This window comes from Oncorhynchus nerka, linkage group LG21, assembly GCF_034236695.1.
Source record: "Oncorhynchus nerka isolate Pitt River linkage group LG21, Oner_Uvic_2.0, whole genome shotgun sequence".
Lineage (NCBI taxonomy): Eukaryota > Metazoa > Chordata > Actinopteri > Salmoniformes > Salmonidae > Oncorhynchus > Oncorhynchus nerka.
This window is the reverse complement of record NC_088416.1, coordinates 18,268,743-18,412,921: the sequence shown is the minus strand read 5'-3', so window position 1 is coordinate 18,412,921 and position 144,179 is coordinate 18,268,743. Positions and strand designations below refer to the sequence as shown.

The 144,179-nt window shown below is 42.4% G+C and overlaps 4 protein-coding genes across 11 annotated transcripts; 2 read left to right on the top strand and 2 right to left on the bottom strand.

Moving 5' to 3' along the window:
• Positions 1–11,656: 11,656 nt before the first annotated feature.
• LOC115104011 (colony stimulating factor 2 receptor subunit beta) lies at positions 11,657–31,791 on the bottom strand. 4 transcript variants are annotated; one of them, XM_029625137.2, is made up of 14 exons: positions 31,692–31,791; positions 28,009–28,142; positions 27,622–27,754; positions 27,309–27,469; positions 26,968–27,122; positions 23,972–24,116; positions 22,171–22,306; positions 21,842–21,996; positions 19,513–19,640; positions 19,104–19,287; positions 18,268–18,364; positions 17,546–17,615; positions 16,809–16,918; positions 11,657–16,717 (listed from the first exon to the last, which is right to left on the bottom strand). In XM_029625137.2, the coding sequence occupies exons 1-14, from the start codon at positions 31,742–31,744 to the stop codon at positions 15,961–15,963; spliced, it is 2,418 nt and encodes an 805-aa protein (XP_029480997.1). In that variant the 5' UTR covers positions 31,745–31,791; the 3' UTR covers positions 11,657–15,960. The 4 variants fall into 4 exon arrangements, with proteins under 4 accessions (XP_029480997.1, XP_029480998.1, XP_029480999.1 ...); XM_029625138.2 differs by having other exon boundaries at positions 16,809–16,915; XM_029625139.2 differs by lacking the exon at positions 31,692–31,791 and adding an exon at positions 28,852–29,034 and having other exon boundaries at positions 28,009–28,246.
• A 12,661-nt stretch (positions 31,792–44,452) lies between these two features.
• On the top strand, positions 44,453–83,156 carry LOC115104010 (parvalbumin-7). Of its 2 annotated transcripts, none has more exons than XM_029625136.2 (5): positions 44,453–44,672; positions 80,897–80,965; positions 81,893–82,025; positions 82,304–82,413; positions 82,505–83,156. In XM_029625136.2, exons 2-5 carry the CDS (start codon positions 80,905–80,907, stop codon positions 82,528–82,530), a joined length of 330 nt encoding a protein of 109 aa, XP_029480996.1. In that variant the 5' UTR covers positions 44,453–44,672; positions 80,897–80,904; the 3' UTR covers positions 82,531–83,156. The 2 variants fall into 2 exon arrangements, with proteins under 2 accessions (XP_029480996.1, XP_029480994.1); XM_029625134.2 differs by lacking the exon at positions 44,453–44,672 and adding an exon at positions 75,201–75,307.
• LOC115104008 (brain-specific angiogenesis inhibitor 1-associated protein 2-like protein 2) lies at positions 82,951–107,570 on the bottom strand. 4 transcript variants are annotated; one of them, XM_029625130.2, is made up of 13 exons: positions 107,344–107,570; positions 106,973–107,048; positions 106,215–106,301; positions 93,280–93,341; positions 92,931–93,002; positions 91,301–91,381; positions 90,833–90,952; positions 90,151–90,340; positions 89,601–89,820; positions 88,576–88,641; positions 88,237–88,402; positions 87,480–87,523; positions 82,951–85,559 (listed from the first exon to the last, which is right to left on the bottom strand). In XM_029625130.2, the coding sequence occupies exons 1-13, from the start codon at positions 107,395–107,397 to the stop codon at positions 85,481–85,483; spliced, it is 1,317 nt and encodes a 438-aa protein (XP_029480990.2). In that variant the 5' UTR covers positions 107,398–107,570; the 3' UTR covers positions 82,951–85,480. The 4 variants fall into 4 exon arrangements, with proteins under 4 accessions (XP_029480990.2, XP_029480991.2, XP_029480992.2 ...); XM_029625131.2 differs by having other exon boundaries at positions 88,237–88,399; XM_029625132.2 differs by having other exon boundaries at positions 88,237–88,387.
• An 11,931-nt stretch (positions 107,571–119,501) lies between these two features.
• On the top strand, positions 119,502–132,075 carry LOC115103487 (neuronal pentraxin-2-like). The gene is made up of 5 exons (XM_029624322.2): positions 119,502–120,437; positions 126,861–127,167; positions 127,596–127,837; positions 130,734–130,913; positions 131,219–132,075. Exons 1-5 carry the CDS (start codon positions 119,781–119,783, stop codon positions 131,459–131,461), a joined length of 1,629 nt encoding a protein of 542 aa, XP_029480182.2. The 5' UTR covers positions 119,502–119,780; the 3' UTR covers positions 131,462–132,075.
• The last annotated feature ends 12,104 nt before the right edge of the window (positions 132,076–144,179 follow it).

Below are 144,179 nucleotides of genomic sequence, written 5' to 3'. Positions count from 1 at the left end.
TCTTATCCTCTTTCTCAGTTTGTGGGGACGGTTCAATCTTCTAACGCTGTTTCTCTTCTGCCCTTTCTCCATTGCTATTCAATGGTGACTTGAGTGGAGCAGGTGATTGTGGCATAGACAGGATAGGTGATAGATCCCATGGTTCTGCTGGTGATAGCACTCTTAGACATCTCCTGGTGTCTTCACAGTTTTCTATGTTTGGGCATGATGTATACAGTACTCTGCAAGCAGACACACACACACACACACACACACACACAGGGGCGCAACATTGGTTTTAGAGGTGTGAGGGACATAACCTTGCGGCCTGGGGGTCCTCCCTAAAGCTAAACCATTTTGGGGTCACTTTTATTGTAAATAAGAATATAATATGTTTCTAAACACTTCTACGTGAATGTGGATGCTACCATGATTCTGGATAATCCTGAATGAATCGTGAATAATGATGAGTGAGAAAGTTTTAGACACACAAATATCATACCCCCCCCCCCCCCCCAAATGCTAGCTTCCCCTGTTATTGTAATTGTAATGGTGAGAGGTTAGCATGTCTTGGGGGTATGGTATTTGTGCGTCTAACTTTCTCACTCATCATTATTCACGATTCATTCAGGATTATCCGTAATCATGGTAGCATCCACATTAATGTAGAAGTGTTTAGAAACATTCTATTCTTATTTACAATAAAAGTGACTCCAAAATGGCAATATGTCATTTCTATTTGGCACAAAATAATCTAAAACACAATCTAAAACGCATCCAACAAATTTGTAGAGTCACAAGCTTGATGTAGTCATTGTGTGCTATGAATGTGGGACCAAATACTTGTTACTACACACACAAGTGAATTTGTCCAAATACTTCTGCTCCCCTAAAATAAGGGGACAATGTACAAAAAGTGGTCTAATTTCTAAAATGTCCACCCGATATGGATGAAAATACGCTCAAATTAAAGCTGGCAGTCTGCACTTTAACCTCATAGTCATTTGTTGGTTTTAAATCCACACTTTTGGTGTATAGAGCCAAAAGAAGAAGAAAAAATGCTTCACTGTCCCAATAACTACGGAGGGCACTGTAATTCATATCATAGGCCTAGAGCTCTATCATACTGTAGAGCTCTTTTTACTTGCACACAATATAGCTGGATCAACCCGTCCTGCCCCTAGGGTTCCACCACCCTGCAGCCCCCCAACACACCTCACTCAGCTTTAGGATTTCAGTGAAACATTCATTATTGGTTTCAGGTGTGTTAGGCCTCTGTCTAGAGTGATAACTAGTACGGCAGAACCCCAGGGCCGGGACTGGGCAGCCCAGAAGCTAGGGATTGCCTAAATAGGTATCTCCCCTGACGTGGGCATGTTTGCAATACAGAATCCTTTTGTCGTACAGTATCCCATGTAACGCATCCAGACCTTATGAAAGTTACACTGTATACCTTTAATCTGTAATTAAATCAAATCTAGTGATACATAACTTGACATTTCTGACATCCATTGTGACATAGTGGAAGGCTTACCAACATTACATTTAATGGCAATGCATTTCTTAGCCACTATAAATGCTAGGTTACACAGTTTCTTCAGATAAGTCTCCAGGATCAACATTTCCAAGCAAACAAAAACAGTCAGAAGGAAGAATCTGTAAAAATGCTGAGATAAAAGAACATACTCTTTGCCAGAATACAGCCAACCTTCACAAGAGCATAATATATGCAAATATGCCCTCTTGTGTTTTACACCTCCAGCAGAGACATTACATTTCAGAGTCATGATATTCCGTTTCACTGGCATCTAGTACGTTCTATGGATGGTCTTAAACTGCAGTAATTTATGACTGAGATTATATGAACATGACTGGGCATTCAAACACATCTGTATCCATTCATCTTCATCAAGAGTGTCTCCCAGGTCTTCCACACATTTTTGTTTTACATGTTCTGTGTCATCGGGAAAAGCCTCTATCAACCCTTCATACAGTTTGGAAATCAACTTTAGAGGTTTGTCAGACTGCCTTAATATAGTTTCAATCTCTGAAGCTTCTGGCTTTGCCAGTGTTTGCTGCACAAAGTGAATAAATTGTTGCATCTGCAAAAGTTAATCTCAGCTCCATCACAGACTGGACTTCCCTGGTTGCCTGACCCTGCAGAGACCCCAGTCACCATCTGATCCTTCTCAGATGAGGCAAGAATAGAATAAATGCTTCAATAATCGAAATTACCATTATTCCCAGATCCCAGACCCGAGACAGTAGCCCACCCATCAACTCAAGATCAAACTTTGTATCCCATTCACTGGTTGTTATAATATACTGCAACATTCACCTGAGCTTCGAAGACTGGTCTTACCTGGCTGTCTGACCCTGCTGGGACACCTATCATCATCTGATCCTGCTAAGACATGATGAGCATAGTGTTGTGTACCGACTGTACACCATGACAATGAAGCCTGTAGAGCTGTTTATACCATGTTACTATGAAAAGTAGGGAATTAGCTAGGGGAACGGACATATCAATAACATTACATTGTTATACTGACAACAACAACAAAAATCATATTGCGCTGTCAAAAAACATCAGAATATCAGTCTTCAATCATTTGGCCGCTGGTTTCATCATTTGATTCAGGTCTAGACTAGTGTGATTCAGGCAAAAATAATAGCTACAGTTAGTGAGCTAGCTACCTAGCTAACGTTAGCCAACTTTTTGCTAGCTCTAATGGTATATCAACTGGCAAAAAGTAGCCAAGTTAATTTACTTCTGTTGAAACAGAACAAAACAAGGGCTACAAGACATTTCCATACCCATAACAGCTGTTAGATATTGGTTCCTGACAGATAGCTAGAGGCTAGAGCTGAACTGGCTGTGGTAGCTGCAGTACTAGCTAGCTAGCTAGTTCATTCACTTCAGAGAGAACTTCAGTCGAGGGGGGATGAAACATGTAGATAATGCATTAGCACTGTGAAAATATATATATATTCTGTTAAGTCAAGTAGCAGTTACCTTACCAGCTACAGCAATCAAATAAAGAGTAGCCAGTTTCTGCTCTGCTTGCTTTTACAACTCAGAGAAAAAGCACACACAAACAGCTGCCTCTATTCACACGCTCTGTGGTGTCTGCACGGTCCTAAATCCAGCCGGCTGGTACTACCAAACAGCCCACCGATCGCTCTGAGGCGTCCGCATGTCCTAAATCACACCAATGCCTCTTTTTGTATCACAGTGCAATTATAAAACTGGGGGGGACAAAAATGCAATTTCAGAATGTGTGTGTGTGGGGGAGGGGTCATGTTTCCCCCGTCCCCAGTGAAAGTTGTTTCCCTGCACACACACACACACGAGGAAGAAATCATGCCTGAATAAGATAACAGGAAGAGCCCTTGTGCTGCAGGGAAAGATAAAGATCATATCCATTGTGTGGGTGTGTCTGCCCCTGTGCGACTGTGTGAGTCGTGTGTCCCAGTACTAAATGAAGACTACAGATGACCTGTAGCCTACTGTTGCTTACTTAATTGGGAGAGTCCCCAATGTCTCATTGACAAAGCTTGTGTCAAAACCTAGGAGGCTCATGGTTCTCACCACCTTCCATAGACATACACAGTAATTATGACAACTTCCGAAGGACGCCCTCCAACCTATCAGAGCTCTTGCATCAAAGGACCAGAGAATGAATATCATACTGAAAGCATAAGCTACAGCCAGCTAGCACTGCACTGCATAAAATGTGGTGAGTAGAGAAAGACAATAGTTAAACAGTTTTGAACAAATACATTTATTTAAAAAATGAAGGAGTAGCAAGAGTGAGAGAGGCTGGAGTCCCAATTCAAAGCCGACAGCCCTCGGGCCTAAACCCTCAGCCCTTGAATGAAATTTTACATCGTCACATCCGAGTGTACCTTAAATGTCCCTTGCCCAAGCAAGGGAGAGTGATGATCAGAGGCGCAACATCCTTGGTGGAAATCTTGAAATTGAGCTTAAAAACAATCAACCTAAAGTTATTAATGTACCCTGCAAGCTAACGTAGCTAGCTAGCACTCCTGTCAGGTACCTAGCCAGCTACAGCTGACTAGATAGTTTTATAGTTTGGTCATTTTTTCCAATATGTTTCAGAATTCCCCAATATATGTTTTTTACATTTATTTTTTATTTAACTTGTTTTGAAGCTAGCTACGTTTTATAGGGTCCTCACTACTAGATTAAGCCAATTTCCCAACACTAAAATCAATGTCTTCTATATATATTTTTGCAAGCTAGCTTCATAATCTGACATGCCGATAAGGCAGTCGTGTTGATTAAATTTGACACTTCGCAGCCACTGGAGTATGACACGTGAGTACAGTTTGCATTGAATTTTGGGTCATATCAACCCCACAAGTGATCAAAGTTCTTAACCCTTAGATTAAATTGAGGGCCGAGGGGACAGCGTTAGTAAATTGGACCTCCGATTAAGATGACAATTAAACTACATCCGGTTTCAGGAAAGTGTCTAGCGCGAGGGCTGAGGGGGAAAAATAACATGTTTGGACTGCAACTAGAGAGCTAGCTATATTTCATATTTTTTACACTTTCACTTAAAAATACACTATGCTGAAATCGCTCCGCCATTTCCTGGTTGCTAAAATTCTAATAGTTTGCTTAATTTCAGTTTATGTGACAAAACAAGCAGGTATAGTAAAGAGAATCATTGTACCTTCTAAACCTCTGTGAAATATTTTTTCCATAACCAAAAATATTGTATTTTCAACTGTTTGAAGCTGGTGTACAAATCAAAAGTAAAAGACGCAAAAACGAAACATAAGAACGGGAAGCATAGAAATAGAGAACCTAGAACAGATCTACCGCTCCTTAGACTTGTTTTTAATAATATTGACAGATCTATAACATGCATTTCTATGTGAAAATTACATATTGCAGCGAAATAGCGATTGCAGCTAGCTAGTTTAGCCTACTCAACACCCAGTTCAAACAGAGAGGGATGCTACGATAGCTAGCTAGATATGGCTCTTCCAAGTCAAGGTAAGGTTTTATTAATTTATTGCCAGCGGGGCCCGCCAATGTAACTGCTAAACTGCTTGCTTTACACGGTTTGCTGTACACACATTAGTTCTAGTAGCTACAATATATATACAAAAGTATGTGTACACTTTTTCAAATTACTGGATTCGGCTATTACAGGTAACAGGAGTATAAAATCGAGCACACAGCCATGAAATCTCCATAGACAAACATTGGCAGTAGAATGGCCTTAATGAAGTGCTCAGTGACTTTCAACGTGAAACAGTAGGATGTAAAATTTCTGCCCTGCTAGAGCTGCCCCGGTCAACTGTAAGTGCTGTTATTGTGAAGTGGAAACATCTATGAGGAACAACGGCTCAGCCGTGAAGTGATAGGCTATAGAAGCTTACAGAACAGGACCGCCGAGGGCAGAAGCGCGTAAAAATTGTCTGGTTTCGGTTGCAACACTCACTACCGAATACCAAACTGCCTCTGGAAGCAAAGTCAGCACAAGAACTGTTCATCGGGAACTTCATTACAATGGGTTTCCATGGCCGAGCAGCGGCACACAAGCCTAAGATCACAATGCGCAATGCCAAGCGTTAGCTGGAGTGGTGTAAAGCTCAGCGCCATTGGACTCTGGAGCAGAGGAAAAGCATTCTCTGGAGGGATGAATCACGCTTCAACATCTGGCAGTCCGACGGACGAATCTGGTTTAACAGATGCCAGGACAACGTTACATGCCGAATACTTGTGCCAGCTGTAAAGTTTGGTGGAGGAGGAATAAAGGTCCAGGGTTGTTTTTCATGGTTCGGGCTAGGCCCCTTAGTTCCATTGAAGGGAAATCTTAACACTACATCATACAATTACATTCTAGATGATTCTGTCCCTTCAACTTTGTGCCAACAGTTTGGGGAAGGCCCTTATCTGTTTCAGCATGACAATGCCCCCGTGCACAAAGCGAGGTCCATACAGAAATGGTTTGTCGAGATCGGTGTGGAAGAACTTGGCTGGCCTGCACAGAACCCTGACCTCAACCCCATCGAACACCTTTGCGATGAATTGGAATGCCAACTGCGAGCCAGGCCTAATCGCCCAACATCAGTGCCTGACTAATGCTCTTGTGGCTGAATTGGAAGCAAGTCTCAACATTCCAACATCTAGTGGAAAGCCTTCCCAGAAGAGTGGAGGCTGTTATAACAGCAAAAGGGGGACCAACTCCAAATGAATGCCTATGATTTTGGAATGAGATTCTCGATGAGCAGGTGCCCTGCTTTGTCTAGCGGTTAGCGGTTATGGTATAACATTTTGGCTTGGAAAACGTTTTTTCGCCAGGTCGCAAAATAGCTCACAGATGCGAGAAGTAATCAGAAAATGAGCAGAGTGATCATGCTGTTTGTATGTGGCTGCTATGAAAGTGAACTATATTTGGGGATGATCAGGGGTGTATTTATTCCTCTGATTCTGTTGAAAATGGTTTCTTAAACAGAAGCAAATGGAATGAAACGGGGATGAACATACCTGAATTTGTCCAATAGAAACTCTAATTTGCAACTGTTTGGACTAATGATTATACCCTAGATCAGCTAGATGCAGGCAAGAGCGTGCAAGGCAGTATTGAATGTGTCACTGTCTGTCACCTCGATTACTCAAATGTTTCTCTCGACCTATGTTGTAAATGTTCATTTGTAGGCTAGGTGGTAGCAACCTCATGGTGGGTATAGGGAACATTTGAGTATCATGTAGTAGCCTAAACCTATTGATGTTCCATTGAGCTGGGTGAATGGAAAATAAATTAAAATCATCCAATATGCTGTAATAGAAATAAGGTCATGCTCATTTAAAAAAAATATCACCCTCCATAATCTTGAACAGCACTGACCGCCACTGCAGTGTAGGTATGTGTAGGCCTACGCTTCAGAACTGATCTAAAGACAGAGGTAGCATACTGTGCTTGGGTTTTCCTGTAGTTGCTATGGTGGGTAAATTATGTGTTGAAAACATGTCCGGTCTTGGCTCTTCTCGTTTTATGTTTTCGGTTGGCTTTGGAACTTGAAAGTGTTTTTTGGAATATTCAAGCCTAACGCTCCTCAATTGTGATCCTTTTTAAATTTGTATAAAGTCTTCGAGGGGGTGGGGGGTGTCCTCTGTGGCACTACCTGGTGGCTCCCGCCTATCAGCGGTGAGGGTGACCTAGACGAATTGATCCTGTCGAAAATAGAACAAAAGATTTTGATCAAGCCCTTGCATAAGTATCTGTGTGGCGTCACGCACCCCCTACACCTTCTTTACTTTTTATTTTCCTGTTCTTATTTACAACAAAGGATGGAGACAGACTGTACACAGAAAAGCCCCCAAATCCCCACCCCAGACATCACCGACTCTACGTCAACCCAAGCTGCCTTCTCTCTCGCTCTCTCTCTGTCTTTCTCTATTTCCCTTTATCCCCCCCCTCTCTGCGAACAATAGAACTGTGGTGGTGACAGAGGAATGTGGGACAGAGGAATGTGAGTGTTTTGGGGCAGTTTCATTTCAGCATCTGAACCAGTCTGGAATGTTTGGAAAAAATGAATCACCTCTTTACCTCCAAGCCACGGTCAAGGCTGTTATCTCAATACTAAAAAAAATACACTACATGAGCACGTTTGGGGGCAGTTTAACCGACACGCATGCACACACACATACACAAACGTCTCTAAACTAAACCCCAGAAGACAGGATGCTGTACCTTGCAAACAGGAAGTAGTACCTTGTGATGGGTTGAAAACACAGGAAGTTCGTATCATCATGCCTGAAATTCTTGCATTGTGTTCTCTGAGCAGACCAAGACACGCACAAGTACACACACAACACAAATGACGAACGACACCCACACTAAGGGCCACTGAGATATTAACCATGAATACATGGTACAGTAATTCTCATATACTGACAACAGCTCCAAAAGTGGCTAGTTGGATGAGCAGATACACACGGTCATACATTTGATGATAAGTAATTCAGAACTGCAGACAGGAATATTTCCCACGAGCCAGGCTTTAGCTGCCAACAGACAGTCAGCCAAATTACAATATTCAAATAACTGGAGACATAGCACTTATAAGCAGAAACAGGCACGGGCTGGAGAGCAACCAAGATTTACATTTAAAAAAAATCTAAATATGAACATACCAATATGTTTTTCATAACTTCTCGCAAAACCGAGTAAGTGATACTGCCCAATTTCAATTCAACTACTTCAGTAAAATGAATTCTCTATAACCAGGTTTACATCCAAACCATTTAATGCGGATGAATTTCCTGACTGATATAGCAACCAATGTCCAGTGAAGTACACAAAGCATATTGCATGTACAGTAACATCATAAAAGTTACATGACCTACAACATGGTCAGCCAAGTTAATGATTTCGACATTTTCGGAGCACTTATTAACAACTATTGTTTTAGGACCACAGAGAGTCGCAAAACAGGAGCTGCCTCCACCATTCCATCACCATTTCAACATCATCAAATCTCTTCTGCTTAGTCTAATACAGTGACAATTAAAACATACAAACAACTATTTAGTCCAATCAAAGTAAACTGAATGTGATGTGGCTGTCCATGGTTCTGATTTATGTGTGCATGTGTGTGCGTGCACATTCGTGCAAGTAGGCAAACATGTTGACTCACCCAACTTGTAGAGAAACGCCAATGCCATCCTCCTCCCTTTCATGTTGACGAAACGGTCTGTCACTCTGTCATACAGTACACACTTTTATTTGTTGTTGTCCTTGGCTACCTGGCTAAAATGTTATCTCGCTAGCCTAACTTCCATTCATGGGCAACGTTAGCTAGTTAACATTAGCCTTCTACATCCTCTCGGGCCAGGGGGCACAACAATGTATGAATTAATGGTTTGATCAGAATCGCCATTATAATCATTGGCCAGCACTGATAATTAAGTTTTTTTTTAAATTAAAAGTTCAAAACCCTATCTCCATCTATGTTAAATTTCAGAAAGGGCCACTTTTAGCTAGCTAGCTAGCCACCGGCGGACAACAATTCAAGTTTTTCTGTCAACGCTGATTGACGACTTTTTCATTCCTTTTTTTGTTGTCAAGGGCTCGCATGCGTTCTCCTGTAAAATACACATATCCTTTTGCGAGTTGAAGGAAAATTTTGAAACACAGATTTCCCTTGACAGACATGAATAAACGCTGCCTGACGCATTAAAAATGTGACGACGGGCTGTTATAAATGCCGACAGACAATTTTTCCGTTGGACATTGAGATCTATTTGTGTCGGTATTGTATTATGTATTATGCGGGAAGTTGCGGTGGAAAAGCATTTATGCCCAAAATATTGATATAATACCTATATCGAAGTAGGCTAAACTTGGGAGTCATGGGATGATATGTGTGGCCCTCCCTCCACGACTCGGGAAACCATGCAGTTTATTAGGCTACAGATGAAATAAATTGGTGAAAGTGCACGTGATGAGCTTGATGCTCCTTTCCAAAAGATATCGAGGGTCTTATTCTGGTGACATGATGATCGATGTGGCTGCCATTTGACAAATAAAAAGAATATCGCTCAACAGTTTTTGTGACGAAACCATCAGTAGAATGAACATGTGATGGGAACCGTTTAACTTGTATTTTTCATTCGGCGGTACATGGGAATTAAAACGTAAACGTTATTTTGATGTGCACTCCTTTTATCTGCAATAAGTCCGTTTGATTTAAACATCTCTGGTGGGAAAATGAGCATATTATTTTATCCAGATTTTAGAATATTTGCATGAAAATCTGTCGCAAATTGGACGGAAAACCTATCTTCAATGTGCGGCCGAAATTGAACCCTATTCCCTATAGTGCTAAAAAATGTTGATGTTCTGTAAACTACGTGATGTAGCCCTCATCTCTACTCCACTTTTTCAGGTTTTCTGGAATGATGCCAAGAAAAGAAAAAAACGGGTCCAATCGAGTAGCATTGTTGAGGCCCTTTGCTTCAATAGGAGCTAAAAGGAAGTAAAGTAAGGTGCCAACTTTATTGGTTAGGCTCGAATCCAGCCATGATATAAGGTGTAATGGGTAGGATCAAGTTCCCAAAAGAGCAAGATTCTAAAGAGACTGCATGATTCAGAGAAAGCAAGGTGACAAGAGAGTGAGCGAAAGTTAGATACTCTTACTCTAGCGTGAAGGTGGGTCAAGCACATCATAAAACATAAGTAATGGTTGAAAAAGAAAGGGGAAAAAAAGGGAAGAGAGGAAAGAGAGTGCTGAGTGCCCTGACTAGAGGGATTATACATCTCTGATGGGGTGTATGAACAGCTGTTTCTCTCTCACTCCAGATGTATGTCAGAGAGAGGGGCCACAGAGACAAGGGTACACAAGAGGCTTGAATTATCCAAGCATGTACTGTATGTTATGTATATTTTCTATAATATGTGTCTGTAGCAGTGGAGGCTGCTCCACTGGAATGGAGTGAATGGATGATACCCATGTGTTTGGTACCATTCCATTCAATGCATTTCAGCCATTATTATGATCCATCCTCCCCTAGTTATTTTCCCCCTCAATCTATACAGAGTACCCCATAATGACAAGGCAAAAACAGGTTTTTAATACATTTTTTAAAATGTATAAACAATTAAAAATGGAAATATCACATTTACATAAGCATTCAGAACCTTTTCTCAGTACTTTGTTAAAGCATCTTTGGCAGCGATCCTGACTTGTCTCCCAGTCCCTGCCACTGAAAAACATTCCCACAGCATGATGCTGCCTCCACCATGCTTCACCTTCGGGATGGTGACAGGATTCCTCCTCCTCTTTGGCATTCAGGCCAAAGAGTTCAATCTTGGTTTCATCAGACCAGAGAATCTGGTTTCTAATGGCCTGTGAGTCCTTTAGGGGCCTTTTGGCAAACTCCAAGCGGACTGTTGTGCCTTTTACTGAGGAGTGGCTTCCGTCTGGCCATGCTACCATAAAGGCCTGATTGGTGGAATGCAGCAGAGATGGTGGTCCTTCTGGAAGGTTCTCCCATCTCCACATAGGAACTCTGAAGCTCAGTAGAGTGACCATCAGGTTCTTGGTCATCTCTCTCACCAATGCACTTCTCCCCCGATTGCTCAGTTTGAACTTCTTCCATTTAAGAATGATGGAGGCCACTGTGTTCTTGGGGACCTTCAATGCTGCAGACATTTTTTGGTACCCTTCCCCAGATCTGTGCCTCGACACAATCCGGTATCGGAGCTCTATGGACAATTCCTTGGTTTTTGTTCTAACATGCACTGTCAACTGTGAGAACTTTTATAGACAGGTTTGTGCTTTTCCAAATCATGCCCAATCAATTGAATTTACCGCAGGTGGACTCCAATCAAGTGGTAGAAACAGCTCAAGGATGATCAATGGAAACAGGATGCACCTGAGTTCAATTTCAAGTTTCATAGCAAAGGGTCTGAATACTTATGTAAATAAGATTTCTGTTTTAGATATTTTATAAATTAGCTAAATTAAAAAATGTAAAAAACTTTTCACTTTGTCATTATGGAGTATTGTGTGTAGATTGATGAAGATGTTTATTTATTTAATCCATTTTAGAATAAGGCTGTAACGTAACAAAATGTGGAAAAATGTGTAAACTTTCTGAAGGTACTGTATGTGACATATAGGTCATATCCAAAGCCATAGTCATTTTATTCTTAAATAATAATAAATGTATACATTAACCTCTGATATTAACCTGATAATATTAGGATAGGCACAATGAGAATCGCTATACAGAAAAAACACAGGGGGGGTCATCATAGCACATCCATCTGGGGACATTTTTCTTTACCTGAATGGAGCATTTGGGGAAGGAAAGTGTGACAGAAAGCTTGTTTCACAACATAATCTATTTTTATGATCGCCTAGAAATAGGCCTACAGCACAAAATACAGGAAATACAGGAAAACAATTGGCACAATTTTTCATATATCAAACTACTTATCATATCTCATATAAAGCATAATATAAAATGTATATTATATTGAATATTTCAGAAATAAATAGGACTGACAAATCGTTAACACAAAGTTAAGGGCACCAGATGAACAGGGCATATATAGTGTGCCAAAGACTAACATTTGCTCTGTGCTGGTGAAGAATTCATAACTTTGGGGAGACTGGGGATGGTTCTAACACTTTTAGCATTTTTGTCAATTTCTCAGAGATTGTTTGAGCTGCTACATTCAAAATGTGATAGGAACGGCTTCCATCTATCTGCTACCAATAGGTATAGGTGTTATCTCTCTAAATCAAACAGACAAGGAGTAAAATGCTACAATTTATGTCACCTCCCAGGTCAGTTGTAACAGGGCCTGGGGTGAAATGTAACAGTTTAAAAAAATGCAGAAATCATGATATGCAACGAAATATTAAAAACCTTACTGAGACCATGAGAACAACATTGCCACGTCCCCTTAAGGATCGGACCCTTTTTTTTCAATTTTCGCCTAAAATGACATACCCAAATCTAACTGCCTGTAGCTCAGGACCTGAAGCAAGATATGTATATTCTTGATACCATTTGAAATGAAACACTTTGAAGTTTGTGGAAATGTGAAATTAATGTAGGAGAATATAACACATTAGATCTGGTAAAAGATAATACAATGAAAGAACATTTCACTGTAACAGCTACTGTAAATTGGACAGTGCAGTTAGATTAACAATAATTTAAACTTTCTGCCCATATCAGATATGTCTATGTCCTGGGAAATGTTCTTGCTACTTAAAATGTCATGCTAATCACATTAGCTCAACCGTCCTGTGGGGGGGGGGGGACACCGATCCCATAGAGGGTAACATTTTGTGCAGCAGAAATAATAAAATAATAATAAAAATCATAAAATGTGTATTATTTTTTTACGTTCCATTAACTGGCCCTTCTCAACCACTACAACAACATCCGGACTAAACAACAACATCTGGACTAAACAACTGAATGTGGTGTCCCTTATGTAAAAAAAAAAAACTAATGAATTCCACAAGTGAACACGTGTTAACGTGAAGTTAATGTGATAAAATGTGACAACGTGAGCATGTGAGACATGGAAGGGACATTTGATTATCTGACACAGGTTGCCCCGGCAGGAGTTTGCCCTGGTTAAAAAGTCATTGCATTTGGTTTGGAACCGGGCTGCCTCCCGGGCGTGAACCAGGTGCCCCGCTAAACGCCCACGGCGAAGTTGGCTCAAAACAAAAGTGACATACTATAGATTAAGCAAGTGGATGTTCTCAAGACACTTGTTCTACCGGTCGTCAGGACGTCACGATGGTCCCAGATGATCCCAAACCATTATAATAAAGTAATGGTATGGTGATTTTAAAGTAAGTGGTAAGCTGTTCATCTAAAATATAACTCCACCTGGGATTTGACCTCATAACCACTGGATTTGAGGTGTGCTGAGCTTTCTGCAGCACCAAAATGTCTGGCAGCATTCCTCCTGTGGCAATTTGCATGCCCAGCACCCAGACCTCCTTAGGCTAACCCTGACCCTTGCAGCCATGAGCTATCTTAAATTTTTAGCCACATGATCAAACTTTAGCATTGATAGTGTACATATAATATATAATATAATAACACACTGGTTATAAACCTGATAAGTTTGATGAACGACAATGCTATCTGCAAAATACATTTGGTCAATTTGTTTCATTTCTTACCTCAAAATCATATTTTTTCCAATAAAATCGCCAGTCTATCACAGGGTCTTGCTTCTTCACAATAAATAGTGCACAGTGAGTCACATGATTCTGACTTGTTCCTGATTAGAGATATTGAGAGTGTTACAACTGTCCTGTGTTACAACCATCCCCGGTCTCTCCTAACTATCCCCGCTATGACAACCTTTCAGAGGAGGATACACTAAGTCTGAGTCCCAAATGGCACCCTATTCCCTCCATAGTGAATAAGGAGGCATTTGGGACTCAGCCTTCACTACTGTGTGCCCTCTTCTGATGTGTAACACAGGGATTTACATATATCTACCTATTCCTGTAGTCGATAGTACGGCACATTTCTATACGCGAGGGGAGGTCCTCGGGACTAATCTGAAACACACAGGTTCTCTAACATCAGGGAGTGGAGCATGGGAATAATAGGCAGAGGTATAGTGAACAACCCAAAAATATTTGACACCATAATTTAATCTTCAGCTCCAGGCATACATGTTCCTTGGAAGCTCTAGCTCGTACTGATTCCCTATCACAGGACATAAAAAAGGCTGCATTCACCAACTCAACAGTTCCACCCTGTCATATCTTTCCCCTCGATTTTTGAAATGTGTCCTCACATTTAACCAAGGAAGCAAAAAGTTTTCCACGCTGACCCTCAACACGTGAGCCCCTCAGGGGTGCATGCTTAGTCCCCTCCTGTACTCCCTGTTCACCCACGACTGCTTGGCTGCGCACAAGTCCAACGCCATCATTAAGGCTGCTTAGACCACCTATAGAGAGGAGGTCAGTGATCTGGCAGTGTGGTGCCAGGACAACAACCTCTCCCTTAACATCAACAAGACAAAGGAGCTGATCGTGGACTACAGGATACGGAGGGCCAAGCACACCCCTATCCACATCGATGGGGCTGTAGTGGAGCGCGATGAGAGCTTCACGTTCCTTAGTTCCACATCACTAAGGAATAAACATTGTCCACCCAGACATTTGTGAAGAAGGTATGACAATGCCTCTTCCCCCTCAGGAGGCTGAAAATATTTGGCATGGGCCCTCAGATCCTCAATGTTCTACAGATGCACCATTAAAGGCATCTTGACTGGTAGCATCACTGCTTGGCATCCGACTGCAAGGCGCTACAGAGGGTAGTGCGTATGGTCCTGCCATCCAGGACCTCTATACCAGGCAGCGTCAGAGGAAAACATTTGTCAAAGACTCCATCCACCCAAGTCACAGACTGTTCTCTCTGCTACCGCATGGCAAGCGGTAACAATGTACCAGGTCTGGAACCAACAGGATCCTGAACAGCTTCTACCCCCAAACCATAAGACTACTAAATAGTTAACCAAATAGCTAACCAGACTATCTGCATTGACCCTCTTTGCACTAACACTGTTGCTACTGTTTATTATCTATCCTGTTGCCTTGTCACTTTACCCCTACATATATGTACATATCTACCTCAATTACCTAATACCCTTGCACATCAACTCAGTGCTGGTACCCTGTGTATATAGCCAAGTTATCGTTACTCATTGTGTATTTATTCCTCGTGTTATTTTCTTTCTATATTTTTCTTTCTGCATTGTTGGGAAGGGCCTGTAAATTAAGCATTTCACTGTAAGTCTACACCTGTTGTTTACGGAACTTGTGACAAATTACATTTGATTTGATTCTGTACCACAACACTTTGCAGCCCGTGGGCCGACCCCTGCTGTAGAACGACAGGAACAGCCACCGGCACTGACAGAGGCTTAAGGCTGCGCTCACCAACTCAACAGTGCCACCCTGTTACACATGTACCATCCATGTGATGTGGTGGAAACCTGGGATTCTGGCCCTGAGTCACCTTACCACCCAGAGAGGAATGGCTTACTGCACTATGCTTCTGTGTTTGTAGTTAGTCCTTACAGTAGAATCCATAGGCCACCTCTGAGTTCAACAGATACATAGTAAGTACAGTGCTGCCATCTGCTGGGCATTGTGAGTAATCAAGGGAGGCTATTGTATGAGGCGCCACAGTTTTCCCTCCTAGAAATAGAAGTGTTTCTCAATCTCAACCCAGTCTTCGGTGACCACAAATCACTAGTTTTACACGTGGTCCATTCCAACACTAACACACCTGATTGAACTAGCCCAACTAATAATCAAGCTCTTGTGATTAGTTGAGTCAGGTGTGTTAGTGTTAGAATGGATCAAATATTGAGAACAGTGGCCTATAGAGGCCCTCATGTCCTGAGCATCTATTCCAGCATTAGATGGGGTTAGCTAAGTGGCTAGCTGGGACAGTCTGACATAGGGATCCTCCTTGCACTGCTCCTCCTGCCTCCTCTCTCTCCTCCCTGCCTGCTGCTCTTGACTACCCCCTTTAGGTGGCCCAGAAGACTGCACATGGCCCCAGCCCCCAAGTGCCTGTAGAGCCGGGAGGAAGCAGTACCCAGAGGTATGTAGGGTAGGGTCCACTGGGGGCAAGGTGAAGGGGGTGGTGGTGGTGGGCATGTACGCTGGAGGAGGGTCTTCATTCTCACTGGGTGGTGAGCAGGTGGACATAGAGCTAGGTTGGGGTGGGAGGAGCTCTGACTTGGGCCATGCCATGATGACGACATTGTTGCTGTTGTTGTTACCAATGTTCTTACTGTCGTCCGTTGTTGATCTGGACAAGCCAGCACTGACCTGAGGCATCGCCACATAGCCCTCACTCGACTCCAAGGGGGATGGGGCAGACCTCTCCGAGGAGGAGGGAGAAGAGGGGTCAGAGTTAGAGAGAGTGTTGTCGGACTCCTCACAGGGAGGCTCCAGACTCAGAAACTCACTCGGCGCCGGTGAACTGTCACCACACAAGATGTAAGGGCCACTGAAGCTGAATCCGGATGAGTCTAGAGCAGGAGGGCAAGATCTGTCCACAGACAACAGAAGTATTGAGGAAAAGTTTGGGTCATACTTCTTCCACTCCTCCTTGGTAATGGAATGGAACAGTTCATTAGCCTTTACATCTGGGGTCAACCACAATGGATTATCTAAAGAGCTGCAACACAAGAGCCAGGTCACCGTGTGTACGAGTATTATTTTATAAGTGTTGGATAGTGTAGAAGCATAAAGATATGAGCTCATTTTACCAGCTAAAGCAGAGCCTGATATCCTCCCTGCTCTCCAGTGTCTGTACGCTGCAGATGTAGGTATTTTCACTTCTCTCACTCTCGGGAAATAACAACCTATCAGGAGACTTCTGGGAAAGAGAGGACATACCATTATCTGTGAATGATGAACTATGAAAGATGGATGCATGGAGGCACGTGCACAGATAGAGGTCTACCTGAGCCCGAGCCCGAGCACCTGCCCCTTTGCCCTTCCACACCCGTTTTCCCTCACACTCGCCCTTTTGGGTGGCGGTATATTTTTTGTATACCGTTTGTCGTTGTTGTTCTGAACCCATTGTCCCCAAGTCGTCGTGACATCGTCAAGTTCACTAACTAGCAGATGTACATCAATCGACATTCAGAGGCACTATAACTAGCTTGCTTACAATTTTGTAAATGAGTGTAAATAGGCCAATGCTAAAACATGTTTACATTTTCACTACAGAGGCTGTTAGTAGGTTATGAATTTCGAGATATGAATTGCCCCTTTTTTCATTTTGAGCACCAGCCCCCTGAAAGGTCTGTGCACAGCCCTGGATACATACATTGTCATTTATAGTGGTTATGAAAAATTATTTTTGTACACAGTCTAAGACCATTTTTATTATTATTGAGTGCAGTTGTCATATAGCTGAATAGTCCACAGTGAGATGCTTTGTGAATAATGCTGGATGAATACTCAGATGTTTCAGCCATTCAGATGTATTCAGACTGACCTTAATGACCTCTCCCAGTGCCTTGCTCTTAAGGGGTGACGGGACAGACACCTCCCACAAGACTAGCCTCCTACAGACAGAAAACGAATCAATCAATCAATGGATGGAAAAATGAACGAATAGAATGACAGGTAACTGCCAAAATAAAGGATAGGGTGTTGGACCACCATGAGCCAGAACAGCTTCAATGCACCTTGGCATAGATTCTACAAGTTTCTGGAATTATATTGGAGGGATGCGACGCCATTCTTCCACAAGATATTACATAATTTGGCGTTTTGTTGATGTTGGTGGAAAATGCTGTCTCAGGCGCCGCCCCAGAATTTCCCATAAGTGTTCAATTGGGTTGAGATCTGGTGACTGAGAAGGCAATGGCATATGGTTTACATTGATTCCATGGTTTACATTGTTTTCATTCTCATTGTGACCACTCGTGGCCTGTGGATGGGTTATTGTCATCCTATAGGGGCATTGCCCATGTAGCCAAAATAATTGTCTGCCCAGCATTTTTATACATGACCATAAGCATGATGGGATGTTAATTGCTTAATTAACTCAGAAACCACACCTGTGTTGAAACACCGGCTTTCAATATACACTACTTTGTATTCCTCATTTACTCACGTGTTTCCATTATTTTGGCAGTTACTAGTAATAACACAAGGGGGCGAATTCAAATGATAGAAAAACAATAAAACAGTTGGAGAAGTCTGATTAGTCACCTGTGACAGGCTGGTATGGTAACATAGAGAGTGATGAAGACAATGGCCACCAGTACACTGATGAAGACGTAGAAGAAGGTGGTGATGGACCAGGAAGCTACCAGGAGATATGGGACAAAACATGCATATATGTAAGAGTGGAACATGTAGTTGAGGATGATTGATGAGTAATTGATTAGAAGTGTCTGGAAATTCCTGTCTGTTACATGAACTGATTGAGATGGCGTTTGCTTCAAGAGAACAAAGTCACATTTTATCAGCTCCTGTATGCTGCCTTCATCAAGTCTAGTCTTAATTTCTTCTCGTTTCACTCTCTGAACCCTCCAAACAGCGTGTTACACACATTTCAGTATTATGGTAGTTCAATGATAAAACATCCAATTCATCCAAGCTCATTGTTCACATGAAAGCAAATATCATGACTTCAGATTAGACTAACACATGGAAGCAAAGGAAACCCTCTTCAATACATAATGAAAGTCTCTGTTTGTTTTTGAAAACCTTCTTCAAGGGATTTGAACTTTGGTGAACTTTTGAGCTCCACTCTTTTGACATGGATCACATCCCCTCATTTGTACTTGTTTTTGTTCAGACTGGTTATCTCTGATGATAAAATATGTTTTCAGAGTTATAGGCAAAAAAAATATAGAAATAGCTTGGTCCAAGTTTGTGCTCTTGCCAACTCCATTGCTGTCATCATCAAGCCATATATAGCAAATGACATGACAATGAATGACAAGGAGTTGGCATGATGGCAAAAAAATCAGGCTAGAATAGAATAATAGAATATTATTAAAAACATGCTTCAACTAGGAGATACAATCTAGGTCCATTACCTGGTTGTGAGGTCCACTCCACTGGGTCGGTCCATTCGGAGGGGGGTCCTTCGAAAGTATCACCCCTTCCCGGGACCACCAGGGCTCTCACCTTAACCAGGTAGCACTCAGAGGGGCGCAGGGACCCCCCCAGGATGGAGAGTGAGAGGGACCCCTGGGAGACATTGAGGAACCTAGTATCCTCCTGAAAAAGAAAAGGTTGGACAGAACCAAGTGAGACATCAGTCATCATCAAATGATCTGTTCATGAGATGCTTAAAAAAGCAAGTCTATCTCGCTTGATGAGCGTTCTATAGATGATGACCTAGAGATTATCAAATGTAATACTGAACATGAAAAGACATTGCTTTTGGATCATCCCACTTCCTGTGAAATTATAGCACAAAAATAGATCAAATACTTATCCTACCTGAGTGTCATTACTCCAATAGTGCACCTGATAGGTGAGTTCAAAATTTGATTTTGGCGGATTCCATTTTAGAATCCAGTTCCCATCTCTCGCTTCTATCTGCACGTGGAGTGGACGGTTTGGACGAACTGTATAGAGAGATACATCAAAAATCAGACATCAAGAATCTTTAAAGAGATTGAACTTGATCTTAAACAGGCTGATGTGATTATATTCAATATCTCTCTATCCCAGTCTGCTGTTCCCACATGTTTCAAGATAGCCACCATTGTCCCTATACCCAAGAATGTAAAGGCAACGGAACTAAATTACTATCGCCCAGTAGTGCTCACTTCTGTCATCATTAAGTGCTTTGAGAGACTAGTCAAGGATCATATCACCTCCACCTTACTTGTCACCCTAGATCCACTTCAATTTGCTTACCACCCCAATAGGTCCACAGACGATGCAATCGCCATCACACTGCACACTGCCCTATCCCATCTGGACAAGAGGAATACCTATGTAAGAATGCTGCTCAGCATTCAACACCATAGTATCCTCCAAGCTCATCATTAAGCTTGAGGCCCTGGGTCTGAACCCCGCCCCCCTGTGCAATTGGATCCTGGACTTCCTGATGGGCTGCCCCTAGGTGGTGAAGGTAGAAAACAACACCTCAACACTGGGGCCCCACAAGGGTGCGTGCTCAGTCCCCTCCTGTACTCCCTGTTCACCCATGACTGCGTGGCCATGTGCGCCTCAAACTCAATCATCAAGTTTGCAGACGATACAACAGTAGTAGGCTTGATTACCAACAATGATGAGACATCCTACAGGGAGGAGGTGAGGGCTCTGGGAGTGTGGTGTCAGGAAAATTTCCTCTCACTCAACATCAACAAAACAAAGGAGATGATCGTGGACTTCAGGAAACAGCTGAGGGAGCATCTCCCTATCCACATCTACGGGACAGCAGTGGAGAAGGTGGAAAGTTTCAAGTTCCTTGGCGTACATATCACTGACAAACTGACATGGTCCACCCACACAGATTGGGGCGGCAGGGTAGCCTAGTGGTTAGAGTGTTGGACTAGTAACCGAAAGGTTGCAAGTTCGAATCCCCGAGCTGATAAGGTACAAATCTGTCGTTCTGCCCCTGAACAGGCAGTTAACCCACTGTTCCTAGGCCGTCATTGAAAATAAGAATTTGTTCTTAACTGACTTGCCTAGTAAAATAAAGGTAAAATTAAACATTAAATAGTGTGGTGAAGAAGGCAAACTGACATGATCCACCCACACAGATAGTGTGGTGAAGAAGGCAAACTGACATGGTCCACCCACACAGATAGTGTGGTGAAGAAGGCACAACAGCACCTCTTCAACCTCAGAAGGCTGAAAAAAATTGGCTTGTCACCTAAAGATGCACAATTGAGAGCATCCTGTCAGGCTGTATCACCGCCTGGTACGGTAACTGCAGCGCCCACAACCCCAGAGCTCTCCATAGGGTGGTTCTGTCTGCACAATACATCACCGGGGGCAAACTACCTGCCCTCCAGGACACCTACTGCACCCAATGTCACAGTATGGCCAAAAAGATCATCAAGGACAACAACCACCCGAGCCACTGCCTGTTCACCCTGCTATCATCCACAAGGCGAGGTCAGTACAGGTGCATCAAAGCTGGGGCCGAGAGACTGGAAAACAGCTTCTATCTCAAGATCATCAGACTGCTAAATAGCCATCACTAGCACAGAGAGGCTGCTGCCTACATACACAGACTTGAAATCATTGGCCACTTTAATAATGTTTACATATTTTGCATTACTCATCTCATATGTATATACTGTATTCTATACTATCTACTGTATCTTAGTCTATCCCGCTCTGACATTGCTCCTCCACATATTTATATATTCTTAATTCCATTCCATTACTTAGATTTGTGTGTATTAGGTATTTGTTGTGAAATTGCTAAACACGTGTATGTGACCAATACAATCTGATTTGATTTACGAACGTATGTATTTTTTGCAGGACGTAACATATCATACGAAATGGACAGTTGTGCACAATTCCCTGGGCCAGTTTTGGCTCATGAGCACAAATTTCTTAACTACTGGCTAAAATTATACAAAACCTTCTAGCCTCACTTTTGATAATACGCTTCCGGAATCAGCAGAAAATTGTGCCTGTGATACCACAATACAAACTCCAGGTGGCAGCACTGATACACAATCACTGAGGCAGTATATTTTCTGGATTGCATCAAAACAAATATCATCATTAATTGAGTCTCAGCTATGAGATTTTATTCTCCTTCAAATATCACCCCTGTGTCGGAGTGAAAATGACTCACTGTTTTTATGTGTTTTAAACGTTTTGCTGTTGCATGTGGGGATGAGCTCCACCTCTAGCTGTTCTGAGTCTGGGACAGGGAAGGAGCAGCTGTATTTGAGCATTGGACCCCTAGACGGAGCGCTGACCATGGTGTTAACACAGCATTTCTGGGCTCTGGAGAGATGGCGAAAGGGATAGATAGAGAAGAGGGAGGACAATGCTGTGAAGGAGAGTAGACATCCTTGAGACTGAAGTGAACTGTTTTGTCTCTCATCCATGGGCACACACACATGAACGCATGCCCAAACGCACACACACACAGTGCTTTGGCAGCAGATCCTAACTCACGGTGCAGTGTGGTTGCGTTTGCAGGACAGATGGAAGGTAAGGAACTGAGCCAGGTCTCTCTTCACCTCCCAGCTGCATGTCACCACTTTCTCGTCATCCACCACACACTGCGCACTGGAGGGGCCTGGCACAGGGTCTGCGTGAGGGAGGGAAGGGAGGTGAGGGAGGGAGAAGAGAGAGTCAATTAGGGAGGACGTGAGTGAACAAAAGGGGAGAAGACATTGATGCACGGCTGAGCAATGCTATTCCAAACACATGACATGATGAGATCACAATGCCCTGACACGTAAATCACACACAATGCTATAAAGTCACTCATAAGAATTGAATTACAAACTCATTACAATCCTATAAAACTAATAGATTAGGATGAAGTATGTTTAAGTACAATTAATTCGGAAAGTATTTAGACACCAGTACTTTTCCCACATTTTGTTACGTTACAGCCTTATTCTAAAATTCATTAAATAGTTTCTTTCTCCTCAATCAACACACAATACCTCATAATGACAAAGCAAAAACAGGTTTAGACATTTTTGCAGACAAAAAAAAACAATTTAAAAAATGAATTATCATATCTTCTTGTGTATGACGCTACAAGCTTGACACACCTGTATTTGAGGAGTTTCTCCCATTCTTCTCTGCAGATCCTCTCAAGCTCTGTCAGGTTGAATGGGCACAGCTATTTTCAGGTCTCTCCAGAGATGTTCGATTGGGTTCAAGTCCGGGCTCAAGGACGTTCAGAGACTTGTAGAGAAGCCACTCCTGCGTTGTATTGGCTGTGTGCTCAGGGTTGTTGCCTTGTTGGAAGGTGAATCTTCATCCCAGTCTGAGGTCCTGAGTGCTCTGGAGCAGGGTTTCATATTTCCCTCGATCCTGACTAGTCTCCCTTTCCCTGCCGCTGAAAAACATCCCACAGCATAATGCTGCCACCAGAGTTCAATCTTGGTTTCATCAGACCAGAGACGTTTGTTTCTCATCATCTGAGAGTCCTTTAGGTGCCTTTTGACAAACTCCAAGCGGGCTGTCTTGTGCCTTTTACTGAGGAGTGGCTTCCGTCTGGCCACTCTACCATAAAGGTCTGATTGGTGGAGTGCTGCAGAGATGGTTGTCCTTCTGGAAGTCTCACATAGGAAATCTGAAGTTCTGTCAGAGTGACCATCGGGTTTCTGGTCACCTCCCTGACCAAGGCCCTTCTCTCCCGATTGTTCAGTTTGGCCTGGGGGCCAGCTCTAGGAAGAGTCTTGGTGGTTCCAAACTTCTTCCAATTAAGAATGATGGAGGCCACTGTGTTCTTGGGGACCTTCAATGCGGAAGACATTTTTTGGTACCCTTCCCCAGATCTGTGCCTCGACACAATCCTGTCTCAGAGCTCTGCGGACAATTCCTTCAACCTCATGGCTTGGTTTTTGCTCTGATATGCACTGTCAACTGTTGGACCTTATATAGACAGGTGTGTGCCTTTCCAAATAATGTCCAATCAATTAAATTTACCACAGGTGGACTCCAATGAATTTAAAAATTTCAAGGATGATCAATGGAAACTGGATGCACCTGAGCTCAATTTCGAGTCTCATAGAAAAGGATCTGAATACTTATGTAATTCAGGTAAATATTATTATTTTTATTTTTTTTACTGTTTTCACTTTGTCGTTATGGGGTATTTTGTGTAGATTAATGAGGGGGAAAAAATATTGAATCAGTTTTAGAATAAGGCTATAAACGTAACAAAGTGTGGAAAAAGTCAAGGGGTCTGAATACTTTCCGAAATCACTTTATATACAGTAGGATTGCCACTCACCGTCCTCAGTCATCCAGGTCACTAGAGAGCTCCACTCACTCCACAGTCCCGTCTTCCCCTTTGCCCTAACCTTGGCCTCATACTGGCAGCCAGGCACCTGAGCTTCAGGCTCCAAACTCAGCTGGGTGTCTTGAACCTTCACTACCTGCACAGAGAGAAACAGACAAAAGACTATGGATGAGTCCCAAAGGGGCCTCACAAGGCTCTGGTCTAAAGTTGTGTACTATAAAGGCAATAGGGTTCCATTTGGCACACACATTATGTGTGCATCTCAATTCACTAAAGTAGCTCTCCATTGGGCACATACATCAACTCAACGTCTATTCCACGTTGGTTCAACATAATTCCATTGAAATAACGTGGAAACAGATTGATTAAACCAGTGTGTGCCCAGTGGGTTCCTTTCTTTGTCTCATTCCCTACATATGCACTAGTGTGAAGCACCTGGTCTGGACAGGTGAAAGTAGACTTCCTGACATAATCTTTAAATTGCTTTCACCTGTCCTGTAGTTTCAAATCAGTGCAGATGAAAGGGTGGAAACCACTTCAGACTATTGAGACAGAGCCCTGATCTTTATCTGACTTAGTGGTATTGTTTTCTGTACTTCCGCCGTGTGACATCCTCTCAGTCTCAGATAGTGGCACGGTAATCTTTGGTGAGGATTTTGATGTGCAAGATGAGCGAAGCAGGAACATGGACGTCACCAGGACCTAGCTTTCGGCACGTTAGCCCCGAAAGATTTTCGGTCAGCCCCGAATCTTTCGCACTACTGCAATGGTGAAAAACAATGGTAGTTACAGTTCATATAAGGAAATCAGTCAATTATAATAAATTCATTAGGCCCTAATCTATAGATTTCACATGACTGGGCAGGGGCGCAGCCATGGGTGAGCCTGGGAGGGCATAGGCCTACACACTGGGGAGCCAGGCCCAGCCAATCAGAAAGATTTTCCCCCCACAAAGGGCTTTATTACAGACAGAAATACTCCTCAGTTTCATCAGCTGTCCGGGTGACTGGTCTCAGACAATTCCTCAGGTGAAGAAGCCGGTTGTGCAGGTCCTAGGCTGGCATGGTTACACGTGGTCTGCGGTTGTGAGGCCGGTTGGACGTACTGTCAAATTTTCTAAAATTATGTTGGAGGCGGCTTATAGTAGAAAACTTAACATTACATTTTTCTGGCTGTGTTTAACTCGATCTTCTCTAAAATTGGATTAGCTCAGCCAGTTAGCCACACTTACTTATAACATTCAAGAAGATCAAAATCCATATTCCCATGAAACTGTTTGGGATCAAATGGTTGGCATGCATGCAGCATGGACGTTTAACCTGTAAAATGCGAAGAATTATACATTTACGATTGACAGTGATGATGGCCTAATTTATAAGGTAGGTCTAATTTGGTGTTTTAGGATTTTCTGAATGAAAGGTTTCATGTCGGTACCAACTTTCATTCAGAAATGGCTTAATAATAATTTATAAAATGGCGCTCCAGGAGGCTACCTAAAAAAAATAGCACTGGTTATAATAAATGTAAAGCAATTGCCATGTGTGGTCAACTGATCCCCCCCCAACACCATTTTGATTGGGACAGGTTCCTTGTGCTGCTTTGGGACAAGCATGGGAACTCATCTTGATAAATCAATCAATGTCAGATTTTTTGTTTAAACCAAATCTCCGTTTGGATGTTTAGGTTACAATTATGCTGGGTAATGTTAGCTAAGTTGCGGTTAGTGCTCATGGTCATTAGTCTAGCATTTAAAAGCATTGCAGATGTTCTCTACACACATACACTAGACCTATAGCCTACCTGTTGAGCTACGCTGATATTTTCCTCAACTTTCCAAGACTGCATTTCAGTCACTCAGCCTACTGATGTGAATACACATTGTACACTATTCAAGTCATTTGACATATTTTGTGTTATTGTTTAAAAAGGTCATGCAGTAAGGACTACATTGTTTTAATAACAATATAGCTGAAACCACTATTGGCTTCATTGACTTACTGAATTTATGCTATTGTAATTTTAGGCTAGGCTACTAGCTGATATATTACTTTAAATATTACTCTAACAGTAGGCCTTCCTATACAATAACAATTGCGGGGAAATTCTGTTTAAATACGTGAGTGCCACTGGAAAGTTGGTGTGCTATAGTTTCCTACTCATATTGTAGGCCTAAGATCTGTGTATCCACTCTTTTCATTGGCCTATGCTATGTGTTGCATTTAAGACATGGGTTGTTTGACATTTACATATTGAGATCACTAAAACAGAGTAGCTTGACATTTTGATCACTTGTGTGGTATAAAAAAATATATTATTGGAATGTCTCCAGTCATGTAAAATTCTAGAATTATCATTAGAATTACAGGAAATGATTTCAGAAAATGTCTTATTTTCTCACACAAACCCCTCAGCCCCTGGTGTTCAGGACTGAGCCCCCAAATGTTATGAAACTCTGGTGACACCCCCGGGCAGGAAGCAAAGAGGTTGTAATGAAGGATTCTAAAGAAGTGATTAATGAGCAAAACTACCCTATGCTTGTGCTTGTTTTTCGTGGGATATCTCATGCCACGATGAATAACCATGAGAGTTAGCATGTCTTTTTACAAGAGGGTCGGAAAACATAAGCAATATGTTAACTAACAGTCCTCCTACACTCTTAGAAAAAAAGGTGATATCCAGAACCTAAAAGGGTTCTTCAGCTGTCCCCATAGGAGAACCATTTTGGGCTCCAGGTAGAACCTGGAAGAACCTTCTATATGAAACCCCAAAGAGTCTCTTAACAACAAGGAACTTTGGTCCAAAATGAGGACCCAGCCGAGAAGAGATCAACATCCGACGAGCTTCTCCTTCACGTCTCTATGGATTAAAATGACAATTTGTTTGTGCTCTTGCCTGCTATCCGTGACAATGAGTGATAGGGAATTGGCAATATATAGCACAAACAAGATATGGCACTCAAGCTAATTGTTTGTTACTGAAGTACATACTGTCCAGTCATCCTGGTTAGACCTCCTGTAGTTGACCTGATAGTTGAGAGTGGGGGTCAGGAGGGACGTTGGGGGGTAGGGGCTTTCCCAGCTGAGCAAACGGCCCCCTCTCTCTACAGGCTGCTGTGATAAATGGACTGGTGGACGCACCCTCACTGTAATACACAGAGGCACACACTGTCAAAAACAAATCAACACATAAATGAATAGTCAAATATAGATACAGGATCCTATATATTTGGTCATCTGCTAGCTAACTTGTAACTAAAATTAAACATGTAGATGTAAAATGATTGAGAAGCAATGATTTATGACAGGGGTCCTGTAATGTTTAAACTCACAATTCTTAGACAGAAGCATGGCAGGGGGACAGGAGGTCTTGAAGAAGAAGACATGGTTGGTATTGATGCCAAAGTCACGAGTGTTGTACTGACACTGGGCAGCGAGCTTGCCGTTTTTGGCATTCAATGCTGGCTGACCATAGGGTTTACATGGGGACTCACTGGAGGGACAGAGAAAGAGAGGGGAGAGAAAGCGAGAGAAAGAGGTAGAGAGAGGCATGAGTTAATTGAGTACATTGTTTCTCGGTGTCCACATTTTCCTTCTCCCCTCCCTCCCTCCCTCTTTCTGTCCTCTCATCACCTCTATCCTTACCTGTTCTCAGTGTCGTCCCAGTAGTATAGGGCTAACAGGGCTTGTGAGGACGCGTGTGGACTCTCTTCCCAGCTACAGCGGACGTAGGAGCTGTAGTCATTGTAGCACCGCAGGGACTCAAGCACAGGGGACACTAAGGAGAGAGGGAGTGGGAAGAAGGATATAGACATTGAATTCGACCGCATTGTGCTGTATGATGTAGTGTACAGTTCTCTCTATAGGGCATAAAAATAAATTTCCAAGTGGGTGGCAGTGTTGTGATATTGTCTCAATATTAATAACACTTTCTATAATGTCCACAATTAAACAATTAACCATATGTCCACATTACACATTTTGTTGTCATCGATATCTGCTAAAAAAAAGACTTTTAGACTTAAACCCTACCATGATATTGTTTGTTCTCCTGGATTGTGCAGCGGCCTTTTCCATTATAGCAGAGGACCAGGAGAGGGAGAAGTGATCCACAAGATATCCAGAAGATAAGCATGTTTCCTGGGGAGCGCAGGAGGACAGGTCCCCTGGAGCAGAAGAACATGGGCAAGGGTCAGCAGGTGGGTCTCAGTAATTAACCTTCCAGATCTAGACCATCCTGGGCCCGCATTATGTGGACTGACTGCTATATCTGTCAGGGTTCAGAGAAAAATGGCTCAGATACAAAAAGTCTCTCTCTCTCTCATGCGCACAATAATATCATAATTCTCAAAATTACACCATTACCACTCACTTCCCTTACAGTATATTCTTCACTAAGTGACTCTGATGTTCCTCACACCATCCACTGTGACCACACATCCGTTCTTCTCACCCTTGTTAGCTTTCTCTGTCTGTATGTGTTCCAAATGCCCCTCTATTCCCTATATATAGTGCACACTACCCTATGGGACCTGGTCAAAAGTAATGCACTTTATAGGGATTATGGTGGCATTTTGGACGTCGCCTGTCTCTTATGACAGTGGTATTGTCTTCATTGTAATGTCATTTTATCAGGCACAGACACTTTGGAAGAGAAGAATTAAAACGAAGTGACAGACAGTTGTGACTGTAGTGGTGTTGAGAAATCCCCCTCAGATACAGTGTGTGTGTGTCTGTGTCTGTGCATGCATTTAATGATAAGCATTCTAAGAATACATTGTGGGATAGAGGTTAAAATACAAAGAGATGGTAAGAATCCCAAAAAATGATCACTTATATGTAAGCTTATTTAATACAACTTAAGTTTATTCTCACCTAGTCTCCTCTTAAGTGTTCAGTGAATTCTGTAGTCCTATTTCCAAGAAGTTATGGTGTGTGAGGAAATGTCAAGACTCAAGCCAGATCTGTTCTGTCTGTAGCCTCAACTTTATCTGCTTCCTCTTTCATGCGGCTGTTTACCATGTGGTCATAAATGACACTTAATCAGCATTCAGCTCCATCACAGTGTGATCAGTGTGCTTCTGGTGAGCACAACACATTGAAAAAAAAAAAACTTTTCAACCAGAAATACATATTTTCAACATCCTTTCAACCAAAAAGGTGTCTTTTCAAAAGTTTCAACATCTTTTCACATCTTGTGCTATAGTATGGAAATGAAATGCTGCCCTGAGGGTAGTATAAGTAGCATAGTAGGTATAGTATGCATGAATTATGAATATCACTTTCACACAATTTATTTCAAACTAACTTATTCCTTTTCTGTCATCTTATAATTGTCTTGTTGTTACTCAAGGGTGAGACTCTAGCCCAGGTATTTTATGAGTGATGGGGATTTCCAACGAGGTGCTATTAAACAGTGTGAAAATTGATCAATGAAGTATCTTAGTTGGTTGAGGCAGTGGCATGTCACTACAGCAATTGACTGCATCACAAATGGCACTCTATTCCCTATATAGTACACTACTTTTGACCAGAACCCTATGATTCCTGGTCAAAAGTAGTGCACTAAATAGGGAATATGGTGCCATTTGGGATGCAAACAATTGATGTCATGTAGGTCCCTTTGGCATGCCAGGACTGCACTTCAGTAGCAGAGCAAATCCACCGTATAATACACCGATCCTTAGCTAACGCAAAGACAGACAGGGAAATGCCTGAGTCTGGATGCTGTGTCAAAAATGGCACCCTATTCCCTACATATTGCACAACTTATGAACAGAGGCCTATGGGGTGCCATTTGGGACGGTGACTGGAAACGGTGCTGGGCTGCTAGAGTAGCTTATCCTGCTCCCTGTGGCGTGAAGGGAGAGGCACAAAATCTGTAGAACTCATGTCTAGTCCCTAGCAGGGTGATGATTTGACTCTGTTAAGTGTATGATACTCACATAGACCACTGATGAGGTTTATAAGCGGACTCAAAAGGCCAAAACCAACGATCGAACATCATTACTGTGACACAACACAGAAAAAACATGATTTTGCGGTAAGAAAGACATTTTTTGGACCAAATTTACATTGGCATCACCTGCCTTGTCGTTCGATTCACAAAATGTATATCAGGTTTATAACCAGTGTGTGTAGATATATTTGATGTAGGTTAGCAGTGCTAAAGTTTGAACATAGCTAAAATTGAAGATAGCTAATGGCTGCAAGCGTCAGGGTTAGTTGGAACAAACCTCAGGAGATCTGGGTGCTGGGGATGCAAAAGATGGGCCCACCAAGCCTGTATCCCAGGACTACCATACCACTGTCACAACTGTGACTCTGATTGAGTGAACATGTCCAACATTCACTTACACACACACAAACATGGAAAAAACACGTGGTTTTGGAAAACTTCATGTGACATTTCACATGTGAATTTACGTGTTTTTAGAACACTTCACATGTGAAATGTCACATGAAGTTTTCCAAAACCACGTGTTTTTTCCATGTTTGTGTGTTTGTTTTGGACAACAAAAAAACAGTGTCTATGATACACACACACACAGTGCTTTTAACAGTGTTCTCATCTTACATATTTGACACACTTGACTACATTGTGTATGTTATTTATACAATTATTATTATTCAATATGTCATCATCTGGGATTTGAACTCACAACTGCTTGGTTCACGGCATTATGATATTTCTGCTACGCCACCACATCTGTACTGCTACACTTTGGACTTATATACTCAAGAAAAACTATACTACTGTATTTATCATAGTGATTCAGGGGAAACATTAAAACATAATAATATGACCCACCAACATTAGACAACTATACAGAAAACCGACAGATTGCCGAGATAAGTCAATTAAATCATTGTTGAGAGAATAGTCCGATTAAACTGAGAACTATTTTGCTAAATGCGTACTGTAGATCAGTGGTCACCAAATTTTTCTGAGTCAAGATCACTTTCGCAGTCAAAAAGCAAGCTGAGATCTACTGCTCAGATTATTTATTTGTACATTAACCTCACACATAGTTTTGTAGGAATGAGGTTTGTGCTGTAGGCCTAATACATTATCACAGCATATTGGCTATATGATTGGCCTGCCAATATTATTAATCAGACCATATTATATTTCAAAACTCGAGCTTTGATAACAAAATAGATCAGTTGGTTTAGCACTTGTGAGGCACTGTGTCGCATGAATTTAAATCATTCGCTTTTTTATTTTTCTGGACTGATGGTACCTGCATCTGATAGTCAACGAGATCAAATTACGACGTCAGTGATCTTCAGGTCGAAAAGTCGGAGCTCTAGAAAGATGCCCGAGTTTCCGACTTGGAATTCCGAGTTGGATGACCGTTTAAAACGATTTTCCCAACCGCCTCTCACGGTCCCCGCTCTCTCCTTCCTTTCCTCTGGTGAGACTGACCAAAGCGAGGAGACACCGTCTTCCCCCTGATGGCGAAACTCGAGTCGCACCGCATCTGCCTCATGCACAAATTCTTATGGTTCCTATGACCAGAGAAAGTGAAATATTCCTTAATATGAAAATCAACACGACGAGCTGCTAATAATAATAATAATAAAACGCAGGGCTATCGGTACTTGGCTACTCATTCATTGCAGCTGCATCTCGAACGGAAGTAAAGAGACACGCGTTTTGTAATATTGTTGAATAAAAACAGTGCTAAATATAAACTTAAACATGAACTCACTCATAAAAACAACAGTTATTTGCTGTATTCGTTGACAGTCTCTCTGTGGTCATGAATTGAAAAGTTATTCAATCTTACGTAGGCTAGTAGCCTATTAACCTTGGCTCTGTTGGCACGGTGATTTGAGCTATCCGATTGGGCAGCACAGTAGTTGCACTCGATTTAGTCACAGATTTGCCGGGTTGGCGGAGTTTATCTCATGGGAACACTTTGCTTACCCGGTGCGCAGGACTTTTGAATCAAGTGCATCTACTGGCAACAGCTCAACACGGTTTTAAAAAAGGAGCGCAAGCCTTTATCGTTCGTTGGTTTTTCCACAATAAAATATTTGGTGATCGTCTAGGAATGCCTTGAAGATCGATCGTACTAGATGGTAATCTACTGTCACCAACCAAGGAGGGCCTACAGCAGCACCTAGATCTTATGCACAGATTCTGTCAGACCTGGGCCCTGACAGTAAATCTCAGTAAGACCAAAATAATGGTGTTCCAAAAAAGGTCCAGTCACCAGGACCACAAATACAAATTCCATCAGACTGTTGCCCTAGAGCACACAAAAAACTATACATACCTTGGCCTAAACATCAGTGCCACAGGTAACTTCCACAAAGCTGTGAACGATCTGAGAGACAAGGCAAGAAGGGCATTCTATGCCATCAAAAGAAACATAAATTTCAACATACCAATTAGGATTTGGCTAAAAATACTTGAATCAGTCATAGAGCCCATTGCCCTTTATGGTTGTGAGGTCTGGGGTCCGCTCACCAACCAAGACTTCACAAAATGGGACAAACACCAAATTGAGACTCTGCACGCAGAATTCTGCAAAAATATCCTCCGTGTACAACGTAAAACACCAAATAATGCATGCAGAGCAGAATTAGGCCGATACCCACTAATTATCAAAATCCAGAAAAGAGCCATTAAATTCTACAACCACCTAAAAGGAAGCGATTCACAAACCTTCCATAACAAAGCCATCACCTACAGAGAGATGAACCTGGAGAAGAGTCCCTAAGCAAGCTGGTCCTGGGGCTCTGTTCACAAACACAAACATACCCTACAGAGCCCCAGGACAACAGCACAATTAGACCCAACCAAATCATGAGAAAACAAAAAGATAATTACTTAACACATTGGAAAGAATTAACAAAAAAACAGAGCAAACTAGAATGCTATTTGGCCCTAAACAGAGAGTACACAGCGGCAGAATACCTGACCACTGTGACTGACCCAAAATTAAGGAAAGCTTTGACTATGTACAGACTCAGTGAGCATAGCCTTGCTATTGAGAAAGGCCGCCGTAGGCAGACATGGCTCTCAAGAGAAGACAGGCTATGTGCTCACTGCCCACAAAATGAGGTGGAAACTGAGCTGCACTTCCTAACCTCCTGCCCAATGTATGACCATATTAGAGATACATATTTCCCCAGATCACACAGATCCACAAAGAATTCGAAAACAAATCCAATTTTGAAAAACTCCCATATCTACTGGGTGAAATTCCACAGTGTGCCATCACAGCAGCAAGATTTGTGACCTGTTGCCACGAGAAAAGGGCAACCAGTGAAGAACAAACACCATTGTAAATACAACCCATATTTATGCTTATTTATTTTATCTTGTGTTCTTTAACTATTTGTACATTGTATATATATATATATATATATAATATGACATTTGTAATGTCTTTACTGTTTTGAAACTTCTGTATGTGTAATGTTTACTGTTCATTTTTGTTGTTTTTCACCTTATATATTCACTTTGTATGTTGTCTACCTCACTTGCTTTGGCAATGTTAACACATGTTTCCCATGCCAATAAAGCCCTTGAATTGAATTGAATTGAATTGAATAGGCGCTCGCGTTGCCACTAGTGACGGTAGGAAATTGACATTGAAATAAAACGAAACCCAGTGCCATAATTTCGCAATTTCAATTGTGGCACTGGATGTCATATGCCATATGCTAGTGTCTGGCCTGTGATCAAGTCAGGGTCTGCGTCACAAATGGGACCTTATTCCCTACATTATGCACTACTTTCACCCAGAAAATGAGTGCACTCTATGTAGTAGGTTTCCATTTGGGATGCAACAAGGCCTTATTATGTTGTTTTTACTTAACTTCCATAACTACCACAAATAAACCAGCCCTTTGCCATCTGTTCCTGGCTGTAAGCTCTCTGAACATCTACTGTTGTATTCAAATAAAGTTATTCTATTTGATTCTATTCATTTCTATTCAATTTGATTCCATTATATTTCCTTAAGGCCCCTCAAGCCTATCCCTCATGAGCAGCAGTCATACAGTGCCCTTCTAATGACAAACCTGGCATGTCTGTGTCAAAGTCACACATACAATTAACCCCTGAGTCCCTGAGCTCAAATCAGATTCTCTCAGCTCACAGCAACGCTGTTCACTTCACTCGCAGTCCACCTGGTCACGTACTCAGAAACACTCCTCTAGTCAGTCAGGTGTGTTTGTTGTTCTGCATTTGAGAAAACACCAGTTGAGAGAACACCTGACTTTTCACAAAAGCATCCCTTTCTGTGGCTTATCAAGTATACTATGTTGGACTATGACCTTGTTGTTTAGGTTAAAACAATCTGACATACTCTTAATCTCTACTCAGTCCAGTCAGAAGAGGATGGGCTACACATTTGACCCGGGTCTCCTTTCTATGTTTCTTCCCTCGACTGAGTTTTTTTCTGGACACTGTGCTCTCACTTCTGCTTTTCTTGGTCTTTGGGGACTAGGCCGGGTTACTGTAAAGCACTGTGACAACTGCTGATGTCAAAAGGGCTTTGTCAAATAAATGTTATTGATTGGTTGATTAAGGTCAAAGAGTGTGAATGGGAGGCAACAGTATACTGCAGTTTGTTTGTGTTCAACTCTCTTTTCCATTCACCATCTGTCTGCAAATGAAATGCTTTAACATTGTGTAACTTGTACACCGGGAGGACCAAACATGAGACACATATTGAAGATGAGAGAAAACAATAACACCTGATAACAACTGAGAGCTAAATAAAGGGGGAGTAATTTGGGTAGTGATGAAGTCCAGGTGTGCCTAATGATGGGGCGAAGGTGTGCGTAATGATGGTTGCCAGGTGTGCGTAATGATGGGTTTCCAGGACTGGTGGTTAGTAAACTGGCAACATCGAGTACAGTAGCAGGAGTTGACATGGACCCATTGTAACTATCTGTCATTTGGAGACTGGCAGGACTAAGGAGGATCAAGGAGTTAGCCAGATTATTTAGGCAAGTTTTCATAAAAAAATAAAAAAAAACATTCAAGATAATCTTGACATGGGCATGGTCTTATTGGCTCAACAACCAAAAACACATATCTAAGTGTATCTTTCTTAATTAACTAGAAAATCAATAGTTATTTCTGGTTATTTCTAAAAGATAGCTGGCTAGATTCTGCTTAGTAGTATACCCCTCTGAAATGTTTGAATGTGTTGTTGTGTCTCACTTTCTTTAACTTCCTGTAAGCACGTGTCAAACCAAGTAGTTCCTCTTTTCTTTCTCTGAAAAACGTGCTCTTAGAATTGTTTTGTGGGTATTTGATGGAGATTTTATTCTATCATCTAATATTAGTTGTTGGTTTGCACTTTCACATGTTATAGTGTTGAGAGAAATGTATACATACAGTAACTAATGAGCAAGTCCTGAACAAGTTCACAAATGCCCTTCCCATCCTTGATTATATTAGTGATATGTGTATGATTGTAATTCACACTCTGCATAAGTAAGCCTACTTCTATATCACCATTATGCAGAGTGCAAATTACACCATGACATTCGGGGTCTCTGTATTGAAACATTTTTATGAGCCTAATAATAAAACATGCATTACCTTTTAATATGGCATGAACCAACCAGTCATGATATTTTCATCTGATTGTTAAACAAATCACTTCAAAAAGTAGGCATGTTCGTCCACTCCAAAATAATTCCAGCATCCAAATTGCCTGTTTACCAGTGCCATTTGATGAATGGAAATAGACATCTGTTACAAAACACCAAAAAGTATGCCTAAGGACATCTGCAGATTGCAATTGATTAGGCCTACATTAATTAGTTCTATATTGGTTAGGCCTACATGAATTAGTTCTATATTGATTAGGCCTACATTAATTAGTTCTATATTGGTTAGGCCTACATGAATTAGTTCTATATTGATTAGGCCTACATTAATTAGTTCTATATTGATTAGGCCTACATGAATTAGTTCTATATTGGTTAGGCCTACATGAATTAGTTCTATATTGATTAGGCCTACATTAATTAGTTCTATATTGATTAGGCCTACATGAATTAGTTCTATATTGGTTAGGCCTACATGAATTAGCTCTATATTGATTAGGCCTACATGAATTAGTTCTATATTGGTTAGGCCTACATGAATTAGTTCTATATTGATTAGGCCTACATGAATTAGTTCTATATTGGTTAGGCCTACATTAATTAGTTCTATATTGATTAGGCCTACATTAATTAGTTCTACATTAATTGATGCTCTTACTGACAAATGTACCTTTTTTTGTAGCCTGAAAAGTCGGGACACCTGAAATGGGGCTGAAACTGTCCCGGGAAATACAGGATGGTCAATTTACTAGACTAGGCTACAATGTATATTACCATGAACTTCAAAAACGTTTACCAGTAGCCAGTAATATGTGTGTAAACTCTGACTGCCGGCTGCGGTGAAAAAAAGTAATACTGCTTATACCTTAAACGCATAAAAAAGGTGGTTAACAGTGTTTGCTTGTGTTTACCTTGCGCTAGGTCTACACTACTGCCACATGAACGCACCCAGAATAGGTATCCTACATTGAATATATAGTAAAACGAGTTGAATCAAAACATGTTTTATACACCCTAGTTCATGAGTTGCTCATAGTTCATTTGTTAATGCTTGGAGTCTTCACAAATCGTGAAACACACCTTTATTTCCTTACATTAATGACATTTATGACAGTGCTATTTGTCATTAAGCATTCAACAATTGAATTAGAACACTGAACTTAAACCCTGTACGAATCAAAGATCTTGGAGATCAGCAAAAATGCACTGTAGGTCTAAGTGTAACTATGCCTACGTGACGTTTCATTACGTTTCACTGTGAAAACAGTTTTCATGGGAACACAAATCTAAAATAGTGTAGAGCTATGCCGTTGCAAAATGTAATGCTTCTAACCGAAAGAGTCAACTATAGAACTACTGTTATTATCGTATGTTGGATGGATTGGATGCACATTGGTGTCTAGCTGTAGGCTGCTAGTTGTCTAGTGATATTGTCGACCATCATCAGCTGATCCAGGAAAGAAAACAAATATGTATTTTTTATTTAACCTTTATTTAACTAGGCAAGTCAGTTTTAAGAACAGATTGACAATGACGGCCTACACCGTGCAAACCCGGACGACGTTGGGCCAATTGTGCGCCGCCCAATGGGACTTCCCAATCATACAGCCTGGATATTGATGGAATAAAGAATAGCAGTCCCCGCGAGCACCTGGAAAACAAAGCAATGAGCGCTCTAAACAGTTGACTGAGAAAAGCAAACAACGATAAATCAATGGATACATGTAATGCATTGGAATAAAGGCTTCTTTTTATTATTATTAGGGAAGCATGGCGAAAATGAAGACCCACAAAGGAAAATCTATGAGCAAAGGAGCTCAGCTGAGGGCGAAATTCAACACTACTGGATGGACAACTCTTGTCACATAGAAATAAATGGTTTAAACCATTACAGAGAGGTGCGGGTGTTTGTTTAATTTAAATATTTTATGTTTAAATTTACCACTGTAAAATATATTTACCACTGCATTTTAAACAAATAGGAGAGTGGTTAAATTAGCATTATTTTGACATCCCCCAAAGTTAGACTTTTGTTGCATTTTGGGGAGCTAACATTTCATTCAGGGAAGCTGAGCCCCCAGCTCCCTCGTTATGCCCTTATGCTAATAAACCTCTAAATGCCCCTAGGAAAACGCAATTCATATTAACCTCACCACTCCCATCTAGTGACAACAAAATGTTATTCTCATTCACTTGATCAGAAAAGGAACCATCATTTTCAGTTGATTTTCAATGTAATGTTTCTTTTTAGAAAACCATTCCATAGTGAGTTCACAATCATATGGACTGTTTTCCTAATAGGCACTCTTCTCAGAAACAGATTTTCAGAAGAATCCTTTATTTTCAGGAGATAATTATACACATCTCATAAAATGGCTTTTCTCAAGGGCTTCTTCTTTTTGTTACTGATAGACCGTAGTATTACATTTCATTATAGTACAACGGTTTGATTTGTCTAATCTTAGCAATTTCTTCTTAGCTAGCTACATAGCCGTCTTTGTATCATAGATAATTGCGTAATTATCGTATTTCGTCGTCCTAACGCAGTCTACACTGCCCTGCAGCTAGCCAGCTAGCTAACGTCCACCGTTAGCTAGTCCACCGTCTACCGATTAGCAGCACAACTATTACACTCAACTGAACGACTTGATTAGTGTAGTGTTAGCTAGCTACATAGTTGTCTTTGCTGTCTTCGTATCCAAGATAATTGTGTAGTTTAGAGTGTGTAGTTTTATAGTGATTATCTTAATTTACCGAGGTTAGCTAGCCAGCTATTTGTCGTCCTTAACGTAGGAGACACTGCTAGCTAGCCAACAGCTAGCCAACGTCTACCGAACAGTACTTCCGCACTCAACAATCCGGTCGCATTTCGCTTCGCTCCACAGGTAGTATCACACTTTTCATTTCATTTCATTACAGTACAACGGCTTGATTTGTTTGATCGTAGCTAGCTACATAGCTAGCTACATAGCCGTCTTTGTATCAAAGATAATTGTGTAGTCTTGAGCGATTTCCTAGGTTAGCTAGCCAGCTATTGTCGTTCTTTTGACGCAACGTAACATAATCAACACTGCTAGCTAGCCAGCTAGCCCCGAATAGCAGCACAGTAGCACAGTAGAAACTATTACACTCAACGGAACGACTTGAATAGTGTAGTGTCAACAACGCAGACACTGCCAGCTAGCCTACATAGTCAACAACGCAGCCTCTGCCAGCTAGCCTACTTCAGCAGTACTGTATCATTTTAATCATTTTAGTCAATAAGATTCTTGCTACGTAAGCTTAACTTTCTGAACACTCGAGACGTGTAGTCCACTTGTCATTCCAATCTCCTTTGCATTAGCGTAGCCTCTTGTGTAGCCTGTCAACTATGTGTCTGTCTATCCCTGTTCTCTCCTCTCTGCACAGACCATACAAACGCTCCACACCGCGTGGCCGCGGCCACCTAATCTGGTGGTCCCAGCGCGCACGACCCACGTGGAGTTCCAGGTCTCCGGTAGCCTCTGGAACTGCCGATCTGCGGCCAACAAGGCAGAGTTCATCTCAGCCTATGCCTCCCTCCAGTCCCTCGACTTCTTGGCACTGACGGAAACATGGATCACCACAGACAACACTGCTACTCCTACTGCTCTCTCTTCGTCTGCCCACGTGTTCTCGCACACCCCGAGAGCTTCTGGTCAGCGGGGTGGTGGCACCGGGATCCTCATCTCTCCCAAGTGGTCATTCTCTCTTTCTCCCCTTACCCATCTGTCTATCGCCTCCTTTGAATTCCATGCTGTCACAGTTACCAGCCCTTTCAAGCTTAACATCCTTATCATTTATCGCCCTCCAGGTTCCCTCGGAGAGTTCATCAATGAGCTTGATGCCTTGATAAGCTCCTTTCCTGAGGACGGCTCACCTCTCACAGTTCTGGGCGACTTTAACCTCCCCACGTCTACCTTTGACTCATTCCTCTCTGCCTCCTTCTTTCCACTCCTCTCCTCTTTTGACCTCTCCCTCGCACCTTCCCCCCCTACTCACAAGGCAGGAAATACGCTCGACCTCATCTTTACTAGATGCTGTTCTTCCACTAACCTCATTGCAACTCCCCTCCAAGTCTCCGACCACTACCTTGTATCCTTTTCCCTCTCGCTCTCATCCAACACTTCCCACACTGCCCCTACTCGGATGGTATCGCGCCGTCCCAACCTTCGCTCTCTCTCCCCCGCTACTCTCTCCTCTTCCATCCTATCATCTCTTCCCTCTGCTCAAACCTTCTCCAACCTATCTCCTGATTCTGCCTCCTCAACCCTCCTCTCCTCCCTTTCTGCATCCTTTGACTCTCTATGTCCCTTATCCTCCAGGCCGGCTCGGTCCTCCCTCCCGCTCCGTGGCTCGATGACTCATTGCGAGCTCACAGAACAGGGCTCCGGGCAGCCGAGCGGAAATGGAGGAAAACTCGCCTCCCTGCGGACCTGACATCCTTTCGCTCCCTCCTCTCTACATTTTCCTCTTCTCTCTCTGCTGCTAAAGCCACTTTCTACCACTCTAAATTCCAAGCATCTGCCTCTAACCCTAGGAAGCTCTTTGCAACCTTCTCCTCCCTCCTGAATCCTCCCCCCCCCCCCTCCTCCCTCTCTGCAGATGACTTCGTCAACCATTTTGAAAAGAAGGTCGACGACATCCGATCCTCGTTTGCTAAGTCAAACGACACCGCTGGTTCTGCTCACACTGCCCTACCCTGTGCTCTGACCTCTTTCTCCCCTCTCTCTCCAGATGAAATCTCGCGTCTTGTGACGGCCGGCCGCCCAACAACCTGCCCGCTTGACCCTATCCCCTCCTCTCTTCTCCAGACCATTTCCGGAGACCTTCTCCCTTACCTCATCTCGCTCATCAACTCATCCCTGACCGCTGGCTACGTCCCTTCCGTCTTCAAGAGAGCGAGAGTTGCACCCCTTCTGAAAAAACCTACACTCGATCCCTCCGATGTCAACAACTACAGACCAGTATCCCTTCTTTCTTTTCTCTCCAAAACTCTTGAACGTGCCGTCCTTGGCCAGCTCTCCCGCTATCTCTCTCAGAATGACCTTCTTGATCCAAATCAGTCAGGTTTCAAGACTAGTCATTCAACTGAGACTGCTCTTCTCTGTATCACGGAGGCGCTCCGCACTGCTAAAGCTAACTCTCTCTCCTCTGCTCTCATCCTTCTAGACCTATCGGCTGCCTTCGATACTGTGAACCATCAGATCCTCCTCTCCACCCTCTCCGAGTTGGGCATCTCCGGCGCGGCCCACGCTTGGATTGCGTCCTACCTGACAGGTCGCTCCTACCAGGTGGCGTGGCGAGAATCCGTCTCCACACCACGTGCTCTCACCACTGGTGTCCCCCAGGGCTCTGTTCTAGGCCCTCTCCTATTCTCGCTATACACCAAGTCACTTGGCTCTGTCATAACCTCACATGGTCTCTCCTATCATTGCTATGCAGACGACACACAATTAATCTTCTCCTTTCCCCCTTCTGATGACCAGGTGGCGAATCGCATCTCTGCATGTCTGGCAGACATATCAGTGTGGATGACGGATCACCACCTCAAGCTGAACCTCAGCAAGACGGAGCTGCTCTTCCTCCCGGGAAGGACTGCCCGTTCCGTGATCTCGCCATCACGGTTGACAACTCCATTGTGTCCTCCTCCCAGAGCGCTAAGAACCTTGGCGTGATCCTGGACAACACCCTGTCGTTCTCAACTAACATCAAGGCGGTGGCCCGTTCCTGTAGGTTCATGCTCTACAACATCCGCAGAGTACGACCCTGCCTCACACAGGAAGCGGCGCAGGTCCTAATCCAGGCACTTGTCATCTCCCGTCTGGATTACTGCAACTCGCTGTTGGCTGGGCTCCCTGCCTGTGCCATTAAACCCCTACAACTCATCCAGAACGCCGCAGCCCATCTGGTGTTCAACCTTCCCAAGTTCTCTCACGTCACCCCGCTCCTCCGCTCTCTCCACTGGCTTCCAGTTGAAGCTCGCATCCGCTACAAGACCATGGTGCTTGCCTACGGAGCTGTGAGGGGAACGGCACCTCAGTACCTCCAGGCTCTGATCAGGCCCTACACCCAAACAAGGGCACTGCGCTCATCCACCTCTGGCCTGCTCGCCTCCCTACCACTGAGGAAATACAGTTCCCGCTCGGCCCAGTCAAAACTGTTCGCTGCTCTGGCCCCCCAATGGTGGAACAAACTCCCTCACGACGCCAGGACAGCGGAGTCAATCACCACCTTCCGGAGACACCTGAAACCCCACCTCTTTAAGGAATACCTAGGATAGGATAAAGTAATCCCTCTCACCCCCCCCCCCCCCCCCCCTTAAAAGATTTAGATGCACTACTGTTCCACTGGATGTCATAAGGTGAATGCACCAATTTGTAAGTCGCTCTGGATAAGAGCGTCTGCTAAATGACTTAAATGTAAATGTAAATAGACATTTCATCATGCATCCTTTCCAGCTACTAGGTCACATTAAGGACTTGCACTAATGTGTGATTACCTTAGTGTGTCATCATTATGAAATATTAGAGCCAATAGCATCCCACACAGAGGCAGCTGGTGGGAGGAGCTATATGAAGAAGGGCTCCTTGTAACGGCTGGAATGGAGTTAATGGAACGGAGTCAAGCATGTGGTTTCCATATGTTTGATGTGTTTGATACCATTCCATTAATTCTATTCCAGCCATTACAATGAGCCCATCCACCTACAGCTAAACCCACCAGCCTCCTCTGATCCCACAGCATGACACACAAAGTAGCGTCTGATTGATTCACCCTATTCTATTCCGATATGTTTTATAGCAGGTTATTATTCAGAAGTGGAAACATTTTAAATGAAGTCTTCCTGTACGGATAATGAGATCATAATGTATCTGTATAGGACCATTTAGACCAATAGATAGAGAGGGATGGATGGGAGGGAGCTGTTAAGTTCGGCCTCCCCTTTATAGATACATTATTGTAATTATAAGGCACCTGTGGTTTTAATCTAAGTGAATTGCTTTGGGGAGATATGGCAGTGGGCTGGCAGAGCAGAGTATAACTCTCTAAAACTGCCTTTGAATGAGATATATAGAGAGGGGGGATGCGCATCCACAGCACATCGTGTTGGCTTTGTCTTAAAGCAGCCCCATCTTTATCTCATACCCCCCCCCACAGCTAATGACATGTAGTTGAGGAAGGATGATGATGCAATCACACTTTCCAATGCTCGGGCAGTGGCTGAATGTAGCTTTCATAAACTAGCTTTTCATAGACAATTCTGGCTCTTTTATATCCTATACTGTTGTAGCGAGCAGCACTGTATCCCAGCTTTCAAGTCAAGTCAAAATCCCTATGCTGGACTTCTGGACCTAAAGCCTTTCCAATCACTAAGGTAGAAGTCCACTCTGACTTCTCAACATCTCAAACACTGCAAATCAACTGGGACCCCTTCACCTATTCACAAAGCAACTTATAGTAGGGATGCTAATCAAGGATCAGGTCCTCCTGATCAAAATAATTTTGATCTAAAACTCTAAGTTCATCCTAGATCAGCACTCCTGTCAGAGACACTTTGTGAATTCCAGAACTAAACACTGAGCCAAGGTCTAGAACAGCCAGCCAAGTTTAATAGACTAGGCATAACATAATAAATGTAAATCTGGGACACTCAAATGAGTATGATATGTTACATTTGGTATGGTTGCAAAAAACAGATGGTCAAGCTGGATGGGTAGGCATATAATGCGAACGTGTTTGAATCTCATCACAGACAACTTTAGCATTTTAGCTAATTAGCAACTACTTACTACTTTTTAGCTACTTTCAACTACTTAGCATGTTAGCTAACCTTTCCCCTAACCCTAAACTCTTAAACCCAACTCCTAACCTTAGCTGTAACCTTAACCCCTAAGCCCTAGCCTAGCTAACGTTAGCCACCTAGCTAATGTTAGCATTAGCCACCTCGCCATCTAGCTAACGTTAGCCACAATAAATTGGAATTCATAACATATGATATGTTTTGTTTGAAAATTCGGAAACAAATTCTACGTATTGCAATTCGTAACATATTGTATGAGTTGCAATTTATAACATATCATTAGAATTGTAATATGTAACATATCATACGAAATGGCGTGTCCCAGATTTACATTTACCCGGAGTCCAGGTTGGAACAGCAGGTTGATATGGGGATATTTCTCATTCTGTAATGCATATGGTAAGGAAATAAGTTATCCTCAGGCACTGATCTAGAACAAACTCAGCCTCCCCCAAAGCCTAACTCAAACCATGAGGGTGAAAACACACACCTGACCCAAGATCAGTTTCTACGGTCTAGAGGCATCTTGTATTAAATAGCCTCAAAATAGCCTTCTAAATAACCATATGACAGATGACAGAGAAAGAAGGGGAATTTCAATTGAATCTTTCTCTCTATTTATTCATGTTCTTTTTTTCCTCTGATCTCCTTCACGTAACCTTTCACTCCTAAGTGCACTCACCCCCAGCCCCAGGCCAAACTGACATGTTCTCTTGTCTATCATCACCATCTCTCCATCTCTCATCAGAACTTCATCTGTAGGAGGTTCATCCCTCGCTCCACTTTGTGCTCCTCATCCACACTCTTCCCTTTTCCATCACCTTTTCATTCCTTTTCTGCCTCAAGTTCTTATCCTCTACTCCCCTCCCTCCTCCCTCAACTCTTCTCCATCTCCCTAGCCACCCTTCCTCTCCCCATCCCTTCTTCCACTCTCTCCCTCCACTCTGCTGCAATCCCTCCCTCCTCTTAAACATCACAAAATCCCCTCCTATCCCAATCCAGCCCTCTCTCCCTCTCTCCCTCCCTCTCCATTTATCTTTCCCTCCCTCTCTCTCTCCCCTTCATCTCACCTCTAGCCACTCAACGCTCTCTCTCCCTCTTCAGCAGCACTGCCCGCTCTCTTTCTCTTTCTACCTTTCTTTATTTCTCTCTCTGTCTCTCTTTTTTTCTCCTCCTTTCTTTGGCTCACAGAAGGTTCCCAGGCTCCTGGTCCGTCCGTCTGTCCCTCTGCCCGTCCGACGATTCCACTGAAGCTCTAGCACCAACCGGGACACAGACTCTCATAAAGGTAAGAAATAGGGGAAGAGGAGAGGAGAGGAGAGAGGGGCTCTGCTTCCCTCAACTATCACGGATGCTGGAGGCAGACAGGACGAGGGAAAGAAAGAGAGAGGGAGTGGGGAGAATCAGAAATGAGAAGAGATGAAGTGGAAAAAGAAGAGGGAGAGAGGAGTGGAGAGGAGAGGCGGTAATGCAGTGCACTGTGCCTTGTGAGAAGAGAGGAATATAGAATGAGATTTAGTTTGAAATGGTGTGTCTTGAAGAAACTGTCTGAGAATAGAGAAAGAGATTGATGCATGCAGCGGGCAGAATTGCAAAAAGGGAGAGAGGGATGGAGATGGATAGAGAGAATATCATGAAAATGTTGGTGTATCAGCTGTGCGGCTCTCCGTAAAATCCCATTCACAAATAAGACCTGAACTCTGGCAACTCTGATTGGTCCCCGAAATGGTGTATGTTTGATTCAATGTGTGTGTGCACTGTATTTAGAGAAAGAGATTGAGAGAGGGTGAGAGGGAAGGAGGGAAATGGGAAAGGAGGTGGGGGTGTGAGGAGGGGTATAGAACGTCTATTAGATAGCTCTTCTGTGGGTCTGGTGCTAATGTTGTGCTTGAGCGGCTGCTCCAGCAGCACACACCATGGAGGCTAACAGAGCGAGAGAGAGAAAGCTGAACTGAGTTGGAGTGTACGCATTAACACGAGATGCAATGTGGGGAGGGGGGTCCAAATGGAAATAATCAGTGATGTTGGCTGTGCGGGTGGGTATACTTGTCATAATGCAGGCTTTAGATACAGAGACGATCAGTACGACAGACTTTGGGACACTTCCCTCCTGCCCGCCTCCCTACCCTTCCTTTCCCCTTCTCCCCTACTCCCTGATTGCCTCATCTCTCACTCCAGATTGCTCCCCTTTGATAACATCTGTAGAAACAGAGCTGCACTCCTGGCATGCAAACAGCAGCCTGTAAGAGTGACGTTATATTTCTGGGAAACTGTCGTTGGTGCGGCAAAGTACGGGCAGCCTGAAGTATATATGGGGGAGAGAGAGGGATGGAGAGATGGGGAGAACTTCAGCAACCACAAGGGAGTTAATGGGACAGAGAGGAGAGGGAGAAAGAGAGCACGCGAGAGAGAGGAGAGAAAGCATAAACTGACATATGGAGGGAATGAGGGGAATAATGAGTTGGCAGGAGAAAAAGAGGAAGGTTGGGCATCCAGAATAAAGGGAGTAGAGAGGGGGGGGTAGCGATGAAGTGAGGGACAGAAGTAGAGAGAGAGGAGGGAGAGAGAAAGAGAGCGAGACGGAACGATAAAGAGGAGAGGCGGTAATGCAGTGCACTGTTACTTGTGAGCAGAGAGGAATATAGAAAGAGATGTGTAGATTGAAATGGTGTGTCTTGAGGAAACTGTCTGAGAACATTGAAAGAGAGAACAGGTTGATGCATGCAGCGGGCAGAATTGCAGAAATGGAGAGAGAGATAGGGATTGAAAGAGAGAGGGATGAGGGGACAGAGAGAACGTCATGAAAATGTTGGAGTACCAACTGTGCGGCTGCAGAAAGCCGTAAAATCCCATTCACAAAGAAGACCGGGAATAGACGTTGAATTGACATCGGTGACCATCTCCTTTTCACTACATAGAGTATCTCACACCCCATCACTCCTCTTTCATTAGAAGTGAATGTGAGGGGTGTGAAGCATGACTCTAGACTATATCATATCAGGATTTTCTAGGAATTCACTGATTTTGGAGTGTGAAATACAGCCTTGTGAAATATACCGTCGTATTTGTGGCAGCTGGGATCAACTGGGATACCCAGTACAGCACAGGAGTGATGGGGATGTACACAGGAGCGTGGTGGAAGGGTGGGCTGTGGGGAGATTTACGGGATGTGTCAGTGCAGGTAACTGAGTTCTTGTGTGGTACACCTTCCACTTGGCGGTAGCTATGTGTTCAAGGGTTCTGCCTCTGGTTTGGTTTGCTGCTGCAGTGTGTGATAGAGTAACTTTCGTCCTCCTTCTTCTTGAGGTGTCTCTCCACAAACCCTGTCTATAATAGTGGAGTAGAACAAGCATGTTATTGTGTGTGTGTGCCTGCAACCAAACCAGATCAGACCAGAGCAGGCCTCTACAGAGCGATGTAGCACCGCAGTTAATGAAGCATATTTCATCCCCGATCCCTGACTCGGGCACAGGCAGATTAATGACCATGGAACATGGATGGGATTAGAGTACCAATCCAACAGAGATGATCAATCTAGCCAGCTAGTACCAGTGTACCAGTACCAGTGTAGCAGCCCCACATACATCAAACTACAGTTATACTTATTATCTACTGTATATATTTTCTACAATTCCACATAGACGTGTGTGGGTGCCTTTCTGTGTGTGCAGTGCACGTATGTTTGAGTGAGTTTGAGTGAGTGGGTAGCTAGCTGTGTGCCAGTGGGTGGAAGAATAGGAAAATGTCATGATTACTTGGAAGAAGAGTATTTGTTTGTGTGGGATTGTGTAGGTGAGAGGTTGTTAGATGTTAGATAGGACCAGCTAATTGTGTGCGGACGGATCCAGAGTGCATGTTCGAATTTTTATGTGGGCAGTCTTTTAAACTGAGCTGTAGGAAACTAAAGCACAGCTGCATTCTACAGTCCGAAAGGCATCACTCGCAATTCAAAAACTACCGCACACGCACGCACGCACACACACACACGCACACGCACACGCACGCACACACGCACACACACACACACACACACACACACACACAGACACACACAGACACACACACACACTCTTAGAAAAAAGGATTCCAAAAGGGTTCTTTGGCTGTCCCCATATGAGAACCATTTTTGGTTCCAGGTAGAACCCTTTTAAGATCCATGTAGAATCCTCTGTCGAAAGGGTTCTACATGGAACCCAAAAGGGTTCTTCAAAGGGTTCTCTTATTGGGGACAGATGAAGAACCCTTTTAAGTTCTAGATAGAACCTTTTTTCTAAGTGTAGCAGAGATGTGATGAAAATATGTATCTTCCCCCACTTAAAAGGTTACCTGCAATTAGCCATCATTAGCCAACAGAAAGTGACACACTCTTGCCTGCATCTAGCTGATCTAGGGTGTGATCATTAGTCCAACATTTGCAAACGTTTGCTTCCGTTTAAAAAATGTTTTAACAGAATCAGCTGAATGAATACACCCCTGATCAATCGTAAACACAGTTCACTTTCATAGCAGCAGACTTCTGCTGTATGTGGCCAGACAAAAAAAACTTTCCAAGCCAAACCATATCATAACCGCTACACACAGCCTACAACGCTGTCACCATATTAGCTAAAGTAACGTCATAGTCAACATAGCTAATAGAACTAATGTGTTAGTAAACCCGCTACAATCATGCAGTAAAATTACAGTGTACACTCAGTAAGCAGTTTAGAACAATAAATTAGTCAAACAAAAAGCTCACCTTGACTTGGAAGAGTTCCCGTGTTGTGTTGAAAATTCATAGCTAGCTAGCTAACATAGCATCCCTTTGTTTGAGCAGGGTGTTTGAGTCGTCTAAACTAGCTAGCTGCATTTATTAGCTAAGTAAGTGAAACTAAATGTTTAAAAAATATATGAAATCTCGACCTCTCAATCTCTCTCTTGCTTGTCCTACATTTTGGAAAAAATTAATTTGTTCAAAATTGTTCAACTATTGTCTTTCGCTTTTTTTTAGTCAACTACTCACCACATTTCATGTACTGCAGTGCTAGCTAGCTGTAGCTTATGCTTTCAGTACTATATTCATTCTCTGATCATTTGATTGGGTGGACAACGTCAGTTCATGCTGCAGGAGCTCTGATAGGCTGGAGAACGTCCTCCGGAAGTTGTCATAATTACTGTGTAAGTCTATGGAAGGTCGTGAGAACCATGAGCCTCCTAAGTTTTGTATTGGATTCAATGTACCCAGAGGAGGACTGAAGCTAGCTGTCCTCCGGCTACATCATGATGCTACCCTGCAGAGTACTGTTGAGGCTACTGTAGACCTTCATTGCAAAACAGTGTGTTTTAATAAATTATTTGGTGACATGCGAATATATTTAGTAGAGTTTGATCTGAAAAGTAAAACTTTTAAAATGTTTTATTTAAAACAAAAAAAATGAAATTCACTGAGGAGGATGGTCCACTGCTGTGAGGAGTGGGAAACTCAGAGGCTGCTGCCTGCCTGTCAGTATCATGGGGATTGATCCCATTGTAGTTTGACACTCATATCAACTCATTATTGCATTAACCACCACTCGTTCGCGCATGCGCGCACATGCGCACGCACAAACACTCACTTATGAACCCCTTCACCTAGATGCACACATAGTGAGATGTTACACACCGTTCCAGAAGAGGACATTTCGTTTTTCCATTGCCCAGCAGAACAGCAGAAGACCATCTCCACCTACATAAAATCCCACGGTCAGGTTACCTGCATTCATCTCTTGAACTTTGGCCAACAAAATCCACTTGGACCTCCCATCATCCTCCAACTCATAATGCTTCGGGGTTAAGGGGGATACCTAGTCAGTTGTACAACTGAACGCCTTCAACTGAAATGTGTCTTCCACATTTAACCCAACCCCTCTGAAACAGAGAGGTTCTGCCTTAATCAACATCCACAGCCCGGGGAACAGTGGATTAACTGAGTTGCTCAGTGGCAGAATGACAGATTTTGACGTTGTCAGCTCGGGGAGTCGATCCAGCAACCTTTCGATTACTGGCCCAACTTTTTAACCACTAGGCTTCCTGTTGCCCCTGTCGTTAGTGTTATGTTCATGGTTAGGGGTTAGAGAAAGGATGTTGAATGGGACTGAATTGTGTGTCCCCACAAGGTTAGTAATACAAGACCGTGTGTGTGTGTGTGTGTGTGTGTGTGTGTGTGTGTGTGTGTGTGTGTGTGTGTGTGTGTGTGTGTGTGTGTGTGTGTGTGTGTGTGTGTGTGTGTGTGTGTGTGTGTGCGTGCGTGCGTGTGTATGTGTGTGTGTGTACATGTGTGTTACTGATCAGATGAAAGCACGTTTGAACAAGTGGCATTACAGGACTGGAAGTTGGAAGCCAGAAGCTGGAAGGGAGCCATAACTTTGAACCACCTGCGAATAGAGAATTATGGCTGTGGTGTAATGTAGCCTGGTCCCAGATCTGTTTGTGCTTTTCCCTACTCCATTGGCATTCCATAAGGAGTTGGCAAGAGAGCAGAAACAGACTGGCACCCATACTAGTGCTAATGGTGCATGGTGCTGGAACTTCAGCTGTTGTACCATCTACATTTGCCTCTAGATCATATGATTTCAGACATTCTAGTTTTACAAACTCCCTGTGTTATCGTGCAGTAAGCATATTAACGTTTGGAGGGGAAAATTGTTGTATTGTTTTGATGGATGAGGCATTTTTCTGTTGTTGAATATCCAGGTTCTGATTTAATTGCCACCACACCTGCAATACACTCACTTTCTTGCATCTTATTTTACTCTCTCTCTCTCTCTCTCTTCCTCACTATTTTACTTCCTCACTATCACTATTTTATTTCTCTCTATCACCAGCGCTCTCCCTATCCAAATGAAGGTGTGAAAAGGGAACACTTCCCACTTTGTGCCAAAGTTCAGTCGATCTATTTTAGAGATTTGGCCATGTATTTTTTTAAGGCCAACGTATTTTTAAACCGCCCGAGCAACAGAGGTCGCTTAGAGCGAATCTAACTTTAGTAGTGACACAGAGGTCACCGCAGCGCTGCAGGAGTCAGGTCTAGCAATTAAAACATCCACAAACTCCTAAATGAGATCATTAGTGTGCTGGGATGGATGGAAGTCATCTGGGAAGAGGCAAGGGAGACGAAAGAGGCTTGAGATTTATTTTTATGGGTCACGGAGAGAGGGAGTTTTTGGTTAAATGAATGGGATGATAATGTAACATTGTGACCTATTTTGATGCGGTGTGACTTAAAGTCCTTACTCTTTTGGGAGAGTCAGTGGATGTGGATGATATATAGACAAAGATGCACACACACACACACACACACACACACACACACACACACACACACACACACACACACACACACACACACACACACACACACACACACACACACAAACAAACTACGCTTCTTACCCAACATCGTTTGTAAAGGTGTACTCCTACTCTGTGACCTTAAAACAGCAGCCCTCTGCACCACAGTTCATCTAAGTGAGACAGGGGGCACTGTTTCACAGGCAAGTGGATGAGTAGATGGAGATACTGCTGCATATGGGGGCTCAAACTTCTGCTCCATCTCCTCCTGAGGTTTCTCATGAACCTGCCACTTACCGGCTACATAATTAGCCCCTTACAGAAGACTGCTGCCTGGTCCCTGGCTGAACAGTTCAATCTTAGAACTACTGTTCTCTACTCCCTGCATAGAGAATATATGCCAAGAATGGCCAATTTAGTGGGCAAAGTGCAGGAGTTACCAAACTCTATTCTATTCCGTTCCAATGTATTCTAGTAAATTATAGTAAAATATAGTAAATAATAGTATTCTAGTAAATTCTAGTAAATCCCAAATAGAGAATAACATTCAAGTGAATGAAGGTCATCAGTGTAATACATGACAAACAGAGACGTTTAGCGTTGGCTATACCGCAAGCCCCTTACTCACACTGACATTATGATTGCATTCAAAATGGCACCCTATTCTCTAGATAGTGCACTACTTCTGACCAGGGAAGTAGTGCACCATCTTTTCTATCTTTATGAATAACTGCACATATCGTTCCTTTGTAGGACCATGAATGTGTGCATCCCCCTTCTCCCTCTTTCCTCTCCATCTCTCTCCTCCTCCTCCCTCCCTCTTTTTTATGTGGAGCTGTGAGCGCTGGCTGGACACAGTCAACTCAGCTTGCCCCGGGGCTCAGCCCCGGCTCCCACCAACAGAGTGTGAAGATTGTGTCAGAGTAAGAGAAGAGGAGAGCAGTAGAGGAGAAGTGGAAGCCTAGTGCTGGACTGTCTATTATAATGCAAGGTCAATGGAGGGTTTATGTAGCCGAGAGCACACACACATACACTTCTGCAAGACAAGAGGAGTTGTCAGGCGGCAGAGTTTCTGCTGCCAATACTGCTGACAAGGCAAGCCACTGCCAATGGGACATGGGCTTTAGCCTCTCTCTCTCTCTCTCTCTCTCTGAATACACACGCTCCGACAATCTACATTGAAATACATACACACACACACACACATCCTGACTCACTCATACACTCAGTAAAAACATGAGCAGAGGAATGTGCAGTTATGCGTGGATGGTGGTCACCCACCCAGTCACCCACACTGCACCAGGAAACACATCAAGAGCTAATGCAAATACAGGAACACACACTCAATATCTGGTTTATATTTAGTCTGATGCAAACAACCACACACAACAAAGCATAGTTAAGTAACGTGATGTCATGTCAAAGTTCTGACGGATAGGCCACTTATGTAATGTATTACTTCTTTATCGATAATCCCGTCATCCCGATTTTGAGAGTCGTACAAGAGAAAGAATGAATTATGAGTTATTACGATAACTGCATAATTATAGGGCTTGGGGCTTTTGTGTTTGCAGCCTGCAGGACCATGGGTTAAATCCCAGACAAACAGAGAATGTGCTGACAATGTAAAGCCCAAACTGTATGTTCAAGGATTTTAAGCAGCCTATGACTGGGATTTTAAACATTGTCTCCCCCTCCTTCATCACTCTTCTACACCCCCCCCCCCCCCTAAAGACTAGTGCAGAATATAAATTGTGTTGCGCTTTAGTTTTTTGGTACCGTAAGCCGAAGGCATGAGGAGAATGGGGAATAGAAGTGAATCTATCCCAGGAAGAGAAAGGAAAGGATCCAGCACAATAGAGAGGGGTAGACCGTCCTGATGCAGACAACATGCTGAGAGGAGGAGAAAGGCGAGAGAAACAGAGAATAAAAGAGCGGGAGAAAATGGGAAGAAGAGGTGCTGGAGGGTACGCGAGGAAGAAAGAAAGTAAGAAAGAGAGGAAGAAAGAAACAGATAAAGGAAAACGCAAACCAGACACAAAGGAGAGGAGCCAGAGTAGCGAGGGATAAAAGACAAGAAAATAAAGGAAGATAAAGGCGTGTGTGGTGGATGGACAGGCAGTGTTCTGCGGATGTATGAAGCCTCAGCCTCAGCACCATGCTAGTTGGCTAAGAGATACACAGGACCCTGATATCCAGCCCCTCCCCATAGTCTCATTATCTCTCTTTCTCTCTCACCCCTCCCCCCAGGATCCTCTATCCTCCTCTCCTCCGCACACAGGGCTGTGTGGACTCAAGCCTCAGCGGCCATCAAAACCCATCAGACTCATCCTGGACAGGCCTGGCTGCCACTCACATTATACTAAAGGAAACAGGAATCTTCTTCATACACATAGACAAACACGCATTGACTAGTGGAATGCAGTCATATTCAGACTGTACATAAAGGTACAAGAGTTAAATACCAAAAGAGAATGTCCCATCCCTGCCCATCTGGCACTCGAGACTCAATCAAACAATCTTAGAATATTTGTGGGGGGGGGGGCAATTTGAACCATAGGAGGCTGGTGGACAAATAAATGGGAGGATAGGCTCATTGTAATGGTTGGAATGGGGAAAAAAATGGAATGGTATCAAAAACATTTGTTGGGAGTTGTTCCCATGTGGTGAATGGATGCTGAGTTCAGAGTTGTTCAGAGTACTCCTGCCCCGCTGCTGATATGAGGTTTGTCTCATATATTGGGTGTTAGGCTCTGAGACTACAAGGCAGCAACAGGTCAGTCAGCAGTGTGCTGCGTTGCCTACCTACTCCTTCACCCACTAATACTACTACTCTGCATTGGCACGCCCTCAAACTCTCAGTCAGTCATCCAGGAGGAGGAAAAACATGCCCAAGCAGCAAAGAGAGATGGAAGGATGAAGGGAGGGATGGAGGGAGGGAGACGGAGGGAGGAAGCAAGAGAGATGGAGGGTGGATGGGGGATGCAATGAAGGAAGCGAGATGGAGGGAGAATGTACGAGAGATGGAGGGATGAGAGAGGAAGAAAGATAGTGGGGTGAAGGGAGGATGGAGAGAGGAAGAGCACTACTGACTGTCATAAATCCTTTACTGCCAGGGGATTACCATAAACTGGAAAGACCTTATAGTTTAAACGTTTTACCCATAATCCCAGATTATGTATGTTTATAGGATCACATGTCATGATGTCATTACCAATAAAGGCAAATCAAACGTCCCATCTCAAGACCCACCAAATCAAATCAAATAGCAGTGGAATAACAGGAGCACCAAAATATAAGCAATACTGGCACCCAGAATTAATACCGAAACCTATTTAAATCCAAGTCAAGCACTGCATGACAGTGATGGAATGGTCTGAGTGTTATCGGAAATACTGGCACTTAAAATAAAATGGAGTAATTAACATAATAAAAAACATCCCCACCAACACCCGTCTGTTTAAGCTAGAGATATCTGTTTTTTCTGTATGGGCTGAGTCTCAATCCACCACATCCACCGATGTCAGCCTTCCACATCTACGGTGAAAAGTGGCAGAGCTACGGGCTCTGTTTGTCAGACCAGGAGACGTCCCAAAAATCGATCCTCTCGCGAAAATATCTGTAGCGTCAGAACTGTTTGGCCTTACCAAATAATACACGATGGTGTTCTACGTTTTGTTCAATGACACCCACAAGCCCCATGGGACTCGTCTGAAGTCAGTGCCGCCAATGTGCCAACTTCTAAGGCACTTCAGAACCTTATGATTTATGTTACGACTGTCTGTTTTGCCATTTATCCAATGTTATTCAATGCATTTCTATGGGCTATAGCAGTAAAGGCCCATTTATTTACAGTACCAGTCAAAGGCTTGGACACACCTACTCAGTCCAGGGTTTTTCTTAATTTTTACTATTTTTTGCATTGTAGAATAATAGTGTAGACATCAAAACTATGAAATAAAACATGGAATCATGTAGTATTTTTTAAATTTTATTCTTCAAAGTAGCCAACCTTTGCCTTGATGGCAGCTTTGCACACTCTTGGCATTCTCTCAACCAGCTTCATGAGGTAGTCACCTGGAATGCATTTCAATTAACAGGTGTGCCTTGTTAAAAGTTAATTTGTGGAATTTATTTCCTTCTTAATGCATTTGAGTCAAGTCAGGTAGGGGTGGTATACAGAAGATAGCCCTATTTGGTAAAAGACCAAGTCCATATTATGGCAAGAACAGCTCAAATAAGCAAAGCGAAAAGACAGTCCATCATTACTTTAAGACATGAAGGTCAGTCAATGCGGAACATTTCAAGAACTTTCAAAGTTTCTTGAAGTGCAGTCGCATAAACCATCAAGCGCTATGATGAAACTGGCTCTTGTGGACCGCCACAGGAAAGGAAGACCCAGAGTTACTTCTGCTGCAGAGGATACGTTCATTAGAGTTACTCAGAAATTGCAGCCCAAATAAATGCTTCACAGAGTTCAAGTAACAGACACATATCAACATCAACTGTTCAGAGGAAACTGCGTGAATCAGGCCTTCATGGTCGAATTGCTGCAAAGAAACCACTACTAAAGGACACCAATAAGAAGAGACTTGCTTGGGCCAAGGAACACGAGCAATGGACATTAGACCGCTGGAAATCTGTCCTCTGTCCTGATGAGTCCAAATTTGAGATTTTTGGTTCCAACCAACGTGTCTTTGGGAGAGTGTCACTAGCAAAGCACTGTCACACCTCCTCCTCAATGCTTCACGGATGAACGAATGATCTCCGCACGTGTGGTTCCCACTGTGAAGCATTGAGGTGTGATGGTGTGGGGGTTCTTTGCTAGTGACACTGTCTGTGATTTATTTAGAATTCAAGGAACAGTTAACCAGCATGGCTACCACAGCATTCTGCAGCAATACGTCATCCCATTTGTTTTGCGCTTAGTGGGACTATCATTTGTTTTTCAACAGGACAATGACCCAACACATCTCCAGGCTGTCTAAGGGCTATTTGACCAAGAAGGAGGGTGATGGAGTGCTGCATCAGATGACCTGGCCTCCACAATCACCTCACCTCAACCCAATTGAGATGGTTTGGGATGAGTTGGATTGAAGAGGGAAGGAAAGGTAGCCAACAAGTGCTCAGCATATGTGGGAACTCCTTCAAGACTGTTGGGAAAGCATTCCAGGTGAAGCTGGTTAAGATAATTCCAACAGTGTGCAAAGCTGTCATCAAGGCAAAGGGTGGCTACTTTGAAGAATCTAAAATATAACATATATTTTTTGGTTTGTTACTACATCATTCCATATGTGTTTTTTCATAGTGTTGATGTCTTCACTATTATTGTACAATGTAGAAAATAGTAAATGTAAAGAAAAACCCTTGAATGAGTAGGTGTGTCCAAACTTTTGACTGGTACTGTATATACTGATAGGGGTCCTACAATTCCAAATCAATTAGCTAATTGAGCCATGGTATGACCATCTTAAAACAGGGGTTATTAATAGAAAAGATTAATTTCTCCATTTCAAAGGAAAGAGACGAGATACCGGAGAGAGGGAGCATTCGGAAATAATGTATCTAGTCATGACTTGTCAGGAAACCTGGAACTGTTCACGAGGAATTCACATTTGTCACCCGACTGACTGGCTACCACCAAGAGAGGACACCAAGAGGGGGATGACGAGGCCAGTAAAGAAAAACACAGCTAAAGCAGAAACAACGTAACATGAAAACCAGGGTCATATTCACTAGATACCAAATTGAAGAAAACAGTTGGAAATGGGGAGGGACTGCCTGAGTTTATAAGGAACGCTAGTTTTTTAGTTGCAAAACGAAGTGCAATAATGAATACGACCCTGATGTTATTTAATGTAAAGCCAGCGGCTCCCTGCCAAGGTACATCTGGTCCTATATCTAACCCACCTGGAACAGAGGGGGCAGGAGCCAAATGATACAGCCATGATAATGGATTGAAAGAGAGATACAGAGAGAGCGAGAGAGAGAGTAGAGTGAGAGAGAGAATTGATTGCCAACATGGCTGGCAGACAGTCACATCATTTCTTAATATCTTAATCTCTGCTGTTTCAAGAGGCTCAAGAGAAACTCCTGAGAAGACATTTGACAATTAGATAAAGAGCAATACATAAACAATGCTAAAGAGAGAGAGGAAATATGTCACAGAAATCAGAGAGAGGGAGCCAAGGACAGGAGAGTTGCATACAACAAACCAATAACTATTTGGAGAAGGAGCAGAGGGGAAAATGAGGTGCCTCCTGTCTGTAATGTATTGTAGAATACTACTCAGCTCCTCAGATTTCCACTCCAGTTGTACAATTGACAGAAATACAGGGGGCAGAGGAGGAGAGGAGAAGAGAGGAAAGAAGAGGAGGTGGCACTCTTGCATTTTATTTGGCTCTGGTTGTATGTGGAGGAGCAGAGCAATGAGGAGAAAACTCAGCCGTGCCAGCAGCATGGCACCTCAATCACACTGTATCTATCTCTGCTCAGAGCAGCATTAACTGGGCCGTCCGTTACTGAAGCAGTTTAGCTTATCAGCTCCTCTCCTCCGAGGCCTCCCTCACTTCCATCCCTCCCTCCGGGCACTGCCACCTTACAAGCCTCACACGCCTCTCCTAATTATGCCCCCTGTCTGTCTCCAAGCATCCACCCCCCTTCCTCCCCTCTCTCTACCCCCTCTCATCTTGTCAAATACAATTTTAGTTCAGGTGGTTTATTGGCAGGGCCACTTCAGGTTAAAAACCAATGCTGGCATTCTGAGCAGATTCCATTATGGTCACGGCAACAGTAAATAGAGGTTGGTAGCAGAATGGTAACAACAGTGGCCAACTTCAAAATATTGTCATTGTTCTGATCCCTGGTCAGTTCCTTGGGATTACCTTGTTTAATTAGGGGCGTTTCAAAATGCAAATAGCCAAGGGCGTGCACGAGCACTGAGGCTGAGAACAAATGCCATTTATCAATGCCAGGTGTTCCTTGTCTTTGTTCTGTCCACTTACCCACTGCCTATGCTCTATAAGAGGAACGAGACAAAGAGAAAGTACTGGTTAAAAAGTTTAGCTGCATCAAATGTCCTTACAACCCAACACAATTATGCTTATTTTGCCCTCAGTCGGATAGTCTTTATCATGTGTGTCTTTCACTAGTAGAAGAGCTTCTAGCGAAGCCTGGCTACAGATGAACTAGTCCCCTCTTTATGTTCACATTCAAACCCCTCTGCCCATATGCGTGAGACTAAGATATATTGAGAGAAATAGTGGAAGACATGAAAAAAAAGAGAGGGAGAGCGAGCCAGTGGAAGGATATGAGAGAGAGACAGCTCGTGTGAAAGTGTGGGCATCTAAGTGCCTCGGGAGAAACAGGCAACATAGTATGTGAGTAACTGAACTGAGCTCTCGTGGCTCTCTGCTCTAGCGTGATGTCTTTAAAAAGTAGGCTCCTTCAAATGCATTGTTGTCCCTCCACTGGCTTGCCTTTTGGCCAGTTAGTATAACCTCCTAGACAACTCTTCTCCTTTCACCAACCTGTAATTGTGTGGAAAGAGTCACGATAGAGTTTACGACTCAGTTATTTATTATACGTCTGTATTAACCAGGGATGGGGTCAATTCCATTTAATTTCCAGTCAATTCAGGAAGTACAATCAAATTTAAATGATCTTCAAATCTTCAATGCTTTTCAATTAGGAAACATTTGAATTTGATTTGGAGTTTGGTTCACTTTTTGGAATTGACTGTAATTGATATGGAATTGACCCCAACCCTGGAATTAACATCCCGACCCTACACTACACTATTCCTCTCCTCTCAAATCCTCTCCTTTCATCCCTAGGCGACGTGGACCCACCCTACATCTTAACACAACAGTGATCCTCATCCTACATCGACTCAGGGACTACTGACGTGAGGGGAACCAACAGGGTCATGAACCCTCCTCATTATACAGGCAGGCCTATAATGTGAACAGAAATGTGTTTTCTCTATGCCTCCATCTCTCTGTGTAGGCAGAGAGATAGCAGAAGAAAACACAATGTACAGGCACAGAGTGATATACACAGCAGGCACAATAAATAGCCTACAGTGGCACGATAATCTAAGAGCGAGCACTATCGGGTCCTTACTCACTAGCTGCTGACTGTATGGGCGTAATATCAAACCCTAGTCCTTCCTCTGACCGTCAGGCTCTGAAAAGCATGAGAGGGTGTGAGTGTGTTTAAAGCTTGATCAATAGCTCGACCTTTGGGCCGATTTGGCTGAATAGTATCTGTTACTCTCCTGGGATAATGTCAATGTTCTTGACTTCCAAAAATAGTGTGTGTGTGTGTGTGTGTGTGTGTGTGTGTGTGTGTGTGTGTGTGTGTGTGTGTGTGTGCGCGCGTGTGCACGTGTGTCGTGCATGTTTAATCTGTTATTTAATCTGTTTAAGAACATAAGAAGATGGCAGAGAGAAAGAACAAAAGAGAGTGAGATGGAGATTGAGAGAAAGGGAGAGTGTGTGAAAGAGAAAGTTGGAGAGATACCAAATATTTTAACCATATACAGCACGTTTGGGAATTATTCAGACTTTCCCCCGCAAAAATGTACTTTACAGCCTTGTTCTAAAATTGATTAAATAAAAAACTGTCCTCATCAATCTACACACAATACCCCATAATGACAAAGTGAAAACAGGTTTTTTGAAATTCTTGCAAATTAATAAAAAATAAAAAACATAACTTAATTGCATAAGTATTCAGACCCTATGCTATGAGACTTGACATTGAGCTCAGGTGCATCCTGTTTCCATTGATCATCCTTGAGCTGTTTCTACAATTTGAGTCCACATGTGGTAAATTCAATTGATTGGACATGATTTGGGGGCGGCAGGGTAGCCTAGTGGTTAGAGCGTTGGACTAGTAACCGAAAGTTGCAAGTTCAAATCCCCGAGCTGACAAGGTACAAATCCGTCGTTCTGCCCCTGAACAGGCAGTTAACCCACTGTTCCTAGGCCGTCATTGAAAATAAAAATTTGTTCTTAACTGACTTGCCTAGTATAAAATAAAGGTTTAAAAAAAGGTTTAAAAAAATAAAAAATAAAAAAAATGATTTGGAAAGGTACACACTTGTCTATTTAAGGTCCAACAGTGGACAGTGCATGTCAGAGCAAAAACCAAGCCATGTGGTCGAAGGAATTATCCGTAGAGCTCCGAGACAGGATTGTGTCGAGGCACAGATCTGGGGAAGGGTACCAAAAAAATGTCTTCCGCATTGAAGAACACAGTAGCCTCAGTGGCCAAGAACACAGTGGCCTCCATCATTCTTAAATGGAAGAAGTTTGAAACCACCAAGACTCTTTCTAGAGCTGACCGCCCGGCCAAACTGAGCAATCGGGGGGAAGGCCTTCGTCAGGGAGGTGACCAAGAACACGATGGTCACTCTGACAGAGCTCCAGAGTTCCTTTATGGAGATGGGAGAACCTTCCAGAAAGACAACCATATCTGCAGCACTCCACCAATCAGGCCTTTATGGTAGAGTGGCCAGGTGGAAGCCACACCTAAGTAAAAGGCACATGACAGCCCGCTTGGAGTTTGCCAAAAGGCACCTAAAGACTCTCAGACCATGAGAAACAAGATTATCTGGTCTGATGAAACCAAGATTGAACTCTTTGGCCTGAATGCCAAGCATCACGTCTGGAGGTAACCTGGCACCATCCCTACGGTGAAGCATGGTGGTGGCAGCATCATGCTATGGGGATCTTTTTCAGCGGCAGGGACTGGGAGAGTAGTCAGGATCGAGGGAAAGATGAACGGAGCAAAGTACAGAGAGATTCTTGATGAAAACCTGCTCCAGAGCACTCAGGGCCTCAGACTGGGGCGAAGGTTCACCTTCCAACAGGACAGTGACGCTAAGCACACAGCCAAGACAGCACAGGAGTACATCTCCGGAGACTTGAAAATATCTGTGCAGCGATGATCCCCAACCAGCCTGACAGAGCTTGAGAGGATCTGGAGAGAAGAATGGAAGAAACTCCTCAAATAAAGGTGTGTCAAGCTTGTATCTTCATACCCACGAATTGCTGCCAAAGTACTGAGTAAAGGGTTTGAATACTTAGGTAAATGTGTAAATATATAGATATTTTTTTTAATAAAAAAATAATAATAATATTTATACATTTCTAAAATGTTCTAAAAACCATTTTCTTCTCTTTGTCATTATGGGGGTAATGTGTGTAAATTGATGAAGTAAAAAAAAAAACATTAATGTGGAAAAAGTTAAAAGGTCAGAATAGTTTCCGAATGCACTGTATATGGTCAAAATCACCCCATTAAAGCCTGCAAGGAATATACAACACCATACCATGAAATACAATGGCACAACCTAAAAAAAGCGATGAAAAACAAACTGAAATATAGGTTGAAGTTGAGTACGACCAAAAGGTTTTATTTGGGTCGCTCAGTTGTGGCTTGACCAGTAAAACATTTAAGTACTAAGAGGGGACCATTAGGACAATTCAAGTTGCTTTAGCTATGGCAAATACAGTGGGGCAAAAAAGTATTTAGTCAGCCACCAATTGTGCAAGTTCTCCCACTTAAAAAGATGAGAGAGGCCTGTAATTTTCATCATAGGTACACTTCAACTATGACAGACAAAATGAGAAAATAAATCTAGAAAATCACATTGTAGGATTTTTAATGAATGTATTTGCAAATGATGGTGGAAAATAAGTATTTGGTCAATAACAAAAGTTTATCTCAATACTTTGTTATATACCCTTTGTTGGCAATGACAGAGGTCAAACATTTTCTGTAAGTCTTCACAAGGTTTTCACACACTGTTGCTGGTATTTTGGCCCATTCCTCCATGCAGATCTCCTCTAGAGCAGTGATGTTTTGGGGCTGTTGCTGGGCAACACAGACTTTCAACTCCCTCCAAAGATTTTCTATGGGGTTGAGATCTGGAGACTAGCTAGGCCACTCCAGGACCTTGAAATGCTTCTTACGAAGCCACTCCTTCGTTGCCCGGGCGGTGTGTTTGGGATCATTGTCATGCTGAAAGACCCAGCCACGTTTCATCTTCAATGCCCTTGCTGATGGAAGGAGGTTTTCACTCAAAATCTCACGATACATGGCCCCATTCATTCTTTCCTTTACACGGATCAATCGTCCTGGTCCCTTTGCAGAAAAACAGCCCCAAAGCATGATGTTTCCACCCCCATGCTTCACAGTAGGTATGGTGTTCTTTGGATGCAACTCAGCATTCTTTGTCCTCCAAACACGACGAGTTGAGTTTTTACCAAAAAGTTATATTTTGGTTTCATCTGACCATATGACATTCTCCCAATCTTCTTCTGGATCATCCAAATGCTCTCTAGCAAACTTCAGACGGGCCTGGACATGTACTGGCTTTAGCAGGGGGACACGTCTGGCACTGCAGGATCTGAGTCCCTGGCGGCGTAGTGTGTTACTGATGGTAGGCTTTGTTACTTTGGTCCCAGCTCTCTGCAGGTCATTCACTAGGTCCCCCTGTGTGGTTCTGGAATTTTTGCTCACCGTTCTTGTGATCATTTTGACCCCACGGGTGAGATCTTGCGTGGAGCCCCAGATCGAGGGAGATTATCAGTGGTCTTGTATGTCTTCAATTTCCGAATAATTCCTCCCACAGTTGATTTCTTCAAACCAAGCTGCTTACCTATTGCAGATTCAGTCTTCCCAGCCTGGTGCAGGTCTACAATTGTGTTTCTGGTGTCCTTTGACAGCTCTTTGGTCTTGGCCATAGTGGAGTTTGGAGTGTGACTGTTTGAGGTTGTGGACAGGTGTCTTTTATACTGATAACAAGTTCAAACAGGTGCCATTAATACAGGTAACGAGTGGAGGACAGAGGAGCCTCTTACAGAAGAAGTTACAGGTCTGTGAGAGCCAGAAATCTTGCTTGTTTGTAGGTGACCAAATACTTATTTTCCACCATAATTTGCAAATAAATCCATTAAAAATCCTACAATGTGATTTTCTGGATTTTTTTTCTAATTTTGTCTGTCATAGTTGAAGTGTACCTATGATGAAAATTACAGGCCTCTCTCATCTTTTTAAGTGGGAGAACTTGCACAATTGGTGGCTGACTAAATACTTTTTTGCCCCACTGTATTACATACATATTACATCTACAACGGAGTTCAATTTGATTTTGTCCCACAAATCTACACAACCTAATCCACATTTTCAATTGAAAGAAAGTTATTGAAAATGTTTCACAAAAAAAGACAGTGTCCTAATTTGATAAGTCTCCACTCCCCTGAGCTAAAACTTGCGGAAAGCACCTCTGGCAGACATTACAGCTGTGAATCATTTTCATTGAGATTCTACCAACTTTGGACAACTTTTATGGCAAAATACAGTGCCTTCAGAAAGTATTAACACCCCTTGACTATTTCCACATTTTGTTGTGTTACAGCCTGATTTTAAAATGGATTAAATATAGTTGTTTTTTACGCACAATACCCCATGAAGTGGAATTATGTTTTTCAGAATTTTGACTAATTAATTCAAAATGAAAAGCTGAAACGTCTTGAGTATTCAACCCCTTTGTTATGGCAAGCCTAAATAAGTTCAGGAGTGAACATTTGATTAACAAGCCACATTATAAGTTGCATGGACTCACTCTGTGTGCAATAATAGTAATAATAGTAATACTTTTTAATACTACCTCAAATCAAATCAAATCAAATTTATTTATATAGCCCTTCCTCCATCAGCTGATATCTCAAAGTGCTGTACAGAAACCCAGCCTAAAACCCCAAACAGCAAGCAATGCAGGTGTAGAAGCACGGTGGCTAGGAAAAACTCCCTAGAAAGGCCAAAACCTAGGAAGAAACCTAGAGGAGGAACCAGGCTATGTGGGGTGGCCAGTCCTCTTCTGGCTGTGCTGGGTGGAGATTATAACAGAACATGGCCAAGATGTTAAAATGTTCATAAATGACCAGCATGGTCGAATAATAATAAGGCAGAACAGTTGAAACTGGAGCAGCAGCACGGCCAGGTGAACTGGGGACAGCAAGGAGTCATCATGTCAGGTAGTCCTGGGGCATGGTCCTAGGGCTCAGTTCCTCCGAGAGAGAGAAAGAAAGAGAGAAGGAGAGAATTAGAGAACGCACACTTAGATTCACACAGGACACCGAATAGGACAGGAGAAGTACTCCAGATATAACAAACTGACCCTAGCACATAAACTACATAAACTACTGCAGCATAAATACTGGAGGCTGAGACAGGAGGGGTCAGGAGACACTGTGGCCCCATCCGAGGACACCCCCGGACAGGGCCAAACAGGAAGGATATAACCCCACCCACTTTGCCAAAGCACAGCCCCCACACCACTAGAGGGACATCTTCAACCACCAACTTACCATCCTGAGACAAGGCTGAGTATAGCCCACAAAGATTTCCGCCATGGCACAACCCAAGGGGGGGCACCAACCCAGACAGGATGACCACCTCAACTCTGTACCCCACACATACAATTATCTATTAGCCCAGTAGTGAATTTCAAACACAGATTCAACCACAAAGACCGTTTTCCAATTGGTAGATGGGTAAACATTTTTTTAAAAGCAGATGTGGAATATCCCTTTGAGCACGGTGAAATTATTAATTTCACTTTGGATGGTGTATCAATACACCCAGTCACTACAAAGATCCTAACTCAGTTGCCGGAGAGGAAGGAAACTGCTCTGGGATTTCACCATGAGGCCAATCGCGACTTTAAAACAGTCACAGAGTTTAATGGCTGTGAAAGAAGAAAACTGAGGATGGATCAATAACATTGTAGTTACTAGACAATACTAACCTTATTGACAGAGTAAAAAGAAGGAAGTCTGTATAGAATACAACACACACATCCTGTTTGCAACAAGGCACTAAAGTAATACTGCAAAAAATGTGGCAAAGCAATTCACTTTTTTGAAGGTTGTTCTGTACGCTAATAAGCTAATGCTAAGCTATTTGCCAGCTATGTGGGGCGCCATGTTGGTTGACATTATATAATGAATTCTATCAGACCAAAGATGTTAAAATGGGGTGAAGGAATGGTTCACTCATCTTTCGCATAAACTTCCGGAAGTGAATGAAGGGAAGTGAATGATCGTAGACGACACACCCCCTTCAACAGGCATACTGCAAACAGATCAAACTCATCTTCTCTTATTATCTTTGGTTGACGTGAAAAAACAAACATGGCGGAGCGCACAAACTACCCATCGTAGGAATACTTTTGATTTCTAGAAAGTGTTTTACTCAGTCATTACGATCAATGTTGAGCTCACCTGTGATGTGATTCATTATAAATAGTAATTTCTATTAGCTAATTCATGTTGTGGTTTCTGTCAGCCCAGAATTCTCTAAATATGATCGCTTGAATTCTTAAATATGACAACTTGTGTTACTTTAATCTTCCCTGTTAGCGCTAGAACTAATGTAGTCTACATTTTCCGGTTTGGGTGATTGTGTGTGTGTGGTAGCTACTTCTGTGAATGTCCGAACATTGCATCCAAAAATAAACTGGCCACATTCAGGACATAACTTTGTAAGAACTGTTCTTTTGAAAAATGTTTCTGTGAAAAACCAATGTGGCTAGCTCAAATGCTGGTTTGCGTCAATCGACTCTGGACGTTCTAAATTAGCGTTCTAATCACACAGGTTTGAGCGTATGCTGCAGGGACCACTGTAGAATGATCACACGTATTTTTTATTTATTTAATATTTAATACAATTTTTAAATGTTTTTTGGTACGTGTGAAAATGTCAAGGGGAGGTAGCCCAAACGTTTCGGACGATACAGACAGAAGCTGGCAGATACCGCTGTACCGACTTCAGTCTCCTGACACGTGTGACAGTCGTAGAGGAAAGCGGAGAACATCATCGTGCTCGTAAGAGTGTCATGTGCTCGTAAGAGTGTCATCTTTCCATGTACGGCCAAACCGTTCGGAAGCCACAGAGGCTTTTGTTCGAATACCGGTTTCCGGGATGTTTCATGGTCTGACAAACACAGCTCTAGTTCTGTCACCTTTCACTTCAGATGCGGAAGTGCGGTACAGATCTTTAGGGGATTTTTTTATTCTGCTAATTCGTTTCCTCGGGGGCGCGGAATGTCAATTTACGCACACTCTCAAGTGAACGTTTATATTGATACATCTCACACTTTGCGTGGTAATGATCTCACGCCTGTTTTACGCACAGATTTGTGTCTATGCATGACTGATACATTAGGTCACTGGAGCGATGTCAGCTACTATTCTATTTTTTATTTTTTTTATTAAATTGAAGCTGGGAGTATTAACTTTTATGTGAGTTTCAAAATTAGGTTATCTTTTTTAACCAGCAATCCCTCTATGGCTTTTCTCAGATGTAACAGCAGGGGTTGGTTATTCTATCTTTTTGATAAAATATTAATTGTTTCTGTTTGTTCACACAAATCATGAATGATTCTGAAGAGAGTTGTTCAAAGACTATGAGACAAATCCCCTGACACCCCAATTAGAAGACAATGGCTTGTGTGTGTGTGTGTGTGTGTGTGTGTGTGTGTGTGTGTGTGTGTGTGTGTGTGTGTGTGTGTGTGTGTCACCTATTAAGTTGGAATTGTGTCGACTGGAATCCCTCAAATAAGTGTGAATAAAATGAACCAACATTTTAGTAAGTTTAAAATGTTGATATTTGATATTTTGTGAATGTTGCTATCTCTTCTGAGAGAAATGGCAACAATTATTGTCATTAAGCTCATTCTCTACACTGAGCGCATCTGAATAAGACCCCCCCCACTTCAAAATCTGCTACACACTTTTAAACCTAACACCACCTATACACTACTAAAAAAATATCCATAAACGATTGATGCTTCTTTAGGTAATTACACTATGGTGCGGTTGGCTATTGGATCGCCTGTAATAAATCTAATGGGTACACCCTATATAGTGCCATTTTGGACACATTCTAATGACTTGGACTGCTGAGGGATATTAGAGTATAGTGGATCGATGTGCACGGGTGACGGTGCATTAGCTTGTCTTAATTGCTCTATGGTGGCCACCCCCTGACTCCCACACACTGCCTATACACACACACACACACACAGAGAGAGAGACACGCACACACAAAGACACACACACACACAGAGAGAGAGAGAGAGACGCGCACACACAAAGAGACACACACCACCCTCGTTAGCCCATGTAACAGCTAATTGATTGTGTGGTGTAATAATACAGGCCTTTCCAACCAAGCAACTTAAAAGGCATCCTTCACCTGTGAACAGACTTCCATTTTAACTGCAATGCGGCTGGGTCTCGGAGCAGAACAAGGAGCGTAGAGTCAATGGCAGCGGTTTGTTAATGGGCCCTTCAAGAACCTATTGTATTTGTTAATATGTGAATACACTCCACTCCCTCCTAAATGGATGCACCCCTGCCTGACTGAATGGATGTCCAGGCCAGCCGGTCGGTGTTGATGTTTCAATTTCAGGGGTGTGTGTTCCGTCTTTGTGAGCGCTGCTGTCTCTTGAATGTTTTTATAATGTAGTACATTTGGCAATACAGACAGAGATAGCATATCCCCCTAAATCAGGGGTGTGCAATTACAGTCCTTGGGGGCCTGATTGTTGTCACAGTTTTGCCCCAGCCCCAGCTAACACACTTGACTCCAATAATCACCTAATCATGATCTTCAGTTTAGAATGCAATTTGATTAATCAGCTGTGTTTGCTAGGGATGGAGAAAGAGTATGACACCAATCAGACCCCCGAGGACTGGAATTGCCCACCCCTGCTCTAAATGGACACGAGCCATAAACCAGCAGCAGTCTTTTAAATCTGTTCAACAGTAACTAGTACTGAACAGAAATATAAACACAACATGTAAAGACATTTCCGTACGCACATAAAACATATTTCTCACAAATATTGTGCACAAATTTGTTTACATCCCTGTGAGTGAGCATTTCTCCTTTGCCAAGATAATCCATCCACCTGACAGGTGTGGCATATCAAGAATCTGATTAAACAGCATGATCATTACACAGCTGCACTGTGTGCTGGGGAGAATAAAAGTCCATTCTAAAATGTGCAGTTTTGTCACACCACACAATACCACAGATGTCTCAAGTTTTGAAAAAGCGTGGAATTGGCATGCTGACTGCAGGAATGTCCACCAGAGCTGTTGCCAGAGAATTGAATGTTAATTTCTCTACCATAAGCCACCTCCAATGTCGTTTTAGAGATTTTGGCAGTTCATCCAACCGGCCTCACAAGTGCATACCCCGTGTAACCACGCCAGAACTCCACATCCGGCTTCTTCACCTGCGGGTTTGTCTGAGACCAGCCACCCGGACAGCTGATGAAACTGAGGAGTATTTCCGCCTGTAATAAAGCCCTTTTGTGAGGAAGAACTTATTCTGATTGAAGCCTGGCTCCCAAGAGGGTGGGGCTTTGCCCTCCCATGCCCACCAATGGCTGCGCCCCTAGCCAGTCAAGTGAAATTCACAGATTAGGGCCTAATAAACTGATTTCCTTATATGAACATTAACAGTAAATTTGTTTAAATTGTTGCATGTTGCGTTTATATTTTTGTTCAGTATAGATTTAGGGGAATAATGATCATTGTAGTAGATATTTTAATGCTGTGATGTGGCCATTTGTAGCTGCAGTTTATGCCTGACTGCTTCTTAAGTCGAATGAACATTAGTGCTCTCTCTGCTTCAGGCCTTGATCTGGTGTAGTGCTCGCTATATATAGAAGAGCTACTATTTAAAATCTTATCACAGTTCATTCACACTACACACATCTGACACACGTAGCCTACAATGTCAAGGTCAAACCGATCTTGGTGTGTGTGTGTCTGTGCCTGTGTGTGTGTCTGTGCGTGTGTGTTGACATGCATGCTTGCATTTTTGCGCTTGCTTGGTGGTGTGATTCTCAAGTGACACAGTTCTAAATGTCATTTTGTTGGTTAGCCTACAGAGGAAGAGAAGGTATCACTGACCCGCCGACATGGTTCCTAAAACAAACAGGAACACACTGACATTAGAACCCAAGGAGAGCTAGAAAATGTATGACAAAAATATGCCTTTGATAGTCAACACACTAATAATAATTCAAAAAGCGAAAGGATGAATCTTTTAGAAAAATTGTTTTGTTTCCATCCATTACCCATACTGTGATTACATATTCACGCACATTGTTCTGCAAATGCTAAGCTAACTTGCCAGCTTCCAACATGAGTTATGATGACATTGCCAGGGATACAGCGTCTGCCCATATTACATTTGTAGCATCGCCGGGTGCAACTCAACACCTATCTCTTGAGTTGTAAGCCGACAGACGCTCCTGAGGAATCTCCTCACCCCTCTACGCCCCCCCACCCCCCACCCCCACCTCCCTCTCGCTCACTCGCTCTCCTTCCTCAAACTCATATTTCTTCATCTTCCTTTCGCTTAGACCTCCCTCCTCAAATCCCCACACCTTTCTACTCTCCCTCTCTTCCCTCTCCTCGTATCGCTTTCCCCGTGTTCTCCCTCTTTCCTCATATCTCCCCTTCACAACCTCCTATTCTCCCAAAGCCTGTCTCTCTGGTCCCAAGGCACCTGTTGAAGGGATTACACACCTTCCTGTGCCAAGTCCAGTACAGACCAGCTCTGATACTCTGCCTGCGTCCCAAGTGGCACCTTATTCCCTCTATGGTTCACTACTTTTGACCAGAGCCCATAGGACCCTGGTCAAAAGGAGTACATTTAAAATAAATAAAAAATAAATTTTACTAGGCAAGTCAGTTAAGAACAAATTCTTATTTTCAATGACAGCCTGGGAACAGTGGGTTAACTGCCTGTTCAGGGGCAGAACAACAGATTTGTACCTTGTCAGCTCTGGAATTTGAACTTGCACGCTCTAACCACTAGGCTACCCTGCCGCCCCAACATTGCATATAGGACTAGGGTACACTGTGTGAATAACCCACCCCATCGTCTCTGTTGAGGTTCAGCTTTTCTATTGCGGCCACCGTCATCACAAGGGGCTTTCAAGATTTATTGAAATTATTTAGTTCAGATTTGTTGGCAAAATTCACATTGGTTGTCTATACTGGTGTGACCAACTGGGTCTGTTAGCATGCTAAGCTAAAGAGTAGGCATTAATTTGAGGAGCTAACACAAGTCTTCAGGTCTAAGAAAAGGTTAGGCTACTAATCATGCGAGCGCAGTTCACCAAATCACCTCCATTACAGTGTCCATCGTTGATGATTGGGCTAGTTAACTTTCAGCCTGACTGTATGGTTGTCCTTTGATGTTGACGACAAGACACTGTCGTCCATCTTATGTTTTTCCCTATAGATTGAGCAACCTTCCTTTACCACATCTGACCAAAACTCTATTTGACCTCTTTCTCTCCCTGCCTCTCCTTTCTCTTTCTTACTGTCTCTTTCCTCTGTATCTTCTGCACACTATTTCTCTCCTAGCCTCCTGACTGGCCCATCATTCTTACTATATCTGTGCATCTCTTGGTATTCTCTTTTGGGTGTGTCTTCCTCAGCCCTGTCTTTTCTTGCATCAGAAGATGCTCGCGGCACGAAACAGCGTTATGTCATTGCAACGGAACGGCTGATCATACGGCGAGAGAGAAGAGGCCCATCCGTCTTAATGTTTCAAATGCAGACTCCCATTTGTTAAGGCTAAGGGAGGATCCCTGCAGATGGACGACCCAGTAGCTCCTTTATTAAACAACTCATTAATTTCTGTCCCATGGCCGTCCAGCTCTCATTCTCCTATCATTCCCTCTGTCAGGACCCATGGATGTCCTTGTCCATCTTGTCCTTTCTCTCTCTCTATCTCTCGTTGTCTCTCTCTTTCTGCCTCTCTCCCTCTCTCTGTCTCTCTCTACCTCCCCTTGGACAGTATCTCATTCTATTGCCTCTCCATTTCCTACCCTTGGTCTTTCTCTCTTTCTTTACAGCTTTCATGTTCCCTTCATCCCGTGTTCCCTTCATCCCTCTAAGTGTCAATTTTCGCTCTGTGTCTCCTTTGGAGAAAATGCTGAAACAGAGAAATGTAATAGTTGAAGGGAGGACGATGATTCAGTAATGGGTCTATCATGTGATGTCCCACAGCAGGCCAGACAGACGGCAACAGTAATGCCCCTACATACTCACACCTACTGCCAGGTGGCAAGGCTCGGCGCAGCACAGCTAAACAAGTAAACAATGCATTGCTTTCAGTGGTTTGCTGAAACAGACTTCCCCACTGTTTCACTGGATACTGATGATGCAGTAAATAAACCAGGCGACAAAATGTACATAAATGAAGAAGAAAAAAATATAGTTTTTTTTTCAAACCTTGTTTGAAAGTAAAATGCTGACGCATTTATGTAAACCGCGGCTGTTTCAAGCCTTCATATCGTCCAACTTTTCATCCAGACCCACACTGTTCTGCAAAGATGACATTTGGAGATCACACTTACCTCTCATCTCACCCTGGCCCAGCCGCACAGCCCCGACTTCTGCCTCTTCAAAAGCTGTCAGTTTCAAAGGGACTGAGATTTTGTCTGTTTTAGCTGAGCTTTTTTAGGACTTTTTCAAAGCTTGCCCCCCCCCCCCCCCCCCCGCTCTCTTTCTCTCCCTGGAATTCGGCTTCCTCTAAAACGTATTCAGTTTTATCTTTTCACTTTGTCTTCCTTGGAATAACTCTGTATTTGTTATTCCAGGCAGGGAAACATGAAAATATGTAAACATATTTGTGCTTTCTTCAGACACAGGAATTGGATCTCGCTAGGAAGTATGTTAAAAAGAGGAGGCCTTCGAACGACAGTTGCCCACCAGAAACGTAAAAATTAAATACGTGGTTTGGAAAGTTTTATTGCCATATTTGACATTTTGTTTCATATTATAACTTTGTTTCAGAGTAGGCCTAGTGTGAAAATGTCAGTGTGTTCAACAAACAGACCGAAACGAACTGAAATCAAACACTCAAAGACCTTTACTGGAAATGACTTACAACTGAACTCATTACAGTTTCAAATCAAATCAAATGTTATTTGTCACATGCTTCGTAAACAACAGGTGTAGACTAACAGTTAAATGCTTCCTTACGGGCCCTTCCCAACAATACAGAGATAAAAAAAAGAGAAATAGTAGCACATTTCTGAAAAATAACAACACAGGGAATAAATAAATATACAAAATAATAACACAAGGAATAAGTACACAATGAGTAACGATAACCTAGCTATATACACAGGGGACCAGTACCGAGTCGATGTGTAGGGGTACGAGGTAATTGAGGTAGATATGTACATATACAGTGCATCTGGAAAGTATTCAGCCCTTTCTCTTTTTCCACGTTTTGTTACGTTAAAGCCTCATTCTAAAATGGATTAAATAAATAAAAAATCCTCGTCAATCTACACACAATACCCCATAATGAGAAAGCTAAAAACAGTTTTTTTTAAAACATTTTTGCACATTTACTACAAATAAAAAACAGAGATACTAGCTCTTGACCTGTTCCACAACAGCCCCGTCGATGTACTTTGTGTTATTTGTTGGGGATAAACAACACAAACACACAATCTGTCAAGAAACCGACAAGGAACTTTTGACTGGAGAACACACAAGTTTAGTGGAAGAAAGAGGCCCCTTAAAAGGAGGGTGCTTTATATACCTCTTCGTGCGGTGAACAGAAGGCAGATGGGATGATATGTTGAAAGGAAAGAGAGGAGAGAAAGAGTTAAAAAGATAAAGTGCTTGAGCGTATTTGAATTGGACGGGGGAATAACATTCCCATGAGTGGTACCAGAGGGAATAAGGGGTAGGAGAAAAAGAGGGATAAATTATAGAGTGGCAAATTGCAGAGATGTACAGATGGGGAGGTGTTCCATATCAAATTCATTGATTGGAAATATGTCACGATGACTCAACGGCGAATCAAACTGCATGATTAACCTAATTTGAGAAATGCATGTCATTCCAGAAACAAAACTTTATCAGGTTTTTAGAAAAGTACCGCATCTGCTCCAGAAAACAGTCCCAATGAGATATGGTAATAAGGTTAAATAGCAGCAGTCACTGAGGTCCCCTACAGAGCAGCAAATCCCTCCTCATCCCTGTACATCCCAGTACATTTATACATGGGAACTCAGTGACCCACACCACCACCACAACCACCACCATTGCCTCCCCATCCTATCCTATAGTAAACCTGTTTATTGCTCTCTTTAAGTACAATACAGTAGCACCGCAGCCCACATCGCAGGCCCCATTTCTGCCTTCAAACCCACCTTTACAAAGGTCAATGAGTACACACACACGCATGCGCACACACACACACACACACACACATACACACACACACACACACACACACACACACACACACACACACACACACACACACACACACACACACACACACACACACACACACACACACACACACACACACACAGTACAGACACACAATAACCCCCAAACACACACACTTCAATAATACCTCAGACATGGAAACAGCTGATGTGTGCAGTCCACTGGTACAGCCATATTCAGTAAGACATATCTATATATGACAGGCTTTGGACAGGCTTTGCCTGCGCCAGAGTGACCTAACCCACCAAGCCTCCATGTTTTATGGTTAATTGATGAGCCTGTTTGGATTCTTTCCCAACAAAATAATGTAGCTTGTGTCCCAAATGACACCCTGTCCCCTATATAGTGCACTACTTTTGACCACACTACACTGTACATCTATAGGATCTTAATTTGATCCCCCTTTTGTTGCTGAGAATTCACATTAAAACACGGTTATATTAACAGTATTGCACTTTTCATATAGCCTAATTTTGACCAGCTAATAGCCTAACCGACGATCAAGCAACGTTCAAATCCTGTTGCTGGATAATTATTTTGCTACGACAGCAGTGGTCAAATGAAGATGCTACACCTGCATATAGGAAATAGGGTGTCATTTGGGACAAACACATATGAACACAGAGCATAAGGCAGCCCACGGATATCAGATGTCACAGTTCTGATCATGGACGTTCAGGATCTACCTTCAGCTTTGCTTTGACTTGTGTCTGCTATATATAGATTCATTAGGGACAGACAAAGAAAGGAATAAGATAATGGAGGTGGATATAAAGGGATGGATTAAGGAAGTTGGCTGATGGTTTTAATCCCCCATGAGCAGGAAAGGTAAATGAGAGAGACTTTGAGATAGGGATGGGCATAAATAAGAAATTACAATTAGAAAATACAACTTTAAAATACCCTAAAGACCAATGTATCAAAAATACAATATAAAATACTTTTGTAAAGTATTGTAGTTCATTGAAATACATGTCTTTTGAATTATAAAGTATAAAATTACATTGGTACTAAACTGTTGAATAGAAACAACATTCTCAGTAATGGTTACAGAAACATCTTACTTGCTGTGACTGTCATATGCTGTCGTTTATCTACCTTAGTTGAATGCATTGACACTTTGGATAAGAGCGTCTGCTAAATGACCAAAATGTTATGTAAATGTATATGTGAAAATTAACAACTGCAAAGGACACTAGGTCAAATCAAATCAAATCAAATTTGATTTGTCACATACACATGGTTAGCAGATGTTAATGCGAGTGTAGCGAAATGCTTGTGCTTCTAGTTCCGACAATGCAGTAATAACCAACAAGTAATCTAACAAGTAATCTAACTAACAATTCCAAAACTACTGTCTTATACACAGTGTAAGGGGATAAAGATATTGTCATTGGCCTTGTTTCGGGGCGGCGCTCATTAGAATAATACTCAGCATGCCTTGCAATTGTTCATTTTTACATATACTGTACATTTACAGTATACGCTTATTTAGCAAATAGTCTTATCACACCATAATGCCATCATACTTTTTTAAAACAATGTAGGGTGCAAGGGGGCCACAAAATGTTTAACTTCTATAAGGAAATGGTATAGAAAATAATTTTGTATTTTGAAAATTGCAGCTTTTGAAAATATCTTGTTACAAAATACATTGGACTATAGTTCAGACCAGTGTAATACAACATACGAAATACTCAGAAGTAATTCAAATACTGTACGTATTTCAAATACATGTAACAGAACTACTACCCATCTCTGCTTTGAGAATGGTTAAGTGTGAGAGACAGGGGACATTGGAGTAAAAGGGGAGTTTAGGAGATTAAGAAATTGACAGAGAGAAGGAAAGATATATATATATATATATAAACACAGAAAGAGAGAGTTCGTGAGAAAGAGAAATATCAAAAGAGGATCTAAGGACAGAGCCCCCTGAGTGGGAGGTGTGAGAAAATGAGGTAAGAAAACCAGATGCGTGGAGGGAAGGCGAGAAAGAGAGAGAGTAAAGAAAAAGGTGTCAGGTGGAATGGGTGCTGGAGACTGAGCAGGTGATTATTAATAGCAGGGTTTTGATTAGTTAAGTGTGGTTAAGGGAAGCGATAGGGTTTCCATCTTTCCCTCCTAAAATAGGCGGAGGGGAGGGGTATAAAAAAGAAAGGAGTGGACCCTTGTCTCTTTATCAGACCTCCACCCTATCTCTCTGGCCCCTTTCTCCATCTCCTCCATACTACTCCTCACCTTAACTCAGGTAAGGCTGCGTGCTTTGCTCAACAACCAGGGTTGGGGTCAATTCCATTTTAATTCAGCCAATTCAGGAAGTGAAAATTGGGATTTCAGTTTACTTCCTGAATTGATTGAATTGAAATGGAATTGACCTAGTAATGCCATGGAAAAGGCTTCATAAATTGGTCACCCCAGTAGAGAATAATTTTGCAGTACACTTACTAACAGCTACTTTGGGGAAAAAAATTACAAAAGTGATATGCAAAGTTGTAAGGGTAAGATCTTGTTTAAGTATGTAGGTAGTTACGTGTTGGAAAATAGCATGAGCAGGTGCAATTTATGGTGTTAGTTAGTTGTGTAATGGGAATGGCTACTGTATAGAGAATATGAACCAAACGATCAAACCTTTCAACAATTATATAGAGGACATTAACTAAGTATGATGCAAATTGCTGACACTGTGAAATAGTATTACATTTTTTTAACAAAGATGCCTCTCGGGACCATAACCTTCCCTCATTAACATTCTGTATGTGATTATGTTGAGCATGATTCGTGCATTTGCATGATACTCATGTGCTCATATCTCCATGTTAATGCATATTCATGGAGTCAGTGAACTGTTTTAGTGGCTATAGCCTCTGTTAATTAAACAGAGACAAATAATTGTATGTATCCCAAATGGCACCCTATTCCCTATAGTACACTACTTTTGGCCTAGGCCCAATAGAGCTCTGGTCAAAAGTAGCGCACTATATAAGGGATAGGGTGCCATTTGCTATGAATACAATGTGTTGTTTGTGTGTCATGATGAAATATGACCTCAAGACTTCAGATGTTGCTTTAAATGCTAACGGATAGCTTAAGCGATTGACACATTTTTATTTATTTAATAATACTATATTACTCTGTTTGTGTTTTATGTAAATGTCTCGTGACGTGGTTTAGTTATTGACATGTTTGGCATTTGTATATAGATGATTGATTGTCCCATTGTTCCAGATGGATTTATGAGACGATGTGATTAGTTGATTAGATAAGATGGCATTATTATTCTGCGAGTCATAGCGGTACCTTTGTGTGCCATCCAGGAGAGTCCCTACTACTACGCAAGGCCTATTATTGTGGCTGCTCAATCATTGAATTGGTTATAACTGGGTAATTTGGAAGCTAGACCTGGGTTCAGATACTATATGAAATATTTTTTGCATTACCCTACCTGGATAGCCAGGTGGGCAAGGTTGCACTGGGACCGCTCTAATGGTTCCATTGCTACAGTCAAATTGATCTAGTCAAATTTAGATAAAGTAGTTTTTAAAGTATTTGAACCCAGGTCTGATTGTTCAGTTGTACTGTGGCGGTACAGTAGGTAGGCAGCTCAGCAGTTATTTTCAGCACCACGCTGTCAGATAACATAATGGACTTTGGTGTTATGTCCAAAGATAATCCCCCACAATCCATCTGGGTGTTGTTTTTATGGCCGTGCCGCTCGGACCACTGCTCTTTGGGTATTGGTATTGTTACCATGACAAGAGAGACTGACTCCACTTTTTATGATGAAATCAATGACTTGCAGAATCAATAGCATTTGTTGTAGCCACCCAGTTGAGCTGTTCTGTACACAATTTCAACTATTCAGTTACAAGTTGGCAATCATTCTGAATCAAAATCCTCCAATGTTTCTGCTGTACAGAATGCTAAAACAAGCACAGTCCCCAATTTGTTGTGTTTCAATCATTGTGATTCACTTACATAGTGGGTATTTAAATGTCAAATCAATTGTAAGTAAGAGCCCTACAAGGTATATGAATCCAGACTCACAAAGTTGCAAAACATTATCTCACCAACAGCGCACAGACGTACAGTACATACATGTATATGCATGTACATAAACACACACACAAACTCATCCCCGCCCCATGAGCGCGAGCACACAAACACACACACACACACACACACACAAACTCATCCCCGCCCCATGAGCGCGAGCACACACACACACACACACAAACTCATCCCCGCCCCATGAGCGTGAGCACACACACACACACACACACACACACACACACACACACACACACACACACACACACACACACACACACACACACACACACACACACACACACACACAAACTCATAAACATGACCACAGATCAAATCTAAGTTCACACACGTCACAGACATATCAGCAAAGCCACGCATTCGTACATACAAACACACACCCTCACTCACACACTGACACTACAAAGGGTACGAACATACACATGCTATAGTAAACTGAGATCGAGGGGGCTTAACTTAAGGGGCTCGAGTTTCTTGAGAGGCTAGTACATTCTCCCTTGATACCTCGATCTCCTCACCCACATCCGGCCTGCCCAGACCCAGAACCCCCAGACCCCTTCTTCCAAACACACACGCACACTCACACACACTCACACACACACACGCATGCACACACAGACATACACACACACCATGCAGCTGTTGTAATGAAGGCTAGGAGTCAGTCTCCTGAGGCACGGTTGGGTTTCCCTCACCTCTGGGTGAGAAGAAGGGCACAGCCGGCTCTCACGTAGGAAAAAAGTATAAAGGTTTCATATTTATATATTTCATTGGAGCCAAAGGGTAAGTCAAACTTAGGAGTGTTAGAAAGATGTTGGGTGAAAGGAAGTGCTAGATCTCACTAAGATGAGGCTGACTGTTGAGGCATTCGCATAGGATAAACTGTGGAAAGAGGCTAACTACTAAATAGGATCTTGTAGGCTCCTATAGAGAGCAATAGTAATGGCATATTTTTGTAGGCACTAACTCCACCATGGCTCATTGGCCAAAGCCTATGGAGAAATTACTGTTTTTTTTACGGGGTTTTGGATGAACTGCAAAAATAAGGTCTGTGGTAAACACAGGCTTAGGAGATTTTATACGTTTTGTTCTATGAGCTAATCTTCATCAGCTAATGTCACTTTTTGTGAACTTTGAAGCATTTATGTAATCAAAACAACCACATAACACTTACAGAAAAACCACATGAATTTCACGTAATCACATGTGAAAACGTGTTATCGTGTGATCACATAGTCACATGTAATCATGATGTCATGTGAAATAAATGACAACATGTGAATGCCAAATTTCAACATGTGATACCATGAAACTACACGTGACAACATGTAAAAACCCAGATGTCAAATGTCATTGAGAATATTTTACTTTAAACGGCATAATTGACATGCCTTCAATTTTTTTATAAAAAATATATATATATTTTTCTAGACAAGTCAATGACGGCCTAGGCACAGTGGGTTAACTGCCTCGTTCAGGGGCTGAACAACAGATTTTTACCTTGTCAGCTCAGGGATTCGATCTTGCAACCTTTTGGTTACTAGTCCAACGCTCTAAACACTAGGCTACCTGCCGCTAATTTATACAGTCATGGTCCCCTGCAGGTTTTGTCTAGTTCCCAGGACATTCCCATTAACCTTTGTAGAACATTGTGTCATGGTCCCCTGCATTACTTGGAACTCAACCTAATTTGGGATTTGAACTCACAACTGCTTGGTTGGTAAGTACCTGAAGTGCCTCCTGCGCTAAAAACACATGTAAACATGAGTAAACATGAGTTAACATTCATGTTTTGGGGATTTAAACTTGCAACCGCTTGGTTGAGTGCATCAATGTTTCTGCAGTGCCACCAGGTTCATACTTATTGCTTGGAACGTGTTACGACACACCAAAATTAATTACGGTAGTGTTGTTCCCAAAAAAGTGTCAGTGTGCAACCTTAACATGTGTTGACAATACAGCAGAACAGATGAACCGGAACGACATTTACTTTCACAGGTGGCCAAAAAGAACTGAACGCCACGCCTCCAGTATTCTGATCTGACCTGATGGTTCATAGTTCAATGTCCCTAAGTGACCCAACTGGCTGGGTCAAAAATAACACAACACGTGTCTGTCCACTATGGGTTGCTTTTAACCCAGCATTTAAAAAAAAAAGTGCAGTAGTAATTGTACCCAGAAAAAAATGTACGTTATACTAGATTATCTGCACATGTACCCTAAAAGATATTGACCAGTACCCAGGGCCAGATTTAAGAAATCTGTCAAAATGATGCTCTCTGGTGTATTTTGAACATCGAGGACGGGCTCCTGTGGATGGATAAAAAAAGAGATATAAATAATAATTGCTTCTTGGGTCCGTTATGGGCTTGGGCCATGCCCCTGACTCACAAAATTGACCAGTCACATGTATCTCCTCCCCCGATCTAACGATTAGCAGAGTGGCACCAGGCAGCAGCAGGCTATCTACACTCATTGACAGTTGGCTCCTGAATCCTCCTGGAGTTGGCGGTTGCAGAATATTATATATATAATATATACTCTGTATTTTTGGGGTAAGCCCCTGCATTAAGCCGGCCCTGAAGGTACCTTATGTGTACCTTTGACCTTGTATTCTTGCCTATTAATCTGTGGCCACAGATTTGGTTGTGTAGCAGGAAATTCAGATTGCTGGCATCCCCATTACGGAAAAAAACACATGATTTCACGTGAAGTGTTCCAAATGTGAAGTATTCCAAAAACACGTTTTCACATGATTTCACATGTGAAATGGTGTTTTTCTGTAAGGGAAAGGCTTCATAATTCATAAAGGTCATCTTAACTACCTGATATTATTTTATAGAACAAAACATATAAGATCTCCTAAGCCTGTGATAAACTCAGACGTTATTTTAGGCGTTTACCCCAAACCCCCATTCTTTCCCTAGTAATTTCCCCCATAGGAACGCCTGAACAAGCCAGAGGCTGTCGAGCTGGGCCTTTTCGCTCACTTATCCCATGAGCCTTTGCTGCAGCGGTGTCTTAGGGAAATATCTTAGAGCACCCTACTTGGCCACCCCTCGGGGGCCATTACAGACATAAACTAATCCAAAAATAGACTTAAAAATTGCCCTCGCACGATATCATAGGATGGCCACCACATGGCAACCACACCTCAACCTACTAATCCATTCCCCAATAACCCCTTAGTCAACACCACTCACCATGACTCTCAATCCTCCTTTCCTCTCCTCCTCCTCTCCTCTTTTGGGAGACAGATGGGAGCTGAGGGGGGTGTAAGTGAGAAGCAATTGGCTTCAATGGCACACAGGGTTGGACACACAGGGCCAAGAGGTTTGGACACAGCTCGTCTTTCAAAGTGTGAGACATAAGGAGCCCCCTGTCCGCACTATTACTCTACACAGCTCTAACTCTGTAGTGTGTCCAATGGCCTCCTAGCTCCACAGCTCTCGTTCTTGTTCTATGGTATGTCAGACACAGCACAAGGCACAGATCCTATGGCGCTAACCCTGCTGAGTAGACGCCTGGAGACCAGCCACGTTTCTCTTATAATAACCCCAACCTCAACCCGCTCCCAAAAAACACACACAAACTAAATGGAGAACTGAGCATCACCCACCCCCTCCTCCATTTTCTCCTCTTCCCTCCTCTCCCTCCTTTCTAATTCGTTCTCTCAATATCTCGCTCTGTTCCCTTTGCTCTCATGTTTAACTTTGTTCCCCCCTTTTCTTGTCATCCTTCCATTCCCCCCTCTTTCCTGACATTCCAGCTGCTGAGATGGCGATGAACAGCATTCTCAACGCTGCCGACATCAAGAAAGCCCTAGAGGCATTCGCAGGTGACCAAACACCCTTTACTCAATTTCATTTTCTTACATCACATTTAGGAACAGTTTCCCAGACATACATTAAACCTAGTTCAGGACTAAGAAGCACTCCCAATGAAGATTCTCCATTGAAAGTTTTCATGTTGTTGTGCAGGACTAGGCTTAATCTGTGTATGGGAAACGGTCCCATAATGTGTAAACACGAAAACACTGAATAGAGGCCAAATAAATGGCTAATAATACTTAGTAAAGGTATAATTCACTTTTTGTATTGAACGTTAGTGGCGAATATGTGTTCTCTCTACTAATGTGTTAACAGGAGGAGCCCCTTGGTTCCAAAAATACACATCTGATACATCCCAAAAGGCACCCTCTTCCCTATAGTGCCCTCCTTTTTGACCAGAACCTCATGTGTCCTGGTCAAAAGTAGTACACTATGTAGCAAATAGGTTGCCATTTGGGATCAACACATTTTTACATAATTATGATACTGTAATAGCACATCATATCTGACATAATTCAGATAGTGTAAGAACTGATATTGTGTAAGATATATGCCAGAGGATGCCAGCTAGTCCTGGGGTTCGCACAGTCCTCTAACCTATAGAATTGATATGTCCACTGGCACAACACATGCTCTGAATCCACACACGCACATACACTCAGACAAACGCTGTATCATAGTGTAAAAATAGTAATTTCTTAATGATTGTTTGGCATTAACGTTTAACCTCTGGAGTGTTGTATCCAGGCAGTCACCCATGCTGTTTTTTGTCCTTTGTGTGTGTGTGCAAGCATCTGTGCGTGCCTGTCTGTCTGCGTGCATGCGTGCCTGTCTGTGTGTGTTTGTATGTAAGTGTGTGTGTGTGTCTGCCTCCATTTGTGTTTGTACTCTGTGTGTGTGTGTTCACTAAACTGTGTGTGTGTTATGCCGTGCAGCGGCTGACTCTTTTGACCATAAGAAATTCTTTGAGATGGTGGGTCTGAAGGCCAAGTCAGCTGAGGATGTGAAAAAAGCCTTCCTGGTGCTGGACGCTGACGCCAGCGGATTCATAGAGGAGGAGGAGCTCAAGTAAGAGACGCACACACACACAGGGAGACACACACAGGGAGACACACACAGAGAAAGACACAGACAGAGAAACACACCAACACTTTGACTGACTACACACTCCGTGATTTATTAAACAATATACAGTGCGTGGTGACTGACCAGTGACCACATGGACATGCATTCCCATCCTATATACACACACAAACACTCATGGTTAACTGTTTAGGCACCAGAGCATTCCTAGTAGTTGTACTGTCTGTTCTTAAGTCTCTCTGCCCTCTCCCTGTTGCCCATAGGTTCGTACTGAAGGGATTTGCCTCAGACGGCAGGGACCTGACCGACAAAGAAACCAAAGCATTCTTAAACGAAGCTGACAAGGATGGAGACGGCATGATCGGCATCGATGGTGAATAAACTATTTCTCTGACCGACGGACACATGTTTCCACAGAGTCTACAGAGTGCTCTAACCTCTTGTCTCTTCTTGCTCTCTTTCAGAGTTCGTTGCCCTGGTGCACGAGTAATAGATACCTTCCTAAACCGACTAGCGCTCCACCACCCAGCCCCGATACTCCCCCTCTTCCAGTCTGCAGCCGACCCTCACACGTGCCCCTTCCTCCCCCACCTCATCCCTCCAAATGCCCTCACTGACACCCAGCTCTCTCCCACTCAAGCGCACGGCTACTACTGCACTGGAGGACGGGTGTCGTGGCTTCCGCCCCCACCCCGCTAACTTACCCCTCTCCCCCACTCCCACCCACAACCCCATCCTATTTATTTTTTCCTTTTTATACAAACGTATGTGTTTCTGTTTATGTATAGTTATCAGACCGCCTGGAAGGCCAATAACCTCAAGTTAAAATAATAATGTAGATATTTCAAAATGAGAGAAAGTCACATCTCCTTTGAGTTGATTTTACTTCATCCCCCTTTTTCTCTCTCCCCCCACTCTTTCTCTTTCTCTGTCCCTTGTTTCTGTCTCTTTCTATCTCTCTTTCAACTTTCTGACACTGCTCTCCTCCTTTCCTTTCCTCCCCATCCCTCCGTCCCTCTCTCCTTTGGTAATGAGCTGTTGTAAAAACACACCAAAAGATGAAACTGTGAAAGAACAAAATAAAATAAAATATAAAAATGCCTCAAGAACAACTGACTCACTCCGACGCTTCCTTTAATGTCTCCTCTGTTTGTCTCCTTCTCTTCTCCGATTGGTAGTGCTGAGCAACAAAAAAAAAGCAATCACGGTTTTCGATTTTGGTTTCGATAATATATTTGGCCTTTTACTGCAGTGGCCTAAATCATAGTCACACAGAGTGTTGGTAGCCTTAAACAAATCTACTTTGAAACAGAAGTATACCTCTCATTCACATGTTTATGAAATGTATTACGTTTTGAGTTTTCATCCCAATATTACATCACAGAAGACGGAAATATATCAAAATAGTTTGATGGATTTCTGGCGGCTTTTTAAAACGTATGTTTATAAATTATGTAAACTATTCATAACATTCCACCAATGAGGCCACTAGAGAGTAATTTGGTCATTTGAATGCAGGAAAGGGGTACACGTTAAATGCATTACAAAATAAAACAATTTAAATGATTTTAAAACTTTTTAATGGAAATTACAAACCAAAAATAGTGAACATTCAATTGCCAAAATATTACAAATATTCCATTGTCTCTGTCAGGTCCACATTGGGTAGACATCAATAGAAGATTACTATGATAATAATAACATATTTCAGTTGTGTACATTACTTTGTTTTATCTGATGACTTTATCATTTTTCAGTTCTTAAAGTCATCATCTCATCTCTGCTCAAGTAGTAGCAGCCAGCCAGCCTGACCATCTAACGTTACATTATCTCTGTGCTCCCCATACTGTACTGTCTTTTGTCATCCTGTTTAGCTAGGCTAGCCTGTCTAATAATGCTGCAGGGCAGTCTGCTGAAATCATTTTACTTGTTCTTCAAAGGAGATAAGGAACACTTTCACGTATTGTCTCTACCTCTCTTGTCGTTGTGTTGTGTACATTCCTCTCATGCGGTCTGTTTGGTCTGTGTGTATCTAACATTGTAGGTAATTACCACATTTCTGTGCTGAATTAGGTTTCATTATTGGCTTAATGCTACAGCCAAGCGTAACCACATAGTTCTTGACTTACTTTCTCTTGTGAATTATTTGATTTCTCTCTACAGAAACGGCACGTTGGGCTCACAAAAAAAGAACTATATGGAATTCAAATAAATTAACCAACGTCGGTCAATTGGTTGTTCAATAACCCCCCCCCCAAAAAATACATTTTGGTTAATCGCTCAGCACTACCGAGTGGCCCTCAATAACTAGAAAATAAATGTGTAAAGTATCGCCAGCAACTAAAAAACTTCAGAATCAAGGGATGTATTTCTGTCTGATTAAAGGAATTTGAAACCATGTGAAAAGCAGCTGCAATTTTTATTCTAGCAGTAAAGTAAAAGTAATTTGTTTAGTTACAGCTATAACATTAGCTCAACACTCTCACGTCAGCCATTTACATACTGGGTACACTACCAAGGGTAATTTAGGTTAAGTATCCCATTAGTGGATTAGAATTGACAACCCCGGGTTCTTCACTAGAGTAGTAGGCCACCCTACTGCCTGCATGAACAAACAAACACATACAAATCTTATAGTACATTTACTAAAGGCACTGGACAAAATAGCACTGTTAAGTTAGTAGCTCAAACTCACTTGTCATAACAATCTATCTACATGGCATTCCGAAGAGAAAGATTAGCTCACTGTGGTTCACTGTAGTTTAGCATCAAAGTTACGTATTGGTTTAAACTGCCATATTGTTACTGTACAAGCAAAGCTAAATAAAAGAGCTACTTGAAGACAACAATGCAAAAAGCTTTGATAAAAACAACTTCTTCTACCATGATATTTCCTGTACCTGACATGTATATCCCTGATTCTGAAGAAAAGTGCATAAATGAGCGCTCTCAAAGATTTATCTCACTAAATGAAATAAAAATTATTAATGCCCTTTTCAGGTCAATCAGTGCACCAAGCATATATTAGGGATTCTGGCATCTTACATTGCCCCCTGAACTTCCTTTATCACTGTAGTCATCCGATAAACTCCATAATATGGATATAAATAACCTACTGTACAAGATTGGTATTAGGGGCTGCTTAGGGAAAATTTGGGGCAGTTTTAAGACAGTTTTCAACCATTTGGGAAGGTTTGGGGCAGTTTTAGGGCATCAACCCTAAACCCTAACCCCTGCTGCATGGTAGTGGACGTGTTTCAGGCTGACTACATTTCAGACCCGCCTGGATAAATATTTATTTAACAGATCAGTGAATCATATGATATAGCAGTCAGCTGCACAGTCAATAAAGTGGCATTAAACCATTTTTTGATGCAATCCAACGACTGAAATGTAGTCAACCTGGAACGCGCCCAGTACCTCTCCAGGGCGTGGCCTCTTCACCGACGGAGCCGTGGAGCAGATCGGTCATCTGTGGATGTGGGCTTCAGCTTGACAGTGGCGAAAGGGTTAGTGCCCCTATACAATAAAGACAGATTGAGAGATAAGAGATATTTCAGTTCACACATGATATTGTAACAATATTATTTTAAAACATTTATTAAACCTTTATTTAACTAGGCAAGTCAGTTAAGAGCAAATTATTATCTACAATGACAGCCTACACCAGCCAAACCCAGACAAGGCTGGGCCAATTGAGCGTCGGCCTATGGAACTCCCAATCACAGCCGGTTGTGATGCAGCCTGGAATCGAACCAGGGTGTCTGTAGTGACACCTCAAGCACTGAGACGCAGTGCCTTAGACAGCTGCACCACTCAGGAGCCCCCGTCTAATTTCGAAGTCGCTCCAAATATTTTTGACAGCCTGGGTTCTCCTGCTCCTCTGTATCATTCCGTTTCTCCAAACATCACATTTTGAAGTTAAGGGTTAAGTTTAGGCACTCATATCAATAGTTAAGGTAAGGGTTAAGGTTTGGGATATGGTTAAAACACGAAGTTCAGGCACTCATTCCAATGGTTAAAGGGGCAATCAATCCATTTTTGGACTTATAAATTCATGATATGTACTCATTGATTCTTGAAGAATATAATTTAGAAATGCCTCATAAGCTTAGTTCAACTGTCATACCCCAATAGAACTTCAAATGTAAGCTTATTTTGCCTCAACATTTGTAAACAAAGAAAATGTTAACAAATGTTAAAACTATAATTTTGATAGAATGGATGGCCAGTCTGTATTCATAGCTCTGTCTATGAATTTGAGAGTGATTTCATTTCTCCAGCCCCATCACTTTGCTTTTTATCGAACCAGGGGTGGGTAGTCTGCTTTGTTATTGTTTTTACTGCTGATTGCCACTTTAAGGTAAGGTTTAAGGTTTGGGATAGGTTATATATACAGTATGTATACACTACCATTCAAAAGTTTGGGATTGCTTAGAAATGTCCTTTTTTTGTAAATAAAAGCACATTTTTGGTCCATTAAAATAACATCAAATTGATTAGAAACACAGTGTAGACATTGTTAATGTTGTAAATTACTATTGTAGCTGGAAATGGCAGATTTTTAATGGAATATCTACATAGTCCCATTATCAGCAACCATCACTCCTGCTAATCCAAGTTTATCATTTTAAAAGGCTAATTGATCATTAGAAAACCCGTTTGCAATTATGTTTGCACAGCTGAAAACTGTTGTTCTGATTAAAGAAGCAATAAAACTGGCATTCTTTAGACTAGTTGAGTATCTGGAGCATAAGCATTTGTGGGTTTGATTACAGGCTCAAAATGACTAGAAACAAATAACTGAAACTCGTCAGTCTATTCTTGTTCTGAGAAATTAAGGCTATTCCATGAGAGAAATTGCCAAGAAACTGAAGATCTCATACAACGCTGTGTACTACTCCCTTCACAGAACAGCGCAAACTGGCCCTAACCAGGATAGAAAGAGGAGTGGAAGGCCCTGGTACACAACTGAGCAAGAGGATAAGTACATTAGAGTGACTAGTTTGAGAAACAGACACCTCACAAGTCCTCAACTGGCAGCTTCTTTAAATAGTACACGCAAAACAACAGTCTCAAAGTCAATTGTGAAGAGGCGACTCCCGGGATGCTGCCTTCTATGCAGAGTTGCAAAGAAAAAGCCATATCTGACTGGACAATAAAAATAAAATATTAAGATGGGCACAAGAACACAGACACTGGACAGAGGAACTCTGAAATATTTGTTTCTGTCCATAACTGTCTTCTGAAGCCTACTTGATGGTAATAGCGTTCACTGTTGCCCTTAGTGGCTGGTTTTGATGGCATTTCCCAATGTTCTCGGAACATGGATAAACATCCAATTTCGACATCAATCTCGAACAATCTCTCTAGATATCACTTCTTAGTAATGAATAAACACATATAGGACTGATGAGAACTGCAATGGTTGTTCCTTACTTTGGGAAGAGGTTTGGCCCAGGTGCACCATGGCGCTCTCCTCTCTGCATGGAGAGCAAAGAACACAACTTTAAAGGTATCTATTCCAACCCATGCAATATATATAGACCTGAAACACAGAGAGGGGGGCAGAGCATCTATGGGTGTATAATCCACACCATGCAAAGATCCAACACCATGCAAACACACACACACACACACACACACACACACACACACACACACACACACACACACACACACACACACACACACACACACACACACACACACACACACACACATACACACACACACACACACACACACTCCTCACCCCCCTACACTGTCAGCAGCTGGAGCTTCTCTATTTTAAGCCTTCATTAAACCCCTGCATCCACCAGAAAGAGGGCTGTGGCATCATAGAGAACAACACATCGCCACAGTGCCCCTGCTGGCCGGAGGACAAACATGCAGCAGATTTTAAATACTAACTTCTGTATTTGAAGCTTTCATTACACCTTTACCGCTTTAACTCAATTCTAACTAGCTTTAACTATAACTAGCTTTTCATTACTTGTTATGCCTTACCAAAAACCTGAATAGACACTTTCCTCAGACTGTCATGTTAAAAATAACCAACCAACATTGATTTACCAGAACCACTACGTTAGTGTAGTACAGCAGGCTCACCATAGTGTAAACACTCTCAACACTAGACTTTAATAAGACCTTCATGGCCAACATCAATCCTCAGTGATCACCCAGGCAGCACTACCTTGTTGTCAGAGTGAGACTCTGCCCTTCTCTCTGTGATGGGTGTGATTGGACGCATCTCTGTCTGTCTATTGGGTGGAGGCGGGGGCGGGGGTCTGCCGTGGCTGCTGCTTCCTGATTGGTCCAGCAGGTTGTCCATACTGTGGGCACTCCTAAGGGTGGCGCTACTGAAGGGTCAAAGGTCATCAAAAGTCAAAACAGCATTAGCATTAGCAACTATTTTTAGAATATAAAACACGATCAACATAACTCACTAGCAATGTTTCATAATTCACATATAATTTCACTTGAGGGGAAATTTGGGTGAACTGTCCCTTTAAGAGTGGAGCTAGTGGATCACCTGGAGCCAGTTGATCTAGGGGCCTCCTCCAGTGGCCCCACATAGGCAGCTGGGAACCAGCCCTGACTGTGGGGGGAAACAGAGAAGAAATACATTTCTATGAGTTTCTATGAAGGACAGAGAGCTATGGCAGGCTAGCATTCAGCAAGTCATAAGCAAGTAAGCTAAAAATATATATATTAAAATGGTATTTAACATTTTCTGATACATATCCCAAATACTACAGTATCTAGTGGAGTATCTCTCAAACGGATTGAAGTTTTCCTTATACAATGTTGTTCTGTGAGTTCAGTGGTGTGGGGGCTGTGCTTTGGCAAAGTGGGTGGGGTTATATCCTTCCTGTTTGGCCCTGTCCGGGGGTGTCCTCGGATGGTGCCACAGTGTCTCCTGACCCCTCCTGTCTCAGCCTCCAGTATTTATGCTGCAGTACTTTATGTCTTTATGGGGGGCTAGGGTCAGTTTGTTATATCTGGAGTACTTCTCCTGTCCTATTCGGTGTCCTGTGTGAATCTAAGTGTGCGTTCTCTAATCCTCTCCTTCTCTCTTTCTTTCTCTCTCTCGGAGGACCTGAGCCCTAGGACCATGCCCCAGGACTACCTGACATGATGACTCCTTGCTGTCCCCAGTCCACCTGGCCATGCTGCTGCTCCAGTTTCAACTGTTCTGCCTTATTATTATTCGACCATGCTGGTCATTTATGAACATTTGAACATCTTGGCCATGTTCTGTTATAATCTCCACCCGGCACAGCCAGAAGAGGACTGGCCATCCCACATAGCCTGGTTCCTCTCTAGGTTTCTTCCTAGGTTTTGGCCTTTCTAGGGAGTTTTCCTAGCCACCGTGCTTCTACACCTGCATTGCTTGCTGTTTGGGGTTTTAGGCTGGGTTTCTGTACAGCACTTTGAGATATCAGCTGATGTACGAAGGGCTATATAAATAAATTTGATTTGATTTTGATTTGATTCAGCTCTGCCACGAAGGCAGGGGCATCTCTCTCTCTCTCTCTTTCCCTCCCTCTCCCTCACCGTGAGCTGTTCTCTGCCCGGCCGTAGAGCCAGCCGTTACGGGGATCCTGCACCAGCACGCTCACCACCTCCCCTCGGGAGAAGGGCAGCAGGGTGGGGCTGTTGGAGTTAGCGGGGTGGGACACCAGAGCTCTCATAGGTCTCCCTCCTCCACCTCCACCCAGACCTAGGGACTCACCAATTGAGCTGGAGCAGGAAAGGGTGTTTTGGGGTGATGGGCCTGGACGGGGGGGTGATGGGGGTGAAGGGTGAGAAGGGAGGGAGAAGAGAGGAGAGGATGTGTGAACATCAGAGGGCCAGGAGGGCAGGTCATAGGAGAGGAAAGACACCTGAACACTTTGGGTATGGTATATACATAGTATTTATTTATGGTATGGTTATAGAGCCAGATAAAGGACTCCTGATGGACATAATGTAACTTGTTTTATCATGGACATTGCCATTGATGGCTTCCACCAAAGTAGTCAACTGGGCACAAAGATGAGTACTCTATCTAACTCTATAGGTTTGGTATACTGTAGTGTAGATATACAGTATATCATGCCCCCACCTCTGGAGGGCACTCTTCCCAGAGGCTGCTCCTCTTTGCCTGACCATTGGCTCCCCCTTTCCTCCTCCCTCATTCTGAACGTGTTGTCCTGGTCCAGGCGAGAGGGGTTCTGGGATCCAGGTCCTCTGGTGGCATTGACCTGGTCTCTCCATCCATCAGCTATCTGCTGTAGGCCTCCCCCTGCCCCTGTCTGGCCCATCGAAAACACACACACACATTACATTACTTTCATTGACCTTGTTTATTCATTGACTTTAATCTAGTCAGGAAACTCACTCTCTTCTCTCTTACTTGGGTGACTCTCTCTCTCTCTCTCTCTCAAAAAAAACCCCCAGAAAGCATCAAACTAGGAATGGTGGAGCCTACTTATTCATTCCCTTTAAATCCAAAATTTGGAGAAAACAAGAAAAAGGCCAGCAGCAGGTTGTCATATTGGAAACCAGCCAAGGTTCTTTCTGTGATGAATGTGGTTTATGACACTATTGGAGAGGGCGGTCCTCTGTAGCTCAGTTGGTAGAGCAGGGCACTTGAAATGCCAGGATAGCGGGTTTGCTTCACGGGACCATCCATACGTAAAATGTACGCATGCCTGACTGTAAGTCGGTTTGGATAAAAGCGTCTGCTAAATGGCATAGATTATTGTGTGTGTATGATTAAATGAGAATGTAGTAAGCTACACTACCTTGTTCATGAGATAGACGATGGACTGAGTGAGACCACAGTGTTTCTCAGCCAGGAAACGGTATCTCCTTTCCTCCTCCATCAGAGCCTCATGCTGACTATCCCTCAGGAAGTGAATGTACTCACACACACATGCAATATGTAAATATAAAACTTTCTCAGACACACCCACACTGTGGAAATACTTTACAGGAATGTAAGACAATGGAGTTCTCAATGGTGCACTCTTATTCTTTATTTTTTATTTTATTTTACTCATACTCTTTATCTGACACACACACACACACCAGTGGAGGCTGTTAGGGGAGGACAGCTTATAATAACGGCTGGAACGGCGAAAATGGAATGGCATCAAACACGACACCATTCCACCTGTTCCGTTCCAGCCATCACCATGAGCAGTCCTCCCCAATTAAGGTGCCACCAACCTCCTCTGACACACACACACACAGAGAGAGAGGGGACTGACCTGGTAAGCCCCTCCCCTCAGCTGCCTCTCCAAAGATGTGGCCTGGGTCCGTACCTCCATCTCATATCGCCTCCTGCTGCCCTGGAGGACACATTACACCAACGCCAGATATGGTTACACTGAGTGTACAAAACTTTAGGAACACCTGCTCTTTCCATGACATAGACTGACCAGGTGAATCCAGGTGAAAGCTATGAGCCCTTGTGGATCTCACCTGTTAAATCCACTTCAATCAGTGTAGATGAAGGGGAGGAGACAGGTTAAAGAAGGATTTTTAAGCCTTAAATCCTCTCTGGGGTAGGGGGCAGTATTTTGACATCCGGATGAAAAGCGTGCCCAAAGTAAACTGCTTGTTACTCAGGCCCAGAAGCTAGGATATGCATATAGATTTGGTATATTTGGATAGAAACACTCTAAATGTTTCTAAAACTGTTAAAATAATGTCTGTGAGAATAACAGAACTGATTTGGCAGGTGAAACCCAGAGGACAAGCCATCCAGGGAAAAATATAGTGAGGTCATAGGATTTTTCCAATAGTTTTCTATGGGATGCCCTTTTTATAAGGAACCTGGTTGCAGCTCCTATGGCTTCCACTAGATGTCAACAGTCTTTAGAAATTGTTCAATGTTTTTCTTTTGGTAAATTAAGAAGTAGTGCTATTCATTGTAAGTGTCACTCCAGGTGTTTTGATGCGCATGAACTGGAGCGCGCTTCATGTTGTTTTTATCGGGTATTAGAAACAGTTTATTCCATCTTAAATTTGATCGATTATTTACGTTTTGGGGTACCTGAGGTTGGATTAGGAACGTTGTTTGAAATGTTTGGACCAAGTTTACAGGTAACTTATTAGATACTTTGTAGGCATGTTGGGTGAGTTGAAACCGGTGTATTTATGAATCAAACGCGCCAAATAAATTGAAATTTTTGGGAGATAAAGAAGAACATTATCGAACAAAAGGACTATTTGTGATGTTTCTGGAACATTTTGGAGTGCCAACAGAAGAAGATCTTCAAAGGTAAGGCATTAATTATATCGCTATTTCTGACTTTTGTGGCGGACCTGCCTGGTTGAAATATCTTTTTCATGGTTTTGTATGCGGGGCGCTGTCCTCAGATAATCACATGGTTTGCTTTCGCCATAAAGCCTTTTTGAAATCTGACACAGCGGCTGGATTAACAAGAAGTTAAGCTTTTTTTGATGTATAACACATATTTTCAAGACTGTTAAATATTCTAATTGAGTATTTTTGAATTTCGTGCTCTGCAATTTCACCGGATGTTGGTCAGGTGGGACGCTACCGTCCCACGTACCCTAGAGAGGTTAAGACAGATGAGAGATGGATTGTGTATGTGTGCTATTCAGAGGGTGAATGGGCAAGACAAAAGATGTAAGTGCCCTTGCTAGATGCACCAGTTTGAGGGTGTCAAGAACAGCAACGCTGCATGGTTTTTCACGCTCAACAGTATCCCGTATGGTCCACCATTCTTGAGCACTGCCCACTACTTCTCTACTCCCTTCTGATTCTGTCTGTGCGCCATCCCATGCTCTTTACTACACTACTTCTGTACTGTCAACACAAGGGGGTATCGTATGTGAAAAAGGGGTATGTACAGGAGAGTGGCTACTCACTGCTATGTAGTCCTTATCCAGTTTGACATTGTTGTCCATCTCCTGCAGCCCCTCAGAGTGGAACCAGCGGAACTAGAGAAACACAGAGAACAGTTATTATGATCGCACTAGTTGAAACACCACTGGTAAGCCAAACAATCACATCTCAAACTGACAGCAAACCGTGTTGTGACACCATCTAGTAAAATATACAGTACAATATCTTAATAAGTGGGTTGCTTAGTTGTGAGTTGTTTTGACAGGTGAATAACTACAACCAAGGTACAATTGCAATGCACTCTTAATTCTTCAAAATGACTCGTGCAGTGCTACTGGTCTACTGTTTGATGAGGAGAGTAAAGTAACCTACTGTTGCTTCCAGTTCAGCGGTGAGTCGCCTCTGGTTCTCTGAAATCTGAATCAGGACATCTCCTGTGAGACACAATGCAAAATGATTATCATAGGTCCCAAAAAGAGAGACACACAGTCAAAACACACACATACTCCCCCCCCACCCCCCACCCCCCACCCCCCACCCACTGTACAGGTCTACACTGTAGAATTCACTGTAAAATATCGTAAATGTGTTTTCATGCACATCTGTAATTTTACATATATTTTTTTCGGCATTTAGCAGATGCTCTTATTCAGAGAGACTTACAGGTAGTGTATTCATCCTAAAACAGCTAAGTGGGGCAACCAGCTAGGTGGGGCAACCCTACCTGTTTGAAGAGGTAGGGTTTCAGATGCTTTCGAAAGATGAGCAAGGACTCTGTTGTACTAGATTCAGGGGGAAGCTGGTTCCCCAATTGGGGTGCCAGGACAGAGAAGAGCTTGGACTGGGCTGAGTGGGAGCTGTCCTCCCGTATGGGTGGGAATGCCAGAAGACCAGAGGTGGCAGAACAAAGTACTCGGGTTGGGCTGTAGGGTTTAAGCATAGCCTGAAGATAGTGAGGAGCTGTTCCTCTTGCTTCTCCGTAGGCAAGCACCATGGTCTTGTAATGGATGCGCGCTTCGACTGGAAGCCAGTGGAGTGTGCGGAGGAGCGGGATGACATGGAAGAACTTTGAATACCAGGCGGGCTACAGCGTTCTAGAAACGTTGCAGGGGTTTGATGGCACAAGGCAGTAAAACACTGTAGAATGCACAGAAAAATACCTTAAATGTGTTTTACAGAATAAATGATGGTGCATTGTGAGAAAATGCTGTGGGCGGGGAATGAGTCTCTGGCCCACTAACATATTTTATGGCATGCCTTGTAAAAAGATATCGTTTTTGCACCAATACAGTAATATACTGTACAATGTTTCAGGAATTTTACAAACCTTGTTCCAAAAATCTACAGTAACTTACTGGTCCATTTCTGCCAGTAATTCACTAATTTGATATTGATTACTAGTCTGCAGCTAGGAATTCGGTATCATTGAACGCGAAGAACGACAACTGCCGAAACAACCATTCTATAACAAATGAACTATCCCCTCTCACCAAGAGAGAGAGAGAGAGAGAGAGAGAGAGAGAGAGAGATCATGAGAGAGAGAGACGAAACTCTCCAACAGAAACAAACTTTTCACCAGCGATCAAGACGACACACTGAGCGTAAATATATATATTGATTGCAATTGTTCCCGAATGAGTGAGCGTTCATGTGCAAAGGATTAGCATTTCAATTGTTATAATTATCACTCTGTGGTGACTTCTTAGTCGACCCCCACTTCCCCTTTTGTCTAACAAGCCACCATGCTGGTTTAGCCCACTAGGGCACATTCCCCTATTATTTCTTGTAACCACGTTTACCTTGTTTGTTTGTTTATGCATTTCTGTGAATTACTTAGTTAGTAATAAATAAATGATTTAAGACACTTGATGTATGGATGACTCATAGTGAAGACTGGGTCCGTGCAGATAACCAACTATTTATGACGTTTCAAATGAGACTAACGTGAGGTAAAGTAAATAATTCATAAGACTATGGATCAGATATGAAAATATCTGAAAGGTTATATTAGGAAATTATAACCTAGTAATGTCACGGTCGTCCTCCTCTTCATCTGAAGAGGAGAGGCGAGAAGGATCGGAGGACCAAAATGCGGCGTGATATGTGTTCATCATGAATTTTAATAAAGAAAACACTGAACACTGAAACACTATACAAAAACAGTAAACAAAATAACAACCGTGAAGCTAATGCGAGCTGCGCTGAAACAAGCCATCAACATAGACAATCACCCACAAACAAACAGTGCAACCCAGGCTACCTAAGTATGATTCTCAATCAGAGACAACTAATGACACCTGCCTCTGATTGAGAACCATACTAGGCCGAAACATAGAAATCCCAAATCATAGAAAATCAAACATAGACTGCCCACCCAACTCACGCCCTGACCATACTAAATAAATACAAAACAAAGGAAATAAAGGTCAGAACGTGACAAGTAATCTGAATATTTTTCATTGGTGCCCCGACTTCCTAGTTAATTACAGTTACATGATTAATCAGTTGATCGCATTTTACTAATTACAGAGAATCTTTGATAAAAACCATAAGTCTTCAATTTAGTAATAGTAAAGACACGACACTGATATGGGTAAAATTGTGAAGAGTTGTAACTAGAGGGGGGTTGGAGGGGGTGTATTTGTTTTTGTGTAATTAAATAGGTAGAATTATTGTCCTGTAGCTAATTAACCTTGGAATCTGTGATTTATTACAACAAATATGATAAAATAATGATTTTCAAGCTCGTTTGATGCCTGCATTTCTACATATCTGCAAAAGTGATTTGAATTCATATTAAGAAGTGTTGATTATTTGGTGTCAGGCAAGCACAGCAAGGAAGAACGCAGTGAGATATGCAACATAAGCATTATGTTTTTGCAAAATGTTCACTGCAAGAATGTGGGGCGCTTCATTTCGGTCACGCAGGGATCAAATTCCCCCCGGAGTCAGCACCAGGTCTTCAGGGCTAAGCCCCGGATGTTCTGAATGTCTAGTGATGTTCCTGGTTCTGAATACTTTCTGAATGCACTGTATATATGGGTCTTTCTACAAACTAGGGTACCAGTGAGGATTTCCCACACTGTAAAACGTGTTACTACTAAAGTTACAGTTAAAGTCATTGATAATAATCAGCCATTTTTTTAATTTTTTTTTTTTTTTTCTAGAGGGTGGATCAGCTTAATATTGTGGAAATAATGTTGCTTCCAATGTAATTGTCTGCATCATTTCCAATCCCCCATATTTTTGGGGTAAATATATATATCCATACACGCATGCATATATATACACATATATACATACACATACCTATATAGACATACATACTTTTTTAAAGAATATACCTTTATTATTATTCCCCGCAAACCCTTCCGCCGATCCCCCAATTGGAGTAAACTAATAAACACTTCTGCTTCTACCTTCACTCCATACATCTTATACACACTCTACAGACACAGTCTACTTTACAATAGTTCTCTCTTGTTTGTTCTTAGTCCTTCCTCTATTTCTGATGTCCAACCAGTTTGATTTATATTTGTAACTATGCTATTTCACAAAAGCTTTGAACCTATATACATTCTACAGATCCCGTATGCCCTACATTGTTTATCTTGTTATTAGTCCCACCCTTCAGCTCCACTCAACCCCTCCCATCTGTCTCTCAACATCATCCATTTCGGATTTCTACTTGCCATATATTTTTCAACTGTGCTGTGATGCTTCACAAAATAATTGAACCTTCCTATTCTCATAGCTCCTACAGATTGTAAATAAAAAATAAACATTTTTGCTAAAATAATTCTTATATTATTGATTGATTGACTATGGCTTTTCAAATCACCCAGTATTGCTATCTGTAGTGTTTGTTCTAGGCAAATGTTGCAATTCTTCAGCCATTCCTGGACCTGTGACCAAAATTTAGCTACATATGGACAATACCAAAATAAATGATCTAATGACTATGCCTCCTCACAGCAGAATCTGCAGAGCTTAGGAAGATTGTATCCCCCATATATATAACATTCTATTAGTTGCAATAATTTTGTATAGTCATTTATATTGACAAATTTGAAGTTTTGAATCCGGTGTTGTTTTGCGTATCAATTTATAAACCATGTGCCATGGAATGGGTACATCGAAAATCTCTTCCCAACTATTTTGCAATTTATATGGCACAGCTGTCAGTTTTTTGGTCCTTAAATGAAATTGGTATATGTTTTTATTTATCACACTTTTCTTTAACCATTTATGTTCTTTAATAAAGGGCCGACATACAAGTTCCTTGCTTTTTTCCCCTTCTACTTGCCTCTTCCATTTTTGTGGTAATGCTGCAATTAATTGGTTGTAATTTTGGGTAGAGCAGACATTTCCATATGTCTGTGTTAGCTGCATGTGTGACATAACTCCACCAGTCCTATTTATGATATCATTCACTAAATGTATACCTTTTTTAATAATTTCTTCGATAAATACAGTTTTTTTTAAATCAATTAGTATATTTGAATTTAACCACAATATTTGTCGTACTATTTCTTCTGTCCTTTCAGGTGGATTAAACTGAAATTGCAACCAACCTTCTAAGGATTATTTAAAAAATTAAGATATTTTGGAGATTATTTTCTTTTCAAACAAAATGAAGTGAGCAGGTGTAATCTGAATAAAGGGGAAAAGGCCCTTCCTGAATATAGGATGAGACATTCGTACCAATTGACTAGAGAACCATTTTGGATTTAAGTATAACTTTTGTATGACTGATGCCTTTAGTGAGAGGTCTAATGCTTTAATATTTAATAATTTCTGCCCACCGAATTCATATTCGTTATATAAATATGCCCTTTTAATTTTATCTGGTTTGCCGTTCCAAATCAAATTTAATATTTTTTGTTCATATAATTTAAAAAGCAGGTCACTAGGTGTAGGCAAAACCATAAGCAAATAGGTAAACTGTGATATAACTAAGGAGTTAATCAGGGTGATTTTTCCACAAATAGACAGGTATTTTCCTTTCCAGGGTAGCAAGATCTTATCTATTTTTGCTAACTTTCTATAAAAATGTATTGGAGTGAGATCATTTCTTTCCTTTGGGATTTGTATACCGAGTATGTCTACATCTCCGTCAGACCATTTAATTGGTAAACTACATGGTAATGTTAAATGTGAATTTTTTAGTGATCCAATACGTAATATGGTACATTTATCATAATTTGGTTTTAATCCAGAGAGGATAGCAAAAGTATCTAGATCCTCTAAGAGGCCGTGGAGAGACTCCAATTGTGGTTTTAAAAGAAAACATGAATCATCAGCGTACAATGACACCTTAGTTTTTAGGCCACGGATTTCTAATCCCTTGATATTATCGTATGATCTAATCTTTGCAGCTAACATTTCGATGGCAATAATAAATAGATATGCCGATAGCGGACAACCTTGTTTTACTCCTCTAGATAGTTTAAAACTTTCTGAGATGTAGCCATTATTTACTATTTTACACCTAGGGTTACTATACATAACCTTAACCCATTTTATAAGAGATTCCCCAAAATTGAAATATTCTAGGCATTTATATATAAACTCCAGTCGTACTTTATCAAAAGCCTTTTCAAAATCAACTATGAAAACCAGGCCTGGTGTCCCCGATATTTCGGTGTTCTATTGTTTCCAGTACTTGTCTTATATTATCTCCAATGTATTGTCCATGTAAAAACCCTGTCTGATTAGGATGAATAATATCTGACAATACTTTTTTAATTTTTTTTACTTTTTTAATGTGCCAAGCATTTTGCTAGGATTTTTGCATCGCAACACTGAAGTGTAAGAGGTCTCCAATTTGTTAATGGACTGGATCTTTATATATACCACTTGGGTCCTGTTTCAGTAATAATGATATCAGATCTCCTTGTTGCGTGTCTGATAATCTACCATTTATATAGGACTGGTTAAAACAAGCCAACAATGGTCCTTTGAGTATACCAAAAAATGTTTTGTATACTTCCACTGGTATGCCATCCAGCCCTGGAGTTTTCCCATCCTTAAAGGCCCCAATTGCCTCAAGCAGTTAATTTGTTAATCTGTAATTTGGCCTTCACGTGAGTCTTTCTGTACAGATATTAATTTTACATTATTATTAGGAAAAAATCCATACAATCAGTTTCAGTTAGTGGAGATGGAGGAGACTGAAATGAAAACATATTCTTAAAGTACTTTACTTCCTCTTTCAAAATATAATTTGGTGAATCATGCGTGACTCCATCATTTGTAACAAGTTTTAATACATTTTTTTGGTAGCATTTCTATATTGAAGATTGAAAAAGAATTTGGTGCATTTTTCCCCATATTCCATCCAGTTCGCTTTATTTTTATAATATATTACACTAGATCTTTCTTGAATAAGTTCCTCCATTTCTTTTTGTTTTTCCTCTAACTTATTCTGTGCCTCTATAGTACCGTTTTTATTGCTATCTAACTGTACTGTTAGTCCTTCAATTTCCTTTGTTAATATGGACTCTATTCTAAATTGCTTTTGTTTTATAGATGAGTACTGAATTGCATTGCCTCTAAATGCACATTTAAAAGTGTCCCATACAGTAAGGGTACCTATGTTATGTCTGAAAACGTCAGTTATAAATTCTTCTGTCCTAGTTCTAAACAATTTATAATCTAGTAGGCTTTGATTAAATGTCCAATATCTTCGCCCACGTGGAAATTCGTAAGATATGCCAATTATGTGATGATGCGACCGCATTCTGTCCCCTATCAACACTTTTTAAACTTTTGGTATAAGAAAGTAGTCAAGGCGACTAGCTTGATTAAGCCTCCGCCATGTATATCTCACTAGGTCAGGGTATTTAAGTCTCCATATATCCACTAATTCCAATATATCCATGACATTCATGATTTCCTTAAATGCCTGAGGGTGATAGTTTGTAGTGTGATTTCCTTTCCGGTCCATAGAGGTATTTAAGACCGTACTAAAATCTCCCACCATAATAATAGAGTCTAGTGTTGCTTGTAGAGTTGATAGATTCTTATATATATTTTCAAAGAAGCTCGGATCATCATTATTAGGACCGTATAGGTTAATAAGCCATATCTGTTTATTGTGCAATAACACATTTAAAATAATCCATCTACCTTTTTATTTTTATTTTTATTTAACCTTTATTTAACCAGGTAGGCTAGTTGAGAACAAGTTTTCATTTGCAACTGCGACCTGCGACCTACCTTGAGGATCTGTTTGGACAATTTTAACATTTGGATCAAAATTATTGTTAATTAAAACCATCACCCCTTTTGAATTTCTTTGCCCATGGGAGAAGTATATTTCGCCCCCCCCCCCAGTTCTTTTTCCACAAAACTTCATCTAAAACTGTTGAATGGGTTTCCTGTAAACAATAAATATTATATTCCTTCTCTTTTAGCCAGGTAAATACTGATTGTCTTTTCTTATTATCTGCTAGGCCATTACAATTGTAATTGGCTATACTTATTTCACCACCTATCATAATGAGACACAACTTTCAATTATTTTTATCAAAATATATGTTTGTAAACGTACCATTAAAAAGTAACATGATGATGGAGTGTCTATATAGCTGTACCATGATCTTTGCCTTTCTACTAAGTAAACCTCCAATTGGTCCCTACTATTCCACCCGCTAAAAGCCCTCCTCATCCCGAGTTGGTTTGTCAGCCATTTTCTTTACATGTCATTACATTAAAATACAATTACACCCAAAAGCGATATTTTGGTTTCATTAGTCCATTGTTGACATAGTCACAAAACGTTTTTCTTGATAGCAATCAAGTTTTCAAGATATGTAACTTTCAAAATACAGAAATCATCACCTTATGATCAGCATCAAATGATTTGTGTATTTTGAAAGTTACATATCTTGAAAACTTAGAACCTCCCGAGTGGCGATGTGGTCTAAGGCACTGCGTCACAGTTCTATTTGGGCCACTGGAGATTCTGGGTTTGAGTCCAGGCTCTGTCGTAGTCGGCTGCGATTGGGAGACCCATAGAGGCGGTGCACAATTGGCCCAGCGTCGTCCTGGTTAGGGGAGGGTTTGGCCGGCAGGGATGTCCCATCACGCACTAGTGACTCCTGTGGCGGACCGGGCGCAGTGCACGCTGACAGTTTTTTTGTATAGCGATCTCAGATACGCGGCATAATTTTGCATCTCCTTATGTAGGAGAGACTATTGTGCAACACCCAACGCCTATTAATTATTCTAAATATAATGACAACAAGTTACATAGCCTAGCCAGCTAATTTACAATATGATATATAAATCAATACAAGGGACTCGAATCACGGTCTACTTGAACTTGAATTTGGAGCTCAGAAATTAAAGTACTGGAATAGGCCTATACCTTGAAAATCTGACATTTCCTCAATTTGGTGCTTGAAAAGTCATTGTAATTATTGTAGCCAATCTATGTTATCCTGCTCTCTTATACTTATCCGTGATTTCATTTTGATCCGTTTTTGTGAGAGATTTGGCAACTTTCACTTATTTTCCGCTGCTTCAATTGAAAGTGGTAAAACAACATGTGGTTATTATGAGGAGGACAACATCTAATGTTAGCTTCAACTTGGCTTTCCATACAAATCCTTTGATTAAAAAAGGAAGCTGGTTTTTAGTCACTTTCTCATTATAAAAACAGCAATGGTGAGATGAATGTTACAACTAGCATTATTATGTGTGCCGACGTCGGCCACAGAGACTACAGAAAAAAACAGCATGTATAAATCCAAACTGTACAAAAATACAAACGCAACATGCAACATTTTCAAAGATTTTACTGAGTTACAGTTCTTATAAGGAAATCAGTCAATTGAAATGAATGAATTAGGACCTAATCCATGGATTTCACATGACTGGGAATATTTTAGTCAGGCAAGGTGTCGCTTATTTCCCCCAGTGTATTTATCCCTGTGTTTCCTGTCTCTCTCTGTGCCAGTTCGTCTGGTATGTTTCCAAGTCAACCAGCGTTTTCCCCGTTCTCCTGATTTTTGCATTCTCCTTTTTATAGTCCTCCAGGTTTTGACCATTGCCTGTTTCTGGACTTTGTATCCACCTGCCTGAGCATTCTGCCTGCCTTGACCATGAGCCTGCCTGCCACTCTGTACCTCCTGGACTCTGATCTGGTTTTGACCTGTTTGCCTGTCCACGACCATTCTCTTGCCTACCCCTTTGGATTAATAAACATTGTAAGACTCCAACCATCTGCCTCCTGTGTCTGTATTTGGGTCTCGGCTTGTGCCTTGATACAGATAATTGTAAGGTCCCTCAATTCCAGTAGTGAATTTCAAGCACAGATTTTCAACCACAAAGACCAGGGAGATATGGTAAATAAGTTTGTTTTTTTATATAAAAAAAAAATAGACCTTGAATATCCCCTTGAGAATGGTGAAGTTATTAATTAGGCTTTGGATGGTGTATCAATTAACCCAGTGACTATAAAGATACAGGTGTCCTTCCTAAATCAGTTGCCAGAGAGGAAGGAAACTGCTCAGGGATTTCACAATGAGGTCAATGGTGATTTTAAAACAGTTACAGAGTTTAACAACATTGTAGTTACTCCACAATACTAACCTAATTGACAGACTGAAAAGAAGGAAGCTTGTACAGAATACAAATATTACAAAATATACATCATGTTTGCAACAAGGCACTTAAGTACTACTGCAAGAAACGTGGCAAAGAAATGTACTTTTTGTCCTGAAAACAAAGCATTCTGTTAGGGGCAAATCCAACACAACTCATCCATTCAAAGTTGGAATGAAAGTTACTTATTCTGGCTTTCACACAGAGTTCATAACAGTAAATCCATTTCTATTAGCCCTTCATATTTTCAAACATGATGGTGGCTGCATCATGTTTTGGGTATGCTTGTCATCAGCAAGGACTAGGGATTTTTTTTAAATAAAAATAAACGGAATAGAGCTAAGCACAGGCAAAATCCTAGAGGAAACCCTTGTTCAGTCTGCTTTCCACAATAACCGAAAACACAAGGCCAAATTTACACTGGATTTGCTTAACAAGATAACATTGAATGTTCCTGAGTGGCCTACTTACAGTTTGGAATTAAATCTGCTTAAAATGGCAAGACTTGAAAATGGCTGTCTAGCAATGATCAACAATTAACTTGATAGCTTGAAGAATGTTTTTAAAGAATAATGGGCAAATATTGAACAATCCAGGTGTGAAAATATCTGAGATTTACCCCAAAAGACTCTGCTGTAATCACCATCAAAAGTGCTTCTACAAAATATTGACACGGGGTGTGTATAATTATGTAAATTAGATATTTATGTATTTCATTTTCAAAAAATGTGCTAAATATATAAAAACATGTTTTTACTTTGTCATAATGGGGTACTGTGTGTCAATGTAATCCATTTTGAATTCAGGCTGTAACAACAAAATGTGGAATAAGTCAAGAGGTATGAATACTTTCTGAAGGAACTGTGTATCTATAAATATATATATATATATATATATATATATATATATATATATATATATATATAGATGAATGGTCTTGAGAACTAAAGTTTTGTTTTACTTTGATTAGCGTAATGTTAGCTAGACACCACAAGTGTTTATCCAGATAATGAAAATGCACCCGCCTAAAAGAAAATTGTAATTTCAGGTGTGCATGATCTCAAATCCGGGCGGCCCTATACGCAAGTTGTGTAGGGCCCCATAATTACGCAACGGCCCGCATCCCCGTGTCAACTTCGATGAGAGGATGATGCGGAACTATCCTTCTGGTCACGAAAAGAGAAGGAAAAAAACACAATGGGAGTGAATTGCGGGAACAGCAATCAGGTAAACTTGTGTTCTCTCCTCTCCAAGTTTTATGTCAGCAAATAACAGTAACGTTAAGTTGATGTGCTAGCTTGCAGTGCATCTCTCTCTAGTCTGTCATGTCTTGCTAACCTAGCTGGACAGTACACCTCTTGGTCTGTCTGTGTCTTGCTTGCTTGCCAGCCACTTCCATGGCTGTGTTCTGTGACTTTGTGCCTGACAAAAGTGACAAAAGGGCAACTGTGTTTATAAACTGCAGCTCGGAAAAGATGACCTGGTCGCGCATCTAGGCCCCACTCGAGCTAAAGAACTGTAACGTTCACCACCACATACTGTATACATTGAACTCGTGAAAAGTGTGAGATGCTGTCAAGAAACACTGGCATATTTTATCATCGGACCCAGCTTTGCCAGCTGAATTTAAGAATCCACCACTTATTTATTGTATATAGGAGAGGTCGCAATTTACGCGATAAATTGATCCATGCCAAATGCCAGCCACAAAATAAAATCCGCCAGGCTATTTTACACCCTCTTCCGAATTGTAGCTGTAAATGCAGAGTTTACGCACAGTGCAACAATATGAAGTGTGAATATTTCTTCCACCCACATAAAGGAAAACGGTTCCAAATTAATGACATTATTACGTGCTCCACCACCCGTGTTATCTATATTATTAAATGCCCATGTGGGCTGTGCTAAAACCTCTTGTTCTCTTGTTCTCTCAAACAGAATCAGTGAACACAAAAGTTCAACTAGGAGAAACGACAGGGATTATCCAGTCGCAGTACATTTTAATGACCTACATGACATTTCTACCTTTTTAGATTTTGTGGCATAGAGAAAGTTAATATATATCAGACAGTGGAGGTGATGTAAATAACTCTGAGCAAAAGAGAATGTTTATGGATTTTCATCCTCCAGACATGATTTCCTGAAGGTCTTAATGATGAAATGCCTATGTGTATTATGTTGTAAATGTGAATTTGAATTATGCCCCTGTTTCAGATTACTCTGACGTTTTTCTTGCGGTGTACCCAATGATTAATGAAAACTTGCTTGGTAGGTCGATGACCCCCATTGTGGTTTTACAGATGTGTTTAATATGTTTTATGTACACACTTTATTCAAATATTTATTAAATGCATATTGTTATATTTGGTTATTTGGTAACATTTATTTGTTTTTCTTCGACTCCAACCCCATTCGATGTGTGGAATGGATGTGGGTGGGGCTATGCCTACATAACGGTGCTCAAAGTTTATTAAAGGTCAGTGATACTATCAAGAGCAGTGTGCTGGTTTCTTATTTTTTCTCACTTCCCCTGTGAGAACCATGAGCAGGGGCTGATTTGGCTATACGTTACTATATATTTTACAGGAAATGTTTTACAATGTGGGAGAAGTCCAATCAGTGAATGCTCAACTAGACTGAATCAGTTTTATGTGGGCTTCCATAGCCAACCTTACACAGATGTAGGATCTTAATTTGAGCCAGTTTGCTACAGCAGGAAAATAATCCTGGAGCAACAGGAAATGTGAATTATTATGTATAGTTAGTTCACTTTTTTGTTGGGGTTGATACATTTTCCGTAAGGTAAAATCATGTTTGAAATTTCTAAGTGGAAATTGCAAACTTCAGAAGCCTTTTTAAACCTCAAATACGGTACATGTTTTACATGTACATGTAGCAAACTGGCATTACAGGAAAGTTCTTCTGCAACAGGGTGATCAAATTAAAATCCTACAATGCCTTTTAGCCTCAGTGTCTGTAAGTGGCTAGGTTCAGGCTGGATTAAATGAATTTAACAGGACCCACAGTCTGTCCCTGGATTCCACTGCTATTGTACAGACAACAAGGGCTCCGGTTGCATTATACCTCTTATTAGCATTATGAGTGAAATGGGAAGACTGACTCTGGACCAGGTGTTATGGTTAAACTCACGCATAGGTTGTCTTGTTATCTCAAAATGCATCAACATTGATGTGGGCAAAGTACATTTTAATTCATATACCACTATGGGGTAAAAAAATAACATAGATATACGCACCTACGCCCTCTGTACCTCTGCTCTATACAAACAGGAACAGACTGTGTATGGCAACAAAAAAAGAAATAACTCACACGCATACAGACTGTGCTATTCAACCCCACTCAACCCAGTGTCCACCCTCTGTCCCATACACACACATGCACACACGCAAACGTCTAGAGTTATTGTGACGGTAAAAGGAAGTATACCAATGTGCTGCCTGTCAGATAAACTTTGCTCTGTGTGGTTCGGTGAAGGACACTGCAGTGATTGGGGTAATAACCACAACCATAAACAACACAAAGGACCAACACAGTACATGTTTCTCTAGCTTTGTTCCTGCATCTCTACCTTTCTCATACTCTTTAACTGACCTGATGCACACCATACGGCAGACACACGCACATATGTCATGTGCACGCGCGCGCACACACACAGGGAATGAAGAGGTTCTTACCAATCAAGCGAGACGATATGGTGTGGAAGGCCTGCTCCCCTATCTTAGCAAGGGTGCTGAAGTAAGCCTCACTGGTTATCGCGAGGGCTAAACACACACACACACAGAAACAAGCAGGCAATTGAATTGCATATCCAGCTGATATGATTCACTTAGCTGACAATCCCAGAGTTAGACTCATGCCAGTAAAAGCACAACGAACACATTCATCTGAAAGCAGAAAATTGCAGAAAGGTTGTTTAATATGCATCAACAGATTAATCTATAATTCATTCAGATAGCTGGGTCTATCACATATACATGTTCCATATCTCATTGCTTTGGAGTGGAAAAGGACTGGTGCAGACAGAACAATAAATGGACAGACATATTTACATTCAGCAGCTCAACCAATAGAAACATGTGTAGGTTATATTATGGCCTATAAGTCCATGGTAATAAATATTCCCAGGTGATATGGCAGCACTTTACGAGGGAAACCTTATGAACTCTGACAAAATGAAAATACATTTGCATTTATTTCCAGGAGGGGCACGGCCAAGGATCTCTCATTGATGGGATTTAATAGCAACGATGTGGAAGCATCGTATAGATCTGAGAAGGACCTCTAGTAGAAATCAGAGTCATATACTGTATGTATGACTCTGCTGAGAATGACTCTTTTGTCACATTTACTCTATTTTATTGGAACACTTCATCGCATTCAAATGCATGCCACAAAGGTCATCCGTTTCACTTCCTTTCTTTCTCATGCTCACCTTGGAAAGCCTGCATGTAGCTGTTTCCCAAAGACACTAGCTTCTGTAGACTTGGGTTGAACTGATCCATCAGGCTCTGTTAACACACACACACACACACACACACACACACACACACACACACACACACACACAGTGAGACATTGAAAGGCGTGGTGCTTATCTTGGACAGTTAGCTGTATAGATACACCCTGTTCATAAGTCATATTGTATTTATTCATAGAATACAGTACTGCTCACAAGTATAGTGCACCAAATTGAACAGTATATACATACAAACAACAAATGTGCATTGCAAGTTAGGCCTTCAGTTTAAGTTTATATCTAGGGCCATGCTAAAATTGCCAAGAGTTCAAACCAATCTCACTCACCGCATATATGCCCAAAGTAGAGCGATGCAACTGGTCGATGTTTTGTCCAGACATTCGGACGCTCAAAGTATTCCCACTTGCTGAAATGTTTAATCTATTTATTTACACGTTATGAAACATAAGGCGACAGTCCCGAAAGTCCCCTATCTGTATCAACGTGGATGTTCTAATTCACAGGAAACTGGGCGAGGAGCACAACAGAATGTGTGAGGAATTGACACTGGAGCTCAGAGAGGACTATTGTAAATTATTAATCAAGTCAAAGCCAGAAACGACTCAGCAACACAGAACGCGCGGCGACTAGTGGCCTGGTGGGAAAAATACATCTAATTAAGCTTTACAAAGATAGGTTAGTAGTGTAAGTAAGGGCCTTAAAGGGCCATTTTCATTGTCTCCTGCACAATACCAGTGTCTACATGAAAATGGTGCAGTTCTACATTTTGTAGAAAAATATATAAAGTTCTAGCCGATGACATCAAAAGTTAAACAGTTTAAAGATAGTGATTGTCAAACACTATGGGTTTCGGGCAAGAAAATACCCGTCCCTCTGGCTAGAAACTAGTTGCAGGTTTAGAAAATACGTTTTTCCTACTTTTAATCCTACCCTGTGATGGTCACAGAGAAGCATTTCTTTACCTTTTTAACCACAGATTATAGAAACACGCCATTTTCAAATATGTAGACACTGGTATGATGCTGGTCACAAGTATGGTCACTAATGAATATTAGGTTAAAAATGCTACATTTCAACCTTCATCAACACTTTACAGTTTTTAACAATCACTTTGGCACTAATTTCAGAACCTTGTGGTCATTTTTCAAAACTCTAGACACAAAACTCAAAACGGTCATCACTTGTAATACAGGCTGTCCAATGTTCAAAACATTGCATTGTGCATTCATATCTTTAAAGAAACCTTGCACTTGCAGAATCATTGATTCAAATAACTCATTTATCATGAAATACCATGGGAACATTCATTTAGATCACACACACACAAGATACCGATAGTTTCACTGTGTCGTTGTTCGTACAATCATTAAATATTGTAGTACAAAATATGTGATACATGTTTCATTATGCTACTACACGTAAATATATCACTGTAAAATAACTAGTAGAGAGAATACTACAGACACAGTGGAATCATTGAACAAAATATGACATTTATTGATGAAATACAATAAAATCACAACATAGGTTTCTTTGAATCAAAGCGAAAATAATTAGCAACAAAAAAAGAAAAAACAGTTAAAGGTCAACTGCAGTGTTCCTCACCTGGCTTACTGTAAAAAGCTAAACAACGGATTGATTACTGTACTTCTATATTTCCCTCAACCCTGTCTTGTGGATTTGGCCACAGGTTCTCATCCACATCACAATAGATGTTTTCATTAGCCAAACATCCTGGGAAGAATCTTCGGGCATGGCGAATCCAGGCCTGACACTGGTCTGCCGTGATGTCATTGCATGCGTCATCCATGGCCTGGAGAAGTGCGGCTTGTTCATGAGGGCGCCTATCATATACCTTCCACCTCCATGTGGAGATAAATTCCTCAATCGGGTTAAGGAAAGGAGAGTTTGGGGGTAAGTACAGGGTGTTAAATTGTGGATGGGCCTGAAACCATGCTTGCACCATTTGAGCATGGTGGAACCTGACATTATCCCACACAATGACATAGGTCATGCCATCAGCTCTACAGACCTGATTTAGCTCATCAAGGAAGGTTACATTCGAACAGCGAATCACGTGGCTGCCTGCAACTCAACATATAGTGTATATAGATTAGAGAGCTTTAGATGTTGTTTGACCAAACATTAGAATGGGCAAGATGTGTAATCTAAGCAACTTTGACCGTGGTATGATTGTTGATGCCACACATGGTGATTCCAGCATATCAGAAACAGCTGCCCTCCTGGGATTTTTACGCACTACAGTCTCTAGAGTTTACAGAGAATGGTGCGATAAACAAAACACATTCAGTGAGTGGCAGTTCTGTGGGCAAAAACACCTTGTTAATGAAAGAGGTCAGAGGAGAATGTCCAGACTCGTTCAAGCTAACAGAAAGGCCACAAATGCTCAAATAACAGCTGTTTAAAACAGTGGTGTGCAGAAGGGCATCTCTTAACGTACAACACCAATTCAGGCTGTTGTGGAGGCAAAAGGGGGTCCTACCCAGTACTAGATAGGTGTACCTAATAAAGTGTGTACAGAGTGTACAATAATATCAAATCTGAAAACATGGTCTGGAAAAGTAGTACATGGGACCATAGAGACAGTGATAAAGAATGATAATGAAATATTACAGCCATAGATAATGTAATCCAATTGGTTCATGTTCCACTGTAATTGGTGTCAATGGATCTCGTTATCCTGAAACTTTCATGATCTGAAAATGGAATATTGTTCGTCAGTTTCCACAAAACTATGCATTAAGAGTAATGCAACAGTTACTTATCATTTTGAGCAGTTGTATCAATTGATAGTTAGATCATTGTAATGAAATGAGTAGACAGTCATTTCAGATGTAATCTGTGAATTGCATTTTGAAATGGTAATACTTTGATATTATGTTGCGTCATTTTGAACAGGTGATTTTAGTTCAGTGAACAAATTATCTTAGCTTTATGTGTATTGGTTCCAAGCAATTGGAAAAAAGTGTTAGAGTTTTGAAAAATTTGCATTTTGATCATTGGTTGTGAGTTTTGTGTCTAGAGTTTTGAAAAATTACATCAAGGTTCCGAAATTAGTGCCAAAGTGATTGTAAAAAACTGTAATCAAATGCCAAAGTTAACCGGAATGATTCAATTTGTGATTTTTATAACATTCATAATCTGATGAGCATGAGCTCATGTTCACACCCAGTATAGTGTGTGTGCGCATCGGTGTGTGTGTGTGTGTGTGCGTGTGTGAGCTATCCCAGCATGAGGGTTCAGATGTATTACTGGGGGAACTATAGGGGCCTTGACCCAATCAAAGAGAGAGACCAATAGAGAACAATTTAGCAGATTTTCCTGTGACCTCAAACACATACAACTCTCCGGTATGTGAGCTGAGGCAGTGAACTAGTCAAGAATAAATAACCTTCCCATCTCCCCACAGACTACTATTAATAACCTTTCTGTTCACGTACAATAGATTCATACCGAGGCGCGGGATAGTAGATAGAACTATAGTTCCCAATTTCCAACTATGAATAAGATTCATTACAATATGTTTGAAGAATCATTGTAGTTCCTATTTATATACAGGTAACTGCCAAAATGTATTGTAAACGTGATGATAAGTCTCGTCTATATAGGTATTGGTTGAAGCTCACTGTTAAATTCAAACCTCTCAATCATCATATCTAAGCCAATATGACACCAATCTCAAATCATCTTGATTCACACTCCCCGCCTCTCGTTCTGGTCCGTCCACACCCGTTACCTAGAACCACATGGCAGATTTTTTTTTTTTGTGTCAATAGCAATTGAGTTTTAAGAGTATTTTCTTGTGGCTACCTACCTCAATCTAGAAATCGGATTAAACGAGACGAACAGGTCGTCGCCAGGTCTATCAACCAGGCAGCCAGCCATGATAAGAAGTGTTTGAGGACAAACCTAGGCTACTATAGATAGCTATATGTTGGTATTCAATTTGAGGTTAATCAATAAATGCATGCAGATAATTGTCCAACATGAAAAATGGGTTGGTTTTTTATTAGTGAGCTGAATGTGGTTTTGTTTTGATTAGCTAATGTTAGGGTAGCTAGCTAGCCAGCAGCTGTAACTTTAGCTAACTAGCTAATGTAACTTTATACCACAGAATAAGTTGAGTCAGATGAGTCAGATGAGTCAGATGAGACTCATCTGACTCATGAAACTTCCCAGTCAGATGAGAACTAATGTTGGCTAGCTAGCTAACCAACAAGAGAGGAAAGCTACCTAGATATATTTTGACAGGGAAGTTTTTTTTTTTTACATACAGTTGATGTCGGAAGTTTACATACACCATAGCCTAATACATTTAAACTCCGTTTTTCACAATATCCGACATTTAATCATAGTGCAAATTCCCAGTCTTAGATCAGTTAGGATCAGCACTTTATTTTAAGAATGTGAAATGTCAGAATAATAGTCGAGAGAATGATTTATTTCAGCTTTTATTTCTTTCATCACGTGGGTCAGAAGTTTACATACACTCAATTAGTATTTGGTAGTATTGCTTTTAAATTGTTTAACTTGGGTTAAACTTTTTGGGTAGCATTCCTCAAGCTTCCCACAATAAGTTGGGTGAATTTTGTCCCATTCCTCCTGACAGAGCTGGTGTAATTGAGTCAGGTTTGTAGGCCTCCTTGCTCGCACACGCTTTTTCAGTTCTGCCCACAAATTGTCTATAGGATTGATGGCCACTCCAATACCTTTACGTTGTTGTCCTTAAGCCATTTTGCCACAACTTTGGAAGCATGTTTGGAGTCATTGTCCATTTGGAAGACCCATTTGTGACCAAACTTTAACTTCCTGACTGATGTCTTGAGATGTTGCTTCAATATATATATTGCTTCAATAATATATATAATATTACATGTCCACCAGATTTCAACTTATTACATAACAGCTGCTAGCTAGCTTGCTCATTTAACATTAGCTAACGTTACAGACCTTATGCACTGATTCAGTACGCTCCGCTCCCTCTTCTCAATGCAATTGTATTCCTGTCATTGTAATCCAAATTTACACTGACTGATCAATACTTTTCAGTGTGTTCCCAAAAAGGCGACCTTGCCACACATGCACCCAGTTAAAACTGGCTAGTGTAACCGAATCTGAACGCAGTTAAAAGAAAATGCCATGCTTGCTAACTTGGTATATTACCTAACTGAAATTATACAGTTTTCAACACATCAACTGTTTTAAACTATTTATTTCTAAGCAAGCAAGATAAATACACGTTCAATCAGTACTGAGTGAATGAACAACAAAAACATTGTGCAAGAAAGCTTCCAGGCGCATGCCCACAATCCGCCACCCTGCCACACAGCACTGTGTTCCTGGGCAGTACTCACAGATGAGGGAAACGACCTCTTTCTTCCTTGAGAGTCTGAGAGCTAGTCTCTTCTCCGTTCTAGCAAGACGGGCGCAGTAGTACATATCACCCCACTCACTGCTACTTGCCTGCCACTCCACGAACCCAAAGGCTCTTTTAAGAGCCACCTAATAAATGCAAATAAACACTGTGTGTCAAACTTATACACTAAAGAGAAAGGTCAAACTGTGTCCTCCGAGAGGAGGACCCAGAACCTTCAGTTCCAAAGATGGTGACGCTAACCATTACACCAGGAACCTTGTTATAAACACATCAGCTTGACACTCTATTTATATGGACAGTCTGGTCTATTTAACTAGACATTCTGATGATGACAGGAGTTATCAATATTGCTCTTGATGATCCAAAGCATTATGCAGGCTTTTCTGATTAAGCCCAGTGCTACCACATCTGATTCTACTACTCATCTGTTCATCAAGACCTCAGCTGTTCATTGAGACCGTGAATAGTAGAATCAGGTGTGGTAGAACTGGGCTTGAACAAAAAAGCCTACATAAACCTGTAGCTTGTCAAGAGACATTGTGGCCATCCCTGAAATGTATTTACAAAGTTGACTATATCTGATGCATCTACATTTGGTGGTAAATTTGATATTTAGTTATAACTCACTTTTGTTTACAGGCAGTTTACTAGGCCTTTCTTCAGTAAACTATTATGTACATTTTCATGTAAATAGTTCATGGGTACTGAGAATGTTCGATTGTCTTAAAATCTAAGTAACATGATAAAAAAATCCCCATCAAAATCTGTTAGTTTAATGTAAAGTCCATTATCCCTCTGAAGAGTATGAAATAGTCTGTTTGAGAAGGTTTGAATCTATCGCAACCTGCCTACATATACAGTAGTTTTAAGTACAATACCAATATAGCTACTGTAGTAGGTCATAGCTGTGTCCTGGAAAACCTTGTTAGAGCATGGGTGGAATAGGTATTATGGCACACATGTAAACTTCCTTTATTTTTTGGCTTCAGACCAATGCCTATTCTCACTTAAATCGTAGTTTTTTTGTTTTTAATATATAGGTAACTGCCAGAAACACTTGACTAAATGAGGGATACAAAGTATATTGAAAGAAGGTGCTTCCACACAGGTGTGGTTCCTGAGTTAATTAAGCAATTAACATCCCATCATGCTTAGGGTCATATAAAAATGCCCAATTGTGTGTGGGGGGCTAGATAAGGGGCAGGAGAGAAAGAAAGATGTTGGTGGGAAAGGGGGGAGAGAGAGAATGATGCAGAAAAATTAATCCATGCTTTTGTCACTTCTAGGCTAGACTACTGCAATGCTCTACTTTCCGGCTACCCGGATAAAGCACTAAATAAACTTCAGTTAGTGCTAAATACGGCTGCTAGAATCCTGACTAGAACCCAAAAATGTGATCATATTACTCCAGTGCTAGCCTCCCTACACTTGCTTCCTGTAAAGGCAAGGGCTGAATTCAAGGTTCTACTGCTAACCTACAAAGCATTACATGGGCTTGCCCCTACCTATCTTTCCGATTTGGTCCTGCCGTACATACCTACACGTACGCTACGGTCACAAGACGCAGGCCTCCTAATTGTTCCTAGAATTTCTAAGAAAACAGCTGAAGCAGTGCTTTCTCCTATAGAGCTTTCTCCTATAGACTCAACTTTTAAGTCTTTACTGAAGACTCATCTCTTCAGTAGGTCCTATGATTGAGTGTAGTCTGGCCTAGGAATGTGAAGGTGAACGGAAAGGCTCTGGACCAATGAACAGCCTTTGTTGTCTCTGCCTGGCCAGTTCCCCTCTCTCCACTGGGATTCTCTGCCTCTAACCCTATTACAGGGGCTGAGTCACTGGCTTACTGGTGCTCTTCCATGCCGTCCCTAGGATGGGTGCGTCACTTGAGTGGGTTGAGTCACTGACGTGGTCTTCCTGTCTGGGTTGGCACCCCCCCCCCCCCCCCCCCCTTGGGTTGTGCCGTGGCGGAGATCTTTGTGGGCTATACTCGGCCTTGTCTCAGGATGGTAAGTTGGTGGTTGAAGATATCCCTCTAGTGGTGTGGGGGCTGTGCTTTGGCAAAGTTGGTGGGGTTATATCCTGCCTGTTTGGCCCTATCCGGGGGTATCATTGGATGGTGCCACAGTGTCTCCTGACCCCTCCTGTCTCATCCTCCAGTATTTATGCTGCAGTAGTTTAAGTGTCGGGGGGCTAGGATCAGTCTATTTTATCTGGAGTATTTCTCCTGTCTTATCCGGTGTCCTGTGTGAATTTAAGTATGCTCTCTCTAATTCTCTCTTTCTCTCTTTCTTTCTTTCTCTCTCTCTGAGGACCTGAGCCCTAGGACCATGCCTCAGGACTACCTGGCATGATGACTCCTTGCTGTCCCCAGTCCACCTGGCCGTACTGCTGCTCCAGTTTCAACTGTTCTGCCTGTGGCTATGGAACCCTGACCTGTTCACCGTACGTGCTACCTGTCCCAGACCTGCTGTTTTCAACTCTCTAGAGACAGCAGGAGCGGTAGAGAAACTCTCAATGATCGGCTATGAAAAGCCAACTGACATTTACTCCTGAGGTGCTGACCCTCGACAACTACTGTGATTATTATTATTTGACCATGCTGGTCATTTATGAAAATTTGAACATCTTGGCCATGTTCTGTTATAATCTCCACCCGGCACAGCCAGAAGAGGACTAGCCACCATGCTTCTACACCTGCATTGCTTGCTGTTTGGGGTTTTAGGCTGGGTTTCTGTACAGCACTTTGATTGATTGATGAGAGAAAGAGAGATGGAGAGAGTGAAAGAAACAAAAGAAGGGAAAGAGAACAAGAAAGAGAGGGAGAGAGAGCTGAGACATAGAGAGAACGGAAAACGGGGGAGAAAGAGAAAGTGAGAGGCGAGATAGAGAAGGCCCTTGAGCTCTCATGAAACTAGTGGCGCAGTAATCATGGTCTGTCTGTCTAATGGCTATTTGTACACTAGGTGGCACCATAAAACCACCGGAGACATGACTGGAATTTTAAACAGCTGCACTCTCCATAGAGATACATCATTGACTCACATTCAGCAGCAGCGGTGTAGCATACCCTACACTAAAACCCTTTACAGTTTGAATGGAACCCTGAAGGCTGCCTATAGATGTAGGCCTATGCAGCAGCAATACATACAACAATTATGCATGTAATCCCTTATGGAAAAAACATGTGAACACGTGATCTCGTGTGAAGCAACATGAAACTACACAAGACAACATGTGAGAACATGATCTCATGTGAAAGAAATGTGACAACTTGGGGATGCAACACTTCAACATGTGATACCATTAAACTGAAATCATATGTTTTTGGAAAACTTCACGTGATATTTCACGTGAAAACGTGTTTTTGAAACATTTCACATGTGCCATTTTACATGTGAAATCAGATGAAATGGGTTTTTGGAATACTTCACATTAGTGAAATTTAAAATGTTTTTTTAATTTTTTTTAAGTGTTATATTTTCACACCAGATGGGTGCAGTGAAATGTGTTGTTTTACAGGGTCAGTCATAGTTGTATAGCAACCCTGGAGCAAATTAGGATGTTGTGCCTTGCTCAAGGACACATTAACCGATGTTTCACCTTGTCCATTTGGGTATTCAAACCAGCGACCTTTCAGTCTAACCGCTAGGAAATTTCACATGTGAAATCATGTGCAAGCATGGGTTTTTGGAACACTTCAAGTGAGATATTGAGGGGATTCCATTATCTGGCACGGGTTGCCCCGTTCCAAGTGATTGCATTAGTTTTAGAACCGGGATGCCTCCCGGGGGTGAGACAGGTGCCCCGTTCCCTACAAATTACCTATAATACCTCTGCACTTTGCAAAATAGTGCCATCTGCACTCCTATTTTAGTCATCAGTTAATCTGACTATTCTCTCATCATTGATTTAATGTACCTATTTGATCAATTTTAGGTTTTTCTGGGATTACTGTCAAATGTTGGTAGGGCATCTTCATATATTTCAAATGTTACTCCTGAATCACTAGGATAAATATAATAATTTTTCTTGAGCGTATTTTTAACAAAGCTGAGATTTACTTTGAAGGCCAAAGTATAGGAATACAGGTGAAATCAGTCATTGACAGAGACATGGTGGCATAGCAGGAAGTTCGGAATGGCGAGTTCAAAACCCTGGTGAGGACATATTGAATAATCATTCTTGCACAAATAAACATACACAATGTAGATGTTTGTTTTATAAGCAGTGGTAGAAAAAGTCCCCAATTGTCATATTTGAGTAAAAGTAAAGATACCTTCAAAGAAAATGACTCAAGTAAAAGTGAAAGTCACCCAGTAAAACACTACTTGAGTAAAAGTCTAAAAGTATTTGGTTGTAAATATACTTAAGTATCACAAGTAAACGTAATTGCTCAAATATACTTAAGTATCAAAAGTAAAAGTACAACTATGAATAATTTCAAATTCTTGATATTAAGCAAACCAGACGGACACATTTTCTAGTTTTTTATTTATTTACGGATAGCCAGGGGCACGCTCCAACTCTCAAACATAATTTACAAACTAAGCATGTGTTTAGTGAGTCTGCCAGATCAGAGGCAGTAGGGATAACTAGGGATGTTCTCTTGAAAAGTGATTTATACCATTTTCCTCTCCTGCTAAGCATTCAAAATGAGTACGAGTACTTTTGGGTGTCAGGGAAAATGTATGGTGTAAAAAGTAGATTATTTTCTTTAGGAATTAAGTAAAAGTAAAAGTCATCAAAAATATTAATAGTAAAGTACAAATACCCCAAAAAACGACTTAAGGAGTACTTTAAAGTATTTTTACTTAAGTACTTTACATCACTGACTAAATGTAAGTTGAAAACACTGTATGTGAAAAGCACTGTGTGACACATTTTTGTTGTCATGTGAAGTGTTCCAAAAACACATGAATTCACATGTGAAATGTCGCATGTGAAGTGTTCCAAAAGCACGTTTTCACATTCAAAATGTGACACATGAAGTGTTCCAAAAACACATGAATTCACATGTGAAATGTCGCATGTGAAGTGTTCCAAAAGCACGTTTTCACATTCAAAATGTGACACATGAAGTGTTCCAAAAACAAAATTTCACATGACTTTACATGTGAAATCAGGTGTTTTTCAGTAAGGGATTGCATGCAGATTTATCCAAATCTAAATGGTGATGTGGTTTAATAAGTACTGCAATGTGATGCCACAGCTGTAGTCCTGTATTGTCATTACATGTATAACCTGTGGTGATCCAATGAACCCTATGAACTCTCCTGGACTGGATTCAGGCAAGCTATGTAGTTGTTTTATGGATAAATAAATACTTAATATTTGAGCTCTATTAATGGAAATTATTCATTGGAAAATATATATGCCCTGTTACTGTTGGGTTGTCATCCATTGAATGTATCTCCCTTTCTGTCTCTTTTTATTATGAATTCCCCTTCAACCTCGGTCTCTGAGAGAGTGCCAACACCAGCCTATTGTACTATTCTTCTATTAAGCGAACCCAGAGCCTAGTCTAGGCATTTTTCTTCTCTCTGAAACATATGTTAGAGCATTGCCTCGCAGAGGAAAAGCTTTCCATAAACATACCTAGGCTGTCTACTCTTCTTTCACTCCAATCTCCTTTTGGTGTCATTTATGTGTGAGCAGCCAGTGAGAGAGAGTGCGCACACACACACACACACCACTCTGCACGTATGTGCTGTGTTTAGATTAGATTACCTTTGCTAACATGACCCAGTCGTGCTAGGAATGATCTCATGGTTATCCGGGTACGCTAATCGTATCTTGCCGGGACGGCATGGGGCGCCGCACAAAAAATAAATAAAATAATAAATAAATAAATACTAAAAAAAATATTTAAAAATATTCCGAATGGGGCCTCCCGGGTGGCGCAGTGGTTAAGGGCGCTGTACCGCAGTGCCAGCTGTACCACCAGAGACCCTGGGTTCGCGCCCAGGCTCTGTCGCAACCGGCCGCGACCGGGAGGTCTGTGGGGCGACGTACAATTGGCCCAGCATCGTCCGGGTTAGGGAGGGGTTGGCCGGTTGGGAAATCCTTGTCTCATCGCGCACCAGCGACCCCTGTGGCGGGCCGGGTGCAGTACGCGCTAACCAAGGTTGCCAGGTGCACAGTGTTTCCTCCGACACATTGGTGCGGCTGGCTTCCGGGTTGGATGGCGCTGTGTTAAGAAGCAGTGCGACTTGGTTGGGTTGTGTATCGGAGGACGCATGACTTTCAACCTTTGTCTCTCCCGAGCCCGTATGGGAGTTGTAGCGATGAGAAAAGATAGTAGCTACTAAAACAATTGGATACCACAAAATTGGGGAGAAAAAGGGGTAAAAATTCAACAACAAAAAAACAAACAAAAAATTCAGAATGGTGACATTTGCGCGATCTGTTTTCTATCGTTCATATGCACGTCAGGCTAATGATATAATGTCACGGTGTGGGACTGTGGGTCAGTTAACCTTGTCGGAGTGGGCGCCCTGATTCTAGTTTGTGAGCTAGGCAGGCTACTGCCTGGGAACGTCTCCCACTCAGAAGTACGAGATGGGGAGGGGGCGGGGGTAGGTTGACCTCAGGTCTCCCCACAAATAGCGTATATCTAACTTTGTACAGTCTGAAGGGGGGGGGGGTCTCCCAGGGAGCCATACAAACTAGAACCGCCACTGCTTACAACACTTCCACCATCAGTATTCCTGTCTCCCGGGAACGTTGGATTTGACTAATGGGGGCGCGCGCTAGAATGTGTGCTATGTGCCCGCGCATCATCCCTGATGAGAACCCGCTGTACGAGCTTTATGATACCCTAGGCTACTACAGTTCCACGAGTTGGACTGTTTTGTTATTTAGGTTATGCATTCATCGACATAAATACATAACATCAAGCGATAACAGCATATGAAAAGCACCTCGATCTAAATGTGATGCGAGACACCGTCTCATATCATTCGCACCATCTCCCGTTTCCGCCTCTTGATATTTGACTTGCATACTGTTTCGCGCTCTCTCTCTCTCTCTGGTTGTCCTGGTGATGACGAGATAGAGGAGCCTTACAACACTGACTCCAAGAGACAGAGGGATGAGATAGAAACGGTTGGAGCGTGTATCTGCATTCATTATAGCCTAATTATTAAATGATGTGGGACATATCCTATATATTGACTAAAAGCCTAGCAAAGCCATAAAATGCTTCTTTCATGATATGTTCATGGATTATTTGACCTGCCAAAAATGTTTTACTCAGGCTGCGCTATTTCAGTGTTGTTGAACTAGATAGACACGCTTTTTTTCTCATAATTATTGATTTCTTACGCCGCCAACCTGAAGTTCATCGTTATCATCTTGGCCGCCGGGATGGTGGCCTTCGTTGGAGCAGTCATCTGCATCATCGCCGCGGTCCATACCGGCTCCGCTGCGGAATCTACCCAGCAGCCTGTGGCAGACAACCAGTCGCAGTCTCCTTACGCTGGAGTGCAGCTGACTTTCCCCGGGGGCTCCGTGGCGCGAGCGGGTCCCCTGGGCGCTATCCATGGTTCTGAAAGGCAGCACGGAGAAGCGCTCACCTTCTTCCACGTTGCCAGCGGCTTTGATGCCGTCGATGGAACTAGACAGGTTAGTCAACTTATCTGCACCCCAGTCCCCGCCGGAGAATGCAACCCCAAAAACTTTCAGCAACAAGCTGAAGACCCGTCGCTGTACGCCGGAGAAGACTGGGGATACTTCCGCACCACGGCAGAGGAACTACAACAGACAGTGCTCCAGCAGAAGGACCAGATTATCACCGACCAGCGGACCATTAGGGATCTGTCAGGCAAGCTTTCGGAGTGTGAGAGCGGAATAGAGGGGCGTAGAGGCGCGGGGCTCTGGGGAGGTAAGAGGGTAGATGAGGTCCGGCTCGTAGTCCGGGACCGTGCTCCGTCGTCGACTGTGGCACAGCTGCTCACCGCTCAGGCTGTGGACGAGCTGGAACAGGCTATCGTTCAGATGAAAGACCGCATAGAGAAAGTGGAGGTAAGGAGAATTAGAGGAACGTGTGTCATGTCTGTTGGTGTTGAATTCCACTATCACATATCTTTATTTTAAACGAACTTGTTATTGTATCGTTAAATAAATCAGTGAATAGGCTAATTCTGCCGCTCTTGTGTGTCAGCTGACCTGCTTGGCAGACCTCGATAGCATTCACTCAATCTGAATTTCTACTCACGTCTCTGACCGCAGTATGTCGGTGTGGGTGTGGCTGCGTGGTTTTACTGTTTAATTGAGACCATTTCCAGTTGATAGAAATCAGGGACAGTATTAGATTAGGTGAGATGACCGCCTACAGCAGGGGTGTCAAACTCATTTCGCATCGTGGGCCACATACGGCCTAGGGAGATGTCAAGTGGGCCGGACCATTAAAATTATACCATACTCTGCTACACTGCTCCACGAAATTGAAAATTTATGGAGTTGTATGAACAGTAGAATTCCATCACACAACTTTTGTTTTGAAGCTGCTGACTAACATTAAAGTGCACATTTTTTAAATCACCACAGTAAGGATTCATCTTCACAGAGCTGTATTCTTTCAATGCAAACCGTATCTAAGGCAGCATTTTAAAGGTGTTAGTCTAGTCTGGACTTGTATTTGTTCCTGAAACTTGGCATCTTTTGGCCTGTACAAGTGCATCAACACCAGGTGTCATGTCCTGACTAGCTGTCACTTTCAGAATGTCATTTAAGTGCTTGTTTGTGAGCCTTGAACGCATTTTTGTTTTATTGATATTCATCACTGAGAAAATTTGTTCACAAAGGTAGGTTGTCCCAAACATGCACAAAATTTTAGCAGCCAGGGCTGTTAATTTGGGGTACCCTGGTAGTAGATACTGATAAAATCTGTCCAGACCTACAGAGGCAAATTTGCCCTTCAAATCTGCATCACACTGCAAATCAATTATCTCTAGCTGAATTTCGACCGGCAGATCAGAAGCTTTAACTGTGAAAGGTGAGCGAAAAACTGAAAATTCTGTCTCAAGTTCACCAAATACCTGAAAACGTTTCTCAAACTCCCGCAGTAGTCCTGCAATTTTGTCTTTGTACCGTTTCATGTCCGCATCAGGTCTGGTCACACACACATCTCTCAGACAGGGGAAATGAGCAGGGTTGCCATTTGCCAGTTGCATCTCCCACAAAGTCAGCTTCAACTTAAATGCATGTATGTTGTCAGAAAACTGTGTGACAACTTTTTTGCGGCCTTGCAACATTTTGTTCAGATTGTTCAAGTGTTCAGTAATATCAACCAAGAATGCAAGGTCCCGTAGCCATTCCTGAGATTGTAATTTCAACACCGGTTTTCCTTTTTTCTCCATGAACTGTCCGATTTCCCCTCGTAGATCAAAGAAATGCCTCAGCACAGCGCCTCGGCTTAACCATCTCACTTCAGTGTGGTATGGCAGGCTGTGGGTAATGTTGCTGTCGCTGAGAAGTTTGTCAAACTGACGATGGTTCAGACCTCTGGACCGGATGAAATTTACAGTGCGAACAACCACCTCCATGACGTGGTCCATTTTCAGCGACTTGCAACACAATGCCTCCTGGTGCAAAATACAGTGAAATGTCCAGAAACGATCTCCTCCATTAAGGGCTTGTACTTTGTCTTTGAACTTTGTCGCGACACCTGCTTTCTTTCCGACCATGGATGGCGCGCCGTCTGTAGCCAGGCTGACAGCGCGGGACCAGTCCACTCCAACTCTGTCCAATGCAGCAACGACAGAGCCGAAAATGTCCTCGGCTGTTGTGGTGTCCATCATTGGCACCAACTCAAGAAACTCTTCAGTAACAGTCAATGTCTCATCAACTCCTCGAATAAATATGGCCAGTTGGGCCACGTCTGTGATGTCAGTGCTCTCGTCAATTGCCACGGAAAATGCAATAAATGACTTGACTCTCTGTTTCAATTGACTGTCTAAATCTGCCGATAGTTCGAAATCCTCTCTGCTATAGTATTCCTCGTCAGGCTAATATTGGCAAAAGCTTGTCGCTTCTCGGGACATACAAGTTCAGCCGCCTTCATCATGCATCGTTTAACAAAGTCACCGTCGGAATACGGCTTCGATGCTAATGCTATTTCGCTAGCAATTAGGTAGCTGGCTTTTACCGCTGCTTCACTGACTTCTCGGCTCTGGATGAAAGTTGACTGCTGTTTCCTCAGACCCGCCAGCAATTCGTTAATCTTATCTCTTCTCAGTTGTCCTTGCAAGCCGTCATATTTTTCGCTGTGATGAGTCTCGTAGTGGCGTCGAATATTATATTCCTTCAATACCGAAACTTGTTGCAAACACACCAAGCACGAAGGTTTTCCGTGCATCTCTGTAAATAAATAGGACGTGGTCCATTTTTCTTTGAAAATTCTACACTCCTTATCTACTTTTCTCCGTTTGGATAACGACATTTTGGCTAATGAGGGTGTAGCGGAGAGGTAGAGACCAAGGTATTAACAACGTCGTAACAAGCAGCAGATGGCGCATTGATACCGTCTGCTGTTTTCAGTCTGTCTCAGTGATGCGGCTTGTCTTCTACTCTGATGGAAAGAGTGCGCCCCTTAGCGGATAATCCATGAATTGCAGCGAATTAAAAATATTAATTCCATGTCTTTTATGCATTTTTTCCACTTTCAAATTATCCTGCGGGCCTGATCGAACCTCCTTGGGGGCCGGTTCCGGCCCGCGGGCCGTATGTTTGACACCCCTGGCCTACAGGTAACTGCCAAAATAAAGGAAACACCCACATCAAGCCACCACAAGCCGCCAGAACAGCGAGTCTTGGCATAGATTCTTCAAGTGCCTGGAACTCTATTGGGCGGATGTGACACCATGCTTCCACAATAAATTCTATAATTTGGTGTTTTGTTGATGGAAAACACTGTCACAGGCGTTGCTCCAGAATCTCCCATAAGTGTTCCAATGGGTTGAGATCTGGTGACACACACACACACGCACACACACTTGCACACACACACACACACACACTTGCACACACACACACACACACACACACACACACACACCCTTTAAACATCCTATGCTCCTTTGAGACCCCATCTTTCAAAGTCACTGAGATCTATTTTTGTAGCCATGGTTAAAATAAAGGTTATTGCTATCTGGGATCCTTGGGACATCCCTACCCTAAAACCCTAACCTTAATCCCTATCCTTTACCGTAAACCCTAACTTTAACCATAACCCTTACCTAACCCCGAATTTAACCCTGACCTAAACCATTTTGAATGTCAACTTCAATGAGTTAAAGTCGAAGTCCCAAGGACCCCGGATAGCAAGGACTCCCAAATAATGGGCAATTGGGAATTTTTATACATGACCCTAAGCATGGGATGTTAATTGCTTAATTAACTCAGGAACCACACCTGTGGAAGCATCTGCATTCAATGTACTTTATATCCCTCGTTTTACTCGAGTGTTTCCTTTATTTTGGCAGTTACCTGTATATCAACATCTGACTTATTGTCCATGAAAATTGATTAGCTGCATTATATTGAAATTGATTAGATACATTATATTCGACTTGGCTATAGCTTATTAGAGTTCAACTCAATATTGAGGAACCAATCAGTTACTTCACCAAAATCTATTTACATATTTTGGTATCACTTGTTGCTGTTGCATCATTACAAATGTCTTCTCAACACTGCTTCACAACTCAAGTTACATTTAGCCAATTTGATGAATGGAAACCCCAAAACTAGAATGTTGTAGGATAATTGGTTAGGCCTAGTCTACAGATACATGAGGATTTGTTATTCCAGGCACCTCTGCTTCCCAACATAACTAGCCCAGGGGAGGAGAAGAGGGGGGATGGAGGAGGGAGGGGAGAGTAGAGTAACACAAAGCGGCTTTATAGCTGACTGCCAAGCAACATGTGATGTACAACCCCATTTCTTCTGGAGAAAATATAATAAATTATTCATCCGACCAGTTACCTATATTTGTTGAGAGCAGAGACCATCATGTTCTTTTTTCAGCCTCTGCCTAGCACACTACTATTATACTATATCCGTGGTGTACCTCTGTATCTGTGGTCCTACCGTCTTTGGTCATTGAACCCCCAGTCATGGTGCAACTGATCATTAGGCCTATAATCTTAACAAATGTACCCCATGTGGAAAGGTGAGGTACCCCTAAGGGTACTAGTACCTCATGTTGAGAACCACTGCTCTATATGTAACAGCATGTGCCTCACTGTAAATAATATGTTGTGTTGTCTGTGTGTCTATTTGACTGCACTTCGCTTTGCTGCAGTTGTAGTGTTTTTCCTTGGCTGACTATTGACTGAGAGGGCCTTCAATTACTTGTTTTCCTGGCACTATTTCTGCATTTCTCTGCACATAATTGATTGTCCATAATGAAAATAATAACAAATCCGGAGATTAGAGTGCTTATCTAACACAAAGGCCCCCATTAATCACAGCACATTAAAAAGTGTGAGTGCAGCTCTAAAAATCGAACTGGCTTCCAGTGTTGCGTTCGAGACCACCTAAAAGCGAGACCGATTCAAGACCAAGACCAGAGCAAATCGGGTCAGAGTCAAAACCAAGATCGGAGGGGGGGTGAGACCAAGTCAAGAATGAGACCGGGAGGGGGACAAGGGGTCCGAGACCGAGTCAAGACCGAGACCAGAAAAATTAGAGTCCAACTCAAGACCATGATTGTAATTTAGTCAAATTGCCACCATAATAAGAGTTCAAATGTCCAGTATTTCTGTGTTCATATTTCAGAAGAACATACAGTATGGATTTCTTAGACATTCAGAATGGTGAGAAAAACATGCATACGAAGGGCAAATAGAGCCACTCTACAAATGATTACTAACCCAAACACAGTGAGGAACAATGAGGGCCTTCTATACCTTCAGAGAAGGGCAAAGGATTTATAAAATAATAATAACAATAATAATTACAATTATATTACTCTTTTCAATTATGTTCTGATTTATAATCGCTTCAGTTTTTGTTGGAAAGGAAAGGGTTAACACATATCCAATCAGGATTTTTCTTTGGTCATTTCTAGGGCTAGCTAAATCAGCCATTGGCTAGGCCATCAGAAGCTAGATAGAAGGCATCTGCCATTCAACTGTGTTAGGGAAACATTTTGGAGTGACAGTGGAATCAACCAATCACATTTTGAATTGTAATCGGTGGGATCATTTGAACAAAAAAGCATTCTCTTCTCAAAGGCCAACGGGTCACTGCGCAATAGCAAGCAATAGTTTTCACATGGTCTAGCTAGCTATCCTTTGTTGTAGACTAATTTGCAGCAGCTGCAGCAGGTGTTATCAAAGAGGACGTTGTTGCATATTTGTTAGCTTCTCCCTTTTCAAGAATAACTTTCAACAAGAAGTTAACATTTTACTGCAGTGGGCTCAATCAGGGTCACATAGAGTTATTCTTGGTACTTAAACAAATCTACTTTGAAAGAAAAACCACACACATGGTTATGGGATTAAAAAAAGACACCTGTACCATGTCAGATATAGAGTTAAAATATATAAAAAATATATGTGCAATACCCACTGGAAAAAAAGTGGGTATACGGTGTATACCTGCATATAGTGCCACACCCTGATCTGTTTCACCTGTCCTTGTGATTGTCTCCACCCCCTCCAGGTGTTGCTTATTGTATTTATCCCTGTGTTTCCTGTCTCTCTGTGCCAGTTTGTCTTGTAGGTTTCCAAGTCAACCAGCGGTTTTCCTGTTCCCCTGCTTTTTGCATTCTCCTTTTTATAGTCCTCCTGGTTTTGACCCTTGCCTGTTTCTGGACTTTGTACCTACCTGCCTGACCATTCTGCCTGCCTTGACCACAAGCCTGTCTGCCACTCTGTACCTGCTGGACTCTGACCTGGTTTTGACCTTTTTGCCTGTCCACTACCATTCTCTTGCCTACTCCTTTGGATTAAAAAACATTGTAGGACTCCAACCATCTGACCCCTGTGTCTGCATTTGGGTCTCGCCATGTGCCTTGATATATAGTTTCCACCTCACCACTGGCCCTTTGTGTTTTACAAAAAGTGCGCTCTCGTACATGAGTGCGCTGGTATTTCCGTTGCTGTCCTTTCAGAATCATAAACCTGTCACACACTGAAGGCCAAGGTCCAATAGGTTCGCCACTGCCCAAACATGTCTATAATAGATATAAAGACTGTTCAGGTATGAATGTTTCAAGACAGGAGTGTATATATTTGGCCTGGCTAAGTGGTTTTATGTGCTTATTGAATGGAAGCTTATAATTCCACGTTTTTTACTCCGCTGGTCTCGGGAAGAAATTACGAGTCCTCACCGAGACAAGACAGAGACACTCAAAATGTACTACACCACTGCTGGCTTCATTTGTCTTTGTATTTCATTGTCTGCTCTTCCCTCCCTCCCACACTCCCTCCCATGAAGTCAGATATCGGACCGCTGGCGTTCCCTCACAACCACACAGATGCAGCAACTGCGATGACTTCAAGAGGTGGTGGTGGTGGGCTCTCTGAGGCCCCTGATAGTTGGGGTGAGGCAGGGCCAGGGGGACAGGCAGGGGATGGACCAAAGCAGTGGCCACGGGTGGAAGATCTGGAAGGAGAGCTTGAGAGGAAGCTGGAACTCCTGGAGAAGGAGAGGAAGGCCCTGCGAAAGGAATCCCAAAGACACTGGCAAGAGATCGACCAGGGGATGAACTCCCTACACCACCGCATTGCTGGCCTGGAGGAGGGTGAGAGGAGGGGCAGAGGGTTAGGTGTAAGAGAAGATCAATGGTAATGAGTGATAGTCATACCTGAATTATATTAATTTATATGGTGGGGGAGGTTAAGAGTCGGGGACATGAAACCATAACTGATGTACCAGAAAGGTAACTTATTATCAATCTATGAAAACGACATCAAAACATTATGATACAGAATAAGAAAAAAGTACATAACAAGAAAGAAAATCCAAGTGGATATATCACAGAAGAGAGATGAGATATCCTGGGGGCAGGAAAGAAGTCAAATGTGTGATGTAGCCATTGTATAAACCCCCAAATACACTACACAGTTCTAATAAGACAAGTCTATTCAACATCCCCCCCTACCAAATTACTTCATTACTCAAACACTCTCCATCCCTCTCTATTTCTCCACCCATACCTCCTTACCCCAGGACTTTCAGAGTACACCTATCCCGAGGGCTACACGCTGTCCTTCCCAGCGCGTACCAACTATATGTACGCAGTGGTGCAGCACCCCATCCCTGAGCTGCGTGCCTTCACGGTGTGCCTCTGGCTGAGACCCACCGAGGGGGGCATCGGCACCCCCTTCTCCTACGCTGTAGCGGAGCAGCCAAACGAGCTAGTCCTGCTGCAGGGCATGCACACCCCTGTGGAGCTGCTCATTAACGACAAGGTGATGGAGGAAACAGAGCAGAAATATTTTAGGGCACACTGAGTTAGACACAGCACAATTAAAGATTTACATTTACATTACATTTAAGTCATTTAGCAGACGCTCTTATCCAGAGCGACTTACAAATTGGTGCATTCACCTTATGACATCCAGTGGAACAGCCACTTTACAATAGTGCATCTAAATCTTTTAAGGGGGGTGAGAAGGATTACTTTATCCTATCCTAGGTATTCCTTAAAGAGGTGGGGTTTCAGGTGTCTCCGGAAGGTGGTGATTGACTCCGCTGTCCTGGCGTCGTGAGGGAGTTTGTTCCACCATTGGGGGCCAGAGCAGCGAACAGTTTTGACTGGGCTGAGCGGGAACTGTACTTCCTCAGTGGTAGGGAGGCGAGCAGGCCAGAGGTGGATGAACGCAGTGCCCTTGTTTGGGTGTAGGGCCTGATCAGAGCCTGGAGGTACTGAGGTGCCGTTCCCCTCACAGCTCCGTAGGCAAGCACCATGGTCTTGTAGCGGATGCGAGCTTCAACTGGAAGCCAGTGGAGAGAGCGGAGGAGCGGGGTGACGTGAGAGAACTTGGGAAGGTTGAACACCAGACGGGCTGCGGCGTTCTGGATGAGTTGTAGGGGTTTAATGGCACAGGCAGGGAGCCCAGCCAACAGCGAGTTGCAGTAATCCAGATGGGAGATGACAAGTGCCTGGATTAGGACCTGCGCCGCTTCCTGTGTGAGGCAGGGTCGTACTCTGCGGATGTTGTAGAGCATGAACCTACAGGAACGGGCCACCGCCTTGATGTTATTTGAGAACGACAGGGTGTTGTCCAGGATCACGCCAAGGTTCTTAGCGCTCTGGGAGGAGGACACAATGGAGTTGTCAACCGTGATGGCGAGATCATGGAACGGGCCGTCCTTCCCCGGGAGGAAGAGCAGCTCCGTCTTGCCGAGGTTCAGCTTGAGGTGGTGATCCGTCATCCACACTGATATGTCTGCCAGACATGCAGAGATGCGATTCGCCACCTGGTCATCAGAAGGGGGAAAGGAGAAGATTAATTGTGTGTCGTCTGCATAGCAATGATAGGAGAGACCATGTGAGGTTATGACAGAGCCAAGTGACTTGGTGTATAGCGAGAATAGGAGAGGGCCTAGAACAGAGCCCCATCAGATCCTCCTCTCCACCCTCTCCGAGTTGGGCAACTCCGGCGCGGCCCACGCTTGGATTGCGTCCTACCTGACAGGTCGCTCCTACCAGGTGGCGTGGCGAGAATCTGTCTCCTGTCTCTGGTGAGAGCACGTGGTGAGGAGACAGATTCTCGCCACGCCACCTGGTAGGAGCGACCTGTCAGGTAGGACGCAATCCAAGCGTGGGCCGCGCCGGAGATGCCCAACTCGGAGAGGGTGGAGAGGAGGATCTGATGGTTCACAGTATCGAAGGCAGCCGATAGGTCTAGAAGGATGAGAGCAGAGGAGAGAGAGTTAGCTTTAGCAGTGCGGAGCGCCTCCGTGATACAGAGAAGAGCAGTCTCAGTTGAATGACTAGTCTTGAAACCTGACTGATTTGGATCAAGAAGGTCATTCTGAGAGAGATAGCGGGAGAGCTGGCCAAGGACGGCACGTTCAAGAGTTTTGGAGAGAAAAGAAAGAAGGGATACTGGTCTGTAGTTGTTGACATCGAAGGGATCGAGTGTAGGTTTTTTCAGAAGGGGTGCAACTCTCGCTCTCTTGAAGACGGAAGGGACGTAGCCAGCGGTCAGGGATGAGTTGATGAGCGAGGTGAGGTAAGGGAGAAGGTCTCCGGAAATGGTCTGGAGAAGAGAGGAGGGGATAGGGTCAAGCGGGCAGGTTGTTGGGCGGCCGGCCGTCACAAGACGCGAGATTTCATCTGGAGAGAGAGGGCAGAAAGAGGTCAGAGCACAGGGTAGGGCAGTGTGAGCAGAACCAGCGGTGTCGTTTGACTTAGCAAACGAGGATCGGATGTCGTCGACCTTCTTTTCAAAATGGTTGACGAAGTCATCTGCAGAGAGGGAGGAGGGGGGGGGAGGGGGAGGAGGATTCAGGAGGGAGGAGAAGGTGGCAAAGAGCTTCCTAGGGTTAGAGGCAGATGCTTGGAAATTAGAGTGGTAGAAAGTGGCTTTAGCAGCAGAGACAGAAGAGGAAAATGTAGAGAGGAGGGAGTGAAAGGATGCCAGGTCCGCAGGGAGGCGAGTTTTCCTCCATTTCCGCTCGGCTGCCCGGAGCCCTGTTCTGTTTTAAGATGGAGCTATAACAGTACCTGAGAGTTTACTGTTGTATGATTTCTGCGACCAAAATGGCACCCTATTCCCTATGTACTGCACTACTTTTGACCAGAGCCCTGGTCAAAACTAGTGTGCTTACATAGGGAATAGGATGCCATTTGGGACAAAGACAAAGCCCCGTTTCGGCTAGAGCTGGGAGTGTAGTGTAGATCAGCATGAGGCCATTATGGCAATACATTGCCTGGAAGGCATAGAGAGCTACCTAGCTGGCTGTGCCCTTGAGGAAGGGCAGTCCGTGCCTTTGAAAAAGTAATACTGCAGTCCTCAAATGTTACTGTAATAAAAGAGCTGGATGAATATATTCCAGGGGGAAATTTGTTTAATGTCTCCATACAGTGTGTTAAGCAGCAAGATATCAACACTTAAAAAGTACAATATTTTATTTAATATAATATTGAGTTTTAGTGTATGATATTCTTTACAACACATGGTTTAGGGTCAGTACTGAGAACCACTTCGTCGTATGATTGATTGTCCATTGAATTGTTTGCTATTGCCATCTTAAATACTCAATTTGCAGTCTAATATAGTCTACAGTATCACTGCATTACCTGCACTATAGCACTAACACTCACACTAACCCAAACTGTTGTCCTCTCACCCCTAGGTGGCGGAGTTACCTCTGAACCTGTCTCGGGGCAGCTGGCACCACATCTGTGTAAGCTGGAGCCAGAGAGGTGGGGCGTGGCAGGCCTACCAGGGGGGCAAGCTGAGAGGAGAGGGGCAGGGCCTGGCAGCCTGGCACCACATCAGGCCTGGGGGAGTCCTCATCCTGGGCCAGGAACAGGTAAGACCTGGAGGGGTTGGTATTTTGGTGAGGAGTGGCAGGTTGAAGAGACCGCAACGGCATAGACCTATAGGGGGTTGTTGTTTTTAAAGGAGAACATATTTTATTGTTCATTGAGATATAGACACAGGGATGAAATGAGAAGGGGCAGGTGAGAGGAACATGCAAAGTTGAAGTGGGGGACTTGAGCATCAAACCCCAGTCTCTCAGGGCAATGCCAAGTCCGGAGTTACCACTAGACCAAACTCTGACACATCCCTTCCTCTTTTCACCCCTTTCACTCCTCCACCTCCTTCTGCCTGTAGGACACTCTGGGCGGGCGTTTTGACTCGTCCCAGGCCATGGTGGGGGAGTTATCCCAGTGGAACGTATGGGAGCAGGTCCTGACCCCCAGCGAGGTGTCCAGCCTGGCCCACTGCAGCCAGCACAGCCCCCAGCCAAAGGGTAATGTGGCCCCCTGGACCAACCGGGAAGTAGAGGTGTTTGGAGGAGCCACCAAGATGCCCATGGAGCCCTGCGCTGGCAAACGCACCAACACCCCAATGTGAGGGGAAGGGTGATATAGGATCCAGGGACCTTATTTACAAAGCGTCTCAGAGTAGGACAAGTGATTGGGGAAAAATCAATACAGTTACATATCGCAATATTCTTTTGGACAATATTATAGTGATACTTTTTGTTGTTGTTGCTAGGTAGTGTTAGCTAGCACAAGTCAGCTATGCCTGCGCCAGAACGTTGGTATTTTGTTGCTCTCCATTTTCTTTTAAAATAGTGAGCCAACATGTTTTCAATGCTTTTATTTCCATGACCGATCAAAACTCATTTTCTCATGCTCTCTTGTCTCTCTTCAGCAGACATATAGAGAGCAATCTCTTTGGAACATCAAATTGCAATAAAATTGCCGTATCGAATCGCAATACATAAAGAATTGTGAGAATCAGTATTGTCACCTACATGTAAGTATCATGATAATATTCGTGAGATCCCTGGCAATTTCCCAGCCGTACTGTACGTGTCATATTATACAGCTGTGTTGAAGTAGGGCAAAACATTGTGGAGGTAACATATTTCTATCTGAACAACTAGTTATGTAGAACAGCAGGAATGCCTAACTGACAGTAGATTAAGGAATCATGTCAGCTCTATTCAACACATTTCTATCTGCAATGTTTGGTATATTATACATTGTGAATTTGTGAAGTGAATTTATGGGTGGAGCTTGGGTGAAAGGGAGTAAGGGAATGGGGAAATGAGGCGCGTGTTTAGAAGTGGGAGTGACACTGGTTTTGTAACTACTCATAAAGACTTTATTTATCCCTCAAGGGGTAATTTTGTTTTGTTTTGCATGTTTTATTTTTCTATGTTTTACATCTATTGTTGATTAAGTTTATTCAGAGCTACAGGACACAGAGTGGGTCGGCTAGGCATACATACTTTTGCATTTCAACTGCTGCTTTGGACTTGGTCTATGGCCAAGCACTAGGTCCGAGGAACCGATTTTGTTTTCTCAATAGGAGCAAACAATTGGGTATCTATAGCTTTCTCTATCATTTGACTTGTGTCTAACCGAAGGGGATAACTCAAGTGTACATTATGATTTTATATAACATTTTATATGCAGACATTAAGAACACACAATCGTGTCTGTCCAGCGTTGATTTTTTAAATAACTTTTTGTATCAACTTGTTTCAAAATAGCATTGTTATTGTATCTCTTTTCATATTCCTTCTCGTTAACATTTTTATAAATAGTTTATCTTAGTAATACAGCATGTCTAATCATTCCCTATGACTAATAAGAACTACAGAAACAGAGATATGAACTAATCTCTTTGGCACTAATTCAAATTCAGTAACTGTATCCAGTAATGTCAATGTGTGGCTTGAATTGATCCAGAAAATATGTCTTAGACTTGGGCAGTGCTGTTACCCAAGCTCATTGAATAACTGTGTTGCACAATATGGTATAGCACACAGTTTGATACTTGCTAGAACACCAGAATAAGTATTGGTACCAAGTTGTACTGTCATGTATAAACTGTGTTATATAATGCTTTTATATTCAATGTAAACAGTGATATGAATAACAATGGGTTTAAATGCATGTCATTATACTGCAGACATGTATTCATTTTACATATCAATGCACATTCATATATAATTCAATGTATGAAAGCCCTCTTCATCTTCTACACCTTGCCATCCAGTGACGTGAGGTCTGAGGCCGGGTAGGCACATTCTATTGAGGCTCATAAAGCTACGGTGTTACGGTGTTTATCGGTATGACACGATCACAAAGATAACCATCAAACAGAAACAACCATTAGACTCGCATTCACAGGCCGTAATTGCTTGTGCCTCACTCAGGCGACTTTCAGCACCACAGACAGCGACCCAAATGCAAGTGAGTCGGTCTACTTGTAAACAGCACTACACACACAACATCAAATCAAATGTTATTTGTCACATGCGCCGAATACAACAGGTGAGTGATATGCTTACTTACAAGCCCTTAATCAACAATGCAGTTTTAAGAAAATATAAGTGTTAAGTAAAAATAGATAAATAAAAGTAACAAATAATTAGAACAGCAATAAAATAACAATAGCGAGGGTATGTACAGGGGGTACCGGTACAGAGTCAATTGGGGGTAGAAGCTGTTAAGAGGTCTTTTTGACCTAGATTTGATGCTCCGGAACCGCTTGCCGTGCGGTAGCAGAGAGAACAGTCTATGACTAGGGCTTCTGGAGTCTTTGACAATTTTTAGGGCCTTCATCTGACACCGCCTGTTAAAGAGGTCATGGATGGCAGGAAGCTTGGCCCCAGTGATGTACTGGGGCATATGCACTGCCCTCTGTAGTGCCTTGCGGTCGGAGGCCAAGTAGGTGCCATACCAGGCAGTGATGCAACCAATCAGGATGCTCTCGATGGTGCAGCTGTAGAATTTGAGGATCTGAAGACCCATGACAAATCTTTCCAGTCTCCTGAGGGGGAATAGGCTTTGTAGTGCCCTCTTCACAGCTATCTTGGTGTGTTTGGACCATGATAGTTTGTTGGTGATGTGGACACCAAGGAACTTGAAGCTCTCAACCTGCTCTACTACAGCCCCTTCGATGAGAATGAGGGCGTGCTCAGTCCTCCTTTTCCTGTAGTCCACAATCATCTCCTTAATCTTGATCATGTTGAGGGAGAGGTTGTTGTCCTGGCACCACACGGCCAGGTCTCTGACCTCCTTCCTATATGCTGTCTCGTTGTTGTTGGTGATCACGACTACCACTGTTGTGTCATCAGCAAACTTAATTATATTGTTGGAGTCGTGCCTGGCCGTGCAGTCATGAGTGAACAGGGAGTACAGGAGGGGACTGAGCACGCACCCCTGAGGAGCCCCCGTGTCGAGGATCAGCGTGGCGGATGTGTTGTTACCTACCCTTGCCAGCTGGGGGCGGCTCGTCAGGAAGTCCAGGATCCAGTTGCAGAGGGAAATGTTTAGTCCCAGGGTCCTTAGCTTAGTGATGAGCTTTCAGGGCACTATGGTGTTGAAAGCTGAGCTGTAGTCAATGAATAGCATTCTCACATAGGTGTTCCTTTTGTCCATGTGGAAAGGGCAGTGTGGAGTGCAATAGAGATCTGTGGATCTGTTAGGACGGTATGCAAATTTGAAAGGTTCTAGGGTTTCTGGGATAATAGCGTTGATGTGAGCCATGACCAGCCTTTCAAAGCACTTCATGGCTACATATGTGAGTGCTACGGTCAGTAGTAATTTAGGCAGGTTACCTTGGTGTTCTTGGGCACAGGGACTGTGGTGGTCTGCTTGAAACATGTAGGTTTTACAGACTCAGTTAGGGAGAGGTTGAAAATGTCAGTGAAGACACTTGTCAGTTGGTCAGCGCATGCTCGGAGTACACGTCCTGGTAGTCCTTCTGGCCCTGTGTCCATGTGAATGTATACCTGTTCAAACGTCTTATTCACATCAGCTACAGAGAGCGTGATCACACAGTCGTCCGGAACAGCTGATGCTCTCGTGCATGTTTCAGTGTTACTTGCCTTGAAGCGAGCATAGAAGTAATTTAGCTCAACTGGTAGGCTTGTGTCACTGGGAAGCTCGCGGCTGTGCTTCCCGTTGTAGTCTATAATAGTTTGCAAGCCCTGCTACATCTGACGAGCATCAGAGCCGGTGTAGAAGCATTCGATCTTAGTCCTGTATTGACGCTTTGCCTGTTTGATGCTTCGTCGGAGGGCAAAGCGGAATTTCTTATAAGCTTCCGGGTTTGAGTCCCGCTCCTTGAAAGCGGCAGCTCTACCCTTTAGCTCAGTGCGGATGTTGCCTGTAATCCATGGCTTCTGGTTGGGGTACAGTCACCGTGGGGACGATGTCGTCGATGGACTTATTGATGAAGCCATTGACTGATGTGGTGTACTCCTCAATGCCATCGGAAGACATATTCCAGTCTGGGCTAGCAAAACAGTCCTGTAGCTTAGCATCTGTTTCATCTGACCACTTTTTTATTGACCGAGTGGTACTCACTGGTACTTCCTGCTTGAGTTTTTGCTTGTAAGCAGGAATCAGGAGGATAGAATTATGGTCATTTTTGCAAAATGGAGGGCGAGGGAGAGCTTTATACACATCTCTGTGAGTGGAGTAAATGTAGTCTAGAGTTTTTTTCCCTCTGGTTGCACATTTAACATGCTGTAGAAATGAGGTAAAACGGATTTAAGTTTCCCTGCATTAAAGTCCCCGGCCACTAGGAGTGCCGCCTCTGGATGAGCGTTTTCCTGTTTGCTTATGGCCAAATACAGCTCATTGAGTGCGGTCTTAGTGCCAGCATTGGTTTGTGGTGGTAAATAGACAGCTACCAAGAATATAGATGAAAATTATCTTGGTAAATAGTGTGGTCTACAGCTTATCATGAGATACTTTACCTCAGGTGAGCAAAACCTTGAGTTCCTTAGATTTTGTGCACCAGCTGTTGTTTACAAATAAAAAATAGACCCTGACCCCTTGTCTTACCAGAGGTCACGACATCTGCCGAAGTTGGTCCCTCTCCTTGTTCAGGCAGCATTTGACGGTCGACATCACCGATCCACTTTTCATTTTCCTTTGGTTTTGTCTTGTCTTCCATCACACCTGGTTCCAATTCCATCAATTCCATGTTGTGTATTTAACCCTCTGTTCTCCCCCTATGTCCTTGTCCGTAATTGTTTCTTGTAGTGCTTGTGCACGGTATGCTGGTTATTACCGGGTTTTGTTTGACCCATTTCATGTATTCTTCTGTTGACAGTGGTTTATGTTTATTAAACGACACCGTTGTAAATCAGTTTTCGCATTACAACGGTTGTTCTATCCTGCCGAAAAAGTGCAAAACCCACCACCTGTATGTTATTTATGTTGTCTTTCAGCCACGACTCTGTGAAACATAAGATATTACAGTTTTTAATGTCCCGTTAGTAGGATATACGTGCTCGTAGTTAATCTATGTTTGTTATCCGGTGATTGTACATTGGCTAATAGAACCGATGGTAAAGGCAGATTACCCACTCGCCGTCAGATCCTTATAAAGCAGACAGACCTACGTCCCCAATATCTCCATCTCTTTCTCCTGCAAATGACAGGGATGAGGGCTTTGTCTGGAGTAAATCCTTCGCCTCCGACTCGTTAAAGAAAAAATCTTCCAGTACGTGGTGAATAATTGCTGTCCTGATATCTAGAAGCTATTTTTGGTCATAAGAAACGATTGCAGAAACATTATGTACAAAATAAGTTACAAATAACACGAAAAAACACACACACTATAGCACAATTGCCGTAAAACAGCAGCCATCTCCTCCAGCGCTCTGTGCCTAGTAGTCACAGCACTACTAATTGACATATATACTTACACAATAGACATGTAATGTCATAATAGTAGACGGCGCTACTATAAATAAACTCTTGCATTTACATTTACCTGTTAACAAAGTCCATTTGTCTATCCTTCTGGGTAAAGACATCAGTGACTGAACTGTAAAACTCCTCCCTGTTTGCCTTCAGTTTTAAAAGTATCTTGGTCTGAATGTGATGGAGATGATGGCAAGGGATGAGGGTCATCCTTGATTCCGGTTTTCGACTGTATGTCTTTATCTGTTTCAGCGCAGAAAATTACTTCTCAATATTGTGGCTGGTATAGTGAGGACCAGCTGCAGTAACTTTGTTGCCTCGAGACAGTCTGTGTCAGGTCATGCTGGAACAAAAAGCTGAGGAGCTGTCCAGGTGTTTTGTCTTGTACCATTTGTGAACTGTACAATCCGACAAGATCAGTCTTAAATCTAACAAAATCGAAGTACTTGGCATATTTTGACAGGCTCTTTGTTTGCTGATGTCAAACGTTTGTGACATTGTTTCACCTTTTTTGCAGTCCACTAAACCAAGGAAATTAAGTTCACAAAAGTGGTCAAACTTGGCTCTCATCTGAACATTGATATTGTCCAGTGTGTTGCTATAGATTTGCCCTCTCCTTACTATGATCGGCTGTTTACTATGAGTTTCGCTTCTTGCCAGGCCCAGATCATTGCATTTCTGCTCAAATCACTCATAGAAGCTATCAAAGTCTTGTTGCTGCCGTTCCAGTGCTTTCATTGTGTCGCTGATCTGGGGATGGCAGACACTCATATCCATCACTTTGTTCTGCAGAACACGGAAGAGCGCATCAGTTTCCTTGAAAATTCCATCATAGGCCATGAGCAAAAGCGAAACACGGTGGCGGTCTCTGGATGGGTTGCTAACTGTTCATTTCTTTCAGCAAAGGCATGTAATAGATCCACATAGTTGCCCCTAGGCCTGGTTGATGTGCTGGCACTCTCATCATTGCCGCAAAATGCCACCGTCTGTTTACCTAGGTAGCATGCCGTAGCATTAATTAGCTAGGGCTTTCAAAATCTCACGGTTCTCTTTTACCTTTGCATTGTGCATGCTGATATTCAATCTCCATTGTTCATTCAATACCAGATCAATCCGTGAGCTGCCAAATGTCTTAAGAGCTATCTGGCTTTTGATGTGAGACACAGGTTTCTCACGCTTGTTGAACGCTATAGACAAATTGTTCAAGTTGCAGTAACCGACTCTTGTCCACACACTGTCACTGGTGGAGAACAGCAGGCGGGGGAAGCAGTAGAGTCGGCTGCTAGCAGTGCAGCCACAGAGCCAGTCTTTCCGTTGATACAACTCAGTTTGGAATTATCGTGTTATTTTCTATTTTCTTTAGATGTAGGTCACTAAACTCAGGTGTTGGTCTTCACACTGTTTCTCTAGAAAATCCAATGTGATGACTGCTAATTATCGAATAATGACCTACTACTTATAATTATTACTCTATTAAATTAATCATGTAACAATTAACTCATTAGGAATTTGGGGCACCACGGGAAAAGTTGTTTCCTGAGTTTCTATCTCTCGACTTAAACTCTACAGATTATCTAAATATCTCTTACATCAATAACAGTACATTATTCATTATTACCTCATATTAATTATTACCTCTCATTCTGAACGTTGTTGACTTCGTAAATCTGCACGTACCCTAACTTAAGTGATGAATCAGCGATACACAAATTGGCTTCATTATTTATTTACTAACTAACTAAACACACACACACAGTATAGGTTATTGATTACTAATGCAATGACAACAGTCCCTATTTTTATTTTATTTTATTTCACCTTTATTTAACCCTTATAGGCCAGTTGAGAACAAGTTCTCATTTACAACTGCGACCTGGCCAAGATAAAGCGAAGCAGTGCGACAAAAAACAACAACACAGTCAATAGCACAATAGAAAAATCTATATACAGTGATTATATAGTCCCTATTGGACTAACCTGATATGACGGCTTGATAAACAATGGAAGGGGGGTTATGTAAGGAGAGGGAGAGACAGAGTCAAATTCTCTTACATACATTTGGAAACTACGCTCACTGTAGTCAGAATATTTAGTACCCTAACAACCGCTCATTCGGATTAGAAATGCAACATATATTTACACGTTGATGTCTTTCTCTGTCGTCTCTCTGTAGTTTGAAGTCTCTGGTTGTCCACCATAGGTCACAATGTCCTTAGTTGTATGCTTCTTTGTTCTGGAGTGTTATTAGAATGGATCCTTCAGGTGTACCACGCGGTAGTGAAAGGGATCTATTCCTCCCTCCCGTCTTTGGTCAATTGCCCTAGACTACTTCACATACCAGCTGCAAACTGTGAATGTTTGGTCTGGTCTTCACCTTCTTCACTCTTCGAGAGTTTCAAAGGGTCTTACCATTTTCTGGTCTTGTAGTTTTAACCATTTCAACGTGTAGACCACGTCCTCACGTTCTCTGGTCTGTATTTAAATTCTCAGCGAGTCATTTTAAGCACTCTGGCCTTGGAGGGCGTTCCATCCTGTTGACACAATATATGTGCTCACGTGGACGGGGTTACTGATTGGGCTCAAGTTTATATGAAAGTCAATATCTCATTCAGAAGGCTAAAATCAAATTTCTATCTTCACAAAAGTATTTTATACTTAAAAAGTATTCTTATATCTAATAATGTATTGTATACAACATTTAGATGCAAACCTGATAACTAGGACATATACACGTTCAGAGTTACAGTTATCTTGTTATACCATCCTTAATGACATCACAAAATAATAAATGATATGACATGATTACTGTTTGGATCCCCACCAACAATTCCAAACGTTTCGATTTCAAAACAAATGTTCCAATGTCCAATCTTTTGCTGTTAGAGTTCTTAGCCAAGAGTTTCTCTACCCACAGCACATTCCTTTTTTCAGTACTGCAGGGCAAGAGAGAGAACGTTTACGACCGGTGTTATGTCATAAAACCGGCCCAACTCCCCTTCCTCTCTGGTGGGAGAGGGGTCTGGCTATCTGTCAACCCTGTGCCGAGCTGATCTGGCAGCTTTGAGCCTCACCAAGGACAGAGAGTCATGACAATAGGCAGGGGCGAGCTCTGACTATCCTCTTGCAAAGCTCTCTACCTGCCTTCATCCGTTAGCTGGCAGTATAAGGTAGAAACACGAATGCGCAAGTCATGTCAATTCCTTTCATTGAGTTTGAATTTGAAGGGCGGGGAAAGGGTACATGGCGAGGCTGCCTTTCCCCTCGCCTCACATTTACATTACATTTAAGTCATTTAGCAGACGCTCTTATGCCTCCTTGTGAATTTTGTACCAGATCACTGCAAATTTGGGAAGTAGTAGTACTAGTTCAGACATCTATTTTATCATGCAGAAAAAAATGAAGTTGACAATGAATATTGATAAAAAAGTATATTTATTTATTTTTCATTAGTTATTTTATCATATATTTTCACACTGCCTACCCTTCCTACCCTAACCACACATCACTGTCGCTTTTTCTGGTTATGACTAAGTGGCAAGTTCCTGTATGGGTATCTTTACCCATATTAAAGAAATGTCCATTAATTTCTCTACTGTAGTTATTATTCCAACATCATTCTGCAGTGTGATCAGTGTTTTGCCTGCCTCTGGTCTGTTCGGCTCATGTCTGCACTTCTATGGTCTCTGTGATATTGTGGCAAACTGTACAGCTTAGAAAAGGAATAAACAATATATTTTCTCTATTAACCAAACAATGTCTTATAGTCAGTGTTGGGAAAATTACTCTTTTGTATTACTTGTATTTTTTAACAGGTTTTTACTCTGTTTAGGCAAATTTGGCATCTCTGTCTTTTTCCTCTTCTTTCCTGTCAGAGTTGGTATACTCTGTGTGTTCATGTCCTTGTCTTCACTGGTTTTGAAATGCACAGCCCGGAAAGCTCAAATGGCCAAAAGTAAAGTCTGTTTCAAATGTGAGTTATGTGTATTTTCTTCCTTTTCCTCTTTGTGTCAATGAATAACCTACTACATCTCAGTTTCAAAATGAGTGATTCTAATATCAGCCTTAGATGGTGGCTATAACACATGAATAGGAAATTATATTAATTGATGTTCACTATGCATGTTCTACATGTGATTGCATATATTTGGACTTTGCGTGTTGATGTGTTTGTGTGTTGCATAGGGGTAGAGCTTTAAGTATTACTGTAGCAGTAGAGCTCATAAATACTTGCTTGCACAGGCTAGATACGTGTGGTTTAAGCACATCTAGTAAGTAGACTTTTACTGTATGGTGAGAGAGGTGCTTCGGGCGTGCATGCTTTTGCACGCCTGTGAGCAAATAAATTGGCAGGATTAAGTGTGTGTGAGTGAGAGCGAGAAAGAAAGAAATAAAGCTCATAGCTATTTGGACAAACAGTGGGATTATACATACTGTGCAGATTAACACTGTGTGTGGGACAAGGACGGTTCCTGCTAGGCTACTTAGTGACCACCCTGTTACTCACTGACACACAAACCCTCGCTCGCACTGCTGCCAGTCACATCCTGTGCTGTCCAGGACACACGCCACAGGTTCAATTTAAAACCCCACTGCTCCAAACACACTGAATTGTAAACACACACACCACACACACACACACACAGACACGCAAACACACACACACACATTCAGCATCAGTGTGAAGCCTTTTCTTCAAGCCCCAGGTGCTTGAATAGGGCAGGGTCAATGGAAACCTGCGTACTGGATATGGAAAAACACAACACAGGATTATAGAAAATATATAGCTTTTACTACAAAGAATCAATGTATACATTTATGAATATGGATGTAGTCTGGTAAATGCAATAAGTACCAGGCAGGACCAAAACACAACCGTGTAAACAATAAATAGTCTCCAAGTCCAAACAGCCACAAGACAAAAGTTGTACTGAGAATATTTACAATTGCTATTTCACAAACAACGAGACTGGAGAAATGATTATCGTTGTGACATTGGAAATGTTGATTGAGACTAGTTGCTCGGGGGGGCTCTGGCAGGCAGAAAGAAATGCATCACCATTCTTCTTTGTGTGGTTTTCCGACAGACTAGAGGCTGTGTTGCGTATCCGTGCCTTTCGCAGGTCGGAATGCGGATTGCATATTTTGGTATCCCCCCCCAAAAAAAATGAAAAAGGGAATGGGACAACTTAAATTGCACCACCCTCTAGCTCTGCACCTATACACTATACCAAAAACCCACCACCCCATTCCGCTACTTTGGCAGTTGGCCTGGGAGGATGGAACCCCTTCTCTCAAAACTTCCTGTAGATCTTCTGCACTCATCTCTCAATACCCAAATGTTTCTCTGCTGCTGCAACGAGGACATCTATCTTCTGTGATTTCCGCTTCATCAGTGCAGTGCAGTTGATCACCATGGCTATAAATGCAAGAAATCCAACCCTACTATAATTCATCCTCTCTGGCTCTCTCTCTTCAGGCCTACTCACTCAGGGACTACCAGTCATCTCACTCGCCCTTGGGCTATCCTCTACTCTCTTCACTGCCTCAGCATAGGAAACTCTCTGCCCCACTCAAGCTCTAACAATCTCAACCTGTCTCGCTCTCAAAGGGCACTTCGGATTCCTATCTGCATGGGGACCCCCACAGTTGACACGCAGTGCTTTCTCTATCCCAACTGTATACTCCCTCTGAATATGTTCTCCTGCCCATTTCTCACATCGTCGGATCTGCACGCTGCTGCAACATGTCCGAATCCTTGGCACCTAAAGCACCATAGCGGGTTCGGAACATAGGTCCTCGCAGAATAGCATATATAACCTAACCTGACCTTATCAGGTAGAAACTCTCATAGCTCAACAAGACAGACAGGGTATTCTTAGTCTCACCATTGTCACTGGGTCTAAATCTCACTAAATGGCAGGCGTCACAAACACTAGGAATATTCCTTTTCATTTGATCCACCTCAACACTCAAGGCTACCACACTGATCACCTCTTTTAGCAGCCCCCTGCTCCGGAGTCCAAAGCGGGCCACAGGTTGAGCCCCTAGCTGTGTGACTCAAAGCGCCGCTTCCTCTGGGAGGCGGATACACAAAAAATCGAAACAATTCTACTTCTCGAAACATTCACAGATGTAGCCATTTCCAGTTTGTCCTTTACCCAGCACGACACAACATATGGTTTGGCCAAAAAGCAGGAAATGGAATCCACTCATTCCAAAAGTCTCACTCCTACTGGCCCAAAATCATCTCTGGTAAGATTCTCAGGGCAAACATTGGAAGTCTCTACCACACCTGTTGCAGACCCACTACATCCTGAACTGGTTCAACTTCAGAGCGCTCACCACTGCCGACTGACTCCATTTCGAGATCATCAAGGTTCTCAAGAGACCATGAACACCTGTCATACCACTAGCCACCTAGCAATTTTATGAAGATGGCTTTAGCTAGCCCAGATAGGTTCCCAATCTCCCAACCTCATAACTAGCTACCAAGAAAACATTTTTAGGCTATCAATCAAGTTAGAGTAGCTTGCTTGTCTAACTATCTTAGCTGGCATGCCTCATGCCTGCTAAAAAGGTTAGTAGACTTTAGAGAAGTAAGCAATCACTTAATCTACTGAATAAGACTTACAATAAGACTTACGCGGCAGCGTAGCCTAGTGGTTAGAGCGTTGGAAGGTTGCAAGTTCAAACCCCCGAGCTGACAAGGTACAAATCTGTTGTTCTTCCCCTGACCAGGCAGTTAAACCCACTGTTCCCAGGCCGTCATTGAAAATAATAATGTGTTCTTAACTGACTTGCTTGGTTAAATAAAGGTCAAAAAAATAATAAAATAAAAAAATAAAAATAGTAGCTGTCCCAGAAACTGAGGCCAACCGCGTGGCGAGATGGTATCGCGCCGTCCCAACCTTCGCTCTCTCTCCCCCGCTACTCTCTCCTCTTCCATCCTATCATCTCTTCCCTCTGCTCAAACATTCTCCAACCTATCTCATGATTCTGCCTCCTCAACCCTCCTCTCCTCCCTTTCTGCATCCTTTGACTCTCTATGTCCCCTATCCTCCAGGCCGGCTCGGTCCTCCCCTCCCGCTCCGTGGCTCGACGACTCATTGCGAGCTCACAGAACAGGGCTCCGGGCAGCCGAGCGGAAATGGAGGAAAACTCGCCTCCCTGCTGACCTGGCATCCTTTCACTCCCTCCTCTCTACATTTTCCTCTTCTGTCGCTGCTGCTAAAGCCACTTTCTACCACTCTAAATTCCAAGCATCTGCCTCTAACCCTAGGAAGCTCTTTGCCACCTTCTCCTCCCTCCTGAATCCCCCCCCTCCTCCCTCTCTGCAGATGACTTCGTCAACCATTTTGAAAAGAAGTTCGACGACATCCGATCCTCGTTTG

Coding starts and splice junctions, on each gene's coding strand:
- LOC115104010 (XM_029625136.2), top strand. CDS start 80,905: ATGGCGATGAACAGCATTCTCAACGCTGCCGACATCAAGAAAGCCCTA. Junction 80,966..81,892: donor AGCCCTAGAGGCATTCGCAG/GTGACCAAACAC, acceptor TATGCCGTGCAG/CGGCTGACTCTTTTGACCAT. Junction 82,026..82,303: donor ATAGAGGAGGAGGAGCTCAA/GTAAGAGACGCA, acceptor TGTTGCCCATAG/GTTCGTACTGAAGGGATTTG.
- LOC115104011 (XM_029625137.2), bottom strand. CDS start 31,744: ATGACCACAGAGAGACTGTCAACGAATACAGCAAATAACTGTTGTTTT. Junction 27,123..27,308: donor CATGCTTCTGTCTAAGAATT/GTGAGTTTAAAC, acceptor TGTGTATTACAG/TGAGGGTGCGTCCACCAGTC. Junction 24,117..26,967: donor CTAACCAGGATGACTGGACA/GTATGTACTTCA, acceptor CTCTCTGTGCAG/GTAGTGAAGGTTCAAGACAC.
- LOC115104008 (XM_029625130.2), bottom strand. CDS start 107,397: ATGTCTGGACAAAACATCGACCAGTTGCATCGCTCTACTTTGGGCATA. Junction 90,341..90,832: donor TCGTCTATCTCATGAACAAG/GTAGTGTAGCTT, acceptor TCGATGGGCCAG/ACAGGGGCAGGGGGAGGCCT. Junction 89,821..90,150: donor GGGAAGAGTGCCCTCCAGAG/GTGGGGGCATGA, acceptor CCCCCCGTCCAG/GCCCATCACCCCAAAACACC.
- LOC115103487 (XM_029624322.2), top strand. CDS start 119,781: ATGGTGGCCTTCGTTGGAGCAGTCATCTGCATCATCGCCGCGGTCCAT. Junction 127,168..127,595: donor CATTGCTGGCCTGGAGGAGG/GTGAGAGGAGGG, acceptor TCCTTACCCCAG/GACTTTCAGAGTACACCTAT. Junction 127,838..130,733: donor AGCTGCTCATTAACGACAAG/GTGATGGAGGAA, acceptor TCTCACCCCTAG/GTGGCGGAGTTACCTCTGAA.